The 118,696-nt window shown below is 37.2% G+C and overlaps 1 protein-coding gene across 9 annotated transcripts; it reads left to right on the top strand.

Annotated features, from left to right (window-relative positions):
- The first annotated feature begins 3,046 nt into the window (after positions 1-3,046).
- On the top strand, positions 3,047-118,390 carry DOCK9 (dedicator of cytokinesis 9). 9 transcript variants are annotated; one of them, XM_056806981.1, is made up of 42 exons: positions 3,047-3,221; positions 4,000-4,122; positions 7,917-7,996; positions 8,085-8,272; positions 8,412-8,477; positions 10,963-11,055; positions 12,303-12,426; positions 13,496-13,617; positions 15,277-15,363; positions 16,065-16,154; positions 18,643-18,758; positions 19,247-19,316; positions 20,558-20,683; positions 21,116-21,187; positions 24,242-24,388; positions 24,992-25,075; positions 25,751-25,862; positions 26,241-26,282; positions 30,583-30,761; positions 32,664-32,777; positions 37,730-37,850; positions 44,932-45,065; positions 50,682-50,796; positions 53,617-53,683; positions 55,631-55,678; positions 59,808-59,851; positions 69,271-69,386; positions 74,833-74,970; positions 75,089-75,271; positions 77,874-77,987; positions 78,131-78,346; positions 86,402-86,459; positions 88,509-88,586; positions 90,034-90,140; positions 99,288-99,410; positions 100,976-101,089; positions 102,706-102,852; positions 105,299-105,509; positions 109,052-109,242; positions 112,623-112,723; positions 113,389-113,527; positions 117,127-118,390. In XM_056806981.1, exons 1-42 carry the CDS (start codon positions 3,199-3,201, stop codon positions 117,247-117,249), a joined length of 4,746 nt encoding a protein of 1,581 aa, XP_056662959.1. In that variant the 5' UTR covers positions 3,047-3,198; the 3' UTR covers positions 117,250-118,390. The 9 variants fall into 9 exon arrangements, with proteins under 9 accessions (XP_056662959.1, XP_056662957.1, XP_056662955.1 ...); XM_056806979.1 differs by lacking the exon at positions 59,808-59,851 and adding an exon at positions 59,058-59,125; XM_056806977.1 differs by lacking the exon at positions 59,808-59,851 and adding an exon at positions 58,989-59,125.
- The last annotated feature ends 306 nt before the right edge of the window (positions 118,391-118,696 follow it).

The following is a 118,696-nucleotide window of genomic DNA, read 5'->3' as shown; positions in this document are numbered from 1 at the left end:
CTCCCTTCATTAATTAAAAAAAAAATCTTTGCCTTATATCTTTGTATGAATTCTAAGACAGAGGAGCGACAAGGGCCAGGCCATCTGGGTTAGGGGTTTTCCCAGGGTCACACAGCTAGGAAGTGTCTGTGACCAAATTTGAACCCAGGTCCTCCAGATTCCAGGTCTAGTGTTCTATCCATTCTGCTATCTAACTATTCTCTCCCTTAGTTAAAATTTACATTGAAAGTTTTTCAGGCAGGGTTCAACAAATGTCTCCTTTGGCTTTTCATTTTCCTTACTTGCCATGGAATATAATAGATTTTACTCATGCAACAGGAGCAAGTACCATGATGCAATAACCTTCTTAGAAGCCCATAAATGTTATTGCAAATCAGCAGTTAAGGAACAACCCTCAGCTGATAAGAATGGAAACTTTTGATAAAAGCTGCCATGGAGAGCAGAGCTTTATGACTCCCAGAGTTTTAATGACTATAGGTTATATAGAGAAGTCTAGGCATTAAGTTGCCCATGAGGATGATTGGTAAAAAAAAGTGTAGCCAGCTTTCTATGCTATACATAGTTAGAGGTTTGATACTTTTTCTTGCTTCCCTTCCCTTCCCTTCCCTTCCTTCCCTTCCCTTCCCTTCCCTCCTCCCTTCCCTTCCCTTCCCTTCCCTTCCCTTCCTTCCCTCCCTTCCTTCCCTTCCCTTCCCTTCCTTCCCTTCCCTTCCCTTCCCTTCCCTTCCCTTCCCTTCCCTTCCCTTCCCTTCCCCTTCCCTTCCCTTCCCTTCCCTTCCCTTCCCTTCCCTTCCCTTCCCTTCCTTCCCTTCCTTCCCTTCCTTCCCTTCCCTTCCCTTCCCTTCCCTTCCCTTCCCTTCCCTTCCCTTCCTTACCTTCCTTCCCTTCCCTTCCCTTCCCTTCCCTCCTTCCCTTCCCTTCCTCCCTCCCCTTCCCTTCCCTTCCTTCCCTTCCTTCCCTTCCCTTCCCTTCCCTTCCCTTCCCTTCCCTTCCCTTCCCTTCCCTTCCTTCCCTTCCCTTCCCTTCCCTTCCCTTCCCTTCCCTCCCTTCCCTTCCTTCCCTTCCCTTCCCTTCCTTCCTTCCCTTCCTTCCCTTCCCTTCCCTTCCCTTCCCTTCCCTTCCTTCCCTTCCCTTCCCTTCCCTTCCTCTTCCTTCCTTCCTTCCCTTCCCTTCCCTTCCCTTCCTTCCCTTCCCTTCCCTTCCCTCCCTTCCCTTCCCTTCCCTTCCCTTCCCTTCCCTTCCCTTCCCTTCCCTTCCCTTCCCTCCCCTCCCTTCCCTTCCTTCCCTTCCCTTCCCTTCCCTTCCTTCCCTTCCCTTCCCTTCCCTTCCCTTCCCTTCCCTTCCCTTCCCTTCCCTTCCCTTCCCTTCCCTCCCTTCCCTCCTTCCCTTCCCTTCCCTTCCCTTCCCTTCCTTCCCTTCCCTTCCCTTCCCTTCCTTCCCTTCCCTTCCCTTCCCTTCCCTTCCCTTCCCTTCCCTTCCCTTCCCTTCCCTTCCCTTCCCTTCCCTTCCCTTCCCTTCCCTTCCCTTCCCTTCCCTTCCTTCCTTCCCTTCCCTTCCCTTCCCTTCCTTCCCTTCCCTTCCCTTCCCTTCCCTTCCCTTCCCTTCCTTCCCTTCCCTTCCCTTCCCTTCCCTTCCCTTCCCTCCCTTCCCTTCCCTTCCCTTCCCTTCCCTTCCCTTCCCTTCCCTTCCCTTCCCTTCCCTTCCCTTCCCTTCCTTCCCTTCCCTTCCCTTCCCTTCCCTTCCTTCCCTTCCCTTCCCTTCCTTCCCTTCCCTTCCCTTCCCTTCCCTTCCCTTCCTTCCCTTCCCTTCCCTTCCCTTCCCTTCCCTCCCTTCCCTTCCCTTCCCTTCCCTTCCCTTCCTTCCCTTCCCTTCCCTTCCCTTCCCTTCCCTTCCCTTCCCTTCCCTTCCTTCCCTTCCCTTCCCTTCCCTTCCCTTCCCTTCCCTTCCCTTCCCTTCCCTTCCTTCCCTTCCTTCCCTTCCCTTCCCTTCCCTTCCCTTCCCTTCCCTTCCCTTCCCTTCCCTTCCCTTCCCTTCCCTTCCCTTCCCTTCCTTCTTCCTTCCCTTCCCTTCCCTTCCCTTCCCTTCCCTTCCTTCCCTTCCCTTCCCTTCCCTTCCTTCCCTTCCCTTCCCTTCCCTTCCTTCCCTTCCCTTCCCTTCCCTCCCTTCCCTTCCCTTCCCTTCCCTTCCCTTCCCCTTCCCTTCCTTCCCTTCCTTCTTCCCTTCCCTTCCCTTCCCTTCCCTTCCCTTCCCTTCCCTTCCCTTCCCTCCTTCCCTTCCCTTCCCTTCCCTTCCCTTCCCTTCCCTTCCCTTCCCTTCCCTTCCCTTCCCTCCCTTCCCTTCCCTTCCCTTCCCTTCCCTTCCCTTCCCTTCCCTTCCTTCCTCCCTTCCCTTCCCTTCCCTTCCCTTCCCCTTCCCTTCCTTCCCTTCCCTTCCTTCCCTTCCCTTCCCTTCCCTTCCCTTCCCTTCCCTTCCCTTCCCTTCCCTTCCCTTCCCTTCCTTCCCTTCCCTTCCCTTCCCTTCCCTTCCCTTCCCTTCCCTTCCCTTCCCTTCCTTCCCTTCCCTTCCCTTCCCTTCCCTTCCCTTCCCCCTTCCCTTCCCTTCCCTGTTAATTCCAGTTCTTTCGAGTCTAAGCTGGTCTATTTCCCTCATGAGTACAGTTTCTAATATGTGTGTTTTTTACAGTATTTTAGTTCTGGAAGTGATCGTATGGATCATCTAGTTTAGCAGCTTCCTTCTACAAATGCCCAGAGAGGTTAAAAAGACTTTAAAAATCAGCAAATAATAAATCAAGCTGTGATTTTCAGTTTTAACTGGGTTTGGAGGTATAAATGATCACTTGGAAAATTGAACAAATCAGTTCTTGCAGGCTGGTTTGAACTAGCTCTAGCATATTCCTGGATTTTTCCCATCTTAGACCTTTGGAAAAAATCTGTGGCTGCAAAGTATACATTTTTCCATATTCTGATATTTATTAAAAAATAATTTTTTTCAGGTTTGTAGTACTATTCCTATGGTTTGGAGAATGAATCTTTACTATTTGTTCTCTTTCCAATGCAATTATTTCTTTCTGTATCAGTGAGTTAGGCCATGTTCTGATACTGTTATCTTACCTCTTGACTTAATTTGAACTCCTGCAGGTTGCTCAGAAGGTGCTGAAAAAATGCTAAGCAGGCATGCCAAAGACTAGGACAATACAGGATGCCCTTTGCTTGGGCAGCGAGGTAAGATGAATGCCTGGGAAACATTCCATTGGCCAACTCTTTAAGTGTCTTTCATGATATTTTCACTCCATCCTGATACGGTTCTCTAGGGCACTTCTATTTGAGTCAAAATGTTTTCTCATGCCACTTTTTTAAACCAAGGCTTTGTGATTGCAATGGGAAAAAGTCTGAGATTTGGAGTCAGAGGATTCATGTCCTAATTGTGACCCTGCTTCTAGGACTCAGTTTCTTCATTTGTAAACTAGAGAGGTTAGGCTAGATAGTCTTTAAAATTCCCTCCTGCCCTAAAACTATGATTCTAATAATTTTAGGAAAGCATTACATTTCCAGCATGACATTGGAACTATTTCTTGGCAGTCCTGCATATATGGGCATTGTCTTATAACAGAAGAGTTCTGTTCCTTGGTGATCGTTCTACTGGTATTGAATGATGACTAAAGAGTGAACGGAACTTAGCTTATAAAGTGTCTTGAGTGGGAAAGCAGGGGGACCTGGGAGGGTTGCCTCTAATCCCCATTGTGGTAATCTGTACCATAAAGAGTTGGCTCCACATTGTTTTATAAACACAAATCATTCACTGTCACCGTGGAGTTTCTTGTGTAAATAGAGCTACTATTACTCCTTCTATATCAATCCACCATGTCTTCACATAATTAAATTCTTCTCGGTTACAGTTAGTGGAATAATAACAGTTCTTCATTTAGAAACTAGTGTTCAATTGTTGTATTTGTTTTGGCCTGCATAACCAATTTTACAGCTTGTTGCTCTGATTTTTCAGAACATTATTTAAAGATTCATCTGGAAACCTTGACAAAAATGCCAGATTTTCTGCACTCTACAGACAGGATAGCAATAAGCTATCAAATGAAGACATGCTCAAGTTACTAGCAGACTTCCGAAAGTGAGTTCCAACTCTTAGATCCATTTTCATGCCTTAGAAAGCAATTATTAATTATTGAACATGGGTATCACAAGAGACTTTGACAGAAAAGTAGTAGAAAAAGATCACGTCTTGTCTTCACATTCCTTTCTCATTTTGAACCTGTTCTCCATCTTCATATATCCATATTTATATCCCATTCCTATCCAGAGGGGAAATGTGAGCACTAGCCAATCATGAGGGCAGCCAGGTGGCACAATGGACAGAGTACTGGACATGGAATCAGGTAGATTCATCTTCCTCAGTTCAAATCCAGCCTTAGACACGTACTAACTGTGGAACCCCAGACAAGTCATTTCACCCTGTTTGCCTCAATTCCTCTTCAGTAAAATGAGCAAGATAAGGAAATGGCAAATCACTCTGGTGTCTTTGCCAAGAAAGCCCCCAAAATGAATTCACAAAAATTCAGGCATAACTGAAATGACCAAATAACAAAATAATTATCTGTGAAATTTCTTCTTTCTTTTATTATTTCCCCCTTTTCTTTCTCTCTCTTGTTCTCATCCCCCCCCCCCCCCCCCCATCTCCCTTGGAAAGCTGCCAGATTCTGAGGGACCTTGAATAAAGAGATGCTGATGACTTTTGAGCAGAGAAATAATATGACTGTGCCTATGTATAAAGCAAATTATTCTGGCAGTGCTCTTTAAAATGGATGAAAGGCGATAGCACCAGGAGATGGGAAAATTTGTTACGGAGCTTTTACAGTAGGTGAAAATAGTATAGCCATGCATCTGCATGCCCTTTTAAGACATACAAAGTGCTTTCCTCACAGCAATCTTGTAAGACAGTTTTATAGGTATGAATCAATCAATTAATAAGCATTAGGGATACAAAGCAAAAAAGGAATGCATTCTCTACCCCAGTTTTCTAACTGCATTCTAATTGAGGAGACATCATTTATATAAATAGTTAAAAAACAAATAAACAAACAAATATATATATTCCAACAGAATAGTTGGAAGGTAACCTTTGAGGGCAAAGCACTAGCTGATAGGAGACTGGGAAAGGACTCCTGCAGGACTCACATGATAGTAATTTCTTTCCTACTGAAGAGTCCGACTGGCATTAACAGAGCTACGTGCAAATTTGTGTAATTTGTTTTTTATTTGTTTATGATGCTGTCATCCTCTCACTGTCCATCACTCTTAATCCCAAAGAAAACCTAAAACCTCCTAAGCAGCAGTCTCCATAATAAGAATTTTTCTATAAAGTATTAACTTCCCTTAATTCCATGACATTGACTAGCTAGGCGAAGAACATCTGTGTATTTGCATATAAAATGCTATCTGCATGCATGCCTTTGTGAACGTTGTGTGCATAATATAAGTTCTCTGATATATATTTTCAATTCATACAAAAAATTGGCTGAAATTAACTGAAATGGCTTAAGTCTCTAAATTCTATTCCCTCTCTCCCTCTTTTTTCAATAATAACTTTTAAAGAGTATATTTATTTCCTCTTAGGACAGTTACGCAATTTGCTTAGGAAAAAAAAAAACACATCAGAGAAAAAAAAATACTTGCCCAAGTAGCCAGTTTGCTACTTTCCTGAGTTGTGGGTCTATACAGGAAATAGGAGAGGAGAAAGAGGCTGAAAAAACAAATGAACAAAAATATAGAACATGTTTGGGTGGGAGGACGGTTTGAGAGCTGCTTTTCCCCTTCTGTATTGGGTCAGCCAGGATGTGTGGTTAGTGGGAAGGTAGGAAATATTATTTTTCCTTAGGAAGAAGTTGCATCTGGGTGACCCCAGGACCAGGGCTGCAAAAACAGGCCTTTTTGTTTATAATTATGGCTCTTATGCCCCAGACAGGTAGTTCAGACAATGCAGTGCTTTACTTTGTAGTCTCAGTTAGGATGTTTAAGTGCTTGCCATTGGAACCAGAAAGAGAGGAGTATCTACCATTGAGACAGAAAAATGGGCTCTGTCCTGGGGAAATTTACCTCCTTTGGTGATGATAACCTACTTTATGTGCTGAAATACTTAGGAATTCAAAACAACACCAGCATCTTTTGCATAATGTCTACCAAAGCTGGTCCATAAAACTGGGAAATATGCCCCCACGTTGTAAGTTTTCACTATGTTTTGAAATTCAACGTGAAGTTATACAAATTGAAAACTAGATTTTTTTTTAAGCGTTCATAGAAATATTGTTTCTCTTTTTTTGGCTGTCTATGTTTACACAAGGTCATGCACCAACATGTATAACATGTATAATTTTAGAAGTTAGTGCTTTATAGTTCCAAAGCCCTTGGAGTAATTACTCATTTCTAGCAACAGCAACTATCTGAAACAGAGCCAAAAATGGAGAGGTAGAACTGAAATGGTCTTTGGACTTAAAAGAAAATATCGAAATACCTGTCCCAAAGCTTACACAGTAGGCTGGCTTTTGGTCATCCTTGAGTCTCTTGACTGAGATTTGTAAGTAATGTAAAGGATCAGATCGTGCTGCCATTGCTGGGAGAAGACAGAAGAGATTCTACTCCCGTGGCCACCTCCTTCTTTTATAGAACCTCGTCATTTCTCCTCTGGACAATTGCTCTAGCTTTTCCTCCTGCCTCTTTTCTCTCCCCAATCTACTCCATCCTTCTCATCATTGTCTAAATGATTCCTAAAATGTAAGGCTGACTGCCATCTTCCAGAAGCTCTCCAGTGGTTTCTAGAGCCCAACAAAAACTCTTTTGTTTGACATTTAAAGTCTTCCAAACCTGTCTGCATCCTGTCTTTCCAAGCCGTTACTCTCCTTCATGAACTCTTTGCTCCAGCCCAAACTGGTTAAGAAAAATATCATCTTGTTGTTGGGATTTTTAAATAACATCTCACAAATAATGTTCCAGCTCCCATATCTGTGCCTTTATACTCACAATCTCATAGCCCACCAACATTCCATACCTTAAAGGCATTCACTTTTTCCACTGCCTTGCCAATACTAGTTTTCTTCAAAAAATCATCTTTTTCAAAATCTCCTATATTAGGTCTTTCCTATTCTCCCTGACTGCTGGTACCTTCTCTCTGAATTTTCCCTTTATTTCTGTGTTCTATATTTATATTAATATTTATATGTGTATGTATGTATCTTTATATGGAAATATATATAGGAATATAAAATATACATTTACATTTTTATATTATACTATATGTTATATATTTCTTTCTACATATATTTTAGTACATAGATAAAATAGGTATGTATATCTTTATTATATACTTATTTTATGCATATTTACTATTTATTATTTTTGTTATATTATTTATCATTTACTAATCAGTGATTTATTATTCATTATCATTTATAAATTTATCGTATTTATATTTAAATGTATTTTTTTCTACTTATTTGTATATGTGATTTTCCTTTCAAAGCATAATTTCTTTTAGGATGCACTATTTCATTTTTGTCTTTGGATGCTCATTGGCCAGCACAGTTCCTGGCACAGAACAGCCATTTACTAAATTCTTGTTGATTAATTGACTGATGAATCAGGGGAAATACGTCAAATGTTTCAGGAAACTGTCCATTATGAAAATAAAAAATGTTGGTGCTTAAATGACTATGGCATGTCCAGGCCATTTACTGGCCATTCTCTAATAGTGCCAGTAAGGTCAGATGTTAATAGACTTGTAATGCCTTTCTCTCCGCCTCTGGAAAGTAGATGAGTAGTTTTGATTACAAAAATTGATACTTTTCCTGACACGTTCATGCACTTTGGAGTTCACCTTTGCCATTTTGCATTTTCTCTTATGTTCTTTTCCAGACCTGAGAAGATGGCCAAATTACCTGTTATTTTAGGCAACCTCGACATTACAATTGATAACTTTTCCTCAGACTTTCCCAGTAAGTATAAACTCTGCGGCATAGCTGGACCTGGCTTTAGTCAGTTTGGTTTTCACTTCAATTTTGTTTGTTTTTAATATATTTTCAGATTATGTTAATTCATCCTACATTCCCATGAAACAGTTTGAACACAGTACCAAAACTCTAGTCACGTTTGAAGTAGAAGAGTTTGTTCCCTGTATACCAAAACATACTCAGCCTTTCACCATCTACAATAATCACCTTTATGTTTATCCCAAGTCCTTGAAATATGACAGTCAAAAGTCTTTTGCAAAGGTGAGTGAAAAGATACTCCTGCAGAATTCTCTTTGTGGCTTCCAAAGCGGCTTTGCAGATTTTGGCCTTTCCTTACGGTCCTTCTTCTGAACACACCTCGGGTCTGACTGTGGCTTTTGTTGTCGATGTTTTGTCGTAGGCCAGGAACATTGCCATTTGCATTGAGTTCAAAGATTCAGATGAAGAGGATTCTTACCCGCTAAAGGTTTGTTTTCTATTAAATGGGATCATATGGGAGGGTCTTGGATGCTCATTTGTGCAACCCATTTTATAGATGAACTGTGCCCCAGGGAAATTAAATTCCAGGTGGTAAAAGGATGAGGTAGAATTCTAATTCTGGTCCCAAATCTAGAACTCTGTTTCACCTTGCTATATAATAATAGTTTTTATTTTTATCTTTCATAACTTTTATGAATAGAACCCCAGAACAATTTTACAAATAAAGATCAAGACAAAAAATGTTGAACAAAATATAAGCAAGGAAAGCACAGAAATATCTCCAAAAAATTCATCATTGTTATATAAAAATTTGTTCTCTGAATCCGTATTCCTCAGTTGTTTCTTTACCACAACCCTATTAACTATGATAGTGTGAGAATGGTCATTTTATTTTAATAGATGAGGAAACTACAAGAATCTGGTTAAATGAGTTATCCAGGTTTACACAGCAAGTCAAATTCAAATCTAGGATTCAAATCTAACTCCTTTTTTATAATGGATCCAGCTCTAGTTTTTTATATTATTCTGACTGTGGGATAGAGAAGGGACTGTTTAAGCAAGAAAGGAAGAAATGGCACTGAAAAAATTAAGGAAGTCAGGGCAGATGGGTTGTTCAGTGGATAGAGAGCCAGGCCTAAAGAGGGGAGGTTCTGGGTTTAAATCTTTCTTTAGATACTTTCTAACTGTGGGATCCTGGGCAAGTCACTTAACACCCATTGCCTAGCCCTTAAAGCTCTTCTGCCTTGGAATAAATAAATAATATTGATTCTAAGGAAGAAGGTAAGAGTTGTTTTTTGTTGTTTTTTTTTAAATAATGAGGATGGAAGGAAAGAAAGAAAATGAAAGAAAAAGAGAGCAAGCAAGAAACTGGGAGAAAGAAAAGGAAAGATAAAAAAGAAAGATCAAAAGAGAAAGAATGGAAGAAAAAGTAAGAAAAAAGGAGAAAGAAAGGAAAAAGAAAGGAGAATAAATGAAAGAATAAAAGAAAAAAGCAAGGAAAAAGAGAAAGAAGGGAAAAAGAATGAATGAAAGAGAAAATGAAAGAAAAAGAGCAAGAGCAAGAAAGAAAAGAAAAAAGGCCAGGAAAAAGGAGAAAGAAATAAAGAAAAAAGAAGGAAAGAAAAAAGAAAAGGAAAAATGTATGAGGGAAGGAAGGAAAGAAGTAGGGATAAGGTTTTGCTGAGAGAAGATGGATTGTAGTGTCATCACCTCATTCTGGGACGATTTGGGGAAGGAAGGAAAAAGCATGGAAGGGACCCTGGTAACAAGACCCTTGGGGAAAGAGGAATGTTGAGAAGGAGCCTTGACTCCAACATCCTTGAATCTCATTTTTAAAAGATAATATTAGGGATTTTGTTTTCTATACAGCCCCCACCTTCCATTCCTGCATCTTGGGTGAGGGTTGTCATCACAGCCCTCAGCGGGTCATGTTGCATGATGTGGCCCATCTGCTGGCTGGCATCCACAGAGTGTAGAGTCGGGTATGTTCTATTATGAATGAAGCAAGGTTTTCTGAAGTCAAGTGCAGACATGAATCATGCCAGAGGCTTTGGATGCTGGATCTATTAGTGGAGAATAATTGTCCAATTTTGGCTCAGATACTGTATGAAGAAAATATATTTATTACATATACTTGATATCCATATAATTATATACATTTAATCTATTTTGATACAAGTTCCTCCATGGGAGGATATATGCATGTGTGTTTTTGTTTGCATATGTATAATATATTTAATGCATACACACATAGATAACAAAATTGAATTTGATCGGTTTCAAGGTTAGCCCATTTACAGGCAGCTGAGAGGTACCGTAGATATAGCAAGTACTAAACTTGGAATCAGGGAGACCCGAGTTCATATCCAGCTTCAAACTTAGACTTACTATGTGACACTGGATAAGTTGTTTAAACTCTCTCTGCCTCAGTTTTCTCATCTCTAGAAAATGAGGATAATAATAGCACCTTCATCTCTGTCACAGGGTCAATGTAAAAATTGAATGAGATGGTACTTTAAAATGCTTTGCAAATCTTAAAAGCACTATAGAAATGCTAGATAACTAAAAGAAAAAATTCATAATGTATCTTGCCACTTTCCTTTGTCTATTGGTAAGCATCTTTTGTGGATGCTTAATTAGCTTTACTCCATATTAAACAACAAAATAAGTAATTGTGTCATTCCATATTAATGATCAACAATTCAAATAATTAATGACTCTATTAGTCATTAACATCATCGATTGGTATTGATTATAATATTAACTAATGGTTACTGTTATTAATCAATGGTAGCAAAATGAATGAGCAGCAAGAAGAGGATTATGTCACCGATATAATTCTGCTTTTAATTTCCTCTTTCAGGATACCTGTTTTCTTGAGGGGACAATTCACATTCCATGTGTCTTAAAATTTTGATTTTAAAAAGTTGGAAAATTTTTCTCAATGTTCTTCTGTCCTTACCTTTTGTTAGTGCATCTATGGCAGACCTGGTGGGCCAGTATTTACCACAAGCTCTTGTGCTGCTGTTTTACACCATCACCAAAACCCAGAACTTTATGATGAGGTAAGAGATGTTCTCGAGATTAAAATAAGGTCATCTGGGTGGCTCAATGGATAGAGAACCAGCCCAGGACAGGGGAAGTCCTGGCTTTAAATCTGGCTTCAGATACCTCCGAACTGGGTGATGCTGGGCAAGTCACGTAATTTCCACTGCCTTGTCCTTACCTCTCTTCTGCCTTGGAAGTCATACTTACATCAATTCTAAGACGGAAGGTAACATCTTATTTAATGGGGTCCTCCAGTGTTAGGCATTTCTCTCGTAATTGGCTTTTGGAAAACATGATCCCAAGGGAAGCTTCCAAATGCCCTGATTGCATTAAATGCTTAAGTTTCTTAACTTTAATGTCAGTTATCCCTGAAACTTTGCTCCCATTGGAGTTATTCCAGTTTGGGCAAGGACTGGGGAGGTATCCAAACTTTGATTTTATCAGATTTAGAGAACTCTAGGGGGGAAACTCCCTCTCCCAGTTTTGAGTCTTGGACATCTCCTCTCCCTGCATTGGGAGATTTAGTGATTTGCCCAGAGCCATATAATTACTGGATGCCAGAGCCCATGGCTTCCTGCCTCTGAGAGCTATCCACTAGGAGGCATTGCTTTTCATGGTTGTAATTAATTTCTATCCTGAATTAAAATGACTGGAGAACTTTGATCAAAAAACCACGTGTTCCAAGTTCTTTTTAGCCACAGAAGCCAATTATGATGTAGGCTGCTTTTTTCATTTAAATCTCAAACTTTCCCTTAATCAGTCAACATTTATTAAGTGCTGACTATGTGCCAGGCACTATGCAAATATGGTTGTCTCTTTTTTTGTTGTTGTTGTTGTTTGTTAAACTCTAGCTTCTGTCTTAGAATCCATAACAAGTATCAGTTCCAAGGTAGAAGAATGGGAAGGGCTAAGCAATTATGGCTAAGTGACCCAACTAGAAAATGTATGAAGGCTGATTTGAACTCAGGACTTCTCCAGGCTTGGCTCTTTCTCCGCTGAGCCACCTAGTGGCCTGTCAAATATATTCCTAAACGCTGGTTTTTTGTTAACTCCCCACCTGTTTCTACTCTGGGACTAAAGGAGTATTTGCTTCTCCTCTGATCCAGTCTAGGGTCTTGCCATGGAAGTGTTAAAGCACAGAGGCAAAGAACAAGTGTATGTTTGTGCTTTGGGTGACATGTTGTGTCACTGTTCTGGCCAGGAATTTTTGTCAATTGTTTGAGGGGACTCACTAGCACTGATATTCTTTTTCTTGTGTTTTCAGATTAAAATAGAATTGCCTACACAGCTCCACGAAAAGCACCATTTGTTGTTCACATTCTATCATGTCAGCTGTGATAATTCTAGTAAAGGGAGCACGAAGAAGAAAGATGTCATTGAAACACAAGGTTTGGGCTACCCTACCAGCTTTTTCGTTTTTGTCATTTTAAGTTTCCTTCTTGGACTATTTGGTTGTTTTATTTGGAAACTATTTTGTTGCTGATTTTTAAAAAAAAATTATTTTTTGGCATAATATTTTCATACTTGTAGAACACAAGTGACTTCTCTAGGATTTTGTTAACATTTTGTACGATATAATTTTTTTATTTCTTAACCTAAAAAGAACAAAACAGCTTTTAAAATCCTTTTAAAGGTACATGTTTACAAGTCTTTGCATTCTATTCAGATTCTACATCTTTTCTGCTCTAAAGGGAACATTGACTCTGTAACTAATGGAACTTTTAAAAAAATTCCTTATTCCAGTATTCAAACCTTTCCACTGTTATATAATATTCTACTTTTCTAGCCTACTCTCCCACTACTCCTTTTGTCCATGCACTCTTTTTTAGGCTAAACGACTTGCCTTTCCCCTGTATCAATCCTCTACTTTTCCACTTCCATGCTTTTGTGCATATGTTCTTTGTATCTAGCATGCCTCTGCCCTCTCCGCATGCAGAAATTTTACCTATCTTTTAAACGTCAATCTCAAAAACCACTTCTTCTAATATGTTAAACCCAGAGGGAGTGCTTGTCAGCTTTGGGAGCGGGGAGGGAAGAGGAGAGGGAGACAGCTGGAAGCATGTACCTTTGTAAATTTGTTTATGGAAGAAAATAGAAATTAAAACGGCGAAAAAAAGTAAAAATAAAAATTTTCAAAAAAAACCCTAACAAATCACTTTCTATAAACATGTCCATCCTTGGACCTCATAGCCACCTTCCTTCTGAGCTGGCTCTGCATTTATTTATGCTCTGCTTGGACATTCACCTTATATCTGTTAGTGAAGTTATGTGTCTATAGGTGGTGACCTCTCTCTAGAGGCTGAGCCCCGTGAAAGCAGGGACTGTGTCTGTTGCTTTCCTTGCCCGGCATAGAGCCTCCTGCAGGCATTTATTATAGACCAATTGGACAAAGCGCTAAGAAGTCCTTGCATCACAACTTTTCATGTGAAACTGCTCTTTTCTGCTTTTTTCTTTCAGTTGGATATTCTTGGCTTCCACTCCTGAAAGATGGAAGGGTGGTAACCAGCGAGCAGCACGTTCCTGTATCGGCTAATCTTCCATCTGGCTACCTTGGCTACCAAGAGCTTGGAATGGGCAAGGTAGAAGATCCCAAGGGTTTGGGGTTTTGTTGTGTTTTTTGTTCGTGTTTCACCGGAGCATATCAAAAGCCACACAGTGCCTTAGACCAGAGGGAGCAACATTTCATTTTCAATTATTCATATTCCAGGAGGGTGGGAGAAGAAGGAGACAATGCTGACGATGTTAACATGATCTCTACGGCTTGGCCAGCATCCCTCTTGCAATGTTTTAGGGTAGCTGTCCCAGAGGAACGTTTGCAGCAAAACAGATATGTCTTGCTCAGTGTTTGTCTGTTTATGGATGTGCTAGGGCCTCTCTGTGGAAGGGACCCTGCCCAAATGCTAAGAAATGTTTAGAGAGACTCTCTATCGTTAGGATTTGGGACCCCGACTTCAGCAATATAAAGAAATGGATCCAACAATATTTATTTTTATTTTTATTTTTTTGAATTAATTTTTTAATCAATTTAGAACATTACGCCTTGGTTACAATAATCTCATTATTTCCCTCCCTCCCCTTCACCCACCCTTCCCACAGCCGACGTGCAATTTCATTCGGTATTACTTGTGTCCTTGATCAAAACCTATTTCCATGTTGTTGATGTCTGCACTTAGATGTTCATTTAGAGCCTCGACCCATGGATTCAAGCACTTGTTTTTCTTCTGTGTTTCTCCTCCCGTAGTTTTTCCTTTAAATGTGGATAGTGGTTTTTCTTCTAGATTCCTCCAAGTTTACAAATATTTTAAATTGGTTTAATTGTTTTGTTTTCCTTCTGACGTCCTTAAAGTCTGCATTTATATTGCTAATAGACGCCTTCCTAAGTGTCTATACTTTTTCATTTATTTTGGCATGGTCCTTTGACCATTTTTTGTTTGTTTGATGTTGTTTTTACATTTGGCTATTGCTCATTGGCTCTCCCTGGTACCCAACAGTGTGTCCCTAGGATGAAGAAGGAGGCAGGGTAGATAGAGTTTTTAATTTAGAAGACCTGAATTTGGATCCTGCCTCAGATGCTTACTGATTGTCTAATTGTGGACAAAGTATTGAACCTTATTTTCCCATATGTTAAATGGCGATAGCAATAGCTGTACTACCAACCTTATGATGATATTCTCCAATTCAACTGACAGAGTATATGTAAAGTGCTTTCAAACATAAAGTTACTATATAAATGCCAGTTATTATTATAGTTATCATTATAATTTATAAATAAATTCAAATTGCAGATGTTAAATAAACTTGTAAATAATTAAATGACTCGTTTGCAGAGCTAGACATATTTACTACCTTAAAATCCAATCTGCCCCTCTAGGTTAAAATATAATTAACTTACAAATAGTGTGGGGATTACAGTTATTCTCATGCCATCATTAAAATGAAATTGCCGGCCAATGGAGCTAAATACGAGTGGTTTGGAAAGAATGGAATGAGTACCGTACTTGAAGTCAGATTTACATTTAATTTTCATTCTCATCCTGCCAATATGTAGTTTGCCATACTAAGTGAATCATTGACCTTCTTGAAGCCTTTTTACCTCATCTGAAAATTCTCTTTAGATCTAAAATTCTGCATTTTTGTAATTATTTTCTCTTCTGGAGAGGTGCCCCCTGCCCCTGTGATTTAGCATAAATCAGGGAACTGAGTTGTGTTTGTATTTTGTGTTTTCCACATTCATTCAGCATCACGGACCAGAATTAAAATGGGTGGATGGAGGCAAGCCGCTGTTGAGAGTGTCGACACATCTAGTTTCTACTGTGTATACGCAGGTAAATGACAATTCTGGTAAAATAAAGACTGGATTTGTATAGCTAAAGTCAAATGTTCTTCAGGAAGACAAAATCCTATCTCTTTACTCTGCTTTATAAACATTCTGCATTAAGAGTATGTTTGTTTTTTCTTCTCAGGGCAACATAAAACAATATACACTACTGATTTTAAGTTATCAGCTGTGACGAGAAATAAAATTGCACAGATAATAAAATATTTCCTGCTTTTTGAGATATCTGAGAGCAATTTGTTCACATTTATCATTTTCATAGTGCCAAGAAGCATTATTGATTATGCATGCTTTAAGAATGGAGGAGATGCTTCTGTTTCTAAAAACGAAAAAAAAAAAAAGGAGTTGCTTTTCTATTAGAATCTAGAATTTCGGGGGCAGCTGGGTAGCTCAGTGGATTGAGAGCCAGGCCTAGAGTTGGGAGGTCCTGGGTTCAAATCTGACCTCAGACACTTCCCAGCTGTGTGACCCTGGGCAAGTCACTTGACCCTCATTGCCTAGCTCTTACCATTCTTCTGCTTTGGAGCCAATACACAGTATTGGCTCCAAGAAGGAAGGTAAGGGTTTAAAAAAAAAAGAATCTAGAATTTCTAACTTAAAGTAAAATAATTCGGCTTGTCCACTTAACATTTTATTTGTTCCTGAAAGTTTAAATACCTTGATGAATTTTTTTTTTCTTTTCTCTCCTAGGATCAACACTTACATAATTTTTTTCAATACTGCCAGAAAACAGATTCTGGAGCTCAAGTCTTAGGGAATGATCTTGTAAAATATCTTAAGGTATGAAGTGACTCTCTTTAGAAAATATACTTTTAAAATACATTTGTTTTGGGGTGGATTCTTGTCTGAGTGTGATTATATCTTTTACTGGAAAGCCCAATAAGGGTTCTTTTTAAGGGAAGAGAAACTGACTTTGTGTGTTATGGCAATAATTCACATTTTTACCTTTATTTTAAAAAATAAATTAAAGGGCAACAGGTGCTACTCCTGACTTCATTCTCTTTCCATCCATAACATTTTCCATACTTTTCACACGTGTTTCTCTCCTCCTTCAAACAGCCATCTTTCTTTATGTGAAAGTTGGTTCCATCAGTCAATATTTATTGAGAGGCCATTCTTTTTTGAGGCCTATCCATAATGCATTATTTCTGTCTCTGAGAAGCTAATTATTTAATAGAGGGAAAAAGGCACAATACTAGTAGAAATATAAGCCAAAAAACAAAGTTATACTACTCTGAAGAAAATTTCCTGGTTTTATTTTCTAACAAAAGAGAAAAACTAACCCAGTAAAATTTTTTTGTATTTTCTTATTATCATTCTTTTATCTCAGACATGCTATGGCAAGTCTTTCTCTCATGTCCCACCCATTTCATTATCTATCTGCCTTTTTTGATTTCCCATTTCAACCAAAATTCATATTCTTTTATAGATTCCAATTTAATACCTCATCTACTCTGTTTTCCCTATAATTTCCATTCAGTGGAAAGAAGGCCAATCACTAATGTGTACAAGTATTTATGGGACTGTTAGAATCATTGGCAGGACTGAAGCCAGGTAAAATTAATCTAGGAAAGCTTAGTCTATGGAGTGAATGTTGAGTGATGTTTGGAAGAGGGAAGGTTTACATGGTTCATTAGACAGGATTTGAGGGGGTCCAGCATGTGGTTTGTAAGGAACAGTGAAGTGCTTTGCTTGACTTGGCCAGAAGATGGCTTTCTTAAATTCATGCCTTGCCAGTAATCTCTCTTTTGCTTTTTCCATATAGAACTGTTTCCATTATATTTTTTGTGTTAGAAAATTGCTTTATTGTCTCCCAAACTTTTGAAAGAATATTTTAATCCTAGTTTTAATTCTTCTTTTGTTTCTTTCATTTCATAAGTGCTTTTATTCTTCTTGTCATTTTTTATGTTAATTCTTTTTTTAAACTAGCAATAATTCTTGCTTAAATTCTTAAAACATCATTTTTTCCATCAAAGAACTTCTTCCAGGTTATCTTATGGTATTTTCATCCATCTGTTTTGCATTACATATTTTACTTTTTGTTTACTATTACAGGATTAAAAAAACAACAACCTATATTCTGCTTTTTGTTTTGCATGCTTTCATTTCTTTTGTGATTGTTTTTACTGTATTCTTTGAGCTATTTTTCTTTTCTTTTCTTTTCTCTTCCTTTTTTTTGAGATGAATGTGAAAAACTTGGCTTTCCAAGCCTCTCACTAGAGATCCTTTTAAACTTCAGATTCATCTTTCATTCTTTCTCAAAGGAACCTTCTCTATAGTTTTTATTTACAAGAGAACTGACATATAGAACCAGCTTTAGCTGGAATAGTTTATTCTCGGTACATACCCCAAATAAGTTAAAAGAAGAAAATGTCTTAAGATAGTGGTGTCAAACTCAAATGGAAGCAGACCTTTGGCAACATATTGACTTAGGAAAAGCCACAAATGAACATTGTCTATATTATAATGTATTTTTATTTACATTGTGAACTATTTTCCAATTACATTTTAACCTGGTTTGGCCACAGTTAGGAGTTTGGGGGCAGCCCATAGACCATGGGTTTCACACTTCTGGTTTACCAAATACCAAAATAGTTATTTTAGTACTTTTTATGGAATCAGGGAAATGGTAAAAAAAAAAACCCCTACAATAACTGGGTATCCTTTTACTTGGGAATGGTTGAATAAATAGTAGTATATAAGTATTAGTGTTCAATAAAATATTATAAATGTGAGGAATTCAGAGAAACAGTATCATAATATTAGTAAAAATAATAGCTAATATTTATATAGTGCTTACTTTTAGGGAACAGATAACAAAATGTATCTTTCTCCTATTGTCAGAGGGGTGAGAGGAACTACAAGGAAAGATTGTAGCATATATTGCCAGACTACTTTTCTTAGGTACAAGGGAAGGTTCTGTCCTACGGGAGGAGGATTATCCAAAAATGCCTATAATATAATGGCAGCTAAGTGGAGCTTTACACAGAGTGTGAGGATTAAAGTCAGGAAGACCTGAGTTCAAACTGGACCCAGATACTAGTTGTATGAGTCACTAATCCCTGTCTGCCTCAGTTTCCTCACCTGTAAATTGGATAATAATAGCACCTTACCTCCCTGGATTGTTGTGATGATAAAATGAGGTAATAGCTATAAAGTTCTTTATCAACCTTAAACCTGGATTTTATTATTATTATACAGTAACAAAATTCATTGATCTACTTCATTATTAAATAGTCTTAGCCAAAATGTCATTCTTTATCTGTAGAGTCTTCATGCAATGGAAGGTCATGTCATGATAGCTTTCTTGCCCACCATCCTCAATCAGCTGTTCCGGGTTCTCACCAGAACTACCCAAGAGGAAGTTGCAGTCAATGTGACACGGTAAGGGAAAAACACCTTTATCTTTGAGCATGTCAGCACGGGAGACTATCGTCCATATCCCAGTGAAGTCACTGATCTGTTCCCTCTCCCTTTCCCACTCATATCCACAAGTGTAGTTTTTACATCTCTTTCTTGTTTTCATACGGTGTCAGTGGCATCACTGCATTTTGTTTGGTTTTGCCTTTGGACCTGCGATTTCATCTGCTTTAGGAATCCCTTACGTCAATACAGATTCTTGTGCAATTTGAAATCTCTGAGAATTACCTAGGACGCTGAGAAGTTAAATGATTTCCCCATAGTCTGTGTCAGTAGAATATAGAATAAAGGGAGGGCTTCTTAAAGGTCTGCTTACTCCTTGCTTCTTTTCCTAAACATCATTTTACTTACCAGATTTATTAATAATGACTGTGGTTAGTTTAACACTGAAAATGGAATGGAATCCTTTTGACATTATTGCTCATTGATTTATTTACCCTCTTTGATGTTAGGGTTATTATCCATGTGGTTGCTCAATGCCATGAAGAAGGATTGGAGAGCCACTTGAGGTCCTATGTAAAGGTATGTTGATACCCTACTTCCTGCAAGGAAAAAAAATCCTATGGATTTGTATTATAGTTATTTTGTATTTACTGATCCAAGTATGTGTTTTTCCCCCAGTAGAATAGAAATTTCTTGATGGTAAAGTGTGTTTGGCTTTTGTCTTTATATTTTTATCATCAATATATAATAGATGCTTAAAGTAGATGCTTAATAAATTAAATTAATTATACATATTGCTTTTTAAAAAATATTCTTTCCTTGATATTTATATGTCAATGTCAGAGGATTGTTAAAGTCTGGGCATGGATCGAAGCTCATCTTTTTTTCATTTTTCTCATTTTTCTTCTCATTTCTTCATTCTTTCATTGTGTTTTTTTTCCCTGACATAGCTAATCTGGAAATATGTTTTGCATGACTTCACATGTATGGATATCATATTGCTTGCTTTCTCAATGGGTGGGAGAAGGACTGGAGGGAGAGAATTTGGAACTATAAATAAAATGAATGTTAAAAAAACAAAATTTAAAATATCAGTGTCTATGCCTCACAATTAATGCCTGTAACTGGGGAACCTTCCTTGAAGCTTCAAGAAGTTAAAAAAAAATTTTTTTTTAGTTCCAATAATAAGGTTTCATTACCTAGAATATAGCAAACATAACAGTCATCCTAAGAAGTTTGACTGTTAATAAGGGATTTAGAAAATTTCATTAATAATAGGTTATTAAAAGAAACTTAAATATATTCTGGATAAATTTTTAACCAATAAGGATAAAATCACCAAACCCTCCCACAGCATGTATAGATTCAGCATCATTTCTTCTATTTGATATTTTTCTAATTAAATGTAAAAATAATTTTTACGATTTGTTTTTTGAATTTTGAGGTCCAAATTCTCTCCTTACTTCCTCCTCCCTCAGACAACAAACAATTGATATTCAAATCATTGCCCATGTGCAGACATCAGTGTAAAGTTTCATACATTCTTATTTTCATATTTATCCAGATGTATCTCAGTGCACCCCCCTTCCTCTTGTACTTTGCTAGTAGTCACTTAATAAATGTCTGTTGACTTGTGAATTACATTCCTCTCTTCTTCCAGCCATGTTCTGGCTTGCCTACCTAATTCCCAACATATCCCTTATTCCCTCCGTATGTTTGGTGATAGAATATTTAGCCACTCCATCAACCTCACCTTGAGACTATAACCATTTTGTAGAGCCTATTAAAATCTCATTTTTCCTCCTTTCTTTCCCCCTAAGTATGCTTATAAAGCAGAGCCATATGTTGCTTCAGAATACAAGACTGTGCATGAAGAACTGGCCAAATCCATGACCACCATCCTGAAACCTTCTGCTGACTTCCTAACCAGCAATAAACTCCTCAAGGTAGTAGGAAGACTTCTCTATGATTTTTTTTGCTTAACTATTTGCTTTGTTATGAGGATAAATTCTGGGAGAATTCAGAAGTGAGCATGATATAAATAAAAACTCTAAAGTTTTCATAAAATAGTTTTTGAATAAAAGAAACCACTCTAGTTCTTCAGTAGTAAGGTTGAGCCATCCTGAGTCCTAAGTTCAAGGAACCCAAATAGGGATCTCAGGGCTCCCCCATACCCTGTGGCTAAGCCAGAGTTGTGCAAAGGGACAGAATTACAGAGCTACCTTCAGAGACCCCTCCCCCCCCCATCCTCCACTATCACCGAGGAATTACGTTGAAATGATAAATGACCAGAATATACTCTCGAGTTGAGATATGTTTATATAGGGCTTCGTTCTTGCCAATAGTTTTTTTGTATGACTATGTTTCTTTCTTTTCAGTATTCCTGGTTTTTCTTTGAAGTTTTAATAAAATCTATGGCTCAGCATCTGATCGAGAATTCAAAAGTTAAGGTATGTTATTATCTGCTGCCTAGGATGCTGGACTGCTCAAGATCATCTCTGTACTCGCTTAAGGGAAAGGTTGCTTTTTCCCTTCTAATATTCCAATTAATGCCTTAAACTTGGTTTGAAAGGTAGGATTTAATTTAAAATTAACCTTCCTTTCTGCTTCAAGGAAATAAACAAGCCTGAGGGTCTGCATCATAAATTATTTCCCTGAACTATTTTATCCCCTAAGCATCATCATAATGAAAACACTTGACAGGGATGATGCTTCAGCAAACATTAATTAAACACCCACAGCAGACATAGCCATGTCCTAGGCATCAGGGAAGATCTAACAATCTTGTCAGGCTTGACTCTTGTCATGGAGCTTGCAATCTTGTTGGGAAATACGACATGAGCACAAATAAGCATAATATAATATGATGGATTGAAGTCTAGAATTCAATTCAATTAATAAATGAAATTAAATCAATTAATTGAATCAATTAAAAAAGCACACTTACCTTCTGTTTTACAATAGATACTAAGGATCTAAGTATTCTAAGGCAGAGGAATGTTAAGGGGTAGGCAACTGTGGTTAAATGACTTGTTCAGGGTCACCCAGGTAGGAAGTGCCTGTGGCCATATTTGAGCCTAGGACCTCCTGACTCCAGCTTTGGCACTCTATCCATTGTGCTACCTCGCCAACCCTTAGTATTCAATTTTTAAAGGATTGTTTGTTGGTACCTAGATGACTCATTGGACTGAGAGCCAGGCTTAGAAATAGAAGATTCTGGGTTCTTTACTGTGTAACCCTGGGTAAGTCACTTAACCCCCCTTGCCTAGCTCTTATAGCTCTTCTGCCTTAGGACCAATTGACAGTATTTATTCTAAGACAAAAAATTAAAAAAAGATTTCTTAATTTCCTACTATATAGAGTTCAGTGTTCAGATATGTGAGTCTACAGCCAACCCACAACTTCCAAAGGCAGTTTGCCGATTCTCTCCTTATTACCCTAGGCAAAAACCTGGGTAAAATTCAGGAATAGAGTTGGAAGACTTTTCTTGTGTCACCCCCAAAGAGTGAGAACTTGATCTCCATTTTGGAGAGAACTGAGTCCAATGATTATATTCTATTATGTTTCTAGCATTTAGAACTAAAAATCATCCTATTACAGTTGTTTTTCTCACTCCTTACCCAAACTGCGCTTTACTGGAGGAGTCTGCAAATGAGAGCATCTTTCTTTGGAATCTCCATATGTCCAAAACAATTGTCATTTTCAGAAAATATTTAATAATAGACTTCTTCTGAAATGGTGCAAAAATGGAATGGAAACTTCTTGTATAATAAGCACTCTCATAGGGCTCAGCCACAATGTGCAGATAGAGTTTGAGTCTCAGGGGCATTTAGACAGCTTATCAACACATTTCATGACTTGAGACATTCTGTAAATTTAAACCAGAACCAGAGTTCCTTTTTTCAGCCAGTACTTCTTCAAATATTTCAGAGTCAGGATTTTATCATTGTAGGCTCTGTCTCTACGAATGCTTTTGCTTTCACACTTTAGCAGACAATTTTGTGACTTTCAGAAAAAAATACACTCCTTCACCCCAATGCCTTACACAAGTGGAATGAACCTTCTGCTAATGAACCTCTCTAAACTTAGCTAAGCAAGCAACAGATACAGAATCTGTCATTAGACCCAAACAAAAAGCATATTTAAATAAAGTGTAGTAGCCTGGATTTGTATAACTGTATTTATACTAGAAGAATTCTTTTCTCTCCTGTCCTCTCCTCTCCTCTTTTCTTTTCTTCTTTTTTTCTTCTCTTTTTTGAGTTTAAATTTTCTTTTTTTAATCTGAATTAAATAATCATCAACAAATATTTCAAGATATTAAGAAGGAGAAAATAGATAGAGTTAGAAACTGGAAGCAAGAAGATCTTTTAGGTGCTACCTAGCAGCCTGCATGTGTTTTGAGAAAACATGATGAATGTTTTAAATATATATATATCTTATATCTTATATATATCTATATATATCTATATATATATAAGATAAATATATATCTTATATCTTATAAATATATGTATATATTTATAAGATCATCTTTTATAATTTTCATATATCAATTTACTTTAGAAACTTGAATTTTTAAAAAATCAAAACTGATTTAATGAACATAAGGGACTGCTAGTAAAATATTTCCTTTATAAATATAGACCAATACTTTTTTATTACCTTAAAGTTTTTTAAAACCTTATATCTTTTCTAATATATACTTAATAACCACCATCACCACTAGAAAAAAATTAGCTAAACAAGCAAATAAAAACATTACATGTAAAAGTACAAACTCTTCATTATTTACTAGCTCTCAGTTCTAAGGCAGAAAAATGATAAGACTAGTCAATGGGGGTTGAGAGACTTGTTTAGGGCCACATAGTTAGGAAGTGTCAGAAGTCAGATTTGACCTCCAGACTCCCCCGAGTCCTAGGCTGACTCTCTATCCACTGAGCCATGTAGCTGCTCCTATAATCTTATAATATTTAAAAAAATATTTTGTTTCTTAATTTTTTGTTTTATATTTCACTAACACCAAATAACATGAGCATTTTCTTTGAACTGCCTGGGGGCAAAGAGAGGTTAATTGACTTGCTGCTAGTATGTGTCAGAAGCAGGACTTGAATTCAGTTCTTCAAACTCAGAGGTCAAATTGTTCTCTATGTCTTTATAATCTTGAATTAATTAATTTACTCTGGAAATCTTTGGCTAGAAAAATATTCCGAATTGAAAAAACATGGGAACATATGGCCAATTTGAAGATGACCACATTTGATTCTAATTTAATTATAAATTTCTAATTCATATTCTTAGTTTTAAGTTTTGAAGTAAATAGGGACTCGGGGTTTAAAGAATTTTTTTCTGCCACTTTGAAAACAATATTTAGGACATCATTCTAATTAGAATCATTAGATTTGTATTTTTTTAAGTGCTTTCAAACTAAATCTGCAGGTTTTTTTTTGTTCCCAGGTTTTAAATTTTAAATAATAACAAGTATTTGTATTAAATTTATGTTTTAGTTGTTGAGAAACCAGAGATTTCCTGCTTCTTATCATCATGCTGTTGAAACAGTTGTTAATATGCTGATGCCACACATCACTCAAAAATTCAGAGATAATCCAGAGGCTTCAAAAAATGCCAATCACAGCCTTGCAGTTTTTATAAAGGTGAGTACATTGTGGTTGAGTCAAGTCAGAAAGTATTTATTAAGTGTATACTATGTATCAGGCACTGCATTGGGGATAAAAATACAAGAAAAAAGAAAGACCTCCCTCTCCCTCCAAGGAGCCTACATTCTAACAGGAGAAGACAATATATAATAAAGGGAGCCAAAAGTTGGGGAAAATCCTGAAATTCAGGAACAAAGCCAGAATGGGTTGATGAATGGTTGGATCCTTTCACAAAATGGCGGATCTAGAAGGAATACACCAATGAGAGATGAGGGATTCAGGAATGGAGGGAGGTTCGGAGATAAGAAGACTGTGGGGAACTGAGGGAACTTCTACTGTGGGAAGACAATTCAGCATGATGCTGAATCTGGAGAGTATAAGCAGAGCCAGGAGAGGAATTGTGTTTTCTGAAGAATCATCTCCTTGTTTTCCCCAGTATTTTATTGACTAGTCAATTCCTTCTTCATATAGGTGAGCACTGGATAGTATTTAGTATGTCTAGATTCATTTTAATTAAATGCTAAGTTATTAATGCTAAAAAAAAAAAGTTGAAAGATGCTCTTTAGAAAATCTTTTCACCTTTTTTCCCCCTTGCTACAGAGATGTTTCACGTTTATGGACAGAGGCTTTGTTTTCAAACAGATCAACAATTATATCAGCTGTTTTGCCCCTGGAGATCCAAAGGTAGTCTCTGTTCTTTGTCTTTCCTTGATCTCTGGAATTTTCTTTTCTCCTCTCATTCATATTTAGAAATCCTTTCATTTCTCTCATTCATATTGGAATCTTCTAGAGATTGAAGTCCCCTACTAATCTTTGATAGACTTTTGGGGGCATGGAAAAAATAGAGGGAGAGAACAGAAAGAATGAATTTTTCTTCTTATCATTTAACATAATAAAACCACAGATTTTCAGCTGGAAGGAATAATTGAGCTCATGTGGTCCAACTTCCTCAGTGGAAAATGAGGCTCAGAAAAATTAAATTCCTAGCCCAAAGTTAAATAAATAGTATACTGGCCACTGTGCCATACCTTGAAATATCACTCTATTATACCACAAACCTAGAAATAGATATTTTCCTTAGCATGTAGGACCTTAGAGATTCCAGATTTTAAGACTGTATATCACTACTCCTAGACCTAAAAGGCCATAGTGGCTGAGGGGTCAAGTGCTTTGATTTTTAGAACAATTTACTCCAGTGATTCTTGGGCTAGTAGAATAGTAAAATCATTTCCAAGAGAGTCAAAGAGATGAAGACTGAGGGTGCCTGCTTCCAGTACGCATTCTTATTTAAGATGGTCAGCAAAGTATCCAGTGAATTACTGAACTTCATTATTTACAGCTAAACCATTTTCATTGCAGACTCTTTTTGAATTCAAGTTTGAATTTCTGCGTGTAGTGTGCAATCATGAACACTATATCCCTTTGAACTTGCCAATGCCATTTGGAAAAGGCAGGATTCAGAGATATCAAGGTAACTCATTCCTCAGCCGTGCTAATGTTAAGTAAAAAATAGATATTTATTCATGATGTGGGGAAAAAAATTCAAATATACCATTACGAAACTTGAACTTTGAAAGTGGGCTCGATAGCTTATAAGGCCAGCTGCTCCCTTCTCTCCCCCAACCCCATTAAAAACTGAAAAAGAATTGCATCAGTAGAAAATTGCTGCATTTAAAAATATTTTTAGGCAATGAATTGAGTCGGCTTATCGAACAATAAGTTAAACGTATGGCTGAATGTAACTTTTTTCCTTTGTAAATTTTCTTTGCTTGAATAACCAATATTCACTTTACTCATGGAAGCTTGTTTTTTGTTTGTTCTACTTTATTTCCTTTTTTTCATGACTTAGCTTTTCTTTCACCAACTGTGGAGTCACATGACACTCCTATAGGTAGGTGTGAGGTGTGAAGTTTGCTCTTTCTTGCATTTTCCTCCTTTAAAAAGAATGCAAGTCATTGCCAGAGTGTTGCTAGTTCCTTCTCACTGCTTGTCTAGATCTTTCCTGAGCTTTCCTATCAGTTTTTATTCATTTATTTTAGGCAAATGGGATTAAGGGATTTGCCTAGCTAGTAAGTTTCTGAGGCCAGAGTTGACCTCAGGTCTTCTTGACTCCAAGCCAGGCACTCAGTGTGATAACCAGTGACAAACCTGTTAATATTTTACTCTAGTTTGTGCTAGCATCAGGAAGCCCTGAAGAAATGTGTGTTCCTTTTGCCCACCGAGCCATAGGAAATCTAGGGCCTCCCTTTGAAGGAGAGGAAGATTCCAATTTGTGTTCTGACCCAGACTTTAGCTTTTCACATTCCCATAGTGAAGACACCAGCCCTGAACCCAAATAGGATCTCCTTCACTTGCCTTTTTGGGGGTTTGTTTTGACAGAAATATCCAGTGTTCTTCTTTCGTTTGAAAGGACTGTTTTATTCATTTTTGTCTCCTCTGATGGACAGTCTGAAACATATACAATTTTCTTTAGTGGACAAATGAACTACAGTTCATCGACAATTGATTCTTGTCCTCAAGAGTAAATCAGAGTAATCAACCTTAATACAATATCCCAGTCAAAGCATTATTTCTTGTGTTTAGCATCCTTTAAGGATGCCTGTTATGTGGCAGGATATTGATTATCTGTTAATGAAGGAGAGAACCAGATCGATGGCATAAAAGCATAACCTGAAAATTATGTGATTTTGGAATATAAATATAAACAATAAAGTATACTTATTCCAACACACATACAAATGTTCTCAAGAAAGAGAAACTTTCCCCTTTCTTATGCTTGCCCTTTTAAAATTATTTCTTTTCTATCCCATATATAGCTTGTTTGTACTGCTTACTATTTCCTCTATTAGATTATGATTTATTCCATTAGATCTATTAGATTATATCCTTGAGGGCAGAAACTGTCTTTGGACTTTTTCTGTATCCCCAGTAGGAGCTTAATGACTGTTCTTTAATTGGAAATTCTTTAAAAGCAAATATGGCTTCCAACTTTTGTGTCTCTGCCTCATAAAAAAAGGTTCATTATCTTTGAGTATGTTTTCCATGAGACAGCTAAGTGGCTTAGTGGATCAAGTGCTGGACTACGAGTCAGAGGACCTGACTTAAATATAGGCTCAGACTCTTATTAGCTGTGTGAATCTGGGCAAATCACTTATCACCTCAGCCTTATTCCACTGGAAAAGGAAATGGCAACCCATCCCAGTATCTTTACTAAGAAAACCTCATCCAGAGTTAGAAACACTCGGACACAATTGAAAAACAAAATATTTTTCTTAGAGCCACGGTGCCTCCTCAATTAAAGTCTAATCATCAAGTATCTACTGTTTATAGTTGTATAACGAAGTATTTTTCTATCATTAAGCATCTACCGTAAGCAGTGCAGGATGCAAGACATCAGGGATAACAGATTCTTAAGACACAGCACCTACACTCAGGGAGCTTAGAGTCCAGGCCAGCCATGGCGTGGGGCGAAAGTTGGAGGAAAGTTTTTGTAGAAGATGGAATTTTGGTTGAGACTTGAAAGAAGTCAGGAAAGCCAGTAGACAAGGATAAAGAAAAAGGGGACCTTCCATACTTGGACAACAGGCAGGAAAAGCACTCAGAGCTGAGGAGTGGAGTGTCTTGTCAATATTAAATGGTTATGTGGACATTTCCATTCCAATAATGACATAGCCCTAACATCTGGGCCATTTCTGTTTACAACAGAAGAATGGTAAGGGTTCTTATTCTCAGCTTTAAGAAAAAGAATCTTGTGTTGATATATCCTCCAAAGCATACATCCACTCTTGGAGCCTCTGTATCTGTGGGCAGGCTATCAAAGCACTGTTTTCCCCCCTTGTGCAAAACACAGTGTAAACACGTGTGCATTCTTCCTATTTTCATTCTTTTTTTGTTTCCTCATTTTTTAAAAAGTTTTTCCCTCCTGCCATTTTCTTTTTTCTCTTCTCCTCTCCCTTTCTTCTCTTTCTTAACTTTTGAAACATTTACTCTCAGTAGATAAATATTGACTAGTACACTAGAACCACACTTTCTGTAATAAATACAGTAATAGTTTAACCAGACTTATATATACTAACAACTGATACCTTCAATGAATATAACATATAAAAGCAATTTTCAGTCATATGAATTATTTCACTGATGCTTTATAATTTTTTTATCTGTATATTTCCTTTAGATATACAGAGCATAATAAAGTAGAATAATGTAGACTTACGAGTAAGAGAAGAACCTTCTTTTGATACCCTTCTAAGATTTAAAAAAAAATTGTCTAGTAAAATAATTAAGCAATTGTTATCATTGGGTAATTTTTCCTTTCTTTCCAACTTGCCCTGACCCCATTTGGGGTTTTCTTGGTAAAAAATACTGGAGAAGTTCTCCATTTCCTTCTGCAGTTTGTTTTATACATGAGGAAACAGAGGCAAACAGGGCTACGTGATTTGCCCAGGATCACAAAGGTAATAAGTGTGTGAGACCAGATTTGAACTCAGGGAGATGAGTGTTCCTTCCTTAAGATCTGGCACTCTGTCCGCTCTGCCCACCTAGCTGCCCTTAATTCAGCAGTCGCTATTAAATTGGGACATTGCTGGTGACTGCCCATCAATAATTCTATCCCGAAGTGACCGTCTCTGGTCACTCTCTCATGCATCATAATACAAAGGGATCGAAAATCAAGTGATATCTCTTAGTTGTGCTCCCATCCATGTCTCCACCAACACATCCCATGTAAAGCTGAAGCATTTCCTTTGAGACATTAAGTGAATCCAGTCTCCGACCCTGATCTGGTGATTCAGGGTTGATATTCATTAACTCTAAAAATAGTCAGTCTGTAATGATGGACATTCCCTGCTCTGCTTGAGATTGCTGGAGGGGGTAAATCAGCTTTAAGTCGACAGAGCTCAGTTTGTATTATAGATGAGGAATTAAAAATCTCTGGTAATTTCTCAAAAAACAAAAAGTTCATGAAGATGATAATAACAAAAAACAAACATCATACATAAAATTAAAAATTATATTATATTACAAAATTATTTTGTAAAATTATAAAATCAAAGGTGATGAAGGTGATAATAACATTAAAAAGAAATTCAGGTAATAACAAAAAATCAAGTGATAACATCAAAAAAGGTCATGTATGGGGAAAAGGCCCTGAAAGTGATAACATTTTAAAAAGGTCATCCAGGTGATAATAATATTAAAGATGCCATAAAGGTTATTTTAAAAGGTTTTAAAGGTGATAATTTTTAATAAAAAATCATGAAGATAAAAAAAAAGATCACGAAAGGGATAACAACACTTTTTAAAAGGTCATGCAAGTGATAATAGCACTGCCTTCTCTAAATAGATGATGTGTTTGCTTCTCTCTTCTCATAGAATAAGCTTTCAGTTCATATTTGTTGTTAAGCTTGCAGATGGTTTGTTAGTTTGGTTTGTTGTGTGCTGTACATTTTAGTTTTAGCTTCTATTGATCTTGTTTGCTTTTAGAGAAGCATAAATATTGATTAGATGATGAGCGCTTTGCTGCCACTGTATGATTAATAAAGTAATTCCTGATTTACATAGTTCATTAGGTAAGCACCAATTCATATCCACTGTTCACATTTCCCTCTGGAATTTAATAGAGTGCACATTGTGCGAATAATGAGTAAAACAGGAAAGGATAAATGTGGTTGTTAGAAACAGGTGGATATATCCAATGAGACAGTTTATTCAACCACCTCACATTAAATCAATTTTCCTAATTACATGCACATTAACTACAGATGGCTGCTATCCTTCCATTGAATAAAACTATAACAAAAACATTTAAATTTTTTATTTTTTTTGTCATAAAATTGCATTTCTTGTTATCTGGACTATATGATATGCTAAAAATTAGTAAAGACAATGACTCATTAACTTCGAAATTATTTTAGAAGCAATTTCCTACAAAGACAAGTGAAGGATTTGTATTGAAATGAATTCTTCATTCTTGAAAGTTAAGCAAACATGAAAGAAAATTGGCTTCTTTATTAGAGCAGTTTTTTGCTCAATTAACTCAAAGATTTGAAGCTAAATCTAATAATTTAAACCTGTTTGGGCATGAATAAAGTCTCAGTAAGCAAAAGGGGAGTATGTTTGTTTATTGTTTCTGATGGTTAAAAATCATATTGCTTGAACCCTAATTAAGTCTATGTTCACTCTTATTTTAGATCTTCAGCTTGACTACTCATTAACAGATGAGTTCTGCAAGTACCATTTCCTAGTGGGCTTACTGCTAAGGGAGGTGGGAAATGCCCTACAAGAATTCAGGGATGTCCGGCAGATTGCAATTAGTGTGCTGAAGAATCTGTTGATAAAGCATTCTTTTGATGACAGATATGCTTCACGGGTGAGTTTTCTGCACTGGGAGATAGGGGATTATAAGAAGTGTTGGGATTTTTCAGATTTTATAAAGATTTTAGCTAATTATAATTTTTGAATATTCTCTCTCCTCCCCTCTGTTTCCTGAAACCCATAGTTCCTTTTAAGGTTCAATTCAAATGATACCTATTTATAGTATTTCTTTCCTGATTCTCCTTTTTGGTAGTATGTCCCCCCACCCTACCACTCACCACCATGTATTTATTGTTCATATATCCTGCATCTGTCTGTAAACATATTATATCCTGAAGTCCATTGAGGTCAAGGGCTCTTATTTATATTCCCATGGTATTGCATTGTGCCTGGCACATAGTAGGCACTTAATAAGTGTCTGTCAGTTGATTGCTTGGTAAATATTGGCCCTATATAAATCATACTTGTCTAATACTTTTCTGTTAGGTCACAAGATTATTTTATACCACACTGCATTAGAGTATGCTCCAAACAGAGTAATTATTAATTATTACTCTTTTTTTCTTAACAAAAGAAATAAAAAATTCACATTGTGTTTTTCCCTATGTCAATATTTTTTGTCAATAAACTTATTTTAATTTTTTCCAATTTTTATTAATTTTTTATTTCCAATTTTTCAAATTTTCCAATTTTTCCAATTTATATTTCCAATTTTTATTTTTTTAAGTCAATGACATAGAAAGATCCATTTCAATTTGTTTGAAAGCACTATTGTAGATGAAGACGTGAACTGAAAAATTATACTTTTCCTTACTTCGAAAAAACAAATAAAATAGACAAAGTACTTGTCAATTTTATTAAAAAAAGAAAAGAAGAAAACCACATTGACAGTATCCAAGATGAAAAGGGAGACCTCACCTCTAATGAAGAGGAAATTAAGGCAACCATTAAAAACTATTATGCCCAATTATATGGCAATAAATATGGCAATCTAGGTGATATGGATGAATATTTACAAAAATATAAATTGCCTAGACTAACAGAGAAAGAAATAGACTACCTAAATAACTCCATATCAGAAAAAAAGAAATTGAACAAGCCATCAAAGAACTCCCTATGAAAAAATCCCCAGGTCCAGATGGATTCACAAATGAATTCTATCAAACATTAAAAGAACAACTAATTCCAATATTATACAAAGTATTTGACAGAGTAAGCAAAGAAGCAGTTCTACCAAATTCCTTTTAAGACACAAATATGGTACTGATCCCAAAGCCAGGTAGATCAAAAACAAAGAAAGAAAACTACAGACCAATCTCCCTAATCAATATAGATGCAAAAATCTAAAATAGAATACTAGCAAAAAGATTCCAGCACGTCATCAGAAGGGTTATCCACTATGACCAGGTAAGATTCATACTAGGAAGGCAAGGATGGTTCAATACTAGGAAAACCCCCCACATAATTGACCATAATTGCCTCAAATTCATGAAGAACTAAATCAATTGTACAAAAAATCAAGCCATTCTCCAATTGATAAATGGGCAAGGGGCATGAACAGGCAGTTCTCAGCCAAAGAAATCAAAACTATTAATAAGCACATGAAAAAGTGCTCTACATCTCTTATAATCAGAGAGATGCAAATCAAAACAACTCTGAGGTATCACCTCACACCAGCAGTTTGGCTAACATGACAGCTATGGAAAGTAATGAATGCTGGAGGGGATGTGGCAAAGTCAGGACATTAATTCATTGCTGGTGGAGTTGTGAATTGAACCAAACATTCTGCAGGGCAATTTGGAACTATGACCAAAGGGCGATAAAAGACTGTCTGCCCTTTGATCCAGCCAGAGCACTGCTGGGTTTGTGCCCCAAAGAGATAATAAGGAAAAAGACTTGTACAAAAATATTCATAGCTGCTCTCTTGTAAACCTTAGGTTTTTGTGTCTCGTTTCAGAGTCATCAAGCAAGGATTGCTACCTTATATCTACCTCTATTTGGCCTCCTCATAGAAAATGTACAGCGAATCAATGTGAAAGATGTGTCACCATTCCCAGTTAATCCTAGCGCCGTAAGTGTCCTTTATTGCTGCTTTATTTTTTTAGTGGCTCAGTAAAATCTCAGGAAACCACAGTGCTTGGGGAATGAGATGTTTTATAATGATCAGAATTTGCAGGTTCAGTCTTTAGAGTTTGCCCCATCCTCCTACAACTAAAAGGTAGTGGGGAGGCTTGACATTTTTAAAGTACTTCTAACTTGTCAATGTCATGTTGCCTTCGCTTTATCATTTGACTCTCACAAGCATTGAGTTTTTTAAAAAATTATTACATTCACAACATATTATGTAACTCATACATTAGATATTCAGTTATATTTGTTTTAGATTAATTTTAGATTATATCATATATTCTATTATTATATATTCTGTTATATTTTTATATTCTGTTATATTATAAAATATCAAAGTCTGTGTATTACATTTCCAGCAATTCCCAACAGGATAAAGTTATGGAAAGCCCCAGAGACGCTCAGCCTAAAACTAGAGTGACTTAGAGATGCTTGATCATAGGAAAGCAGAAGATAGACTAGACCTGTACAGATCTAAATGATACCATAGGGGACAAGAAGAGATTGATTGATTCTAGTTTCTACTTCAGGCTTTGCTACTTACAACTTCTTTAATAATATTTGTTGTTGTTAAATTGTTTCCATTGTGTCCAACTCTTTGTGATTCTGTTTGAGGTTTTTTGGTAGACATTGTAGTGGTTTTTCATTTCCTTCTCAAGCTCATTTTACAAATGAGGAAACCGAGGTTGACTAGGGCTAAGTGATTTTCTCAACATCACACAGTCTGGTCAGGAAGATCTGAGACTTGGCTTCATTCTAACACAGTATTTGCTTTATATAGACAACATGTCCCAAATTGGGTCACAGAGAGTCAAAAAGTACTGAAATGATTGAACAACAATTAGTGGAAAAGTCTAGATTTGAATTTGGGTCTCCTGAATCCTGGGTCAACTCTCTTACCACATCCTGCTGCCCAGAGAATTGAGTTTTTGGATTAGTTGTATTCAGGTTATTCAAGGTTTTGCTCTATATTATAAAAGACATGAATGGCAAAATGAAAAAGAACATTGTACTTCAGATCAGAAATTCATGGTTCAGTTTCTGGTTCTAGCTTATTACTAGTTGTGTGACTCTGGGCAACCCACTTTATTGTTCTGTTCCTCAGTTTCCTCACTTGTAAAATGAGGCAAAAAATAATTGTACTACTTTACTCAAAGTGCTGTTGTAAGGACATGCCAGAGAAGTATGACTTCAAACAATATGTATCTATTTATAGGATGAGATTTATTAAAACCTATAAATGCTATAATTTTAAAAATTACCAGTCCTCGTGATCGTCCATCTGTTAAAATGCATGTACAGCAATTGCTTTCTCTATAAAATTCTTTGGGGACAGGAAGTGACTTTTAAATATCAGGAAAACAAACTGAGCAGCATTTCATTTGCAGCGAAATGATGATTTCAAGGTCATTGGAGGCAAGTGTGGAGAGAGTTATGAATGAGTCTCCTTTAAATATTTCACGAGTTGATCTGCTCATTGGAAATTGGTTTTCATGCTCTCTGTTAAGAAGATTCCTTTCAAAAAATGTTCTATAATCATGTTGCATAGAAAATCGTTCAGTCATTGCCTCTCCCTTCTTCCTTTTCCAGATTCTACTGGTCTCCTATTAAATTGCCCATTTCCTAGTAGTTCTTTACTAAGGAATTACATTTGGAAGGGTTAGGCATAAAAGCATTGAAAGGAGATTCACAAAACACCTGGCTTCTGTAAACTTGTGCTTTCTTTTAGCTCACGAGTCTTGGTGAAATTGCAGCCTAGAAGATCTCACCCAATGACTCACACTCACATGGGGTCCTTCTTTCACAAGAGGAGAGTCTAAGCTTGAAGAATTAAACTTTGGGAAAATGTAGACTCAGGGACAAAGAGAGAAATGATCAAGAAGGGTAAATTAGCTTATCTAGGTAGATTTTTCAATTGGAAACATATTCTAGAATCTAGATGGATCCATTCAGATAGAAATTCAACTTTAATAACTTCTCTCGAGAAAAGCCAGTTGAGGACCAGTTTGTGGTATAGAGGGGTGAGAAAGAAGACACCTGCCATGTCCTTAGCTTTATTCTGTCTGTAGAGTACAAACAGACCTTGCCTGGTTTTTCTCAATTTAGTCACTCTTAAACATTTAGTTTTCTGAAAATTTTAGTATTGCATTTTAATACAAGTATCTAAATGTGCTTAGTTACTATTTACATTGAAATGAATTCATTAATTTTTAACACATAAAGTATAACACTTTACAGGTTTTACATGTGCCTGTGAGGGATTTTTTGACCATTTATTCTTATTCATTTTTGCACATGGGACCTAGATTTAAAAAAAAAAGTTCTGTGTTGGACAAGGATAGAATTTAGATTCTAAACTCTTTAAAACGATCATATGTCTCAATCTGAAGATATAGGCAACACTTTGTTTTCTTTGAGCTGCCTCAGTGATTTTAAGGAAGATCTGTGGCTAACAGAGTCCAATTTTTAAGAGGAATTATGCTACCCTTTTAGGAATAAACAAATGCCCTTTAAAAATATATCTAAAGTAATTATTAAAACTATCTGGTTCTTACTAAGAAATGGAAAGGTAGATCATTGGAACAAGGCAGACATACACAAACTGTAGTAAAAGACGATAATAACCTCATATTTGATGAAAGCATAAATTCAGATTTGGGGGATATGAAATCAGTATTTGGTAAAAGTTGTTGGGACAACTGGAAAGTAGTTTGGCAGAAACTAGGAATAGACCAATATCTTATACCATTCACTAAGATAAGATCAATATGGATACATGATCTAGACTTAAAAGGAGATATTGTAAGTTAAATTTCTGAACAGAACATATCAGATTTGTAGACAGGATAGAAATTTATGAATCAGTAAGAGATGGGAAGCATTATGAAATGGAAAATTTTGAGAACATTAAGTTGAAAAGTTTTTGTACAAATAAAACAGATGTTGCCAAGATTAGAAGGAAAGCAGGGAATTTGGGGAAAATTTTATAGACAACTCTTGAATAGTGAAAAAAAAAATTCAAAACCTTCTATGTTTTTATCTTTAGTATGAAATAATTTCCCAAAATGTCAGAAAAGCCAGTTCGTTGCAGAACTAAAGTAAAGCATTGTACAATAATTATGTGAGTTTGGGTCTTTTGACATGAGAAATATTGATTAGCCTAGCAAAGTAGATCATTCCCTATTTCTCCCTGCCCCTAAATTAGCAAAATAATATCCATCCATTTGTTCAGTACATTTTTTGGGTTAACTTCTGAGCATATTGCATATTATACATCCTTTGGGGAAAAGAAAAGATTCAGAAAATAATGACATGATCCTGCCCTCTATAGAGCTTATAGACATACATATAAATAAATAGTGTAAGACTTTGTATAAAAAATGAGGAATATTAATTTTAAAAAAGTTTATTTCTGTTGGGTAAATACAGAGTGTCCCAAAAGTCTTAATGCAGTTTTAAGGTCTAAAGAATTTGTTGTAAAATTCCAATTAATTTGGAGAATAGAAACTTTCCTAAGGAAAAATAATTATGTGCTTCTAAAAGTTGTAATGAGTAAAACTCTGTCCTTTGCTCTCATTCTTGATCATTATGGAGCAGAGGCTTTTAAATTGTCGTGTCTTGGACACACTGGACAATCTGGTGAAGCTTACAGAGTCCTTTTAAAAATAATATTTTAAATGCATAATATAGCACATAGGATTACAAAGGAAATGAATTACATTGAAATATAGATATTAAAATATTTCTAAAATGATTTGATAGAACCCAGCCTAAGAACCCCTAATCAAATGGAATAACAGGATGTAGAGAGGCGTTTCTCAGGACCTCTTAATATTTTATGATGATCAGTGTAATATTCAGGCTGGTCATCTGTTTTCTTTTACTTTTGACAGAGCTGGCTTACCTTCTTTTCCCATCATATGTCCTTAATGACTTTTATGCCCTTTTTTGCTTATGAGTTCTCTTCGGTATTAGACTGCAGCCTATTTATGCCCACCATACATCTATCTCATGCCCTTTGAGTTATTTTGCTTCTTGGAAGATTAGGGTATTCCATGATTGACAGCCATTTAATATCATGAGGAAAATCATTGGGTTAAAAATAAGCCAAACAAAGCTATGGGCTTTGGCAGCAGGGAGCAGCCTATAATTTTCCAATATTCTTTCCCTCTCATCCTGGGCCACCTGATTTTCCATTTTCCATACTTGTGTAAGAGAATAATAATAGTTTGCATTTATGAACACGGTAAGTTTTGCAAACTGCCTTAGGAATATTTCTTCTTTTTATTTCTCATATCACCCCTAGAAGGAAGGTATTATCATCTCTACTTTACAAATGGGGAAACTGAGGCAGACAACATATAAGCCAATTGTCCAGGGTCACACTACCAAATGTCTGAGACTAGATTTGAATTTGTTTTAGTCAGTCTGTCCACTGCACCAGCTACCTGCCTCATATTTATACGCTGATAGACTTACTAAGGCTGTCAGGTCAGCTCCACAAAAGGAGAAATCCAAGTCATTTTGCATCCCAAGCTTGACTGTTTAAGTCTTGTCTGTTTTATCTCACCTGATCAAATAAGATATCTGTAAAAGTGACTTGCAAATCTAAAAATACCCTACAAGTGCAAATTGATAGTCTCAAATTTTAGGTATCCCATATTTCCTCTTCTTCCCTCTCATTTCTACTCTCATTTCATTCCTCTTTCTCACTTCTGTTGTTTCTTTCCCCACATTCTCCTACTTAGTATGAGGTTATTTATAGCTTGTTAAAGGGAAAAAAAAGTGCCCTCACACTCCCCAAAATAGAAATATTTTAGGTAATTAGTATGAACTCTTCAATAATAATTATGACTTTTTTCCCTTTTTCTCTCTCTTTTTTTGGGGTGTTGACAGAATGCAAAGGACGAACCACTAAATATGCCAACTACAAATCCATTAGTAACCCCGCAGAAATCAGCAAACACACTGGATAACAACCTTCATAAAGACCTCTTTGGCGTTATCTCCGGCATTGGTAATGCTTTTCACATTGTCTGATTTCCTTTAGTTTTATCTTTCTGCCAAAAATGATCCTCTTTGAATGTCTGAATGAATGAGCTAACACCTTTAAAGAATGAATTTCTGCTTTGAACTTTTTCTTTTTGTTGTCTTAATTGAGGAAAAATATAAAATCTTCCAGTATTAGATAGAGAAATACAACCGATATAAAGGTGCAAGTAAAGCTTTTTTTTTTAGCTTAAGTATACTATTATTATTAATGCCTTTATTTTGTGGTACATTTTCATTCTTTGTTGAATTTTTAGCTCAAAAATATTTTGTTCATGCTTTCAGAAAATTAAGTTTTATTGGGGAAAAGTTCAAAGATAGAGTGCATATAGACTCAACTGAGAACAATAGAATTTTACATTGACCATACAGAACTTTCTGGAGGAAAGAATGAAATGTGACATGAAATTTTGTAAAATATCCTGTAATAGAAAGAATCTAAAATGTCTTGGGTGGTTTAAGGAAGAATCTGCCAAGATTTAAACAGTATATGGTACAAATTACAAATACAAATTAGGTGCCTTCTTGGATGCCAAGAGAGAAATCTATTACCATGCCAATCCATTTCTGCTCGGACCTTAGCTAGAGAAATAGTTTTTAACACCTTGTAACTAAATTGTCACGCACCCATTTTTGTAATCTCTCTCTTTTTCTCTCACATCCCAATCTGGATTGATTTAAAATTGTATCATGTCTTTGTTTATGAAAATACTTGTTTTGTTTTGTAAAATTTGGAATAAATAAATAGAAAATAAAATATCTAGGTAACTCCCTCCCTCCCTCCATTAGAGAAGGCATCAAATGACAAAAAAAGGTACATGTGTATAGAAGACTCTGTCGAGCTTATTTCTCATTTTCATAGTTCTTATTTTCCGTAAAAAGGAGAATTGATTATGTCCTCCTATCCATTCTGATTCTTTTGGTGGCAAAGGTCCCTCCACATGAGTAATTCTGTGGCAAACCAGAGTCCATGATAAGAAAAGAAAAATAGAGCAGCCATAGGTAAAAAATAACTCAATTGTATCAAGGCTAGTATTTCCACCCGGACCCTTTAAAAACTTGTCTTTGAGAAGCCTAATTTGTTGTTATCAGCCATCCACATTTTCTCGTGTTCTGCCAGTAATCCAAGTGACTTTAGGACCCGTCCTGATGTAGGTTAGTCACTTTAGAATCCTTACTGACTTGTCTACAGAAAAAAGGCAAATGATAGAAATGATGAACAGATGACTGCAGGAAGACAAAATGCCCTTAGGATTAATGTGATTCTCTTCTCCAGTTCAGAACTCAGGTAACATCATCGAATATTAGTTTTTACATGAATTAGCATGGTTAAAGTTCTTTGAAAAGCTTCAAGCACTTCCTTCTATGTACTTATAAAGTATTGATGCCAGGTATTTTTGAAAGCACAGCCCTTGCCATTCTTCTGTTTTAGAACGGATATGAACATAGAAGGGAAGGATTTTAATAGAAGGGAAGAACAACTAGGTAGCACCGTGGATAGGGCCCCAGACCTGCCCTTGGGAGGACCTGGGTTCAAATCTGGCCTTGGATATTTCCTTCCTTTCCTTGGATATTTGGGATAGTTTTGTGACTCCGGGCAAGTCACTTAGACCCAGTTGCCTAGCTCTTACCACTTTTGTCTTAAAATTGATACTAAGACAACAGATAAAGTTTAAAAAAAAGAAAAGAAAACCTTCAAACACTGTGTGTGTGTGTGTGTGTGTGTGCGCGTGTGCGTGTATGTGCGTGTGCGTGTGTGTGCAATGCTAGCTCTTATTGTTTTTTGAGCAGATGGGTGGCACAGCATATAGAATCTTGGTCCAGGAGGTAGGAACACTCATCTTCTGAATTCAAATCTGTTCTCAGGTACTTAATAATTGTGTGACCCTGTTTAAGTCACTTTAACCCTGTTTGCCTTAGTTTCCTCAGCTGTAAAATGAGCTGGAGGAGGAAATGCAAACTGCTCTAGTATCTTTGCCAAGAAAACCCCAAAAAGTATCATAATGAGTAAGGAATGATTGAAAAAAATGACTGAACAACATTATTGTTATTAGCATTAGAAAGGACGTCAGAGATATAAGCAAGCCCACTTTTTCATTTTGCAGTTAAGCTTTGGAAAGGCTGGCTAAGATCACACGACAAATTAGTAGAAAAACAAGAATGAAATGCTGAATTTCTTCACTTCCCAAGATATATTGTTGGCTTTTGTAAACTCTAAATTTGAAATATCCTTTTCTGAGACGTTGAAGTTTGAGAGGATCATCATTTCAGATTGAGATCCAGAAGGGACATCAGAAGTTAATTAGGCAATCCTCTCACTTGACAGGCTGAGAAACTGAGCCTTAGGGGGTGAAATTGCTCCCCTAAAATTGCATAGTTAGCTAGAGAGCTGAATTTTGAACAGACTCCTTCTCTTTTCCCCATACTGTACTACCTGTGTGCTGACTTTGGTGCACTTACTTGGGTCTTAACTAAAATGATTTGCCCTGAACTCAGTTGTTTTTGAATTCTACATTTTATAGGAAGTCTCTGATATATATATATATATATATATATAATTATATTTGTATGTAATATAATATATCATAACATAAATTATATAATAATATAACAATATATACTGTTTATAACAATAAACAATATATTGTTTATTTTTATATTTATATATCAGACGTATAGATTTATTTACATATTTTAAGCATACACAACTACAAAAAAACTAAATCCAAAATAATTAATCCTTAAATCATTTATTTCCTCCACTCGCTTAGCCAATTCGCAAGCTATTTTGCAGTCAGATCTGAAACCCTGAAATTGGAACTTGTTCTTTTAACTCTGTGAAAAATTCCAGTTGGTTTTAGGCCAAGTGCTTATCTTTTAGCCAGACTTTTCCTTAAATCTCTGCCTCATAGACTCTCAGTCCTGCCCACATAGATTCCTCACCAGATGGTCTTATCTTGTTCAAGTGCGGTAGTTGAAGATGCTTGAAACCTGCTGATTTGTTGCTCTGGTGAAGTTCGCCCTGTGATTAGCTTAGTTTTAAATAGCAAGCATTCTTTGTCTCAGGTATGTCTCCTCTGCCCTCCCTTCTCTCTCTTGCACCCTGCCTGGTAATTTAAGTGAGCAGAATCTTTTTAAAATCTTCATTTCATTTACAGGCTGCTTTTTTTTTTATAGTCATCTGTAGAGTCCAACTGTTGAAAACATGAATGTGATTCTGCTATGTGTGTTAGCTAATTTTGAGTCATTATACCACCATCTGTTTCCTTGAGACTAGGATGCTGGTTCTGGAATCTGGCCTGGAATTCTGAGATTTTAGGATCAGTTTTACTTGAAGTCCTTGAATCTTAAAATGATACAGAGAGCTTTTTTCCCCCCTCAATCCTATTTAGCACATGAGAGCTAAGTCACAAGGAGGTCAGAAAGACCCTGAGATTATCTCTTGTTCTGGCTTCCATCTGTCCATGGGTAGAGAACAGCTGCAGGTTCTGCCATCTCTTCATCTTTCCATCCATGCCTCGAGCAAACACGATTCTTGTTGTCTGTGTGGGATAGGATGAGCCAAACCAATGGATCTCCTCTTATTGGGCTTTTCACTTTTCAGTCTTTGTTTCTCTTTTCAGATTTGTGTTTCTCTCTCTGTTCTCATTTCTGATACAGTAGAAAGAGTCCTGTGAAAAACATGGATTTGAATTGCTAAGGCTTAGTTTCTTCATCTGAAGAAAGAAATGAAGGGAGAAAGAAAGAAAGAAAAAGGAAAGAAAGAAAGAAAGAGAAGGAAAGAGAAAGAGAGAGAGAAAGAAAGAAGGAAAGGAAGGAAGGGAGGAAGAAATAGATACATACATGCATGCATAAAATATATAAGTACATAAAAACATGAATATTTATATATGGTTGAAATTATATATGTTATATATGTGAAATCTGTATATTTCTATATATAATATATAAAATATATCATTTATGTAATAAATATAGACAATATAAAACAAATAATTATATATAAACAGAATAATATAAATATTATGTATATATGTAATAATATATACAAATACTCTAAATAATAATTATCTAAATCATAGATTTAATTCTGGAAGGGCCCTGAGAAACCATTGGATCTATCTCCCTCATTTTACATGAAGAAGAAATTGGCTGGAAAAAATTAAGTAGCTTGTTCAGGGTCCCCTATCTAGTAAGTGAGTGTCTGAGGCAGGATTAAACTCCTAAGGGCAGTCCTCTATTCATCTGACCACTTAGTTCCCTCACATCTTGTTCTTTCTCCCTCACAGTGTTGTGAGGTAAAGGTTAGCTGCTATTATCATGCACAAGAGAAGGCTTGATTTGATGGAAAGAGTTTTGCCCTTGGAATCTGTTGACAAGGCTCCAGTCCCTCTTCTGGCACTCTTTTGCTGTTTGGTCCTTGGACATATTGCTGAACCTCTCATTTATTTCTTCATCTGTAAAAAATGTGTGTTAGCTAAGGGTTTGGAGTTGAGAAGGGGAGGATGTGTCATCACTTCAGTGCCTATCTTACCTGGGTTGCTATGATGCAAAAAGCACTTGGAACATGTTTTCTAAACAACTGGGAACACTGGATCCCATCGTTTAGCACTGTATATAAAAGTCTTAGGGGTCGCTAAGCTTAAATTCTGGTGCTTGAGCTGGGTTTTGAAATAGAAAAATAAACTGAGGAAACTACTACTGATTGAAATAGAGAAGGTAAACTGAGGGGAAACTGTTTCTTTTGCAATGACTGCTGTCCTGGCTTGTGACTAGAGAGCTGCTACAGGAACTTGATGCTGCTTATTTGTAATGGAGGTTGGAATGAGAGATGCTGAGGATGCTGGTACAGGGATGCTGCCACACAGGGGAACTGCTACACAAGGAAACTGCTCTGGGGAATTCTCTGGGGTTTGCCTACTGATCCCTATTGATGGCTGATGGATCAGTCTCTTTCCTAATCTTCTCCCCTCTTCACTCCCTCCCTTCTCCAACTCTCCTTCCTGTCTCCCTCTCCTCCCAGTTCTTCTTGAAGCCTTTGGCTTCTTCCCTCCCACCAGAGTGAACTATAAAGATATTCTTTTCTTTTCCTTTTTCAAGTCAAGGGGTTTATTGGGATAACAGGATGGGAAACTGAGGTTAGAGGGATGAGGATGTCCCTAATCTAAAATGAGGGAAAATTGAGGGTTTGAGAAAGTAGTCCAGTTACAAACTGTGACTCTAAGACAATTAGAGAGATGGAGGACAACTGCTGTTTAAGATCTTCTTTCTCCTTCACAAAGTCAGCAAGGTCTCTTAGCTTAACCCCAGAGGGAAACAAAGTTCAAAGTCTCTCCTTCAGCCTGGCTTTCCTCCAACTCTTGGTCATTCAAAATCTCAGAAAGAACAGAGGTTTCTCCCTTGGTCAGAGAGCTCCCTAAAACCAAGTCAGCCCCCACAAGGGTCTTTCAGCCAGGTTCAACCTCCAGAATCAGAGAGGCAGAGATCAAGTCCAAAGCCAAGTTTTTTCTTCTTCCTCTCCTCTGTGGCCAGAAAACCCCACAACTGCCACTCCTGGGAACTTTCCGTTTGGAACCTTCCTCTTGATAGACAGGCATGTCCCCAGCTTTGGTTCTTGCATCTTGATTTACAAGTCTTCTCTCTCTCCTTGCCTCTACCACAGTTTGTAACAAATAAACATTGATTAAAGCCTACTGTGTGCCAGGAGTCCTGGGAATAAAAAGAAAAGCAAAATACACCTTTCAGCCTCCAAAAAACTCCCAGTCTAAAGGGAGGAGACAACATGCAAATAATTATGTATAAACAAGCATGGAGAGCATAAATCTGAGATAATCATCCTAGGAAAGCCTTGTGACCCTGCCTCCTCACTGAGGGGAAGACTTTGCTTGGAATTGCCTTTAATATGTTAATTGTTATACCAGAAACCAATTAATTAAGGAATGCCACAAATTGGTGACTCCATAGAAACTTTGGGCATGAATCCAGAGCTCATTCTCTCCCTTCCTCTCCCTCCTTTATAAAAGACCAGCATGCAGGTAGGTTTGTGCTTTTGTCCCCAGGAACAGCTGTTAGAAATATTCAGTTCCAAATGGCCAGTCTCTTCCTAGGTGACCAGTAAGCTAACCGCAGTAAGTGGGGCTTCAGAAGGGCATCATGTACTGAAGGCTGCTGCCATTGCAAGGGTGCAATGCCAAAAGATGCTGTCTGCCATCTGCAAAACCAAATGTCAGTCATTTCTGTTTAATAGCATGCCCTTTGTGTCTGTAATTCTTAAAGTGTGTGTGTTTAGGCTTTTAAAGCGTGTTTAACCTGTGGTTTTATTGGTCTTTTGCTTGTGGAAATATTATTTTGTGTCAGGCAGTGACCCTAACTCCTTATGACCATTAAAGTGAATGGAAACCACTCATTACCTCTCCAGAGGCATATTTTTCCACTCCAGCTCCATAATTTCTTGCTCTAAACAGCATGATGTCACTGAAGAATGTTAGGTTTTGAGCCAGAGCGTAACCTTTTTTGACTGTTTCCATCTTCAGCAAGTCTCCCTCCTCTCCCAGGCTTAGCATCCTCATCTGGAAAATGAGAGCGCTTGGGCTTTTGGATTTTAGGACAAGATGATCTCTGAAGTTCTGCCATTTTAAATCAGTGCAGGGTCCTTAATGCCCTTCACTGTTGTGTAGCATGCAACATAGAGTTAGTTCTTTGTCTTTTGAATTGTAGTTGCTGCTGGCAAAGGCACATTTAATCTTCTTTGGTGAAAATCAGAATCAAAAATCAGAACCCAAAAAAAGCCTATTGTTTCCACTCTAGGACTACTGCATTTGTCAAGTAGCATGGCTTCTTTGGGATCTAGGTTACTGTGTATGTAAAGAAGTGTTTCAATATACATGCTTTTTTAATCCCAAATTGGTATTGATTGCCCTAATTTTGAAAGGTGCATACAATTGAGACACCTTCCTAACAGAAATAATAGCACAGTTTAAAAAAATTGCACTATGTAGCTATATATTTAACATTTCTTATTTTTCTTTTAAAAATTTTTTTCTGTTTAGCATCACCTTATACCACCTCAACACCAAATATTAATAGCGTGAGAAATGCTGATTCAAGAGGCTCCCTTGTCAGCACTGATTCAATGAACAGTCTTCCAGAAAGGAACATCGAGAAGACCAATTCCCTTGACAAGGTAGTTGTTTTTTCATGTCATGTATAAGTCTTCTCTATGTAATTGCATCTAATTAAGGTACTATAACTTGCCTCAATAAAGTCTAGCTAGTCCTGCTCCATTTCTGATCTGGGCTGATTTACCCCAGCCTGAGGAGCTCCTCATCTCTTCTGTTCACCATAGCCCACTCTATAGCTCAGAAGTTTTGAATTATTTTTTTTAATCCTTACCTTCTATCTTAGAATGAATACTAAGTAATGGTTTCAAGGCATAAGAGGGAGCTAAACAATGGGAGTTATGTGACCTTCTCCCTAATATTAACCTGCCCTTTTCCACCTCCATTCTTTCACTCAGATCATCCCTAATTTTTCCATATTCTCCTCATATCTCTGATTTTTTAAATCTTCTATTTTTTTTTGAGGTCTAGCGCAGGTTTCATTTATTTCACTAAGGCTTTTCCTTATTTTCAAACCCATTCTGCTCAGCTGAAAGTGACTCCCCCCTAGTAATTGCTTGTAGCACTTTGTCTAGAACCTTCCTTTGCTTTGATAGAAATGAACCTATTATCATCTTTAATCATATATGTCCTTTTCCCTCTCTCCCCGCATTACATTGTAAATTCCTTTAATGCAGAGACTGCTGGGATTTTCCTATTTGTATCTTCTGCCCTTTACACATAGAAGGCATCTAATGAATGCTTGTCAAATTGAATTAGGTTTCCCAAATTCCTCTCCTGAGTTTGACTATTTTCTGCTACCCTTATAATCTCCTTTGTTATCTTCTTAAGGTTTCTTTAGTCTCTAGAAGCTCTACAGCCCCTTCTCCCAGACTATTCTTTGTCATGTCCCATTATTCTTTTTTTTTTATTTTCAAATTTTTTTCCATGGTTACATGATTGTTGTCTCCCTCCCCCTTTCCCTCCCCTCCCACAGTTGATAAGCAATTCCACTGGGTTATATATGCATTATCACTAAAATCCTATTTCCATATTATTCATTTTTGCAGTAGAGCAATCTTTTGAAACCAAAGCCCCAAATCATGTACCCATATAATCAAGTGATAGATCATATGTTTTCTTCTGGATTTTTTCCTCCCACAGTTCTTTCTATGTCCCATTATTCTTAAAACGTATTGGCTCAGCACCTGATCTCTTAGTTGAAATTGATTCTATCCAAGAGGATTTATATGCCAATTTTTATTAGACACCAATTGGCCTAATTGTCTCTGTGTGCCATCATGCCTGGAACCTATTTACCTCCTGCCAGTTACCTATAAGGGCGCACATCAGACCTTTATCTCTTCTTTCATTAACAAAGTTTGTGCCTCCTCTCTATCTCCTTTTTATTTTTTATTTATTTTTATTTATTTTTGAAACTTTAATTAGTCCATTTAGAACATTATTCCTTGGTTACAAGAATCATATTCTCTCCCTCCCCTCCCCCCACCCCTTCCTGTAGCCGACGCGCAATTCCACTGGGTTTTACTTGTGTCCTTGATCAGAACCTGTTTCCATGTTGTTGGTGTTTGTACCAGGATGATCATTTAGAGTCTCCATCCCCAACCATATCCCCTCGATCCATGTATTCAAGCAGTTGTTTTTCTTCTGTGTTTTTACTCCCGCAGTTTTTCCTCTGAATGTGGATAGTTTTCTTTCTCTTAGATTCCTCCAAGTTGTTCAGGGTCACTGCATTGCCACCAATGGAGAAGTCCATTACATTCGATTGTACCACAATGTATCAGTCTCTGTGTACAATGTTCTCCTGGTTCTGCTCCTCTCACTCTGCATCACTTCCTGGAGGTTGTTCCAGTCCCCATGGAATTCCTCCACTTTATTATTCCTTTGAGCACAATAGTATTCCATCACCAACAGATACCACAATTTGTTCAGCCATTCCCCAATTGGTGGGCATCCCCTCGTTTTTCAATTTTTTGAATGGCTGTATTTTTTAGCTTGCTTATAGGGCCCTGCTTTGGGTGACAAATCAAACTTTTTACCTAGATCAAGTTATTAGTTCTACCTCCTCTCAGATTCTCTTTGATGACAGATACATCACTAAGGGGGATGTTTCCTGGTGGTTACCTTCAATATTCTAACAATTTGTTATATATTTTCCAAAATGAATAATATAAATAACTTATAATTAAAATAATATAAAAATAATTTGGTTGATATATAACCAAATAATAATTAATAATAATGTTGAATAATAATACAAAGTGCTTTGTATAACCAGTAATAATAATAATAATAATAATAATAATAATAATAATAATAATAATAATAATAATAATAAAGAATAATAAAATAATAATAATCAGTTCCCAAACATGTTATATGTTTGCAACTGTAAAAGTTAATGTTCTAGGTGCTGAGGATATATATTTATAACTATATATATAATAAATACACATATTTGTTCTAGGTGCTGAGGACAGATGTGTGTGTGTAGAATAAATTCATATAAAGTAATTATACATGTAATGAAATTTTTCACATACATATGTGTATATGTATTGTGTAATTAGAATTTCTGTACCCTTGAATTTTATTTCCCAGAATTCCTTTTTCATCCCCACATTACGCCTTACATTTTGCAGATAAAAGTGTCTATCACTCTCCCCTCACTTCTCTTCTTTTCCCTGATCACAGGATCAGGATAAACTCATGGTTTTTGCTTTCCTCTACTTCAAGTGATTATTAATAAATCTTATAAAATATAATACTTGGAGTTATAGGCTATTAATTTTAACCTCACATTTTATATGTTACATACATGTGTTTATATGTACACACACACACATATATATATATAAAGGATAATTTGAGGAGGAAAGTTCTAGCAGGTGATGAAATGTGGAAAGGCTTCATGTTGAACCTGGAACTTGATTTGAGTCTTGAAGGAAACTAGCTGTGATGAGCATCCAACCAAAAGTGAGAAAGAAGGTCAAAAAGAGGAAATTCCTTCTTATATCACCAAGATAGCACAAGGAGTCCATATAACTTTCTCCTAGGAATGGAGAAGTCAATGAAGCTGTTACCTTAGCGATCCCAGATGAACCCAGAATGATTCGGGGGTTTGGAAAGGGCTTTCTAGATGTCTCTTCGTTTGAACTTCCAAACAACCCCTGAAGTAGGTACTGCTGTTATTCACATTTTACACATGATGAAACCGATTCATGAGACTTTTAGGGAGTTGGCCGGCGTCCTACTACTAGTTAGTCCAGGAAACCATAGGAACTTATGGCTTCCTGACGCCCTGGCCAAAACACGAGCCATTGTACTACTAAGCTGCCCAATTCGGTCCTCAGAGGAGATGGATCTCCATCACCAGGGATGCATCAAAAGTAGAACTTGGCTCATAGCCTCTTCATTCTAGCTTCCATTTCGGTCCTCTTTTCCTGAAATAACCGAGGCTCAGACTTTCTGATTTTTTGTTGAAAAACCTACAATTGTTCCATGTCACCCAGAAACCAGTGGTTGTCCGCTTGGCCATCAGTACCACGCTTCTGAGTTGGGGAAGATTTTTTTTTAAAGCATATCCAGTCCCATTTCAGCTCTTCATTCCTTAGAGTCATGACTTCTGCAGGCCTTGAAAAAACAGCCTCTTCTCTCGGCCAGTAACATGTAATCTTACCTTATGTTGCAGCAGCCGTCGCTTCCTGGACTCGAGAGGATGCCGTCTTGTTGAGGTCTGGCAGGCCTCTTGGGGGTGGAAGTCTCATGCCATGTGTTTAACCTTTCCCCCTGCCCCTAACATGCCTTCGTGTGACAGAGGGAGAAACTTCTCAGAAGGCATTCCGCTCATGTCATGCGCAGCCCTGGAGAGGAGGAGGAGAGCTGCCAGTCAGCCAAGAGAAACCGGCTCACCATGGACTTTTCCCTTCTGACAATTCCGACGTTGCCAGAGGACTCCTTGCATGCCGCACTTCCGTTGCCTCTGCAAGAAGTACTTGGTTCTTGTAGCTAAGTGTGAGGCTGATGGATGGAGTGATAACACTAGCAGTACAGTTTTGCCACAAACTTGCACCAGTATTTTTGGGGGGGGGGGGGCTTGCATTATTTTCATATCACTTTAATGTTTTCATCTATATCATCTCATTTGATTCTCATTAGAGCCCCATGAAAGGGGATGATCTTATTATTGCCATTCTATCCATCTTGCTGTCCACCATTTGGTCCACCATTTTGATCCATCATTTCAAAGATGAGGAAACTGAGTCTTGAAAAAGTCAAATGACTTGCCATTGATAAAATAGCGAACAATTGTCCAATGCAGGATTTAAAATCAGATCTTCCTGATTCCCAAGTCCGGCCCATTCTCTCCTGTATCACCTTGCAGCCTCTAAATCTGAAATATAGGATAGGCGTGAGACATGGACTGTGCTAGAGTCTTCCTGTGCTGCTTCACTGTGGCATGGAGGTGCCCCTGGTCCCTTTGCAAATTCCCGGCAATTCATGCAGTTCCAAGCAGAATAGAAAGACTCTGTGTCTGACCTCTGAGGCTGGTCCAGTCAGTTGGCAGTGCCCCTCACAACAGAGGTGGCCACCCCTCGATGACTCATGAAATCAGTTGTTAACGGGCTGCAGGCTGTTTCAGCAAAGGGAATTGCCCACATAGGTGGAATCAGGGATCTTTCAGAATCTTAGAAAAAATATTATTAGCTACAAAGCCAAATTATCGTCTAAAATGCATCTCACCTCCAACACTGCATTTTAAAAAATGCTTTTAAAAAACCAAATATTTTTTAAAAATACAGAGGCAAGTCAATAGGGAAAGCCTTATTGGTTTTTCAGTGAAATACTTTACAGCTGTGTGTTTGTTTTTGAAGCATGGGATAAATATCCTTCTGTTTTTTATAAATGTCTCTTCTTTGTTGACTGCTGCTCTGTGGCAAAACTGAACTAACTAGTCTCCATATACGCTAAGCTTTCTGACAGATCTTGTTTGGACATTTGCAGTGTTCAGATAAGCTGATGACAGGAGGACTTCATCAGTTTAGGCTGTATCTGGTGTTGCTTGGCTCAGCTATCTATCTACTAGGTACCTACAGGCTCTTTTCTGCTGTGAGAACACTCCATTGATATCTCCCGACTTGCAATGACTTGCTTGCAGAGACCTCTGCCTGCTGGTACACGGGCAGCACTGTAGGTTTGGTCTGGTTTTTGTATTTGTATTTTTATTATTATTATTTTTTTGCTGTGTCTACCATTAGTGTTTTCCTTAGAGTAGTTTTTGGTTCTGCAGTGTTGTTTTCTCCATCATCTCTTCAGCACTTTTTTTGCATGTTATTTTATTGTTTTTAAAAGGTCACCATCAATAGCCTAGGCTGTGGCAACATTGGACTCTGAGGCTTGAGTGTGTCTTTTTTTTCTCCTTTTAGAAATCCATAAAGAAATAATGGCTGCAGCTACTTTGGAACAGTTCTTGTTTATAGTGGGGGCAGAGGTGGGAAAGGTGTGCCTGTACTTTAAATATTATAGTGAGGGATTACTCATACCTGGAGTATTCCAGGGTCAGTCATCCCCCTCAGTTATGAGCATCTTTCTTTTTCAAGAGAGCAAAAAAAAAAATGGAATTGAGATACTATTTTTCCCCTTGAAATTAATAAAACTATTCCTTCTTGTTTTCTTTTCAGCACCAACAGAGTGGTACCTTAGGGAGCTCAGTAGTCCGCTGTGACAAACTTGACCAGTCAGAGATTAAAAGTCTGCTGATGTGTTTCCTTTATATCTTAAAGAGCATGTCTGATGGTACGTAAATGACAGCTTCCGTATTCATTTTACAGGATAAGAAAATGAGAAAAAAAAAACTGAGGAGTGCTTTGAAATAAAGGAGAATATTTCAGTCGAGATCATCTTCCCCCATTTTGTGTAATTTGTTACTTTTTTTTAACTGTCGAAATAAATAAGGGGGTACAGAAAAATTCAATTTAAAAGAAATATACCAAAATGTATAAATCCTGAAGAATGTTGCCCTTCAATGCGTTTCTATTTCTATTCATTCCTGTGGTTTATTGGATTTGGGATCCAATTGGATCCAAATTGGATATTAATTTATTATAACAAATTATATTTTATATTAATGTATAAAATATAAATTATATTAAACAATACAATTATTTAAAATATGCTTGGATTGACTTTCATAGGCCATATATTACCCACATAAAATCATTGTTATTACTTTGTAGTCACAGGACATGAATCATTTTAAGGATCTGGGGATGCTTAAACTAAAGAAGAATTAAAGATGGAGTAATAATAGCTGCCTTCATGGGTTTGAAAGGATATCCCCTGGAAGAAGCATTAGACTTGTTCTCATTGACCCCAGAGCTCAGAAGCAGGAACAATGAGTAGAAGTTGCAAAGAAATAAGTTTAATTTTGATACAAAAAGAAACTTTCTAATGATTAGAACTCTATCAAAGTGGAATGAGCTACCTCATTAGTTTCTTCCTTAATTGGATCAGTGGATGTAGTACTGGACTTGGAGTCAGGTAGACTTGAGTTCAAATCTAGACTCACTCATTATTTGCCTCATTTTCCTCAGCTATAAAATGGGGATAGTACTATTAAGCATTTTTCTTGAAGGGTTGTGATAAGTATCAAATTATATGAAGCCCTTAGCAGATAAATTAACTCTATAATTGTTAGCTATTATTATTGTGTTTCCTTTGTCATTAGAAGTCTTCATAAAAAGACTGAATGATGGGGATTTTTTTTCAGGGAGATGTATCAATGACTCCTGATGTTTCTCAACTTTACATTCCCCATCTCTTCTCTTCCCTAAGCTTAGTTCAGTGTATTATTTCCTCTTTAACTCCTTAATCTTTGTGCCAACAGAATAGGTCTATGCATGTGCTTATTGGAGGAAGGAGATAGGGATAAGGCTCTAAGGCTAGGAGCCAAGGAGAAGCATTGCTCACAGTGGATCTGAAAGCACACTGATTTCTGTGCATTTGCAGAGATGCAATTGGTTAAAATGCTCTAAGTCAAGAGCTAACTATATATGACTACCAAGGGAATTATAAAATAGGTGAGCCCCTATTTGGGCACTAGATTCTTTCTTGGATGAAAAACAAAACAAAACAAATTGTATATACAAAAAAATACTTGCAAATCAAATTATATGATTACATTGATCTTTTTTGTAACAAGCTTCCATAAAGAAAAAAAAATGGAGTCCACACACCTGATAAAGATTACCCGTCATCTCAGAGTCAGTTTAGCAAGCATTTGACAAAATGTGGGATTCTTGCTTATTTCTCATGCACAGCCTCTTCAGGGATGTCATGAATTGAGTGATTAATCGGTGTGACTGATCTGCATAGAAAAAAATGTACCACATCCCCAGATCCCATAGCTTGAGTTCTCTCTGACTTTGAAACCCTTGAATCCTTCAGTAACTGTTAATCGATTTTCCTGGTTTTTAACAGATTCCAGTTGGGAAAGCTACACTCAGTTCCTAATATTCTGCAGAAAAGTCTTGTCTTAGTGGAGTTTCTCCCCTATCAGTCAGTTGTTTTTAACTTCAAGTACAGCCAATGAGATTTTTTTCTTGTTAAGTATGACTGTACAAGTATGGGTACCAAAAGGTTCTTGAGATTGGAAAATGCCAGATAGGCTAATATCATTGCTGCCTATGATGTTTTCTTTCATGACTCTTGACTTCTGTCAGCAGGACTGATGTCTGTTTTTATTTTTGGTGGGCAGCAAGAGTCTCCCACCCTTAGTTTGCTACTTATGAAACATTGAAAACTCAGTCATGAGTCATCCTTAATTTTGCTCTTTATTAGCAAATAATACTTAATAATTAGTACAAGCTTTTATTTGATTCCAGAAATAGAAACATCAGAGTAATTTAAGGATAGAAACTGTATTTTGCCTCTTTTTTGGATCCCCAGCACTTAGTGCCTGGCACATAATAGGTACTTAATAAGTGTTCATTGATTGTTTGAGATAGTTAACAGAGTCAGGAAGAGCTGATTTTAAGTACCACACCACAAACTTAGTAGCATTATGACTCTAAGCATTAAAGTATAAAACAATTAAACTCTTGAGTTTTTTAATTGGGCATAACAATAGCAACTACCTTCCAGAGTTAGGAAGATCAACTGAAATAGTATATATAAAATACTTTGTAAGTTTTAAAGTAAATTATATATTTATAGGTAGATATGTAATACATAAGTATATATAAAAATATGTTAGCAAAATAAATACTAGCCCTTATTAAAAACCAGAAATAAATCCTTTGATCGCTTTTCAGATATATCGGGAAGATTTAGCTTGAATATTTCTTTTCCTGGTCTTTGCAGGAAATAGAATTGATTTGACAAGAGAGTCCATAACAGAATTCCCGTTATAAAAGAAATGTCATGAGAGCCAGAGAAAGAAATGGCAAATTAATCTAGTACTGTTGCCAAGAAAACACCAAATTGGGTCGTGAATAGTTGGACAAGACTGAAAATGATTGAACTCATAGATGAGTTGGTCTCTTAAAGCTGAATATGAAGTGAGTAGGATCCTGTGTATAAATTGCTTTTCTGATCAATGATATTTTCATTTTCTAGATGCTTTATTTACATATTGGAACAAGGCGTCAACATCAGAATTGATGGATTTTTTCACGATATCAGAGTGAGTGGTTTTAGTTTTTCTTAAAAGCTTAAAATTGTTCCTTTTAGCCACTGAATCATAATGTAATCAACTCTTTTTTTTTTCCTTTTTAAACCCTTACCTTCCGTCTGGGAGTCTAGTTCTCCCTTTATTTTAAAGTGATAGCTCGTATTTGAATGTTCCTTATGGAAGTCACTAGCATTTGGCTTACTCCCTCTGCTGGATTAATAATAGACTTGGCAAATAGTTGATTTTAAGTAAAATGCCTGTGGAAACCCATTGGACTTACAGTTTTCCCTCTGACATATTGTTTAAAACAACAACAACACCACAAATACTTAAACGATGTAATTTGCTGATAGGATTTTCATTTTCACTCCTCGTTGATCAACTCCTTTATCTGTACAATGAGGCTAATAATACTTGGGTTTCCTACTCCATAGAGTTATTGGAAGGAAAGAGCTCTATAACCATAAAATGCTATGTCATTTATGTTGTTATTAGGCCCAAGGAATAAGTGAGGAATCTTTGAGCATCCAATGAGATTTCCTAGGCCAAGTAATTTCAAGAAAACATACATGTTCTTTTATATAAGATAATTATTCTATTTTATCCCTCCCCTTCTAATTTTATTTTATTTTTTTTGTTTTTATTTGTTTTTATGTTCAACTTGGCCTTGATGTTTCTGTCTAGATATATTATTTCAGACAACCCTATTAATGATATCATCCTTAAGGTTTATATATAGCATCTCCCTTAATTAATTATCTAATGATTAATTAACATTAACTAATAATTTCTTATGACTAACAAGAGTTTATTTGGTTAGTGAAAAGTACATTGGATTAAGGGACAAAAGACATGTGTTTAAGCCTGAGTTCCTACAGTATGTATATTTACTAGTTGTTTGACCATGAACAAGACCCTCAAAATCTCTGGTCTTTTGTAAAATGAAATCAGAAAACTGTGCCAAAATTATGAGCTGCAAACCCAACTTTATTTTATTGTGGGTACAAGATCTCACCACACACTGTCCCCACATAGATTTATAACAGTGTGTTTCATAGGTTTTTGATAGCTAATTAATATAAGTCATTAACACAGTAGAAGGTACAGAGGATGCTAAGAAACATGCAATAGTGCTTAGCAACAAGGGTGTATAACATTTACTATAAAGTCCTATGTTCAATACAAGGTTAACTATTATACTACTCAAGTCAAAGTAACTTTTCTTGGCCATAATATTTTGGGGAGCCTATTGTGGCATAAATCCTCAGAGATCAAAAACACCGGGAAAAGTCCAGGCTGTTTTCATATGACCTCATCAGTCCAGCTGTCCACTTTCTACTCCCTATAAATCCAGCTTCTCCTGCCTGGGTTTCAGTTTCCCTAGATAGCTCCTCCATCAGAAACTCTTAATATATTTAATTCCTGTAATATTCTAATACACTAAATGATATCCATCCTTTCTAATTCTGTGGTTAATATTCTATTTTTTTAATTGATATCTTAATCATAGATTACAAACTGGCCCAGACTTTTTCAAAAAATCATAGTTGCAGTCACTTATCTAAAGGATTATATGTGATTACTTTGTTCATAATCTGTAATAGAAGGATCATAAAATATTTTCCCTTTTGTTTTGTTTTTCTTAAAGGTAATAATTATACCCACTATAATTACTTCACAGGGGGCGATGAAAAAAAATACTAGGCTTTAAATTGCTGTATAAATGTGAACTATAATTATTTTTGTTTTTTACACTGCTGCTAGCCCATTGTAGCCACAACTGAATGAGCCTTTTGTCAAAAGTAGGTAAATAACAGATTTAGACCTTTTTAGATTTACAGTAGCCAGGAGAAAAGGTCAGTGGTAGAATATAAAGATTTATTAGGGAGAAAATTCTTCTCGAATTCCTTTATCAGTATTATTGTCATTTAAAATCTTTTTCTAAATTATTATTTACAGAGTGTGCTTGCATCAGTTCCAGTACATGGGAAAACGATATATAGCAAGGTACTGTGTGGAATTTTAATTTGTAATGTTATTCAGTGATGTCGTTTGTTTATTTCTCCTGTCCACCCACCCACCCACCTCCTTTCTCTTTTGTGTTAAACATATCTGAATATATGGAAACTGACAACTGAAACGATCAAAGTCCAGTCTGAAGACAGTTGGCAAATCTTTTTGCTCATCTCTTCAAAAATCTATAAGGATGTTCTGCCTACATTTTGGCCATTTATTGGCGTATATGTAATGTCTCAAGCCTGTCCTTCCTTTGTTAAACTTTTTCTTCATCCATCTCCACATATCTCTTCCTTCTCCTCTTATTTTCCTGTGCATTATTCCTCATCCTTGACCCTTTTACCCTCTCTTTCCTCCCCAAGTACCTGTCTATTCTTTTCGGTTTCAAGAGGTATCAATTCCATTTTTGTTCGGAACCACCAAAATGCAAATTTCTCATCACGTCTCTCCTTACTTTGCTGCATTCAGATCATTGAACACACCCTTCTCTAGGCATTCGAATCTACCATATGAGACATTAAGTCAAATCGAAGGTATCACTTTCTTTGGAATAATCCAAAAACAATTTTCAAAAATGCTGTCCACACGTCTCCTACTGTCAGTAATTTTGTGAACATTGTGCAAAAAGACATGATAATTACACATTCATTCCATGGGGACAGGGTTTATACCTGCACAAAAAGCAATATGGTTAGCTAAGGCTCCTGTTTAGGGAAATTTCGATCTCCAAATTCTCATTCAGATAGTTGCCAGAAATCCACCTCATAGCTTGAATGACAGACAGAATGATATTTCTGCAAGTTCCATGACTTTATGATAAACTCCATTTTTAATATATAAAATGATTGTTAAGTGACATGAGACAAGTCACTGTTATATCAGCGTATGCCTATTTCTCAAAACTTTGGTGTCCTCTTGTTCTGTCTCTAGCACGTTAGCCTTCTGTTCAAAAATAGCAAGACTTTACTACAGCGACTTTGTCTTCCTTTGGAAAAAGTCACCTAAGCCACTCTTGTCCTTAGAGATATTCTTGTCCCACTTCCTCCATTTTGCTCAGTATACCTGTGTTCAGCTTTTCCATGTTTTGAGTTCTTTCGGTGTATGTTGGGTGAGATCCTTGACACAAGGGGTATGCATTTCCCACCACTACAATGCATGTCTTTGAACAATTTGAATATAAACTCATTGCTAATGCAAATAAAACTCAAATTAATGGAAGGTTTCAAAATGTATTGACTCATTGAGAGACTGCCCCCTTTTATTAGAGACATGATTCTATGGATCAAAATGAGGAAATGATCCTAGAATTTCCATCTTGAGTGTGACAAATGTATCTCTTTGTGTTCATTTAGGATATTTTTGAGCTTGTCTGGTTCATGTTTTATGTTAATGTACACAAATATAAAATGATATAATTTGAATTGAAATATGCAGCTATAACTTTTCTCCTATAATCTTTCTTCCAAAAATCTAGGATGTTGATTTATAGTAGTTATGTGTTAGATTTAATATTGCTTAAACTCCTCTAACGTGTTATCATGTTTAAAGCACAGTAGTTATTTAACCTAGATTTTTGAATGCAAAATGCAATTGAATATATGCTGGGTGTTTTTTATACTCTTGGATTCTCCTTCCCATCATTTATGTCTCTGGAACTTTTTCTTATGGAAATTAGTATATTTTATAATATTATACAGTTGTAACAGACCCCCAAAAGTATTTTTCTTTCAGAGGTAATATGGGACAGTAGAAAAGAAGCTGGCTCTGAACTTAGAGAATTTTGCTTCAAATCCCAGCACTACCACTTGCTATACCTCTGTGGCCTTTGGAGAGTTGTTTACCCTCCTGCGGCTTTTGTTTCCTTTTCTATAAAAATGAAACTGTTGGACTAGACAGTCTAGTCTAAGGTCCCTTCCAGTCCTAACTCTTGGACCCTGTGATAGAGGCTGGCACTAGAGATAAAGTCAGGGGTCCAAGCCTCCCCCTCTTCTCTTTCCCTTCTCCTCTCTTATTTTATTTTTTTTTAACAATCCTCTGACATACATTCTAATTCAGCCTTTCAAGAGTGTGTTCCACTTTAGGCTGAAATGATAGAAAGCTTAAAATGGTGAAGATGGGGATCGAGAAACTACACAAAAATCCTGACGATTAAAAAATATGAAAGTCCATTTATTCCTTCATTGGGTGGAAAGTTACTCATTTTATAAAGAACACAAACAAAGCATTCCTGATGAGTTTAATAAGCACCCTGTGATATATGTCTGTTTGTATGTGTGCTTGGTGTGCTAGCATTAAATGGAGGGCTAGAAAAGGGAGGATCAGAAAATAATGTCGTTGGGCTAAGTGTGGAATGTTCTGTTCTGTTGCATTTGATGGTAAATTCCTGTTCAGCCTCTCCTGCATGTTAAAAATGCTGAACTAGAATTTAAACTGTAAGTCGCCTGTGATAGCCACTGTTACCAGTATGCCTCCTTCCTACGTTTGTCACGTTGGGATCCCTCAATAGCATGTTTTGTCTAAAGATAGTCAATGCATGGTCTGTTACACTACGCAGAATAACAGTGAGGACAAAGCCCCCACTGGTGATGGATTCGGGGATGTTTGTAATTGCGCCACTGGTTTTCGTTGTTCATGAGCTCTGGTGATGGTACACTGTAGGAAGGTAGCCTGTTCTTCTTGCTAACACCAAGCACTTTTCTCTTTTCTTCACTCGATTGCTGACAAGTTTAACAAAGTGTATGGCTCTTCTCCCTTCCTGCCTGGGTAAGACACGGGGCTTCACATCGCCTCCTCTAATCCACGCTCCACTGCATGTTTGCCTTCTGTCTCTTTCATTCTGCTAGTTTCCAATTTAATTTAATTTTTTCATTTATTTGTTTGTTTGTTTTGTCCTTCAGTCTCCTGTACGATCCAAAGAAGTTAGTGCTGTTTGGATACATGTCCCCAACCTGGAATTTCCCAGAGTCACCTTTAGCTGACCCTGTTTAAAAAACCCCCCAAAGCCACAAAACGGAATGAAATTTAATATTAACAAGCTTTGGCTACTATTGTAAGGATATTAGCTTTAGCTTTCATTAATGCTTTTTTTTCTGGGGGGGGTCAGAAATTTTGCGGTGATATTTTGTCAAACGGCTGGCTGCCTCCCTCTTGTTTTTGCTTCCTACAATTCATCTGATAGGCTGCATTTACAAATGCCTCGCCTGCCCCGTGTGTGCCATAACTGCTTTACTAATGCTCCCTCTGTCCGCTGCGGGGTAACAAGTCTAACTTTTGCTTCTGTCCCATCTCACCCATACTGCAGGAACCAGGAGGGGTTGGGACCCATAGTTCATGATCGAAAGTCTCAGACATTGCCTGTTTCCCGTAACAGAACAGGAATGATGCATGCCAGATTGCAGCAGCTGAGCAGCCTGGATAACTCTCTCACATTTAACCACAGTAAGTTCCATGACGTGCCATCGTAACAGCCGACCATCTCATCCTGCACCTCAGAGGGGAGAGCCCCGGGCCTCACCAGAGCACACATCATAAACCCGATTCTCTTTCCAGGTCAAAACAAATGGGATGAAGAGAGAGACAGACAGACAGAGCTCATGGCACCATTCCCCTACTTTTGTTTTTGGTTTTGTTTTTTCTGCAGTAATGAAGTCAGCATCTGGCAATGACATAATGTGGAACATGGTCAATTACGGCAGTAAATCACCAGGAATCAGGCACCCCTTCCCCACAGTTCCCTACTTCTGTTTGTTTTTTTAAGATTCATAAAATGACCTCTTCTGATCACTTTCTCTTGTCTTTAAAATTCGTGTTTGGAATCACAGCAACTGACTTGGATCTGTGTTCTGAAAAAGAAATGCAATATTGTACTTTTAAACTTTTTATTAAGGACCGATTTTTGACTGCAGGCTCTAAGAACATCTGGTACGTTCCCTCTCCTCCTTCTCCTCCCGTCCCTGATAAAGTGCATGTAATTGATCAAATTTCCACATTCTGACATTTCTGCCAGGAAAAAAAAATGTACTTTAATCCTTAAAATTGCTATGAGAACATAAAGCCCATGAATCAATTTCTGTAGATTTGGAAAAGCGCCCAATAACGAAGTGACTTTTTCTGTTTTCAGTGTGAGAAAGATATCAAGTGTGCTTGGAATTTCTGTAGACAATGGTAAGATTTAATCAGGTTGAAGTCGGCTCCTAAGACCGCTTCACTTGTAAACAGAAACTTTTTTTTTTGTTCTTGTTGTTCATCTTGCCTTCCTAACTATGGGGCTTTCTAACTTCAAAATAGAGACTCTACCAGTCCTCGGGGGGAGGGGCTGCAGTTTGACTGCTTTATATCTATTCCTCAGCAAAGGGGACATGGGTGTATAAATACACTGTCCCCAGAAATGTTACGCTTTTTCCAGACACATTGGGAGTTCACAAAGCAGAAAGCCATCCAGCATGCCAAAGACTAATACAGCCATTTTTCATAAGTGCCATTCATCTTGGGGCTGTCATCCACCGGTTACTCCATCTCCTCTGAGAGCATTGGACTCCAGTTTCAGGTTCAATCTAGGACAGGTTTCACATGTTACTGAAAAATATTCTCTCTCGTTCATGTTTATTTCTAACGGTGAGGACTCCTCTTGCTGTGGTTTTCATGCTCCTGTCTTAACCCAGGCTAGGAGTAAAGAGAACATCGTCAGCTCTGATCATTCGCTGCAGCTCAGATTGAAGACAACAGTTCTTAGGGGGAGGAAATACGGAGAGTAACAAAACCCCCTACTCTTGTAGAGTTAAAATGCCTTTAGTATGAGCCTGATCCATGCTGAAATTATAGCCTCAATTGAAAATTTTCCTCTATTAATTTTATGTCAATCAAAAAGTGAATTGAGAAACATCCAAAAATCCAAGATTTATATTACTTCTGCTTTCATGTAGAGTGGTAATGAATGCCAGGCCTTGAGACTGTAATACTTTATACTAATTTATCACACACTTAATGTCTATTAAGGACTGATACTTCTAAACTGGAAGTCAAAGTAATTACATTTTATTGAAAATTGTAACACAAACTTTCTTGTCTCTATCCTTTTTTCCTATTTAGAAAAGAGAATTAATTTTAGCAAGGAATAGAATCCTTGCCAGGCTGTCTTCACCTTGGTAGTTATCTTGTATGTAATCAAGTCAACAGATATTATGGATTAAGTGCTTCCCAGCTTCAGATGCCAGCACTAATAATTAGCAATACGAAGAAAGACAAAAGAGGTCTTGCTCTCAAGGAACTCACAATCGAAGAGGGGAGACCACATGTAAACCACAATCAAATGCAGGGTAGATTGGAGATCATCCCAAAGGGAAGGAAAGCATTAAGAGTAAGGAGGACTGACAAAAGGGGAGACTCAAAGGAAGTGAGGAGGCAGAGATACAGCATGCAAGCTAATCCATTCATTTAATCATTTGTAATTAATGATTGAAGAGGAAACATGGCACAGTGGATAGGAAGCTGGCCTTGGAGTCACTTTGAGCTTCAAGCTCTGTCCTTGACATCTTTGGACTGTGTGACTGGGCAAATGACCAATCTCAGTGCCCCGAGGAACTCTCTCGGAACCTTAGTTGCAAGGAGAGGCTAACCTGAATTTTAAAAAAGAGTTTTGTGGGGGCAGCTGGGTGGCTCAGTGGATTGAGAGCCAGGCCCAGAGACAGGAGGTCCTAGGTTCAAATCTAGCCTCTGACACTTCCCTGCTGTGTAACTCTGGGCAAGTCACATTGCCTAACCCTGACCACTCTTCTGCCTTGGAACCAATACACAGTATTAATTCTAAGACGGAAGGTGAGGGCTTAAAAAATACATAAATAAAATCAAAAAAGAGTTTTGTAAATCACTAAAATCACAGATCTGGGTCAATCTTCAAAAAATTATTGAATTCATACATGAATTTCTATTTTTAGTGTATATATACATAATACCGACACCAGGCCACAACCACACCTCCCGTAACAACTGGCGTCCCATGCCCATGTGCCACAAACTCTGCGCCTCAGTCTTTGGACTTCAAAGTCACATGAGAGTACATCAATAGATGATAATGCACAAAGACAATCGTCATTCTCAGTCACCGAGAGACTACCACTATATAATATCATCAGTCTTCTTAGAACATTGAATGTACCCCTGCATCTCACTCTCCCTGAATAATATATTTATAAGTGAATTTATAAAATGAAGAAACTAGCCTCACCTCAAAGACCAGCTTAAGAAGCACAAAAGACAAAAGTACAAATTAGGAAGCAAAATATCCACAGTCCTTCCCATGGCACCCCATTACAAAAATATGAAATTATTTTTTCTAATAAAAGCAGATCCAGTGGACAATGCTTAGGATAAGGAAATACCTCAGTATCCTAAGCTCCTGAAAGAACGCATTCTTCTTGAAAAGGAAATGGAAAGTTTGAATTGAAATTGAAATTTTAAAAATTGAAATTTGAGTTCAAGCATTCTTAGTTACCTCTAGAATGGGTCCCCTTGTCCTCTAAACCTTCCCACAGTGTTCTTGAAGCCTAAGAAGCAACTAAAAGTAAACTCACTATTTTTTAATTAAAGATCACAACCGTCAAGCCTTTACTCTCTGTTTTAACTGATAGTTGATTCGTTGGGTCATTTAGAGGAGTAATTCTGGTTTTCTCCATTTGAGTTTCTGGGTCTCAGTAAACTTCATGAACAGGTTAACCTGCCTCAGGGAAGTTAGGCATTGCTGTTTCTAGATACTGTTTGGTAAAAATGTTCTGCTCAAAAGGGTTTCTCAAAAGACTGAGTATACTCAACACCCCACAATCCCTGAGACTGGATACTTAATAACCTGAAATTGGAATAAATTCAGAGGACAAAGAAACTGTAGCTATTAGAGGATTTCTCTTAAAGCTATACAGAAAGGCTTAATTTCCTTTCAGGACCTGGGCTTCTAGATAAATGTTTCTTTTTTTTCTTAATAGAAATGGATGTCATATTTGTTTATAGGGGAAAAAAAAAACTCATGACTTTCCTCCATCCCAAATCTGATCTGAGATACTTCCTTACTTGCTGCTAAATAAATACTACAGAGCTGGTTTTGTTTAGTCTTAGCCTGGGTACCCTTTTTATCTCTAGCATCTATTCTTGCAAACACTGGGGCCCCCATCTCAAATTCAGCTGTTCATCTTCTACCTTCAAGTGCTGTCATCTTTCTCTTAAGTTTTTAATCTCCAAATTAGATCAGCCAACCACAAACCAAAAGAACCTACCTATATCTGTGTAAAATCATGTCAAACCCGAAGTACTCCATCCATGACTATGTGCTGGGTAGGTTTGGAACCATGTTCTTCTTGGAGAACCATTTTGATAAGTGATGCCGTACCTTCTACTGGACCAACCAAACAGACAAGGAGTAGGAAGCTTGCTAAGCATAGACAGGTGGGGATCTGGAGAAATTCTTCATATTACCTAAGAGATACCCTGACTTCTGTGCAGCATCCTAGCTAGCCATTATCTCTCTAGAGACCTTCTTTTGCCTGAGGATTAGGAGAGGTCCCTGTAAGCTTTACATTGGCCACCAGGTAGCAGCAGAGAACTGCAAAAAGTGATTAATTCATGCAATTCACTGCATTTGCAAATGACTCCTGCAGGTGCTGTTACTACTGCTTGAGCAAAGAACTTAAGTGAATTAAAAGTACAAATGTCATAGATATCAGAGGGTAACAAAACCATAGGGATCACCTAGTCCAACTCATTTCGACATATGAGAAAATTAAGGGATAAAAGTTATATAAAGAATAAGTATATTCTTTCAACCTAATAAACTTGAATTCTGCAAATAAATGTCTATAGAAGACCATCATTCCCTTTTGAGATATTTCCGGGGAATATAAAAAGTGAATGTGATGAACATATTTGCTATAATTTGCCCATGTAACATAATAAAAATAGTTTCTACATAGAAAGCAGATTCAGGTTTTCAAAGTACTTTTATGTTTCATTTGATCCTCACAACAACTATGTGAGGTAGATAACTATTATTATACCTATTTTATAGGTGAGGAAAATAAGCTGAGATAATAAGTGACTTGTCCAGGGTCACACATCTAGAAAGTGTTTGAGGTAGAACATGAACTCAGATCTTTATGACTCCAAGTGTAACACTATCCATTTTACCTAAATGCCTTCATGTTGATAGATATGTGCCAAATGACAGAATTGAAGTCATGTAAGATGAACACAAAAACCTTTCCCGTAAGAAAAACTTGCCCTTGGTTTAGAGAAAAAAGGATGCATATATGAACATGAATATACTCTTCAGAAATATGTCGACTCTAGTAGGAATAAGATTAAATACATAGGAATTTTGTTTAGACCTAAAGGCACAATCCTTGTGCATAAATATATTTATTTAGACTTCAAGAACCAACTATTTTGACCATTATGAAATACAGAAAAAAATATTTTTAAAAGTTGGGTAAGGAGCAGCTAGATAGAACTGTGGATAGAGTGGTACACCTGGAGTCAGGAGGACCTGGGTTCAAATATGACCTCAGACACTTCTTACCCAAGTCCTTTTGGGCAAGTAAGTCACTTAACCCAGATTGCCTAGTCCTTACTGATCTACCTTGGAACCAATACACACTATTGATTTTTTTTAAGTGGCTAATACTTTTTTTTTTATGGTTTTTTTATGGTTTTAAAAATTAATTCCCAAAAAGGTTCAGCAAATTGTTTTTAAAAAATGTTTTGTGAAATTGAGGATCCATTTCAATTAGGTCTTTAAAAATCTATATTTAATTGGGCCTGTTTTTGAATGATACGCATAATGAGTTTTTCTATAAGCTTGTATAGTTTTACTCCTGTCCTGTATCATTTGCATACATAATCTTCCTAATCAAGAGAATTATCAAGTTTAAGTGCCCTGAAGAGAAAGCAAGAAGATGTCATATTCTTATCTCAGTGTAGGACTTCACTTTAGCCTTCCAGAAATCATATTTCTTGTCATTGGCACTAATTCATTTTTTTCATGTGCAATTCAGAGAGGGAAAAAAAAGATAAGTCAATATCTATTTTCAAATCAATTACTTTTCTCAATTACCTTCTCTATCAACCATTTATGGGAAAGAAAAATTGTTGATGGTGGCCTGGCTTTTAACAGTAAAAAAGGCAGGAAAGAAGGATTTTTTTTTTATATCTTGACTTATAATAATGTTATTTTCATAACTTTTAAAGTTAAGTCATCCTATCATGATAGTGGCACATCAATGAAGACAGTGTTAATGTTATCTGGAGATTGCTTATGGAGCGTCTGGATTTGGGGTGCTTTTATCAGTCTGTAGTTTTTTGTAGCTTAAAAGAATGCTTTTGTAGATCATAAAATTCTAGATTCAGTGATATTAAGGAATCTCAGAAGTCATTTAATCCAACTCTATCATTTTAAAAGCAAGAACTCTGAGGCCTACATAGGATGCCACTTTCTGTCAAGGCTGAAAAGGTGGTAAGTGGCAGAGCTGGGATTTGTACCCAATCCTTCCTACTCCAAACTGCTTCTCCTCATTGAAGTTGTTTTCAGGGTCTATTGGACCCTGAACTATTGGAACTATTGGAAAAGAAGAAAATTCTAGTTTCAGGGAAGGCCAAGAAAAACAAACAAAACCACTTGAAAATACAGTATTTATTTTGTTTTCCCTCCCAGCTGTTCAGACAATTATGAAAGTCTCTTAATTATAGATCGAGAATTATAAAAAAGAAATATGACTTAGGTATGTTTGGGTATGTTTATGGAATGGAGCCAAGACAACAGTTTGAGACTTAAAATGACAACTAAATCAGAAAAATAAAATTTTAGAAGATTATTTATTATCTTTCTCCCTTTTCCTTCTCCCTGATCTCTGGTCCATAATTTGTCAATGAAGCAACCCAACCATTTCCAATTTAATTATTTCTTTATTACTGGATATTGTATTTAAAAAAGATAAAAGAGAGAAGTTTGTACTCTGTGGGAAGTTTGGACTTTCAGTATTGAGAGGGGAAAAGAGTGGGGATACCCCCCCTTCTCAAAGCGGGGTTCAGGGGAAACAGCAAATATAATGAGTTGGCTCATCTGTCACAAGAGAAAATGTGCCAGGCTGAAGATTATGTGAAATTGATCACCTCATCGGGGGAGGGGCCCCAGGACTGGAATCAATTTCACATACTCTTCAGCCTGTGCCAGCCTCTGTCACAATATTGAAAGCAGTCTTGGCCAATAGTAAAGCAGGTAATACATGTAAGTATATGTACATATACATATGTATATAGTACATAATACCTGCACACAGACATATATTAGCATGCATATATAAATAGACAAAGGAGACCAGAGACCTTAAAACAGGTGTCAGCAGCCTCTGGGACACATGCCACCAAGGATTGTGCTTTGGCTAGTGGTCAGCATCCTAGGTGAGTCTCTATCGATTATTAGAATGATCAAATAATCCATTTGATGAAGTCACCCAACACCGCTACACCAGGCTGTTTCAGTTTGGAGACCATTAAGTTTGATCTCCCTTTCCTGGGTCCCTTTAAATGCCAGATCATGAATTTTAAGATAATCTATCAAATTATTTTTCATTGTGTTGCTTCTAATGTGATAGATTATATATGTATAATATGGAAGTGTAAGCACACTTCTAATTTTAGTTCTCAATGTTACATTGCAGTACTGTAGTCAGTGAGGAAATCCCATTGTGGAATTTCACATTTAAAAAGAAAACACATATTTAATGTTTTTAGTGCACTGTCTCTTGAGGCTAGGTGCCTCAGTGGGTAGAGTGAGGGGCTTGGAGTCAGGTAGCCCTGAGTTCAAATTTGGCCTCAGACACTAGCCCTGTGAACTCTGGATAAGTCATTTAATCTCTTGTTTGCCTTAAAATACTGAATGGGGAAATGGCAAATTATTCTAGAATCTTTGCCAAGAAAACCCCATGGACAGTATTAGTGTGCTGTGGTCCACAGGATCACAAAGAGTCAGATGTGACTGAGCAACTAGCTCAGGTGGAAGTAGGACAAAAACTATTAATTGTGGACAAATGATCCATTTCTTTCTAATACCTTTATGACTTAGGCAAAGGCAGAGAGACAAAGACTGAGAGAGAGAGAGACAGAGACAGAGACAGAGAGACAGACAAACAAACAGTCAGGCAGACAGAGACCGAGGCAGAGAGAGACAGACAGACAGACAGAGACAGAGATGGAGAGGAAGAGAGAGAAGAGCAGGGACATAGAAGAGGGAGGGGGAGAGAGAGAGGGAAGGAGGGGAAGATAGAAAGAAAGAGCACTTTAAGGCATTAATCAGAGGGGTACTAAGTGTCAAACTCCTGGTAAAATGTGGATGCAAGTAAAAGTATGCAAGATAATCCCTACTGTAAAATGTAGACTTTATGTAAATACAAATAAAAGTAAATAGTCTCTGCCCTGGAGGAACTTAGCATTCTAATGAAGGAGCACAGCTCCTAAAGTGCTTCAATCTGCCAGAGAGAAAAAAACAGTCCCCAGTCAAAGTCACTGAAATGAATTACCTGTTACTATCTTATCTAAGTTAATATTTATTTATGGGGAAATTGAAGCACCTAAAAAAGGGTGCCTTTAACCCAGTACTTGCAGGATAATTTTTGGTTGGTCCAAGAACAGGTATTGTATCTGTTACATAGTCTGCCCATGCAATAAATTCACTCTCACATCAGTTCAATATTTCTTCTCTTCCTTTCTCTCTATCATCACACAATTTTCATAGAATGAAGTGATGGCTTCTCTGATAAAATAAAGTTAGTATTCTTTCAAAACCAAAAATGTATTCATATTCATCCTCTAGGGAAGATTTACTGCAAAATATAAGAAAAAGAAAGCCCGAATGAAATCTCAAAGAGAAAAATGGGAACACCCACAACAAAATGTCTAGCAGATATATTACATTAGTGATAATACAGAAGCATAAAACTGAAATTTTCAATTTAACCACTTTTACAAAACAAGATGCAATTTTAATTTAGGTCGTTATAGTGTCAAATTCACACCGAAGTTTAAAAAGGAAGTTGTATACATGGGTTTTTAAAAATCACAATGAAGAACTGACTTGTAATTTAGGCATTGTATTTTTTAAAAAAATTCTCATCTTAGGGGCAGCTGGGTAGCTCAGTGTATTGAGAGCCAGGCCTAGAGATGGGAGATCCTAAGTTCAAATCTGGCCTCAGACACTTCCCAGCTGTGTGACCCTGGGCAAGTCACTTAACCCCCATTGCCTAGCCCTTACCACTCTTTTGCCTTGGAGCCAATACACAGTATTGACTCCAAGACTGAAGATAAGGGTTTAAAAAAAATTCTCATCTTAGTTAGTTAAAATGATTGATTTTATTCTAATTATATCACTTTAAAACATTGGAAAATAGTGAATTGAATAAGAAATTTGGAGCCCGAGGTCTTTTTCTATCCTATCACTAACTTTGTGAGAATTCTTTATGCATTCTGTGCCTCATTTTTCTGATCTATAAAATGGGACCACATTCACTTCACTGGGGTATCATGAAAATTGCCTATTTATTTGTAGGCTCTTTGAGGTCTTTGGAGAAAGACATTTTATGTGGAATTAAATAATGTTGATACATGATCTTTCTTTGCTGTCTAGGTCTATACAATAACTTCTCATCACTAAACGCCTTTTTGCTAATGTGTGCCATCTCATAGTTTAATTTCTCAAATTTCCCATCGACTACACTCACATTAATACAAAATTGGTTTCACCATTGAATAAAGAGAAGAGTAAATGATGTATTCATGTTTGTGTAATTAGGTTAGAAAAACCATAAGTTTTCATCCTAAAATTTCTTTCCTTTTCTTAAACATTTCTTTCACTGGAAGTGACTTTAGTGCTTTTCTTAAGATGGCTTGCAGCCACTGGGAAGCAATGTTGTCAACTCTAGATTATCTGTGGCAATTGGGGACGTTGATAGTACGTGTAAATGTATATCTGTCTCACTTAAGCAATAATTTAATTACTTTCCCACCAAAATTTTTTAAATCAAAAAATGTAGTAGCTTTACATATAATGGGTATATATTTGCACAATAATCGACAATAAATTTGTGTTGAAGTGGCTACTGCAATAAATTTTGTATTTTCCTTCCTCTGAAAATGCCAATGAATGGGGGAAATTGCCCATTTTTTGCCAATTTATGGCCAATAATCCAAAATCAGAAAATCAGATAGCTAGATAGAGCATTGGGCTTGAAATCAGGAAGACTTATCTTCCGGAGTTCAAATCTGGCCTCAGATTCTTACTAACTGTATGACTGTTTGCCTCAGTTTCTTCATTCATAAAATGAACCAGAGAAGGAAATGGCAAACCACTCCAGTATCTTTGCCAAGAAACCCCCAAAATGGTGTCACAAAGAGTCGTACATGCCTAAAAAGACGGAACAGCAAGGGAAGAACCAGAGGAAGGGTCTCTAAATAGTCCAGAGTTGACTCTCCTTTCATTGCCTCCTAGAACAAGCCTTCGTGTCAGAATTCAAACCCATTACTTAGTAATGCTCATGTTATAATTCATACAGGCTACGGCCACTCTGACGCAGACGTTCTCCACCAGTCCTTACTAGAAGCCAACATCGCCACTGAGGTCTGCCTCACAGCTCTGGATACTTTGTCGCTATTCACGCTGGCATTTAAGGTTTGTTTGAGCAAGAATTTCATGACTGGTTTTTAATGTTTTCAGTTCATTCATTGGTTTGAACCCTGCCTGAAGAGATTCTCCTCCAGCAACTCATTCTTCCTCCTTGATATTTGTAAATCATTCTAGGCAGATGCTAAGCCATAAATACCATTAAGGAAACCATTTTACTGCTAATGACTTGAATTCCCTGAAATAGAATAAAACTTAATTTGTTAGTCTGTACAACATGCTTTGAAATGATGGAAACACAGCCTCTGGAGGTAATTAAAGCTTGGGTAGGGCAAAACATGTACCAAAGGAAACATTTCTCCACTCTACTGCACCCTAGGGGAAGGTAAACTCAATGACCCTATCAGGCATTTCTGTCTTCTGTTATCTTTGTTCCTTGGAAGGGATCCTTATGTTACATGCAGTAAAAGTCATAGATTTACATTTAGGACAACACCTTAAAATAACTTAAATTGGCTAGCACAAAAGAATTTGGTGTTTGTTTATTTGTTTATCCTTCTCAGTCATAGATTTAAAGTTAGGACCACACCTTAAAATAATTTAAATTGGCTAGTACAAAGGAATGTGGTGTTTATTTATGTGTTTATCCTTCTCAGCCATAGATTTAAAGTTAGGACAACACCTTAAAATAATTTGAATTAGCTAGTACAAATGGATTTGGTGGTTTTATTTATTTATCCTTCTCAGTCTTCCAGTGAAACAAAGAAAGTATATTTGACAATAAGGGAAAGAAACTTAAAAAAAAAAAAGCTTTAACAATGAATATTCAAGGACTTCTGGTACCATGAGGTGAAATATATTTTAATTAAGAGTAGAAAGGCAGATCCTTCCTCACCCTCTTTCTTGTGTTGAAGAACCAGAGGCTTAACAAGAATCTCCCCTTTCTTAATTAAACTATATTTGGTCTCTGGTACCAGAAGGACTTTAATATTGTAAGCCATACTTCTCCCCCCAAATAAGAGTATTTTACCTAACTTAATTCATATTACAGTTAGCTCACCTACTCATACCTTTAAAAAAAAACCCCACAGTTTCCAAAGTTGTTGGATAATGATGCTTTTCTAAAAAAGGAAGGGAGAAGAGGAAGGTGAATTACTTGTATAAAGTAAAGGTAGCGTGTAACAATAACAGGTGTGATCAGGGAGCACCCACCAGAAATATGGAGGATCATTTCTCAGACTTCTGTCTGCCTCAGTTTACTCAACCAAAAAAATCTGTGATTATTGAAGATATTTATCTGTGATTATTTGAAGATAATAAATTTATTTAAGCTATCATATAAAAATAATTTATGTAAATATATGATAACTCATATACAACTTTATGTATGATATCACATCTATGAAAGCCTTTGCAGAATTATATTTATGTTTTTTAAAAAAGACTATTGATGGAATTTCAACTTTTAAATTGTTTTGTAATGATTAGGACTTATTTTATACTCTATGGAATTCAGATTTCTTATCACTGGACCAGGTCCCAAAAGTTCTAGTGCAGTTTTAAGGTTTAAAAGCCTAAAGCGGGGGCCCTTATGTGGCTCAGTGGACTGAGAAAGAGGCCTGGAGATAAGCGATCCTTTGTTCAAATTTGGCCTCAGATATTTCCTCTGTGTGTGATCCTGGGCTAATCACTTAACTGCCTAACCCTTACTGCTCTTCTTCCTTGGAATAAGTACTCAGTATCACTTCTAAGACAGAAGGTAAGGGCATTTAAAAAGAATAAAAGAAGAAGGAGGAAAATGTTTCCAAATATCAAACATGACTCCTGTTCTTGTTTTATTAGAGAATATTCTTTCAGGAACACCTGCCAGAGGTATGCCAATAAATATTTAACAACTGGCTCTCTAAATATATATTTTTATATAAGACATATTTACCTATTATATATTTATATTTTATATACTTATTCTTTCATTCATATATTATTGCTTTATGTAGTATATAAACATATTTAAGATATATTTCTACATAAGATATTTTATAGTTATATATTATATAAATGTATAGTTATACATTCTTTGATTTATATATTATAATATATTGTGCTTACATATATTATATGAAATGTATTTATGCATATGATTGCTTACATATACATTTATAAAATCAATCATTTAAAAATTATGTATAAATGTATATTTTATATATGCTATTTCTATACATATAAATTATGTTTTATATTCATAAATTATCTTCTTACATGTATGTATCACTTGATATACTATAAATCTAACATTCATTAATTATAAATATTTTATGTAAGATGTACTCATATCTTATGCTTGTATATATACTTGTATTTAATATATCATATTTATCTTATATAAATTTATATTTATATCTTATTTAATTTATATATTATATAAACATATTTTTATACTTAAATACTACATATAAATGCATTTACATATAGGCTATGTTATATATACAATTTAATATCATATATAAATATATATAGATATAAATGTATATATTAAATAAACATATCTATAATATACAAAAATACAAAATGCACAAACATATTTATGGATAAGAATTGTTATGATCTATATACATTAATGATTTTATATTGTCTATTACCTATTCATTTATTATAGATAAAATGCTTTATAAAACTGTAAAGAGGCAGGGTAATTGGTGACTTCAGAAACTAGAAGCCCTATGTTCAAATGTCCCCTGACACATTGTGGCTGTGTGACCCATGGGCAAGTGACTTAAGCTTATTACTCAATACAAACCACTTAAGAGGAACCTTAGGTTGAAGAGAAGGTGCTGGGCTGCATTGATAAGAAGTGGTTTCCCCATCTAGAATTTCCCTCTACCTGAATCACCAGTCAGTCTTACCTATAGAAAACTGTAAAGTATATTGAGATGTCCCTCTGTGAACCTGTTTTTTAACATAGTCACTACGGCACTCTGTTTCCTCTTAAAATATTTTTAATAATCATTTACTTCCTTTTTATTCCTCTTTTAAAAATTCCTTTATTTCTCTTAAAGCAGTTTTATTGGGTGATAAATGAACATAATACGTGAACTGTATTGTAAAAACTAAGATATAATTATGGAGAGCAATAAGAATGAAAAGAGTGAACACACCAGTAATTGATTAAATTAGCCTTTACAACATTATCCTTTCCAGGGGGGGAGTTGCCAGGAAGTTGGTAAAAAACAGTTTGAACTGGTAGCTTTTTTTTAATGTGGTTGGCTGTGTTGGCTCAATTAAGTGAGGTTAATTCACTGCTTCTGTGGTTGAAAGAGTGCTTTTCCACAAATGAACTGTAGAGGAGTGATTCTCAAAGCAGAAAACCTGAGTAAACAGGTACGACAATTACTTAATAACACGTCTTCTTCAAGAGGGTTGAGCATGTCATGTGAGAGCCTAAAAAGCCTCTTCACTAAAATCAGCCTTTAAACAGGCTGATCTTAAGGAACCAAAAAATGTTTTTTACTCAAGGGTAGCACTTATCAATGCCTAGCTCTCCACACGAGGCTCTGGGTAAGTGCCAGTGCGAGGAGTGGCAAGAACAGCCGCTGCCCTCCACCTCGCCCTGTTTTAGAAAAGGCCCATCGCTATCGATTTGTTTAATGAATGATTCTGCAACTTCATCCTTGAACAAACAGATAACCTTTACTTTCTCAGTAAAATAGACCTCGACTCGATTTTTCTCTGAGGCTCCTTTGAACTCTCAGTCCTATGATCTGATGCCATTCTTTTGCTTCATTGAGTTTTATATATATTAGGAACCTCCGATACTTTGAGTTGAAAGGATACATAGTAATTCTGAAATTCTGTAATACTTACTCCCTCCAACTCCTTTCTAAGAAAGCTGGTTTCCATAGTTTGTTGCCTAGAGCACAGAGGTGATACAGTAGAGAGAGTACCAGGTCTGAAGTCAGGGAGCCTCATCTTCCCGAGTTCAAACCTGGCCTCAGATACTTCTTAACGACGACTCTCGGCACGTCCCTTCACCCTGTTTGTCTCAGTTTCCTCATCTGCCCAATAAGCTGGAGAAGGAAGTGGCACACCACTCCAGTATCTCTGCCAACAAAAGCTCAAATGGGGTCACGAAGAGTCGGCAATGACTGAGCAGCAAAAATGTGTATCTATTGCCTGGCAAGTCCAAACTATAAGATGATTTAAGGAGGTCAACGTTTGGAAGGTTTTTGTTCGAATTCTCTTGGATTATGGCTCTGACGGAGCAAACCACACAAAATAGCCTATAGTTGCCTTTATGCCCATACATAGACAGCAGCATACATTTTGTCCTTGAAACTGCTCCCAGACCATTTTGTTTGCATGGTTAGGTGAGAAAATCCATGTGTGTGAGCCTCTTGTTGTTCTTCATTTTTAGGCAACTAATATAAATTATTTGATTAGCCAGACCTAGAAAAAAAAAAAACTGAATTAATGAAACTATTTGCTTGGGGGAAATCTAAAAAAAAAAAATCTTAATTATAATGACTCAAAACCACACCTTTCATGATTTTCTTTCTAGTTTTTTTTCTTTTACAAGTGGAAAAAAAGTTAATAAAAAAGTAATTTAATTTTTGCTCTTGAAACATTACAATAAGTTAGAGCCCTGACACAGTTCCCTGCCTTACTGTTGGTATGTTTGCTTCCTGGATTATATTACAGACTTTTTACATATTGTTTTATTAGAGAACTCTAGTTGTCTAGGACTTCCCTGTGTGACTACAACTAACAATGGCAAGTGACTAAGGACTATGCTATAGCTATCACTTCTGTAAGAGCTGCTCTCATCACAAAAGATAATTCAGGGACTTGCCTTAAAGTATAATAATTTCAAAATCTATAGTTTGACTTTTGAACAGCATCAAGTAAAACTCTGCTTTGTTCAGTTGTTTTAGTCATGTCTGATCTTTTGTGACCCCATTATGGGGTTTTATTGGCAAAGATCATAGAGTAATTTGCCATTCCATTCTCCAGCTCATTTTACAGATGAGGAAAGTGAGGCAAACAGGATTAAGTGACTTGCCCAGGGTCACACAAGTAGTAAGTGCCCAGAATCAGATTTGAACTTGGGAACATGAGTTTTTCTGATTCTAGGCCTAATAGTCTATTCACTGTGCCACCTATGTAGCTGCCCAAAACTCTCTATAAGAAAAAAAAAGGGAAGAAAAGAAAGCATCTGAAATCATAGGACTACATTTGGATATTATTTGTGTGACACGAGTATTCTTTGCTTCACTGAAATATTTTATGCATGGTACCTATGAAATATCAGAGGGGGACTTAACCAGCATATTTATGATACAGCTCATTTTATTTTTGAAAATAAAAGTTTTTACTTCTGTACAACCGATCAGGAAATATAGCTATTGTATGAAGTGAGTCACACTTGTACTTGGAAATGCTTTAAAAATGTTCAGGGATTCCTGGTCTATCCTACTAACTGTTGCGACTCTATTTTAAGAACCAGCTTCTGGCTGATCATGGACATAATCCACTGATGAAAAAGGTTTTTGACGTTTACCTGTGTTTTCTTCAAAAACACCAATCGGAGACAGCTTTGAAAAACGTCTTCACTGCCTTAAGATCATTAATTTACAAGGTAAGTCAATTAATGGAGATAAATGGTTACTTGTCCATCTCATTTTCTTCTGCATCTGAAATTTAAAGGCAAATTATTGGGCTTTATTTTTATTGTATTTGTTCCCCTTTTCCTACAGTTTCCCTCTACATTTTATGAAGGGAGAGCCGATATGTGTTCTGCCTTATGCTATGAGATCCTGAAGTACTGTAATTCCAAGCTGAGTTCTATTCGTACTGATGCCTCCCAGCTGCTCTATTTCTTAATGAGGAATAATTTTGACTACACAGGAAAAAAATCCTTTGTGAGGACACATCTGCAAGTAAGTGTGATTTCTTTCTCATTTAGGCATAGACATATTGTTTTAATTTCATAAATTTTAGCTGGATAATTTGAGTGTTGTGTTTCTTGATCTGTCTCCTCTTTCAAATTATAATATTCTGGCTCAAGGATGCATTATTGGATTGGAAAAATGCCATCTTGGCTAATACCCATGTGTTATTTTCCCAAATTCTACAAGAATTAGCATGAAATTACTATTATAATTTAAATATTGAGACAATGTGGGAAAATGGACTGAAATGCTTAGCTCAAGGCGTGGGGATTCCATTGAATTTTTTTTTTTAAGATCTGAGAGTCTTAGATATAGGTAACGAGAAAGGAAATTGGATATTTATTAAGTATCAATTATATGCCAGAACTTTACAAATGTATCTCATTTGATGCTCACAATTGCCTTGGGAGGTAGATGCTATTGTTATCTGCTTTTTATACATGAGGAAACTGAGGTAGACAGGTGAAGTGACTTGCTCAAGGTCTCACCGCTAGCAAATGTCAAAGTTAGCATTTGAACTTAGTTCTTCCTGATTCCAGACCCATCACTCAATCTGCTGTGACACTTTACCTGCCTGGCAGCTCAAAGCTAACCCTGTCATTTTATAGATGCAAGACTGAGACCGAAAAAGAATGAATGACTTTTCCAAGCTCACATAGGTGGAGTAAGGATTGAACCCAGGTTTTCTGTTTCTAAATCAAGGTCACTGTATTATGATGCCATCTTCCATGAAGAGCTTCCCTAGCAAGCAGGCTGACTATAAAGAAAAAGATGCCCCCCAATTACCATCCCCGTGTCCCCCACTTTCATTTTTCTAACTTTTATCTATGCAAAACCGTGTCATTTTTTGTACTGATTAATTCTAAATTTCTGCTTGCTAATTATTTGAGATGCTACATTTATTGTCATTTCTCCTTTCCGCATGTAAATGATGGAAACCATTTAAAATGTTCTATTTTCATTCATTTATTCATTCCCACCCATATTTATTGAGCTCTTTGCAATGGTGCTGTGTTCTGGATGTCTACTGGTGTCCAACACTTCATGACCCCATTTGGGGTTTTCTTGGCAAAGATATTGGAATAGTGAGCCATTTCTTTCTCCAGCTCATTTTGTAGATGAAGAAACTGAGGCAAATAGAGTTGTGACTTTCCCAGTCTGTGGCCCTATTAAAACTCAGGAAAATGAGTCTTCCTAACTGCAGCCATGCCACCTAGCTCCAAGTTCCAGGAGAGCGACAAACGTGATAAAAGACAGTATCTCAAGGAACTTAGAAGAAAAACGTCAACATTGAGAATTCAATACTGCCTCCCTGTCCCTTAGCTTTCCAAAAAACAAACAAATGCCAAGCTTTGGAAAGCAGTAAGTAGGTGTACAAATAATACTTGGGGGGGCAGTCCAGTCAGCTTAGTTAGAACACTGGTTTTGAGTCATAATTCAGTCACTTACCGACCATGAACAAGTAATTGAAGAGCTGACGGTTGCAGGACTTGAGGCTTTACCCAACACAGATCATTTCCTTTGACCCACCCAAGAGTAAGGTACCAAGGCTAATGGGGTCCTTGTCTTACAGACCAGGAAATCCAGCTCAGAGTTTCAGTGGCATTCTGTGGATCGCTCAGAGAACACCTGTTAAGAGCAACTCCTCATTTCAGTATTTTCTCCACTCTACCATACTTTTATAAATCACTAAACCTTCTTGAAGCTCACTGTCCTCATCTCTAAGCTCAATTTGCCTCAATGTTGTCAACTCTGAAACAGGGATCAGAATAGCACTTGGAGGGAGGCAGGATGTAGGATGGCTAGTGGCAGGAGTCAGGAAGACTCATCTTCTGAGCTCAAATCTGGCCTCAGATACTTCCTAGCTCTGCAACCTTGACCAAGTCACTTAACCTTGTTTGCCTCAGTTTTCTCCTCTGTAAAAAGAGTTGGGGAAGAAAATGACAAACCACTCTAGTAGCTCTGCCAAGAAAACTCAAAATGGGGCCATGAAAAGTTGGACATGACTGAAGCAACTGAACAGTGAAATAAAAATGGCATCCACTTCACACACTTCTTGATGATATTTGTAATGCAATTATCACAGTTCCTGGCACATAGTAGGTGCTTACACATGCTTATTCCCTTCCTTTTCTCCACTGTAAAAAAGTTTTCTAATACATGCCTATTTTTGTGCCTGGGTTCTTCTTAACATTTCTATTGCTCGCACCTAGAACTGTGCCTGTTACCTGGCAGGCACTTAGTAAATGTTTATTGATTGATCAGTTCACTGTATTATAAGGAAAGCTCTTTGTAAGCCTTAAGGCATTAGAAAATTTTGAGTTATTACACTTCAAATAACTAATTCCTGTCATTAGATAGGCTGCTAATACAAGATTCACTGCACAAATTCTCAAATGAATTTGAAGTTACCTTCCAAAAGAAATCTAACATAATAAAAATGTTTTGTGAACATTTTTTAGCTACGTTCAAAGAACCAACTGCTGAAAACAATTACTATTATCCCTATAAACATCCTAACCAAAAATGCAGCCTTGTGGAGTAGATCCTTAAATGCACATTGATTATATCCTATTGGTTTTTCTTCAAGGTTATCATTTCTGTAAGCCAACTGATAGCAGATGTTGTCGGAATTGGAGGAACCAGGTTCCAGCAGTCCCTTTCCATCATCAATAACTGTGCCAACAGTGACAGGCTTATTAAGGTGGGTAACCGGGTTTTTCCTTGCTCTTGCCTTCAGAGAAGGGGAAGCAGAAACATTCAGTTTTTGACCAATACTCCAAGTTGGGTTTGTACCAGGAAAGGAGTCAATGAAGGCTTACATGGGACTATCTATTCTCCTTTCAGCACACCAGCTTCTCATCTGATGTCAAGGATCTGACCAAAAGGATTCGCACAGTCTTAATGGCCACGGCTCAAATGAAGGAGCATGAAAATGACCCCGAGATGCTAGTGGACCTCCAGTATAGTTTGGCCAAGTCCTATGCAAGCACTCCTGAACTCAGGAAGACGTGGCTGGACAGCATGGCAAGAATTCACGTCAAAAATGGGGATCTCTCTGAGGTAGCCTTAAAAACCTTTGATTTCATGATTTAGATAATATAATAAAGCTTTATTCATCAGTTAAGATTTTGTGCATAAACATTCAGTGAAAACTCGCTGAAACAGGAGACTCCCAACAATATATCAGTACTCCTGCAGGCTATGTATTAATATTATTTCTATCTAATTGAGTATGTCTTTATTTTTAAAATTGCTTCCAAATTACATTTTTAAAAACACTTCCCTTCCATCTAAGAATCAATACTGTGTATTGGTTTCAAGTCAGAAGAACAGTAAGGGCGATGCAATGGGTAAAGGACTTGCCCAGGGTCACATAGTGGCTAAATGTCCAAGGCTAGGTTTGAGGTCAGGCTTTCCTGACTTCCGGCCAAATGCTCTATTCACCACCTAGCTGCCCTTAAAAAATATACCTAACTAATACTAATGATTTTTTTAAAAAATGGAAATGACTGCCTCCTTCCAGTCTGATTTCTTTTAGGTTCTGAGTTTTAAGAACCGAAGCATTCAGCTTGGCTTAAAAAAAAAACCTTTCCTGCTTCTTGTTAAATGATGCATCACTCTAGTAAGATATTTTTTACACATTGGAAAGATTTCTTCTCCCCACCCTTATCGGTCCTATTTAATCAGCAAAGTCATTTTTATAGTCTACAATAGTTGGGAAATTATGTTCACTTTGACATCCATTGTGTGTCATTTAAAGTAGTTTAATTGTTGCTGCTAAGGTTACTTTTGAGACCCACCATCAATATTTTTCCAAATAAAATGCAATATAAATGTAAGGCAGTATGCAAAAAACCCCACCAAGATTTATATGCTTTGATCCGTCCCTGCTGAGCCATCTATCCAAGTGTTAAAAGCTTATTATATTTCACTGACATTTAGAACTACTTCAACTCTCCTGTGACTGTATTTCAAGTGAACAAAAAGCGTGTAGTGTGGGGTTTGAGACTGTGATGAATGGTTATACACCTCCTGGATGCTGAAAGGAACTAATTATTCTTGCATTTTATGCTCTGCTTCAGGACTGAATTGTTATAGTCTGAACTAAAAGCCTCCTAAGATTGTAGATTTTAGAGCTCTGAGGACCTGAGAGGCCACTGAGTCTAACCCCTTCCTTTTACAGATGAGGAAACTGAGATAGACAGCATTTAAGTGACTTATTCAGGATCACACAGGTAGAAAGCAGAACCCGAACCCAGCTTTTCGAGGCCAGTTTTCTGTCCACTCTGCTGTGCTGGGCTATGCAACACCGGATACCTTTAGTCCATGAAGCTCATTGTTCTGGTGGATGCCTCATTAAAAGTTTACTTTTTTTCTCCTTGGCCTGAAGGTGTGCTAACCCAATTTTACAACTTTCTGGGCCACTAAACATGTTCCATAATGGTTTTATTTTAGGATTACCCACACCCAGCACCCCAGATTCTCACTGTCTCCGTGACAGCTAGCCTAACTTCAGATGGAATGATGTCATTTACTACAAGTCGTGTTCTTTTAGTCTGGAAATCAGGGTGTCCAAAAGAGAGAATGGAGATGGGGTCAAATGGGGAGGGAACAAGCATTTATGAAGTGCCTTCGCCAGTACTCATGCCGGACACTGACCCTGAGCATGATACAAAAACAAAAAGAAAAGTTCCATAAGAAGTTTACGTTCTTTTAGGAGAAACGACATTCACACTCTAACGCAGACCCACACTTGAAAGAAAATCTCCCATTGTCGTCTTAGGAACCTGCTTTCCTTGACTTCCTTCAAGACAGCTCAAATCGCCCTTTTGCAGGAGACCTATCCTGGGTCTCTCTGTATTCCCCTCACCCCCACTTAGAGCCTTCTCACTGAATTTCCTTCCATTTACACTATATACAGTGTAAATCTATGTAGTGTAGTATGCATTTAATTGCATATCTATACATACATATATATATAAATTGTATGTATAAGATGTGCCTATATATTTTTTATAAGTAAAATTTTTTTTGGTATATTGTTCACCATTAGAAAGTGATTTCCTGGAGGTGGCTGGGGGCTCAGTATTTGGAGAACTGGGCCCAGAGGAAGACTTGAGTTTAGATTTGGCCTCAGATACTTATTACTTAGATACCTTTGGACAAGTCATTTAATCTCTATCTGCCTCAGTTTACTCAACCAAAAAAAGTCCTATTCCATCCTGTTACCTTCAGCAGATTGTCCCTGCTTTTATCCCCACTATGATATTTATTTTCATTTTCCCTACAGTCTGAAATGTTTCCCCCATCCTTAAAAAACTCTCATTTAATCCTTTAATCTCCACTAACTATTGCCTTGTGTCTCTTCTGCCTTTGTGGCTAACTTCCTGAAAGGCTGTCCACAAAAGGTGCTTCTGCTTTATCTCTTCTCAGTCTTTCCTTAACTCTTTACAATCTGGCTTCTGACCTCAGCATTCTCTCCAAAGTTGTCAGCGATGTCTTATTGCCAAATCCCCTGGTTTTTTCCTTTGACCTCTCTGCGGCCTTTAACACTATTTATCACCCTCTCCTCCTTGGTTCCCTCTTTCCTCTAGGTTTTCAGGACACCACTCTCTCCTGGTTCTCTTCCTATCGATCTGACTGCTCTTTCTCAGGCTCATTTGTGGTGCTCATCCAGATCATGTCCTCTAACCCTAGGTGCCCTTTGGGGTTCTGTCTTCTTTTTCTATACAGTCACTTGGTGATCTCATCAGCTCCAATGGATTTTAATTACTTTTTAATTTAATTGTTAATTAAATTGAATTAATTAAATAATCGACACTAATGATTCTTAAACCATTCTGCCTAAATTCTGTTGACTTTCAATCTTGTATCCTCAACTACCTATCAGACATCTGAAATGTCCAGTAGACATTTAAACTGTCCAAAACTGAACTCATTATTTTCCCCTCCTAAACCACTCCCACCTCCTTCTTTCCCTTTACAGGTAGAAGGCAATAATACTATTGTCCCAGTCCCTTGGGCTTAAAACCTAGGCATTTTAACTCAACTCCTCACTATCTCTTCTCTTCTATCCAGTATGATGTCAAAAGGCTATTGATCTCATGTTGACAACATCTTTCAAAGATGCTCCTCGTCTTTCATCGCTGCCATCCCCCTGGTGCAGGTCCTCATCACCTCACTCTTGGACTATTATAATAGCCTGTTGCCGGGTCTTCCAGCCTCAAATTTTTTTCCACCTCAATCCGTCCTCCATCAGCCATCAAACCAATTTTCTAAAGCACAATCCCATTCTACTCAATGAAGTCCACCAGCTCCCTCTTGCCACCAGAATGAAATACAAAATCTTCTGTTTGGTGTTCAAGACTCATATAACCTAACCCCCTCCCAGCTTTGCAGCCTCCTTATACTTTACTCCCCAACATGTATAATACTGATCCAGTGCTACTGGCCTCCTGGCTATTCCACTAATAAGGCATTCCATATCTCATCTCTGAGCATTTTCTCTGGCTGTCTCCCATGCCTGGAATGTTCTCCCTCCTTATCTCTACCAACTGGCCTCTCCCATTTCCATTAAGTCTCAACTAAAACCCCATACAGTAGGTGAAATCCTCTCCCAACCCCTCTTAATTCTAGTGCCTTCCCTCTCATTTACTTCTGTTAAGATAGTTTCTATTAATTTCTACTTCTTATATTTAATTTAATATATTTACTTATTATATAGTTATATATTATGTATGTAACTTAATATATTAATAAATAATGATATAAAATAAATAATATATAATTCAATTTTATATTTAAGAGGAAAAGGAGTAATTGTCCCCCAAAATTTAACCCTTCACACTTCCTTATTTTATCTGGTATATAGATTCTACAGATTTGTTTGCTCCCCCATTAGATTGTAATCTGGAGAACCCCAGTGCAGCACAATGACTCACACACAGTAGGTGCTTTAATAAATGCTAATAGTCTGACTAAAATGGGGATGATAATTGCACTTATCTCACAGGGTTGTTTTAAGGATCAGATAAGATAATATTTGGAAAAAGTACTTAGCTCAGAGTCTTGAACCTAGTAGTTGCTGTATAAATGATTATTCTTTCCACCTCCTTCTTTATGGCCCCATGCTTGACACACAATGAAATCAAATCAAGGAAACAAAATTTATGAAGTGTTTACTATTCTGCTAAACTCTGGAACTAAAAATAGAAACAAAAAGAAAGACAATTTCTGTTCTTAAAGAGCTTAGATTCTAATGGGGGAAACACTGTATTAAAAGAAATCCAATCAATGACGCACAAAAAACCCAGTGGAATTGCTCCTTGGCTATGGGATGGGGGGAGAGAAGAGGGGAGGGAAAGAACATGAATCATATAACCATGGAATAATATTCTAAATAATTAACTAAATAAAAATTTTCAAGGTAAAAAAAAAAGAGATGCAAGAGAAAGGATGGGAAGGGACATTTTGGCAAAATCCAGAGTGGGGTGTGACTTTTGTTCATAGTGGGAAGCTCTCACCAGTGGGAGAAGGTGGCTGCAGTGGAAAACAATTATTAAATTCGTTTTGACTAATGGACATAATAGAGATCAAAGACTAAAAGTTCTTATGAGAAGGACCATCACTCATGCTATTATGACCAGAGGTTTCAGTGTTGCTGAGAGAGTTTTCCACATCATAAATTGGGCAAAGCCGCCATTTTATTGTTTGCTTAGCTTGGGTATGTGGGTGTCTGAAGCAGCATCTCAGGTATGCTTTGGCTCTGCATACAAAGAACAAGGAAAACGATAATAAAAGCAGATGTTTTGTGGTGCCTTAAAGTCTGCAAAGCACTTTATATGCATTCTTTCACTGAAGCCTCACCACAACCCTGTGAGATATATACTGTCATCCCCATTCCATAGATGAGGAAACTGAGGATTTGCCTGAGATCACAAATAAGAGTTACAGCTGGCATTTGACTTCGTGTCTATCCTGCCTCTTGAGCCAGCATTGTTTCCACTACATCATGTTACAAAGAGAGCCAAGCTACCCACCCTTGGCCAGATTGTTGTTGTGGAGTCGACTCTTCATGACCACATTTGGGGTTTTCCTGGCAAAGATACTGGCGTGGTTTGCCTTTTCAGTTATTGCCGGCCTCCATGGTAACATGGTGGCAACAGCAGCCCACAGCCAGGTGTTCACTGGACAGGAGTCTACTTGAGATCAGTCCTACTAGTGGAGTAGAGCAAAAAGATCGCCAACGATCTGGATTTTCTTCAAGATTCTTAACATTTAATACCTCTAGGAGCATGAGCAAGTTAATGAATCTCTACATCTTAGTTTTCTCCTCCATAAAACAGAAATAATGAGACATAATGTGTCTACCTCATAGAATTATTGTGATGAAGTGGTTAGTGAGTGACAAAGTATTCTAAAATGTGAATTATTATCCTTATTATAAATAGTGCTATTACGTTCCACTCAGAATTTCTTGTCACTGATCTGATAGCTAGAGTTTTTCAGTATTATTTATTTCTATTCACAAATCAGTTAATTAGATTCTTATTAATGAGTACCTTGGGGTATTTATTTGGTCTCCTGCCAGAATGACTTCTCTTTATAATTAGGTCAGTTGGTTGGATTTTGTACTTAAGTTTTTGCCTATCCAAGACAATTTGAAGTTGAAAAATCAGCCATGTGTGTACATGTCTCCATTTTAAGTTAACTATATATGTATCTGTGTGCATAATCACATGTATTTTTATATTTCATCAACATATATTAATCAAATATAAAGATATGTCCATATATATTACACTATATGTGATAGTGTATTTGAAAACCTATCTATAGCAAACATAAAGCTACATGTGTTTGTGTACTCAAACCTATTTAAAGTAAAATTGAGACCAGAGAGTTTCTTTTGAGAATCTACAAAAAGCTAATTCCCATTTCTTGAGCAGTTTAAAATGACAATAATCTCCTTTATTCTGTGTACTTTAAGAAAATACAGCAGATGTTTTAGAAATATTTGGCAAAAATCCATTAATTAATCAGTCAAACTAGCTTCTTAGTGTCAGCAATATGCCAGGCACTATGCAACGTTAATGGGGTTACAAAGGCAAAAATGAAATTAGTCCCTGCCCTCAATGAGCTTGTGGAAGCAGACAAATGTATGTCTGTGTGCATATACATACATATACACACATTCTGTATGTATACACGCAGACATGCGTGTATGTATGCATATGGAATCGTATGAATATACATATGGATATCAAGATAGATATAGCTGAACATACCCACACCCCTATACACACCCATATATACTATGATCACACACAAGCTCACAAAATTGGAAGACAAGGCAGTAGCACCTCATTTCTAAAACTACGTACTACCGTAGCCCACAGCTCACAGGCTCACTGCAGGATATTTTAATTTTTTGACTTAACTACTTAAAAAGTTGAACTCCTATTAAGTATTTGTTTTGGTCTTGGAGTGCTATGAAAAAATTATTGAGACACGAAGAGGACTATGAAGCAAAAAGGTTTGGGGATTTCTGCACTAGCAACTGGATGCATCAGAGATTTTCATGTATAAAGTAGCATTTTAATTGAGTCTTGAAGGATCTTGGGGTTGTAAGAGGCATAGATGAAGATACAGTGAATTCCAGGCAAAGGCAGGAAGACCGAATTGGAGTGTTAAATACAAAAGACAGGAAAAAGTCCAGTTTGGCTAAACCATAGAGTGTGTAAAGGGAAGTAATTTGTAATAAGGCTGGAAAGGCACGTTGGAAAGGTGTTGTAAAGAGTTTTGATTGCCAAACTAGAGGAATTTATGTTTGATCCTTGTGATAAGGAGACATTGGAATGCATTAAGTAAGGGAGTAACATGGTCGGACCTGTACTTCTTTGGAAAAATCACTCTTCTTTGTGGAGGATGGATTGGAGTGGGGCAAGACTTGAGACAGAGAGACTAATTAGGAGGTTACTGCTGTAGTTTGGTCAGGGGTGATGAGAGCCTGAACTCAAGTGGTGAGTGGAGAGAAGGTGACTTATGCAAGAGATGTTATGTAGACAGAAATGATAAGATTTTGCAATAGACTAGATAGATGGGATGAAGAGGTGTGAAGAGAGAAGAATGATGCGAAAGCTGTAAAGCTGGGTGACAGGAAGGAAGGCATTTATCTCAACCAAAAATTCGTAAAGATAATGATGTTTGTACTTTGTCTTTCTGTTTAAAACAATGGCTGGAATCAGGCTTGAGATTTAATCAAGCAATAATCATCATTTATAATGATTTACAAGTTTAAATATTTTAAACCAAAGCAGATTATATATGACCAATCTCTGACCAAATACATGGGCTCTATAAAACAACGCATACCCTCTGATCCAATAATATCACTACTAAGTCTGCATCCCCAAGGTCCCCCAAAATACATAGGGTTGTTGTTGTCACTGAGTAGTTTTTCAATCCTGTCAGACTCTTCATGACCCTATTTTTTTGGTGTTTTTCTTTTTGTTTTTTTTTTTTATTTTCTTAGAAGAGCTTCCTTCTCTAGCTTCCCTAGCTCATTTACAATGAGAAAGTAAAGCAAAGATGGTTAAGTGACTTGCCAGGGTCACTCAGCTAGTGAATGGCTGAGACCAGATTCAAACTCAGGAAGATGAGCTTGTCTGACTCCAGGCCTGGCACTCTATCCAGGGCACCACCCAGAGAGATGGGTTCATTACATTAGTATAAACGATGCTAGCAACTCCTCTAAGAGAGACAAACATACTGCATTTTGAATTTTGAAGCCTTCTGTGGTTATGGAACTTCTGAGGGCATCTGTTCTTTTGATTCCCTGTTTCCATCCATAAACTTTAATTTCAAACAGCCAGTTGTGGAATTTTCAATTCCCTGGCTACACAATATTTTTCTTTTTGATTCTTCCTCAACCCGTGAAAGGTCAGCCTAATTAACTTTTTCTGGTTACCTTAGCAACGAGAAATGATGACAGTTTCTTTGCCAGGTTGTTGTAGTACATGATTGACTATCTGTAAAGCTTGGTAACCATAAAGTACTACACAAATAGAAAATGTCGTTCGGTACATATCTAATGTGCGGTGTTTTATTTTACAGGCAGCTATGTGCTATGTTCACGTAACAGCCTTGGTGGCTGAATATCTTACAAGGAAAGGTAAGAAAAAGTATCCAGTGTTTTGGGAAACTAACTTCGTCTGGATTTATGAGGTGAATTTATTGGATGGCTGGACTGGAAATATTTTTTTCTTCTGGTGCATAGAGAACTCAGGAGGATGTTTAAGTACAAAGCCATTCGGAAACACTGGCGAACAGACCAGCTGAAACAAAAGTGTTAAAAGACCTGGTAAAGTCTCCAAAGACAGTGCCACCAGAAAGAAGCAGATGGTCTGGCACATTTTTGGATGTAGTCGTCTCAGACTGAGTACCAGCATTAGTTTTTTTTCTTCCTAAATCTTATGCTTCAATTTTTGGTGAAGCTTGTTGCTGAACCTTCCATCCCCCTGAGTAAATTTAGTACTGAAAAAACTTAATCTTTCCCCAAATCATTTACTCCTGAAGGACCCATTTCTCTTCCTTTGGATGGTTTGAATGGTCAGCTCCAAACACTTGACCGAGTATAGTCATAATTCATTCTTAAGAATGCAGGAAATTTTCTGGATGAATTTTCTTGCCAATTTTCCTGTCCAAATTTCCTTCCCAATTGAAAATGAATGTAAAACTTTGGGGTAAAAGGAAGAGATAGAAGGGGTGGGGGTGGAGGTGGAAATGCTTCTTTTATGAGTCTTTTTTTTTTGTTCACTTTTTAATCCAGGAGCATGAATTTAATTCAATAATCATTGAGTATAGTACAGATGCATCAGGTGCTAGATTGGGTATAGAAGATATAATAATGGAAAAAAAAATGCAACTTATGTTTAAGTAGTGACTTAGGATTTGGGCTGACCTCAAAGCCAGGACTTTTTGTGGGTTTGTGAGCTGCCTCTGACACATACTGCCTTTGTGATCCTGGGCAAGCCACTTATATCCTAAATTCTTTATTATTGTGCTTTAGTCACTTTATTTGCATCCAACTCTTCGTGATCCCATTTTAGGTTTTCTTGGCAAAGGCCCTGCAATGGTTTGCCATGTCTTTCTCCAACTCATTTTACAAATGAGGAAACTGAGGCAAATAGGGATAAGTGACTTTCCCAGCATCATACAGTCAGTAAGGGTCTGAGGCCAAATTTGAATTCAGGACAACCTAAGTTCTATCTCTCTACCTTTGTTTCCTCAGCTGTAAATCAGGGATAATAATAACACCTACCTTCCAGAGTTATTGTGAGAATCAAATGAGATAAGATGTGCAAAGCATTCGACACACTGTGCCTCGCACATAGTCAATGCTACATAAATGTTAGCTATTATCGTTGTTGTCATTATTATTTCTCCCGTCCCTTCCTCACAAAAACTCAGGAGGGTAGGATTCGTTGTATTACTCCCAGCTTGCAAATGAGGAAATCAAAGTTTCCATCAGTTGCCCAGTGTCACGTCACAAGAAAGTCATTGGGCTGGACTTGGAACTAAGCCACCATGTTCCTCCATGACTCTTCACAGAGCCCTGTGAAGTTAAAAGGATTTCTACTTGCCTGGCTGCTTGTATGGCCCCAGGAAAGCCATGTCATGTCGCCATGCTTGAATTTCTTCATATCAAATGGAATAGAGAGGGGGAAGTGCTTTGTAAGCCTTAAATGTGAATTGTAGCTATTATGGCTTGTTACATTATAAGCTAGCTGGGCAGTGAACAAGTTCATTTTGACTTGTTCCTTTTCTTATTGGTCCATCTGTTTCCTTTCTAAAATTGTCACAGTAGCTACCAGCAACCTTGGCTTCTGGAGAAGAAGCTGGTTTTACGTCCAGGAAAATACCCGGATGCAGAGCATCAGTAGTGAGCCAGATGGAGAAGGGAAGGTCATTCCAGAAATAGGGCTGAATGCAAAGAATGAAGGGTTTGCATCTGGCCATGCAGAGATGGCCCCTTTGAATAACTGAGTTCAAATGAATCAAACCTGGTCACAAATCCAAAGAGGGAGGCAAAAAAAATAAAAATAATGCAGATATATATATATATATATATATATATATATATAAGGTACCATGTACAATTACTTACTATTGGGATTCTCTGTTAAGATTATCATCAGGTAATCCATTTCCTCATATTTAGAAGCAGACATAACCTTCCGACGGGAGCTATCCTACCCCCCCTACAGCCACAGCACCTTCCAGAGGAGCAGTCGGGGAGGTGAGCCTGGGAGTGGCCTCTCCTCTAGGAGCCCGGGCTGCCATGATTTGCTACTAGCCAGTGGTGTTGGGTTTTTCTTGGTCAAATTTGAACAAATGCCTTTCAGTTTCCTTCCTTCTGTCTCTCCCCCTTTCCTGAATTCTCCTGTGGTTAGCAGGAGACAGTTAATCCATAGAAAATGCCTTCTCATCCTGATTTGACCCTGCTTATGCCAAATTCTATTTTGTTGACTGACCCTGTAGTTTAGAGGTTTGTAAAAGGTCATATTTTGTTTGCCCCTGCCAATCTCATGTTTTGGCTTCTCTTTTCATGTTTTTTTTTTCATTCATAAAACTGAAAGTTCCTGATTTAGAAGTAATACTAATAATCAAGCCACTTAATTAGTGATATCAATCTATTAATGGCAAAGGTCCATTTTCCTTATAGATGGTGGAAAGGTTCTCTTTGTGAAATATAAAGTAGTTTTTTTTTTAATGTTATACACATGCCACTCCATGGGTTGAAATGCCACCCTACTTAATAACTATTATTCAGCTGCCATTTCTAATGGTTATCCAACTAAGGCATAACGTTGTTTCATCATCATCATGCAGACCTGAAATTTTGGGGAATACTTTAATTGTTTCTTCTAAAGCTCTGACTTTAACCTGGTTCCCCCCCACCCCAGAACACGGGTGTATCTGAATTTCTAAAACACCAGTGCCATTCCTTTTATACTATTTCCCACTTGGATGGAGAAAAGACCTCCTCATGTACCAGAAGCAACTAATAGGAGACCCAGCTAATGCAGGCTCCAAGTTTACTCTCATAGATGGAGCTATAAAAGTGCTTTCATTTAATACCCTCATCTTATTTTTAGAGCTGGAGGGTGATATATAAATTGTGATTTTGTTATTCTCCTCCCAGTCATGCTAAGTGGTTCAGATAGTATTTTGTTATATTATTGGGTCTTGAAGGGAGCAGGATTCTTTCACTTGCCTGTTAGCACTTGATGATTTTACTTTCCACATTTTTCTTGGTGTCTAGGCGACAATTAGCCTGATAATTCTGTTTAATCTAATCTAATTTTCCTGAATGCTATGCTTAATTATTGCAATTCAGGAATGATGTGTTTACCATGAATTTGATTAATAGTCCATTAATCATGATATAGAAAATTTTTAGATTATTTGCTGTCATTAAATTCTATTTCAAAATACAAGAACTTGTTAAAAGTAGGACTGATTAAGAAATATAAAGATTAAAGAAAATATTAAGGGAGGGGTAAAATAAAGGAATGACACATCTGAGTGTACCCTTAAGATTTGGCCTAGATCAAGACTTGGCCACATCTCCTAGAAAATGGAAACACCTCTCTGACCCCAGCAGGAAGGAACCTTGGGTTAATGGAGTTCTCCTTCTTTCAGGCAATTAACTCTTCAAATCTCTTTTCTCTCAAATTTTCTAGGCATGTTTAGGCAAGGATGCACAGCCTTCAGGGTAATTACCCCCAATATAGATGAAGAGGCCTCAATGATGGAAGATGTTGGGATGCAGGATGTCCATTTTAATGAGGTAAGCACTTAGGTTTCCCATTGGATTACTCACGTTACTTAGCATACCACGATTGGCCTCTTCTTGCTTTTGGCTTCTCAATGGCCTTCCAGACCCACCACTTTTTTTCATGCATTTCTTTTCTCTGCAGCTGCAACCACTCTCATATCTTATTAAGATCATTCTGTCTGTTGCTGGGAGCCACCAGGGCTATAATTCTGCCTTCTCAGGAAGCATCCTCTGAGCTCAGGGGGAGGGGAAGTGGGGAGGCTGCACGTGTAAGTGTTCCATGCAAAATAGACAATAATCGACTGTAAAGGGCATCACAGTAATCCTCCATTGCCCTGGAAGAAGGAATTAACACTCTTTAGCTTTGGAAACTATTTTACCTTTTAACTTTAATTTTCTTCTTCTTTTTTTTTAACTTTAATTCTCTTTAAAATTCAGTATATTGGGGTCTAGACATGGAACTCAGAGCAGATCCTGCTTGGCCCAGGCTTTAGGGCAATCACCTAGAAATCCTTTCCTTTCTCTTGAGTTAAATAAATCTTTAAAAAGATGATTTTCTCTTTTAGAACTTGAAAGGGACCTTAGCAGGTATCTAAGCCAGCCCTCTATTCATTTATTCATTTATTTGTTTGTTTGCTTGTTTATTTGTTTGTTCATTTATTTATTTATTTGCTTATTGATTGATTGATTGGTTTTCAGTCTTTTTCTTCTGTCTTAGAATTACTACTATGTATCTGGGCTAAGGTAGAAGAGTGGTAAGGACTAGACAGTGATGGTGAAGTGACTTGCCCAGGGTCACACACCTGGGAAATGTCTGAAGTCCTGTTTGAACCCAGGATCTCATTCTCTAAGCCTGACTCTCAATCCACTGGGACACCCAGCTGCCCTGCTCTAGCCCTCTAATTTTATAGAACCAGGACTAGAGAGAGTAAAGTGACTTAGGGTCACTTGGCAGGATAGAGATTTGAACCCAGGTCTCCTGACTCAGAATACAGTGTTCTTTCTCCTACAACACACTGTTTCTTTGGAGTATGTACACTTTAAAGAATTTGGCTGACTCTGGATAAAAAAAAAAATCACCCAACTCAGGAGAGAAGGGAAAAAGAAAGCTGCTGGTAAGGAATGATTAAAGCTATTTATTTCCAAGCCAGAATAACCCCTTTTACCTCTACCACAGAGCAGCCTTTTAAGTGGGCAAATCGACTACAAAGAGAGGGGATTATTTCAGCTGAAAAAAGGTCTTCCAAAGACTGCTTGCAACATTCTGTTTCCAAAAAATAATTAAGTTCTGATCCATGCTTAGAATGAAAACTTTGGTCATAACTTCTTTACTGGAATGTCCAGACTATGACATATTTCTTTTACTCAGTAGCATAAAAATTGTCACAAACTAAAGCTAAGTGGACAGCAGCTTGGGCTCAGGGAGTTGAGTTTTTGTGGGCTCTGAGGATTTTGCCTGGACTTCTTCCTTCAAAAACCCACCAACGTTGTGGCATTCCCTCCCTAGTAAATAACAGATCTGGATTTTTTCCAATCCATGTGACTCCATTCTAGTTTTCTTTCCGTTACACTCTACTTACTATTTAGTTTTGAGTCCTGGCTGTGAAACTTGCTAGTTTTCTGACTGTAGCCCGTTGGTCACTTCATCTCTCTCTATAACTCTACCAAATACAGATGACAGTACCCGTCCTCGTGGCTCTGCAGGGTGCTGGTGCAGAAAGCACTTAGTAGAACTCAAACTATTCCAAAGAAGACACATCCCAAACTGGATGGCGTGATACCAAGTGCTGACCAGATCAGCCTTTCAAGCCAAACCCCTACTTTGTGCCTGGGGATTCCCCAGGCAGGATGTAAATCAATCAGAATGTAAATGCATCTTAAACTTCATTCACTCATGTCTGACTCTTTGGGACCCCATTTGGAATTTTCCTTGGCAACGTAACTGGAGCAATTTGCCATTTCTGACCCTATTTGGAATTTTCTTGGAAAAGATACTGGAGTAGTTTGTCATTTCCTTCTCTAGTTCATTTTACACATAAGGAACCTGAGGCAAATAGGGTTAAGTGACTTGTCCAGGGTCACACAGTTAGTAATTGTCTATGACTAGATTTGAACTCAATGTCTTCCTGACTCTGGGCTAGGCTCTCTGTTCACTGCATCACCTAGCTGCCCATCTTAAATTTGGTCATCAGCAATAAAGTGACAAGTGAAACTCTGAATATGTTGGTCTGGATGCCACGGAAAACTAGAATCATTTCGGCAGGCCTAGGAATTTGTAAACACAAAAGTCAAGTGAACCTTGCAGGCTTGAGGAGGGGGACTGTCTTTTATCTTAATTTATATCCACAGCCCTTAATCACAGGAATTGCTTAATAAATGTTTATCAACTGACTGATTGCAATTATGTTGAACAACAACGAGTAAAAGTTTTGAACGACTATAAATAAACTGAGAACCAAGTATATTTCTAATCACTAATTTTCCAGAATAGACATTTAGCTGCTTTGTTTTTAAAGCATAAGATGAGTAAATCTTTAACAAAGTCCAGAGTGCATGGAATTCTGACACTGATTACAAGGTAACAAGCTGTGGAATTATAAAGTACTTTGCAAGAGATAAACGCATCAAAAGTGAAACTCCAAGGCGAAGGACTTTGGAGACTTCAGCATCTGTTCAGGAAGGAGAGGGACCTAAATGCCTCCTGTGTCTTAGAGTACTTTTATTTACCAGGATTTCTCAGGAAATAGGATTTTCGTTATGAAAGGTGATTATCTTTGCCAGATGTTTCTTGATTGTGTGGAAAAGCTGGAGTGAAAAGATGCAGAGTTCATGGTTTGTTGGAAATGATTGCTAGTATAATTTTTACTGCCAGATGCAATTAAAAATATAAATTGGTCCCCTCAAGAGGTTCCAAAGGGAACTGTCTAAACAGTAGACACATCTCTGTCTTCGATATAGAGTAATGACTTTTTTAACATGTAGTTTAAACATCTTATGAATCTTGCCCTAGAGTAAGTTACTATAGTTGTGGTTGTAGTTGTAGTAAGTTACTCAACGTTGTTATGGTTACAAAATAATTAATGATTTTCCTTTTAAAACAATATTTCACTCAGGAACATTGTATTTCCATTGACTTTTGTTACTATCCCAAGAATGCTTTGACTATGTGATTATCTTCCAATCTAAATTATGAAATTCCAAAAGGAGAGAGAAATGTCTTCTCTATATCATAATGCTTTCATCTCCTTTTGAATAGAAATGCTATTAAGGCTGAGAATAGAATGTCATATGATATTTGGATTTCAAAGATCTAATTTCGAGATCCAACTCTTTTACTGTTTAGCTCAGTGCTTGGTATAATAATAAACACTTTAAAAAATACTAATTGATTTGGACAGACTAACTACTAGTTGACTAAAGACCTCACTGTGCCTCAGGTTCCTCATTTATAAATCTGTTTAGTCATCTGTAAAATGGGAGTAATAATGGGGATGGATTTGATCTCCCCTCCAGCTCAGAGACAGAATGGATGTGTAATTACAGTTAATCTCAGTTAACTACCAAAAGGCTTCTCTGCAATGCCTTCTCCTTCTAGAATATTTTCCCAGGGTTTGTGGCTAAATTCTCCTCTCTCCGCTTTAGAGAAAATTTTTTTCATTTTCCCTCATCCCTTGTCCCTCTATCCTTACACCTCATGGATTTTACTTTTTCATAAGAGAATATAGTACATATGCAGAAAAATATCTTATTCAACAGTAGAGTCCAACTCTATTAGAAAGGGATTCCTATGAGTAGCATATTGACTTAGAAAACCACAAATGAACAATTATCTATGTTGAATTGTATTTTTATTTATTTATTTCTTGTTATATATTTCTCAATTCTATTTTAGTTTGTTTGGGTTACACTCAGGATTCTGTGGGCTACTTGTACTCCAGTTTGACCCCTCTGATGAGGGATAATATACAAATGCAAAATAAAGAAGGCATGGAAGGGGACCAGAGGGGAAAAGAAAGAAATGCAAGAATTCACCAAATGCTAGTTTTGATAGATTCATCATAGAGAGAGAATTTTAGTTCTGAAAGGGAACCTAGAGATCCCCCAGACCAACCCTTTTATTTTAGTGTGTTAAATGAATCTCAGAGGGAATATGAGATTTACCTAATTCACAGGTTAATTGTTTAGTGGAAAGAGCATGAGTTTGGAGCCAAAGAACCTGGGTTTGAATCCTGGATTTGGTCCTTATCAGCAGATTTGGAGCAAGTCACTGAATTCCTAAGAGCCATGGTTTCTTCATCCGTAAAATGAAGGCATTGGGTTAGATCACTTATGAGTCCTCTTCTAGTTCTTATTCTCTGAGCCCACATATCTCATCCGTGGTAAAACCAAGATTAAAAACAAACCACAGTTCTTATTTCCAAGTCCATACTCTTGCCCTCAAAGCTTCACAGTCTCCCAGAGGAAGAGGCCTCCCCAGACCTGCTTTTAAGATGGTGGGGATGGGGAAGTAGATGAATGACCAAGTTTCAACAAATTCCTTGAAGCATTTCTGGGTGCCCTTACCCCTAATATGGAATAGGCATGCAATAATGAAATATTGAGCGAGTGAACGAATCCAGGCCTGCTTTAAATGCATCTGAAGGACTCTCGTTCCAGGTCATCAGTCATTTAATAATTGTGGAAGTCCCTTGTAGACTACCATAGACCGCTGGCCTTGAGTCCTTGGAATGAGAGATGAAATGAGCCAGTTTAGGTATACATACAGGCCAGTGGGGCTCATTCATAAATGAGGGTTGCAATGTATTGTATCCCTCTACTTACCTCAAAGACTAATTCCCTGCACCCAAGGCATTTTACAGCCAACCAAGAAATGGGTCAGCCACTTATGATTTCTTTTAAACCCTTCCCTTCTGCCTTGGAACCAATACTAAGTATTGGTTCCAAGGCAGAAGAGCAATAAGGGCTAGGCAATGGGGGTTAAGTGACTTGCCCAGGGTCACACATCTAGGGACTGTCTGAAGCCACAATTGAACCCTGAACCTCCTTGGCTCTCTATCCAACTGAGCCACCCAGCTGCCCCTGGGTCAGCCATTTATTAAAGCTTTAGCAAATGATATTGTTGACATTTTTTAAAGCAACCTTGTTTGACAAAGCACATTCTACCTTTTACCTCATTTCTCCCTCAGAGCATCCTTGTCTGGGGCCCCATTTTACAGGCGAGGTTAAAAAGTAGTCGGGTGAACTTTCCCATCATCACGTGGTAACTAAATCAGAATTAAGCCCTTCTCTTCCTGATTCAAGGCCAAACTCTTCATGCTGTCTCTCCTTATCGGCTCCAAAGGCCAATAGCCTTCCATGCCCCATTGCAAGAAAGAGATGCTTGGTTTCCGCAGTGGTAGAGCCTTTGTTCCCTTCTTGCCCTTTTCCTTGAACATTTAGCATATTTGGTCATGACGGAGCCTTCCCTTAAAAGATTTCATAAAAGAGAACCTCCAAGAAAATATGCCAAACTCCAGTATGCATACGAATGCATCCTTTTTGAGGAACTCTGTTGGTTCCTTTGCCTGCATGTTTTTTCGTTGCTATGTATATGTTGCTTCTTTGCCCTCATTAGTTAATGGATGCTATAATAAAAACCATTAGACATCTGGTTCTCCTTTTATAAGCACTGCTCCCAGAGTTCTGTGATGCACAGAGCAGATTTATGATTTGTATGCCCAAAGGATGTCACAGACGTTGACACAGTCTGGCCCTGGCAGTGTTTTGTTTTTTTTTTAATAAAGTTGACTTTTCTTTAGAAGAAATTAAAATTCAATACAGACTTGATTTCTTACCACTTGAAAAAGTGATTATTTACTTTAAACCAATAGAGAATATTTAAGTCTAAAAATAAATATGTAAAACATAATACTTCTTTTAAAAACTCAAAATGAAAGACAAATGCTTGTTGAAATGAGGCAGAAATGGAAATCCAGAACACAAATGTTACTGTTTTAACTAGATGTGGCAGTAGCCTATAACTGGTTTCAGCTACTGGTTTCTCCTCAGTAATATAATTGAAAGAAAATTCGAAGCATGGATAAGTAATACTAAATAAAATAGTAAAATAAAAAGAAAGTAATACTAAAACTGTTTGGAAAAGGATCTGAAGGTTTTAGTGGACTGCAACCTTAATACAATAAACATTTATTAAGGGCTTATTGTGTGGAAGGTTCCGTGCTAATTATTGTGGACACAAAGAAAGGGAAAAGGCAGTCCCCACTCTCAAAAAACTCATGGTACGATGGAGGCTACGACACACTCACAACTCTGTATCGAATGTGTGTCTGGGTATGGATAGTATAAAACAGAAATAACAGAGGGTAGGCGCTAGAACTAGGGAAGACTAGAAAAGACTATAGAAAATCGGATTTGGAGGAAGGCAGAGATGCCAGGAGGTAGAGTTGAGGAAGAAGAGAATTCCAAGCCTAGGAGAGAGCCAGTGAAAATGCCCAAAAGGTGGGAGATGGAGTATCTTATGTGAGGGGCAAAAAAGAGGCCAATGTCACAGAGTATGGGAGTGGGAGGTTGAGTGTGTCAGTCTCAAAGATGGGGTGAGAAAGCCAAAAAAGCTCATTTGATTTTGAGTTGTATCAGGAGGGGTGTTCAGTTGTTTCATATCCAATTAATTCTCCATTTGGGCTTTGGTTGACAAAAATATTGGAGTGGTTTGCCATTTCTTTCTCCAGTTCATTTTACAGATGAGGAAATTGAGGCAAATGGGGTCAAGTGATTTTTGCAGATTCACATAGCCGTACGATGGTCTGAGGCTTGATTTGAACTCTGCTTTGCCACCTAGCTTCCCCAGGAGTAGTAGTAGTAGTAGTAGTAGTAGTAGTAGTAGTAGTAGTAGTAGTAGTAGTAGTAGTAGTAGTAGTAGTAGTAGTAGTCTCTCGGTAACCGAGGATGACGACTGTCTTTGTGCGCTTTCATCTATGATGTAAATGAGTGTGCACAAAAACACTTGTGCGTGAAGGAGATTTAAGTGGAAAAGTTGATGCACACAGTCCCACTCTCTCAGCATTGGAAGCCTGGGTCCATTGGCACGAAAAGTCGTTACACCTCAGCCCCAGGAGTAGGGTGGTTATAATCTCACTTGGTCAGTTCTGTCCTGGAATATCATGTTCTGTTCTGGGCACCCAAGTTCAAGAAGGACATGGAGAAGCTGGGGGTTGTCCAGAGGAGGGTTCTAGGATGGGGATGGTCCTTGAGTTCATGACACAGGAAGAACAGTTGAAGGAATTGGGCACATTTAGCTTAGGGAAAATAAATCTTGGGGACTAGGTGAAGGCAATATGATAGCTGTGTTCAATGACTGTCAGGTGGAGGAGTGAATATACGTGTTCTGCAGATCCAGTGAGATCATTTGTAAAGCACAATCCCTGGCATTTAATAAATGCTTATTCCCTTCTCCATCCCACTTATTTGGAATCATAGGACAGAGTCTGGATAGATATTGCCAAAAGGCCAATTTCTGTAAACTTCTGTCTCTCTCCACCAATTCATATTTTCAAGCAATTAATTTATTATTTGAAGTCTTAATGCTAGCTTATGTGTGTAGTGCTTTAAGATCTGGAAAACATTTTACAAACATCTTTTATCCTCACATTTTTTTATCCTCACAAGATCCCTGGGAGGGGCTATTATTATTCTCATTTTACAAATGAGGAAAGTGAAGTTGATGGGGGACTTTAGTGATTTACCCAGGGCTAGGAAGTATCTGAAATGAAATTTGAACTCCGGTCTTCCCTGACTCCAGGTCAAACTCTCTGTCTACTTACTAACTCCTTAGAGAATGACTTAAGGCATTGAAGGGTTAAATGACTTGCCTAGAGTCATACTGCTAATTTGTAAAGAAGGTAAGAACTGAACCCAAATCTCTAAGACTTCAAAGCTTGCCCTTTTGATACTTTTGCTGTTGTTTATTCTGGGGAGTGAGTACCCCCTCCTTCTGCTTACTTATTACTGATAGATCCTTCTTGCTTATTTCTCCCATTGCTGCCTCAATGTAGAGCTATCTTTAACATCTAATGAGGATGTGTTTACACTAACTCTCCATATGATTACTGCTCCCATTTGATCTTCACAATAAATCAATTTCTTTTGAAGGCAATAAAGAAATCCTCCCAGATTTCATTTATTATAGAAAGACGAGAAGATAAGAAGCATCTTCCGATAACTAAAATGCTTTTATAAACTTTAGAAAAGTACATGGATAGGTAGACAAGGCATTTATTAAACACCCAACACGGGTCAGGCATTATCCTGAGTATTGGGGACACTGATATAAGCAACAAGGATAGACCCTGCCGTGAGAGTTTATATTTTAATGGGAGAAAAGAACACACAGCATAAAGGGGAATTGGCAGTGGAAATGGGGTGGCATTGCATGGAGCTGGCCCAAAGAGGCATGGAGGCCTGAGCCCCAGCAAGATAAAGACTCACCTGCAGAGCCAAGGGACCCAAGAGCAGAGTACAGGCTGCTGGGAGGGAGGGAGGAAGGGGCTGTGGTTCAAGCAAGCCAGAAAGTGGTAGTGGATGCCTAGACCCAGGGAGAGGAGATTGTAGCAGTCTCTGTGAAAAATATAAATGGCAATTATGTTCCTTTCCCTGGATATTCATGGTTGCACATTAGAGCCAATTCTGAGCTGGGTTACTTAACTCTTCCTTATATTGTTTGCAAAGCATCTGATGCTACTTGAAAAGTATCCCCTGGTAGAAAATGGCGGGCTAACTTTTAACCAACAAGGAAACCTTAATGCACTTAGTATTATTGTTCAATATGTATTTCTCTATAAGCTTGTTGTTATTCAGTCTTTCTGGTTTTCTCTGACTCTTCATGACCCAATTCAGAGTTTTCTTGCAAAGATACTGGAGTGGTTTGCCATTTCCTTCTCCAACTCATTTTACAGATGAGGAAACTGAGGCATGCAAAGTTAAGTGACTTCCCTGGGGTCACATGAATAGTAAATGTTTGAAGTTATATTTGAATTCAGAAAGATGAGTCTTCCCAACTTCTGACATGGCACACTATTCACTGAGCCACCCCCCTGCGATCTGTATAAATGATTTCACTAACAATTGCTTCTTTCCATTATGGTTTTTTTTTTCTGCAATTAGGATGTATTGATGGAATTGCTGGAACAGTGTGCTGATGGACTCTGGAAGGCTGAACGCTATGAGTTGATTGCTGACATCTATAAACTCATAATTCCCATTTATGAGAAACGAAGGGATTTTGAGGTACTTGATTTTGGAACTTTCTATTTTTGATGACCTTTGTCTGACAAACTCCATTTTCTTGCTTTTCTATAACATGGAAGTTTCCTCATAAATAAAATCACTTTGATTTTCCTTTTTTTTTTTTTGTTATACTGTCTGAAGTTCTGAATGCATGTGTAATAAATTAGTTTGCTGAAATTAAAGACCATAGAGCCAACTCTCAATTATCCACACCACTGGAGGAGAGCAGCAACAGAGAAAATCCAAAATGGCACCTCATTTAAATATCAATTTATTTTACTTTAGAAGGTAGTTTCATACCCATATTTGAATATGGATATTTTGGATTTTTGAGAATTCATAACAAAATAACATAGTCACACTGTGAAGATCTGTTGGGTTCTGCAAGAGTCAGAGCAGGGCTTGGCAGCATCTTCGTTCTAGCACATGGGACAAAAAAGGGAGTCCAAACAGACTTTTCAGGGGAGAGTTAAGTAATTACTGCCTCTATCTCCCTTTCCTCTGCCATTTGCAAAAGTTAAGCCCTCTGCCTCACCCTGGCAATAGCCAGCATGTAAATAAACACCCGTAAAATGTGTTAGGAAACTGGAATCTAGTAACCATTCTGAGACTGACATCCTTATGTCAGCGGAGCCCCCAGAACTCTAAGCCTCTGGACATAGGTCATCTACTTGGCACTGAAATTATTGAGAGGTTGCCAGATCTCTGACCAAGAAACTGGCCAAGCTTTCCCATCTTCCTGGCTCCCTACTCCATGCTGCAGATCACGGACATAACCGAAATAGGGCTTTATGTCTCCCACCTTCTGTTGAGGGAGGTAATTAAAGTGGGTCACCTTCAAAGGTTTTCTGCAGGCTACTCTAGGTGGGAGAGAGTTCTAGGTCAACAAGTCAAGGAGAGCTCCTGGGTCTAGGCAGCACAGAACTATTTTATTTCATCAAATTCACTTCACTATTTTTAGAAATCGGAAACAATATTTTCCTTTATGTAATTTGAATATTCAACCACTTAGTAATTTAGAAGTGACTATCTATGTCTTAGACAATTTAATCCTTTGTATAGGAATTAAACATTAGTATGCAGAACATCCCTTTTTTTTTTTTATCAAAGAAGCTGTCAATAAAACTAATGCGTTATCTCTTTTTCTTTAAGAGCTATTTTTTTCAGTTAGGGGGAAAATAGAAGTCTGGTCATTTTTTTATTTTTGTAATCTTCTGCAAATCTCATAAGAGAAGATTAGTTTTCTGTTCAAAAGATTTTCATATTTTCAGTGTTTTAGCTTAATTTGGTTTTCTTTTGTGGGATTCTTTTTTTTTTAATAGCTTTTCTGGGAGGATCCCTTAGTTTCCTTTTTTAAAAAAATGTCTAAAAATGAGTCATTTTATTCTATAAGTATCTTGTCTCCTTGGTTTATTTGTTGTTTTTTTAAAGAATTTGAAAAAAATATTTTAAGAGAAGAGGCCAAAAAGGAGAGAATTTTCTTCTTCTATTTAACATCAAATGTGAAGTTAAATTTGTTGTTTACAAGCATAAAGGAAACTGTTCCCTCTCTTCCATATTTCTAGAGACTAGCTCATCTATATGACACTCTCCATCGAGCATATAGCAAAGTCACAGAAGTTATGCATTCGGGCAGGAGACTTCTGGGGACTTACTTCAGAGTTGCATTCTTTGGACAGGTGAGCAGAACCTTTCCTTTCTCCATGTGATGTCAAGTACTGTAAAAATGTGTACACAGTTACATTTTATACCTTACTCTTTCATGCATTAATAAATTCTGAATATGATGCAATCTTCTTTGAGCTGATAAATTTATCATGTTTGGCATAATTCTGATTTTCCTCAGTAAACTTTCTGCTTTTTTTCTTCCTGTCTTTTCTTTTATTACTTTCTTAAGGCAGCGGTAAGTTCTTCCTACGTAAGACATTCCTAAGAATGTTTATTGAGCGGCATCTTTGGTGCTTCTGTGTGGTTTGCCAGTTTCCTTTTCAAACCTGTATGTATATCTCTCTAGTCATCATAGCTCCAAACGATAACATTTGATTCCATTTACAGAAATAAATCACCCGTCTCCTATACATCTGTACTGCATGTTTTAAACCCCAAATTAAGAATTTCTGGCTGCCTTTGTGTATATGGCATCTTCATCTTCTCATAATATAATATCTCCACAGTAGATTGACCATTATAATATTTCAGAGAGCCCATGAGGAAGGGTTCTTTCCCACTTAACTCGAGTTTTAACCTACAAGTGTCTAACATTATTACATCGTATAAACTGTCATCCATGTATTTAGGAAGTGTGCATTCCTATGAGCAGTATATAACATTTATTCTGTTGTCTTTCGCAACTTTATAGCAATACCAGTTTACAGACACTGAGACAGATGTGGAGGTAATTACAGTAAATGCTTACAAAGCAAGTGATGTAGTCAAATGATTACATTTCAGTTCCTACTTTGATGTAGATATTTTTGTTCAGTCTAGCTTGCCTTAGTTTTTTGGTTTTGTTTTGTTTTGAATGTGTCTTGTGTTCTTTCTGTTGTTTCGTCTATTTTTCTTAGGGCAGGGATTTTTTAAACTTTTATTTCAAATATTAACTGATATTTGGCTTTTTAAGTTTTCATCCTATTTCACTTCTCATGCCATATTGTTGAATTCAACTGAGATTGAACCTAAAACAGCTGTTAACTGGAGATAATGTGGGTATATCTTGCTCTTGCACCAAAAGGCTTAAGTAGTTTTAAAATTAATTAGACATAATGGAATTGGCATAATGTTTCCTTTAGAGCATATTTACCCTTCTCCAGACCTAGGGTTTTATTTTTATTATGCTATAAAATCTAGTGTCAATAGAATAGGTTGGGACATTTTTGCAAGTCTTATGGGAAACTGCCTTTAGCAGGCAATGGCACCATTTTTGGATGGAGGCCAGTCTTGGGAATGTGAAACAGGAATGAACCTAGACACTTCAGTTGAATGAGAAAACAGTCTTGATTCCCAGATTTTTAATTACACTCAAGCACGTGATGACAGTATCTTCAAATATGTTTGCAATTTTGTTTCTTTCTTCATCTTTTCACCCCTTTTCTATTATCCTCATTTTTTTTCTTCCCTTTCGGCAATTATATTTGTATAAGGATTTTTTTTTTTGTTTTGAATTTTTGTTTTGAATCCTAACAACAAATGTTAAAAGTGTTGTTTGTAAAGCATTAAAAGAAAAAACAACAACAACCCACTGTCTGGGTTATTATTGGTGTGCTGGAACAGTCCTAATGCTACTTTTTCCCCACAGGGATTCTTTGAAGATGAAGATGGAAAGGAGTACATTTACAAAGAACCTAAACTTACACCTTTGTCAGAAATCTCTCAGAGACTACTAAAGCTTTACTCAGATAAATTTGGGTCTGAAAATGTCAAAATGATCCAAGATTCTGGCAAGGTAAGAACACACGTGTATGATTTTGTGAGCAGGGTTGATTTTGTTTCCTTTTGTTCTTAAAACCAAATTCTTATCTTATAAGACTTCAACATCTTTAGCCCATTGTTTAGAAAATGTCCCATTTCTGTTCTGTCCGTATTCTTAGTTTCTGTTTCTAGTGACTAGCTTCTCTTCTCTTCTCAAGAAGCCTGTTTACCCTGAAAATTCAACCTGGACAATCACCTCTCCAATTAGATACCCACCTGGGAAAAAAGGAAACTCTTCCTATTCTCTTCATACTAAGGTCTTGCGATTCAATTTGACAGATATTTATTTATTGAGTGCTTTCTATGTACTAGGCATGCTCACTGCCATCCCTGACAGTCATCTTCTTTGTTGCATATTTTTTTAGAGTCACGCTTGACATCTTCTTAATCTTTCAAAATCCCTCCTTTCCAGCAAGTCCATGGCCAGCTTTTTAAACATAATGACGTGGTTTTGGGATTCCCAATATCAACGCTCTTATATTGGCCTTAGTTAGTAATCTTCCTAGCCATTATAACTTTATTTTCAAGGGTTCCCCACATTTTTCTTCTTACTCTTTTGCCTGATAAAGGAATGGGGCAAACCTATCTCTTCTCTAATCCTTTCAGTATCCCAGCTCACCTAAACAGGTCACTCAGTGGGTGGATTTAATATATGAACATGAATTGGGAAAGAAATAGGGAGATTGATGGGTCAAAAGTTGGCAAAGAAATTCTTCATTTCCAGTCCTGAGTAAATAAATAAAATCATTTATCATTTTTCTTTTATTATTTATTAATTTATATAATTTTATTTATGGATTTGTGTATAATAATGAATATGAAAGTATTCATTTATAATGTCAAAAATTCTGTAGCACACCCAGCAAACACTTGTGGCACATCCCTTAGGATCCCCTATGCCCGTTATATTCATGGGAGCTGAAGAGATCCCCAAGTTATGAGACAGGGCATGAACGATGATGTAGCAGAGGAGACTGAGAAGGAATGTTGGCCATGTAGGAAAGGAACTAAGAGGGAGCAGCATCACAAAAGAATCAAGGATGAAAGAATTATCCTGGAAAAGGTCAGAATGGCTGCCGTTGCAGAAAGTCCAAGAAAGAAAAGGATTTTTAAAAGACCATTTGATGACACATAAAACCCAATAGAATTGTGTGTTGGTGAGGGAGGGGAAGGAAAGAACATGAATCTTGTAACCATGGAAAAATACTCTAAATTTATTAATTAAATGAAATTAAGCACCTTGAAAAATAAATAAAGTTAAAAATAAAGATAAAAAATAAAAGACCATTTGATCCAGCAGTTAAGAGGTTAATGGCAACTTGATACAATACAATTTCCAGATTGAGCAGTTGGTTTGGAAGCCAGATTGCAAGGGGTTGAGGAGAATACAGAGAGGATATAGGGACAGACAGCTTTTTCTGTAAGTTTAGTGGAGAGAAGGAAGTGAGATACAGGTTAATTGCTCGAGGGGCTAATAGGATCCAAGGAGGGTTTTTTAGAAATGGAGGAGTCTGGTCTATGCTTATAAAGTATAAGAAACACAAGTAAGACAGAGGCTAGTCAATGATGTCAAGAAGTTTGGAGGCATTGAATGTGGTGTTCTTGGTAGATAATTCTTGTTTTCTCAGTATGGTATGAGGAATAGTCATCTGCTATAAAGGAAAAATGTGTGAACATATTAAATACTAATTTAATTTTCAAAAAGTCATACAATATGCCAAGTCGTAAGGGTTTGGAATTTTGTAATTAGTTTCCTGGATTATATTAATTCCCCGGATTTCTCGAATATCTTTTCTATTTAATAGTTAAAATGTATTCATTGTAAAAAAAATTTTTTTGTCTCCACATTGTATCTGTGAATAGGGGAAATGTTTATTAGGATTTGCAGGAGCCTGTGTCTTTCTCATTCACTTTCTGTTTACCAACATTTTCTGCCTGTCCTTCCACCCCCCACACCGTTCACAACCTTCCCCATCCTTCTCAACAAGACTTATTCTCTTTTCTCTTGGAAGAGAAGGTAAAGAGTGCCTTAAATACAATAAAGATTTATCAAAATTGATTCAGACATACTTTACTGAGTTGTCCTTTGTTTCCTATTTAAATTACCAGCTTAATTTCTTATCAGCTTTTAAAATATAGCTTTCATAGAGATACTCAAGTTTCTAAAGTTAATTACTAAATTACATGATAATGACAAACAGAACTGTTGCTACTCAGCATTTCCTCTTTTTAATAAGTGTGGTTATGGTAGGGAAGCTATGAATTTTATGCTTGGACTTAAAGCAATGTTACTAAGCTAAATATTTACTTTTTCTAGAGCAAATCTATAAAAGGGCATTTCAGGGGAAGAGAAAAGTAATTATTCTCCTTTCCATATTTTCCACCTTCCTTTTTCTTTTTCTTTTTTTTTTTCATGTAAGGTCAACCCTAAGGATTTGGATTCAAAGTATGCCTATATCCAAGTGACACACGTGACTCCATTTTTTGATGAAAAGGAATTGCAAGAAAGGAAGACTGACTTTGAAAGAACTCATAACATCCGCCGATTCATGTTTGAAATGCCCTTTACTCAGAGTGGTAAGCGCCAGGGTGGTGTTGAAGAACAATGCAAACGACGTACAATATTAACAGGTATGGATTTTCCAATAATACTTGGATAATATTTAGTTTTTAGGTTGAAAGAAGATAAAGACAATATTGTCTATTTTTTCATGGTTTTTCACTGGAACCTGACATTTAGAAAAGTGCCTCTCTGAGGTAGTAATCAGGGAAGATATTTTTTAACCTGGGAAATCACATGAATGATGGATAAAATCAGTACATAATAGATTACATAATAGATTTTATTTTTATATATATATAAATAGTTTACTCTCCCCATTCAAGAGAGCTTAGCTCCAAGACAAAGCTCTAGAGTTGAAAGCATTAATTCACCCACAATATGGTCTCTAGAGTTCTGGTTCAGAGGTTCTAGATAGGGAAAGAAGGCAATCACAGGACAACAGATGGCAAAATGTCTCAAGTCTGCAAGTCTGGTCAAGCAGGGAGACATAGTCTCTCAAGGTCAAGTTTTGAGGATGCTATTCCAGATGGGGAAGTTCCATTCTAGCTCCAAAAGGAGAGCTGATAACATCAGGATAGTATCTCAGAATAGGATAGTAACCAAACTTATCCAATTGAGTCAGAAGACCTGGATTCAGATTCTGCCATGGAACTTTAGTAGTGGCATGATCAGGAACAGATTATTAATTTCTGAGCTCAGTTTCCTTGTTTATGAAATGGGAATGGTAATATTTGCACTACCTACCTCCTGGACTCAGGAGGAAAGCACTTTGTAAACCTAGAAGTGCTATAGAAATAATTATTATTATTATTACTAGCATTCATTTTTTTAAAATTTGTTCAGCACCTGCAGTGGGAAAGATACCAGGTTTAGGTAAGACACCCTTGCCCTATGAGGATTAAAAATACAAGTAGCCTAAGTGCTTCATTGTGGAAAACAAATGAGATGAGGCATGCAAGGTGCTTTGCAAATTTTGCAAAGGGATAGCTAACCATCAGCTATCCCTTATCATTATTAATTTAACTAGAATCATATCTAACACCACAGCTCTGAGAAACACCATTTAAATTATAAACATCTCTCTGACATAATCTTTAATGAGGATTGAGGAAGAAGAGTGCCAGGCTTATTATAAAATAGCCCATCTTCTCAAACTTGGTATTTGTGACTGATTTTTAATAACTAGCAGAATCACCTGTTTCAAGAAATGTCCCATTCCTCCTGGGATAAAGGTGACCAAAAATTTGAATTAATGAGAAATTTCTTTTCCTTTAAAAAATTATTTCCATGATTAGAGTATCTAATTCTGCATTAATAGGCTCATTCTTTCTTCCAGGTTGCTATGGCAACCATAGAGATGCCCGCCTTGCCAGGAAATCTTTGTTAGACAGAATCACTACATTGGGAAAGGTCTTGGGGGAGGGGAGGTCTCCATGGAAATTATCAACTACCAGCATTTTTCAGCTCCAGCTGCAACTACTCTAGCTGCTCAAGCATTTTTATTTCTCATTCTATGAGAAAAGAGTTCACTGAAGAGTCAAAGTCAGAATTTGTCGATTATTCCATTAAAATGCATCATTCATGGATTTTGGCATAGGAAACATTATCTGATGGGTGATAGCCTGTTCTACTGAACCACAGCCATCCAGGAGTTGGATAAGCAGTGGCAGCCCATATCTGTTATCTTGAGCTAATAGAACACCAAAACGAGGAATTATTTCTTTCAATTCAGAGTCAAAATATTTAAGAGGAAAAAATAAATGTGTTGGGTCATATGGCAGCTCTGCAAAGAGAAGAAATCGGGTGACAGTTCCCAGTATACTGCGGTCTGACTTGTGCTTTAGCCTTTTATTTTGGGAGAAAGAAGAAAATACTTCACTGTGCTCAGTGTTTTTTATCCCAGCCCCCTTTGCTATCAAATACCTGTGCTATGCTTGCCACAAGCCAAAATCCTGGATCTCCCCCATCCTGTGTTTTAATTCTGTTTTCTGTCAGCCCTACACAGTCTTCCATCTCCAACTTCCCTCCCCATCCCCTGTTATTTTATGTTTATTTTGTGCCTTTCCCCATTTTTTCTCATCTAGCACATAAGATACTTAATAAATATTTGATACATTGAATTGTTATATAAACTTAGTTATACATAATGGTGTTGTCTTTGTCTAAGCATTTCCATAACATTCCAGAGGGAATCTACCTTACACCCCGGGAATTGTAGTAATGATAATAATAATAGTAAGCATTAATGCAGCACTTTAAGGGTTTACAAAGGTCTTGACATGTTATCTCATCTGATCCTCACAATGCTGCCTTGTGAGGTGAGTTCTATTATTACTACCATTTTACATATGAGGAAACTGAGACTGAGAAAGTTTAAAGTGGCTTGCCTGGGGGCACACAGCTCATAAGCCAGCTGAGATTAGTCTCAGAGCTGGCAAGGGTGTGAGGCACACAATTTGAATTCAGCTTTTCCTGACTCCAAAATGAATACATTCTTTCCTATCGTACCACCTAACTTCCTACAGTTACCAGATACCCATAAAGCCATTTTTTTTTAAATTTTTGGTCAGCTTCATTGGTCACCATCAAAGACATTGACTCGTTGCTCTGAGAGAAACTTTGTTGGCATAAAATAATCACAAATGGGGTAGCCAGAACCCCAAATCTCTTTAGCCAGAGCATATTTGGTTTACTTGTCAAGTACAGACACTTCCCAAGAGGGAATATTAGACAAAATCATCTGACAAAACAGAAATGCTTGATGGAAGGAAAGATGTTCTTACATAAAGTATGGAATAAGACCCAACAAAATGAAATCTGCTAAGAGATGAGACTGAAAATGGAATAAAATGGAACAGATCTCTCAGGGTTTCTACTGGGATCTCTTCTTATTGATAAAGGAGTCATTACATTTGGAAATCAGTTTAGGAAAAGCAGCTGATTTCTGTCCTAGAACACAATTTTAAAGGCAATCATAGATTTTCAAAGTATTTAAAAGAAGTAAGAAAGTAAAAAAAGGAATAAGAAATATTCCAAAAGAATTCCCAAAAAATTGCGAATAACAATAACAAAAAAAAAAGATGAACAGGAAGGATCAGTACTTAATGAGCTGTGTTTTCTTCTCTATACCTAAAATATTCTTGAGAATAATCTGTGCATAAATTGAAGATAATTTCAAATAAGTACGTGAAAAGAAAATAGCCAAGTATAAGGCTGCTTTGTTCATGAGTTAGGTAACTCAGACAGGAGTTCTAGGTGAAGAAACAAAAGCCGCAAGACATTGGGACTGTGCGTAATTACAGGAATTTCATGGTAGAGTTGGTTAAAGTGAAGAAAAAGAATCAGAGCCCAGTTCTTTTAATGGCTGCCACAGCTCTTTCCACTACACCATACTGCCTCTCCATGTCTAGAAGGATAACTTTAAAAAGATGAAACATTTATGGACTGCTTGCTTTGTCCCAGGCACCAAATTAAGCTACCTGTACCTCATGTCCCCAAAGTCTTGGGGCTGTTGACATAGCTTATCCGAATTATGAAGCTAGTGGCTATGTGTGTGTGAGGTTGGGAAAACATTTTGCTAACTGTGTGTGATCTCGTTCCATTCCATCAGCAATCCACTGTTTCCCTTATGTGAAGAAGCGCATCCCTGTGATGTACCAGCACCACACGGATCTGAATCCCATCGAGGTGGCCATTGATGAGATGAGTAAGAAGGTGGCTGAGCTCCGGCAGCTGTGTGCCTCGGCTGAAGTGGATATGATCAAGCTTCAGTTAAAGCTCCAGGGCAGTGTCAGCGTTCAGGTGAGAGTGCAGCTTGCCTGGTTGGAAATGTCTGTGCTGAAAGGGAAGACAAGCTGCTTTGCTTTCTCGAAGTTATCTTTAGAAGTTAAAAAAAAAATCCATATATGGATTCAAGTACACACTCTATACAGATATGCACACACACGGGGGAAAGAGGAGGGCACAGAACCTTGGCGTTAACTGGGAAAGGTAGATCAGCAGCTCCAGTTTTGGAGATCTCTCTAAACCCTGTCCTAAGGAAACAATGTATGTATAGAAGAAATAAAGGAAAGGCATTTATTAAGCATTTACCATGTCAGCACTCTCCTCGGGGTACAAATTAAAAAAAGAGAGTCCCTGTCCTCTCAAGAAACCTGTCTGTGGGTCAGATTGAAAGTCCTAATGGTCCAGAGCAGCTCAGTGGATAGAGAACCAGGCTTGGAGATGGGAGATAATGGGCTCAAATCTGGTCTTAGACACTTCCTAGCTGCAAGTCACTTAGCCCCAATTGCCTATCCCTTACCGCTCTTCTACCTTGGAACAGATAATCATTTGCAATGCTAAGATACAAGGTAAAAGTTTAAAAAAATAAAGTTCTGGTGGTCCAACAGAGGGCAAGTCAGATTGAAAGTACTGGTAGCCCAAAAGAAGAATAAGCTCAAACAAATGGGCCACTGTTTTCTGCAGAGGTTTTATTTATTTAATAATAAAGGAATAGAGTTAATATATTTCTGTAAGTGACTTTCTTGCTTTCCTCTCTAACAAGATTAGGTTTGCTGTGTTTCATTAGAAGAGAATCTTGATTCTTTTGAGAAACCCCCAAGGTTCTCTTCCAAATACAACATAGCAAACTTGTTAGAGAGGAAAGCAAGAATGTCACTTATAGAGATATATTAACTCTCTTTAAAAGTTCATTGATGAAACAGTTATTCCTCAGGATTCCCAGAATCCTTTGTTGTAGACAAGAAAAATGGTTAAATAAAAACAAGTGAGCAATCAGATGTGACAAATTATGAAACATTCACTCCCCAGAGCATCCCACGACCTGGTGGGCGAGTTCTCTCTCAAACCTATCTATGATCTCATTCACTTGGAAATCCCTTTCAATGATACTGAATGTCTGCCATCTTGTGATCCATGGCCACATTCCATCCACTGCACAAAAGGTCTACACAGAAGGTCTCCCCAGTGTGTTAGAGACCTTCCTCACTTTCTTCTGACACTAAGCATATCCCTGAATCAAAAAGTATTTGTCAGTGCCTGCCATGTGCCAATCTCTGTCGTAAACCTTTGGAGATACACCAGCAAAGACTGAAACCCATCCCTACTCTAGAAACACTTTTGCTATGAACCAGTTTTCTCTCTTTCTCACCAGGTGACCAGTCAATTTTGTCTTTACCTTCCTACTTTGATGGCATCTTTTTCTCCCTTTCTTCTTTGTGACTAAATTCTTTGAAAAAGCCATTTAATAATATAATTTTGTTTTACATTTATTTATTTATTTTTGTGTTTATTTTATGTTTATTTATATATTTAATAATTGGTGTCTCCACTTCCTTTTTTTCTCTTTTCTCTCACTCCCCCCCCCCCTTAAACTCTTACTTTCTGTTTTAGAATTCATACAGTGTATTGATTCCAAGACAGAAGAGCAGTAAGGACTAGGCAGTGGGATTAAGTGACTTTCCCAGAGTCACACAGCTAGGAAGTGTCTGAGACCAGATTTGAACCTAGGACCTCCCATCTCTAGCCCTGGCTTTCTATCTACTGAGCCACTTTCCTGCCTCTGATTCCATTTAATGTTATTACCTTCCCTCTATTGATCATCTCAAGCTTATTTTTTGTCTATATATATGTTTATTTGCATATTTATATATGTCAATATTTGTATATTTATTTGTAGTCAGCCAGTTAGCATTTATTTAAGCACTTATTGTGTGCCAGGCACTGTCTTAAGCTCTGGACAGACAACAAAAAAAGCAAAAACCCCAGTTATTTTTATGTTATTCCCTCCCTCCCCCTTTAGATTGTGAACATCCTGAGTGGAAATGACTTTGCTTTTTGTTTTGGGTCTTTTTTGTACTTTCTTTGAATCCCCAGTAATTAGCACAGTACCTCCCACATAGTAGGTGCTTAATTAATGTTTGTTGACAGGCCTTTTTACATGAACAAGAGTTCTGGTTCGTTTTTTCTTTCTGGTTCCTAAGTAACTAATTTGTGATCAAAAGTTGTGACTAACTTAAATGTATTTCCCATTGAGAAGAAAGTGTCAATGTCCCTTTTCAGTATGAGCAGTTTGCTCTTCCTTTTCCTAATAATTGGTCAATCAATAAATATTTATTAAGTTCCTACTATGTGCCAGACATTGTGCTCAGCCCTGGGGATACAAGAAGAGGAAAAAATTTGTACCTTGATATGACCAAGTGCATAAAACCCAGAGCCTCCCTGGCATTATGTCTTCCATCATCTGTCTTCCCCATTTTCTCTTATGATCTGTTTTCATCTATTGGTTACAGTGACTACTCCTCCCCTTTATTGCTAAGCCAATCACAATTTCCTTTAACTTTAGATTGCTGCATAAAAAAGATTCACATGTCATTCCTTAACAGACCAAAAATAAATAAATAAATAAATAAATAAACTTCGCTTTTCAAAACAGTCGTTCCACATTCTCTTGTGAATGTGAAAAAAATCATGTGTCAAAACAAGTTAGCAATTAACTGAGAGAAATATTCCAGCCATATGCATGTCTGTGATCATGGCATCTGGCCAGGTTTTTAAACTGGTGAAAAACAAAGCAATTGATAACAGGAACTGTACTGATTACAGTGATTGCAGCTTGGAAGCAGATAGGAATATCAGGAAGGTCAATGGAGACGTACGGGCACCCGTAACAGGAATGCCTCCGCCTCTGTCTAATGGGTAAAGGATACTGGGAAAGCATGACATGGTTCCATCTTTATTTGAAAGCTTTCTGAAATGCATAACTTCACTTGAAACCTGGAGGAAGGACTGAGATACAGTTTTGGTTGAGCCCACCAAAATCCGAGCTAGGCTGAGACCACAGAAAATAATTCTCTTAAATTGATGCCAGGCTTTTTCTGAAAGGCTTCTCGAGATTGCCATTCTCCAGTACAGAGCAGTTTATGGTAACTTCTTGTCCCTTAACTCCAAATTACTGTGACACTTAAATCTTAATCTTAAAACAATTATAGCTCTCATGTACGTAGTAGTTTGCAAGTGGCATTGAATGAATTTCTGTAGAAATGTCACTGCATTTAGAAGATTGGCATTAAATCTAAATAGTTTGTGCACTACTTTATATGGCTTCATGGGGGAAAAATGACTAAAATTCTCATCGTCATTTGTCTTATTAATTTGGAATGCATTCTTCTTTTACATAGGTTAATGCTGGTCCCCTCGCATATGCCCGAGCTTTCTTAGATGACTCAAATACCAAAAGATATGCTGATAATAAAATAAAGCTCTTGAAGGAAGTTTTCAGGTAAAATCATAAAATTTTCAGGTTTCAAGACATATTGTATTGATAATTTTTGTTTTTCTTATCACAATTATTTCCCAATAAAGCTATTCTCCTAAGAAACCAAGTCACTTAACTCCTGTTTGCCTCTGGAGAAGGGAATGGCAAACCACTCCAGTCATTGTCCAAGAAAACCCCATGGACAATATTGGCATGATCCAGTCCAACTCACAAAGAGTTGGACACAACTGAAATGACTGAACAATAGCCTCCCGATTCAGGAAGACCTTAAGTGAAAGATGGGCACAGACAGTTTATAATTTTGTCCCCTTGGGCCAAGTCACCAAAACTTCCTCAGCCACAGTTTCTTTAAAGTGGGGATAATAAAAGTACCTCCTCGTGAGGGTTGGTATGAGGATATAAGGAAAGAATATTTTTCAAGCACCTTGTAAACCTTAAAATGAACTATAATTAGTCCTGAAGGATTAAGATTGATTATTCACTTAATTACATCCGAATTCTAATGACAAGCCTGTTTATCTTTCCCAATAGTTGGTAGTCCTTTAAACTTCCTTCTCTGTTCAAATATCACTAAATTGCTAAGTAGCCACGCAGGGGTCAGAAAAACAGAGAATGGCACACCTCTCCCCATCTTGACAGCCTCTAAAGCCATTCCTTCCCCATTTCAGGCAATTTGTTGAAGCATGTGGCCAAGCTCTGGCAGTAAATGAGCGTCTTATTAAAGAAGATCAGGTGGAATATCAGGAAGAAATGAAGGCTAACTATAGGGAAATGGCAAAAGAGCTTTCAGAAATCATGCACGAACAGGTAAGTACTAAATCCTAACCATGGAAGAAGCAGAGAAGTGGTGCTCTGGGATACTCTATTGAGTTGGGGCTTCTGAGCCCACTCCAGACTTGCCTAGACTTTTTGTCCAGTACTTTTCCTTCAGAAGAGAAGAAGGGTTTCACATTTTTGCTATCCCATCACCAAAGCACAAGTTATTTTTCCAAGTCCCTCCTCTCTAAGAAAGATCGTTGTCAGATTGCCCATTGGTTGGACATGGCAAAGCAGTCTCTAGATTTTTGGTCCCTCAAATTTACCTTCATCCCATCTGAATGCAGACTAAAGCATGCTATATTTCACTTTATTTCATTGGTTCAAGTTCTCTTTCACAAAATGACTAATAAGGAAAAGTGTTTTCTACTATTACACATGTAAAATCGGTACTAGATTGCTTGCTGTCTCCGGGAGGGGACCGGAAGGGGAGGGATGGAGAGAGAGTAAGAATGTAGCTGAAACTTTTTTTAAAAGGTTAAAATTTTTTTTAATGTAATTGAAGAACACAATTTTATTTTATTTATTTTCAAATTTAAATTTTATTTAATAAATTTTATTTCATCAAATAGAGTTTCACCATAAGCCTCCATCGACCCTATGGGAATTCTTTTAAGTCACTTTGCTATTTTAAAATTCGATCTACAACACTTACATATGCCTTGCTTGTTAAGCCTCTTTATCCATCAATTCTTCCCAATGTACTCATTTGAATTAAAATATAATGTGCAATCATCACTCACTTGTTCATGTTTTGTGAATATGTAGATCTCCGGGTTTGTAATATTTTAAAATTGATGACCGTGTAACTTTATTTCTTGTGTTCCTCATAATTAATGTCAGCCTCATTTAGCGTGGATTCTTTTCACAAATTTCCTGCATTAATTTAGATGTTAACCAATATAACACCAGCCCATTCAGAATGTAAGCCAATATCTTGTGTGTACAAAGCTGTCATCTGTCCCAGGATGACTTAATGTACAGGTTTTTATGGATTGAAATTCTTGAACTTTAATTCTCTCGCTTCTTTTCTCCCCCATGCAAACATGATCAGCTGGGATGGTAATGTTTATTGGTTTCGGTTTTTTGTTTGTCATCTTTGATTGACTAAATTCTATTCAAATCCTGAGTCCTGTTCTGCCACTGATATTGATAAATTCATGTATTAAGGAAATGAACTTTCCTCTGATTATTTTAGAATATTGCCCTCCAGAGTATTTCAAGTATGGCTTTCCAGAGTCGTAGATTATTTGCCCCTTTCAAAAAGCTCTTAAAGTGGGAAACGTTGCTTGTTTTGAGGCAAAGAGGCATATTTGTTGGGGGAGCTAGGATGAAGCTGTGTCAAATTCCCTGAGCCCCCATTCCCTGAGCACATCATTCACCACTGGGGCCAGTGTGGTACAGTAGAATGAGTACCTCATTGGAAGTCAAAGAACCTGGTTTTAGACCCAGTTCTGTGTCTTGTCTATGTAACTTTAGACTGGGGACTTAACAACCTCTTTAGCCTAGATCATCTCCATTCTCCTTTCCATTGATGAGTCTCTGATCTGATCTGATTCGATAATCCCAGTGGATAGGGTATGAAGTCAAGAAGACTCATTTTCCTAAGTTCAATTACAACCTCAGTCCCTTCCAGTGTGACCCTGGGAAAGTCACTTAAACCTGTTTGCCTCAGTTTCCCTATCTGTAAAATGAGCTGAGCAGGAAATGGCAAAGCATTCCAGGATCTTTGACAAAAACAACAACAACAACAACAAAAAACCCCAAAAAACAAACAAACAAAAAAACAGAACAAAACCCAAATGGAGTCCCAGAAAGTTGGACCCAACTAAATAACGACCTCTCCTATGGACACTTTTATCTTCATTTAAATGGCAATGCCCTAATTCGAACCCTTGCCATTTCCTACAAAGAAAATTGTAGCAGTAGGGCTATTCTTCCATCTTCAATCAGGTTTCCACACAGCTGCCAAATTAATATTTCTAAGACTCTGGTCTGACCATGTCACTCCCCTGCTCAAAATCCACTCCTTGAGGACAAGGTCTGTTTCGTTTTTCTCTTCCTAACCCTAGCACCTACCCTGGGGCTTAGTGGTCAATACATATTTATTCATTGATGAGTTTGCCAATGCCGACACTGTCTTTCAGCCAAAGTGGCAGACTAAGTTTTCTCTGAATATACTATTTATTTCTCCTCTCCTTTCCTTTGTAAAGTAATCCTTCCTAACTGGAATTGACACTCTCTTTTTCTCTGAGGCTTCCTAGAAGCTCTAGTTGACTTCAGGGCTCAAATTAGATGCCACCTTCAATGCAATACTTTCCTTTACTCCCCCCCCCCCCCCCCATACACAAATAAATGGTTGTTAACATTCTGTCCCTGAAGTTCTCTTGCATTCATTATCTGTATACATGCATACTCTGCTGTAAAATAAGAGCCTCTTCAAGATGGGGACTAGCTTTTGCTTTTGTCTTTGTGCCCTCTATGCTTATTACAGAGTAGAAACTAAATAAAAATTGAAATTGAATTGTAAGATTCCCCAGAACCTGTGATGAAAGCTGCCATGTACCTCCAGAGAGGAAGAGACAGATGGAGGCAGGGAGAGAGCTGATAAACTGAGTACAAAGAGAAGCAAACTTTTTTCACTCCATTTTTGTTTCCTTTTGCAACATGACTACCATGAAATATTTTACCTGACTTTTCACATGTATAATCAATATCAGATTATTTGAAGGGTTAAAGGTGGAGAGGAGGAAAAGATTTGAAACTGAAAATTAAAAAACAAATAAGTGTTAAAAGTCTTTTTTTTACATGTAATTGGGAAATAGCTAACCAAATAAATAAAAATGATTTTGAAAAAGTACAAAATACATTGAATTGTAAGAAACTGTAAGATAATTTTAGTCACTGTATAATCCAAAGATGCATAATATTTGTTTCCTGCCCTCAAGGAGCTGACAGACTAGTGGGTACAAGTTTCCTCATCAGTTAAAGGAGGACTTTGAGCTCAATTATCTCTAAAATTTCCTCTTCTTCTAAATAACTTTTCTTATGGCATGGGCCCCTTTGGTAGTGTGAAGCCAGGCTGCCTTCTCAAAATAATGTTTTTGAGTGGGTAGACTAAAATGCATGGGAAAAAAAGATATTCAAAAACAGTTACTAAAATATATTTTAAAAATAAAACACGTTTTGGACTCTAGGTTAAGTGCCCCTGTTTTTAGTAAAAAAAAAAAAACAAATTTAAAAAATGTCTAATAACTTATAAAGGAAGAGAAAAGGTTATTCTTAGCTTTTAGTTTATGAGATAATGTTGATCTTATGATGGTCCTTTCTGAGTATCCCTAGAAAACATTAGGCAGATGCCTAATTTAAATGCTCATTGACCAAGTTCCTTAATGAGATGAAAAATGTGGCTGTGTACCACGCCAGAGCCAGGTGTCAGAGCACGCCATTATCCTCCATAACTGAAGGACCTCCTGACAGAATTAGTTCATATTGCCTGAAATAAGGCTGTTTTGAGAAGTATTTATCCTTGGATGGTAGGACTCAGTTCTCTAACATTGCCTTTTTCGTCTTCTTTTCTACTTTTTGAGATTTGTCCCATGGAAGAGAAGTCAAACGTCCTCCCCAATTCCCTTCATATTTTCAACGCCATCAGTGGGACGCCAACAAGCACAACGGTTCACGGGATGCCCAGTTCTTCTTCACTTGCATGATTGTTCCTCGCCAGGCTTGGAGAGGACGCAAGGTTTGGTTTTGTCATTTGCAGACTCGGGAAGACTTGCGATGGACACTGCAGACGAGTCCTCGGGCAGGAGAAACGTTGAACATGAACTATTGTTTCCTAGTAGGCTTTGTGTAGAAGTAATAGAAGGATGCACTTTTTAAAACAATTTCCCCGGCACTCCATAGAGCCGTCATTGTGGCTCAGCAGAGGCGTGGGGTGGAAAACTGCAGCTAGAGCTCATGTTCCTTCTTCCTTACGCAGTAGTATTAGAGTAAATGGCACATTTAAGGCACGAGTTGGTGAATGTATATAGCAGTGAGAATATCACTGTTTAGGGTTGGTTTAGCCTGGAGTTTCTGGGCTAAATTTGTGAATGTTGAAAATATTTAGGTATTCTCTATTTTTCTCCCGTGGCACATTCAGGTGGAGTACAAGGACAAGAGCTATTTTTGTGCCTAGATAGACACTAGTTTTTGATGATCTAAGGGAACTGACAATTATAATTTTTTGTACCAGCGAACAAGAAAGAAAAAGTCCTATTTTATACTTAACTGGGATTTACAAAGTAGGTGAGCTTAAAACTGGTCCCGCCATTTAGAACCAAATGTCTGTATTAATAAACACAGTTAATGCTACAGTTTAAAAAGCAGTACAAAAATCGTCATGTACATAGAGTTTGTTAATACAGTCTCGACCTTCTGTACATACGTGTATGACATTTCTAGACTTTTTTTAATACTCATACCAGCTTCTACGTTAAGTTTGATTGTGACAGATTTGTGCTATTCTTCGTATAGGCTCTATATTTGACTTGACAGTTTTATTCTTGTACATAAGTGAGTGCAATATGAAGATGTACACAGTCTTTGCTCTGTTAGGTTTATACACTGTTTAAAGAGAAATTCATCTTCTTGCCAAAATGATGGTGTAGGAATTGGTAATCATAAATCCTGTGGTAAACAGTCGCATAATTTAAAGCTTTTACCATGTTATTGTTCTTTTAAGACATTAATTTAGTAATTTTATATTTGGGAGAATAAAGGTTTTTAATTTTATTTAACTGGAATCACTGCCCTGCTGTAATTAAACATTCTGTACCACATCTGTATTAAAAACAACCTCCCCCCCAATTTGTCTTGCTGATTTCTCTGTATCATGTCTTGAGCATCTTGTTCATGCCTGATTTATAAAAGGGATGGGTTTTCCAAAGAGATTCCTAGGAATAGAAGAAGCGACTACTTCAACCTGAATTACCCATTACCCTTTTTACCTAAATCCAGAGAATCCAGATTCAGTGTCATCCTGTGGCTTCAGCAGTTAAGTAGACAATGGCAAGCTTTCCTCTTTATAGTCCTTGTTTTTCCTTTTCTTTTGAAAGGAATACTCTATTTAAATAGTCCATTCATTCATTTAAGCAGTCCATCGCATTTGTCCCA

Source organism: Monodelphis domestica, chromosome 8 (genome assembly GCF_027887165.1).
Source record: "Monodelphis domestica isolate mMonDom1 chromosome 8, mMonDom1.pri, whole genome shotgun sequence".
In the NCBI taxonomy this organism is placed as follows: Eukaryota; Metazoa; Chordata; class Mammalia; order Didelphimorphia; family Didelphidae; genus Monodelphis; species Monodelphis domestica.
Note: the sequence above shows the minus strand (reverse complement) of the source record. Positions and strands in the feature narration are given on the sequence as shown.

Bases quoted from the DNA above. Each gene is read 5' to 3' on its own strand.
- DOCK9 (XM_056806977.1), top strand. From the start codon at position 3,199: ATGCCCTTTGCTTGGGCAGCGAG. The intron at 21,188-24,241 runs GTATGTTATTAT...TTTATGTTTTAG, and splicing joins TCGAGAATTCAAAAGTTAAG to TTGTTGAGAAACCAGAGATT. The intron at 74,971-75,088 runs GTAAGTCAATTA...CTTTTCCTACAG, and splicing joins TAAGATCATTAATTTACAAG to TTTCCCTCTACATTTTATGA.